This window comes from Pituophis catenifer, unplaced genomic scaffold (assembly GCF_029215685.1).
Source record: "Pituophis catenifer annectens isolate HBS135680 unplaced genomic scaffold, rPitCat1.0.hap2 SCAF_1, whole genome shotgun sequence".
Classification (NCBI taxonomy): Eukaryota; Metazoa; Chordata; class Lepidosauria; order Squamata; family Colubridae; genus Pituophis; species Pituophis catenifer.
In genome coordinates this window covers 116,112,788-116,238,952 of record NW_027256881.1, presented here as the reverse complement: position 1 = coordinate 116,238,952, position 126,165 = coordinate 116,112,788, and the positions used below count along the sequence as shown (strand labels likewise).

General features: G+C 38.9%; 1 protein-coding gene across 1 annotated transcript; it reads right to left on the bottom strand.

The window, feature by feature from the left end:
• Positions 1–8,464: 8,464 nt before the first annotated feature.
• On the bottom strand, positions 8,465–114,745 carry IMPG1 (interphotoreceptor matrix proteoglycan 1). Its single transcript, XM_070932207.1, has 18 exons — positions 114,724–114,745; positions 78,376–78,609; positions 64,849–65,015; positions 63,851–63,879; positions 60,088–60,197; positions 59,027–59,088; positions 55,942–56,088; positions 49,366–49,424; positions 39,648–39,668; positions 34,488–34,720; positions 30,541–30,617; positions 29,285–29,489; positions 20,138–20,652; positions 18,126–18,345; positions 13,275–13,485; positions 12,928–12,943; positions 11,571–11,637; positions 8,465–8,562 (listed from the first exon to the last, which is right to left on the bottom strand). The coding sequence occupies exons 1-18, from the start codon at positions 114,743–114,745 to the stop codon at positions 8,465–8,467; spliced, it is 2,493 nt and encodes an 830-aa protein (XP_070788308.1).
• Between the last annotated feature and the right edge of the window lie 11,420 nt (positions 114,746–126,165).

Genomic DNA, 126,165 nt, shown 5'->3' with positions numbered 1-126,165 from the left:
TCTTAAGGTAGATCGGGTGTCATATACTGAATATAGAAAAACTTGAGCCTGAAGTGCTTTAGCAATTCAGAACTGAAACGGTTTGATGCACTTTTAAGCAGTTGTGCATGTGTGTATTTGTCTTCTTTTTTAAACTGCTTTTTTTTTTTTTACAAAACAGTTTCCTTCAGACAATTCATGTTTAATTTTTTGTCATAACTGTATTGGTCAACTGTATTTCTCAGTCAAAGTGAAATATAATTCACAGAGATTTATATATGCAGATATTTATGGCTGGAGCCATCAGAGAAGTGAACTCCATGAATTATGCCAGCAAAATTGAATTTGAATATGGGGACCTGTGTTGTCCTTCTATGCATCTCTGAAATGAATATGGATTAAGTAGATTTTTTCCTGAATCCTGATGAAATGGCAGAACCCTGGCATTTCTTGTTACATCATGCTGCTTCAAATTGTTTAACTTCAAAGTGTTCAAGGTTTTTCTCTCTCTCCTAATCTAATAGATCTTTTCTTGTTGCTAATCTCCCAAATTCAGGTTTTGGGGGCTTTTCTTTTCGGCAGGGTTTCCTTAACAGTAATTAAAATACTTACAGCAAGTTATTTCTTTCAGACAGTTTTAAATTGCCTTTGGTTGATGTTGCAAAATAACCTAATGTAAGCAATAACAAATCTTGGTGTTATCACCATTTTGGATCTTTAGAGAAATTAAGAAATGTCACTTAATAAAAAAAAAAATTACAGACCTCACTAGGAGAGAGTTTCTTTCCTTTATTAGAATAAATTCCGTTTCTTAGGCTTGGTTTTTAAATCTTCAAATAAGAATTTAAAAAGAAGAATAAGATGAGTTTACATTGGCTACTATGTTTTGACCAGAATGGGTGTAAAAAAGAAAACATATTAATAAATCTAAGCAATATTCTTACTATATTTAAGATTATTGAGATCATCAGTTTATGTATTCCCATGTGCAAGTACCATTCTCAGACCCTAATGCAGCAGTTCAAATGTAGGCAGCTTTGACACTTTAGGCTAAACTCGGTCTATTGTCTACCCCATCAAGATAATCAACAAGATCAGATTTGTCAAAATCAAAAATATATTTCACCAGTGAAAGCTCTTCAGCTTGCAGTAAGGATTTCTGCTCCTTTCCATTCCATAGGCAATCTCACTACCAGTAATAACTTTTCCAAATTATAAAGGTAGCAGAAGAGAGTAAAAAAGGGAATGCAAGCCAAGTCATTAGTGTAAATCCACTTAGGGGGCTTTGAATCCAAATGGATGTTTGTATCCTTTTGGTTTGGCTATAAAGTTCAAGAAATCAGAAATCATGCAAATGGTTGGGAGTTTTTTTTTGTCCATAGATAAAGCTTGATTAGGAGAGCCTAGAAGCCCATGTCTCTACCCACAAAATCCTCCAATCATGTGGCAGAAGATAAGATTATGTTCCATTATATACACAATCATTAGGTGAAAATATATGCTCAAGAGTGGAATACAAGTGTGAACAGCCAGTTAGTTTTCAAAATTGTTCCTGTTTACTAAAATTGGATTGCATCTGGGATTTTTCTTCCCCATTTTGAAATTAGAACTTATTTAACATCCTGCATACCGTTTTTTTTTTCATTTAAGCTGTGTTTTCCTCAGCTTGTGAAAGAGCTGCTTGATGGGCAGTTGCGATGGAAAGGAATATGCATCACTTGCCCTATCACAATCTTGCTCTTTCTTTCTCTTCCTTCAAAGCATCAGGCTTGCACAGAAGAACTTCTGGTGAGTCTCATGAAAAGCCTCCAAAGGCTGTAGATTTGTAAAAGCTCTGTTTAAATTGGTTATGCAAGAAAATATTTATTCATATGTTAAATCCATAAAGAGCTCTCCATCTACCAATGTAACCAGGGTGGGTTCTACTTACCTTTACTACCAGTTTGGAGTGGGGCCGCACATGCGCGGCAGCTTCGCTTGCTTGCGCGCGCTCTTCTGCGCATGCACAGAAGTGTTTTGATGGGGTCGGTGGGAGGAGCCTCCCGCCGGTTTTACTACCGGTTCTATAGAACCAGTGTGAACTGGGGGCAACCCACCACTGAATGTAACTGATATTAACTTTCATAGTGTATTAGATAATTCAGAGGCATATGCCAGATATCTATGCAGCTAGGTGGCAAGGTCTAGTTGACTTTGATTGATCTCAATCTAATCAGGATAACACCTAATTAATATTGGATGGGAATCAGGGAATACCAGGACTAGGAAGGTGGGGGAAGGGCAAACCACTTCCATATTGCTGCTATAAAAGATTACATGATATCACCAGAAGCTGAGTTTGACTTGAAGGACTTGACTTGCATATATGTTCATCACGGATCAAACCCAGCTTGTTTCCTTGATTCATTTGTGCCTTTGGTTTCAGTGGGAGGCTAAGTTAAAGGCATTGCAGGACATCAGCAGTGTTTTTATGTTGAAATTTGAGAGGGAGGTTGAAATTTTTTTCGGAATAGCAATTAAGAGAGAAAGTTGTTTCATTTTTTGCATGGAAACTATGACTCCATTGACAATCCCCAACTGTTTTGCTTCTAATTAAGAATGACAATAACCTTTATGTGTGGAAATGCAGCATAGAGAAATATTGATAGGAAAAGTAGCTTTCAAAGCGAGAGAGAATGAGGAAAAGCTGCTTAATATTGCTGCTGTAGCCAAACCCAGAATCCTCTACAGTTGTACTGTCTTGTAAAACATATAGACTGTGTTGAGCACCTCAATCATAGCTAAGGCTAAAACAGATGACCATATTTTAAAATAATATTTGAGGGGTCCTTCTTGCTCTCCGAGCTTGCTTGTTTTCTTGTAGACATTTCATTACCCCAACTAGGTAACATCACCAGTGCTAGTAAGGAGTGTTGTTGTAATATTTCTTTAATATTTTGGATTAATTTGATTGTCCTAGATGTGTCTGCAGTTACTATACCAATTGGTTAGTATAGAGGGTTAACAGTTGGTAAGGGGCTGGCACCTTGATGCAAATTTTCTAAATTCCCATTATAGGAAAGATATGACATTGTTTTCTATATAATATTTAATGAGCAGGTGCCATTATCGCCAATTGACCTGATTGGGGTTCCTTCAAATACACATTACGTTAATATGTTTGGCAGATGCATATAGCATCTCTTTTTTGCCCCCAACATCTGGCCAGAGATTTCAGGATAAAGATGAATGAAAATGCCAGTTCCTCAACAGAAAAAAATTAGAGACTTGTTGCTTCCTGTGTATTTGTGATGTGAAAGCCCCAAGATACAAAAGTAGGTAGACCTCCAGATAATACATTTACTTGTGCAGTTGCGATGTGATTTCAAAATACAGTGAGTCTTGAGTGATGGCTATTCTACCTCTGCAGGCCATCATATTCGCTTGCATTTGCTAAATGAGGAATATACATACATCAACCTACTCTAAATCTCATAAAATAGCAGCCCTAGTTCCATGACCAAGTAGATAGAGTATTATGCAAAAGTTTAGGTACTGCTCATCAAATTTAATATTTCAGTGTACTACATGAACAGAAGCTGACATAACTTATACATAGTACAAAGTTAAACACAATGACTTTCTACAAAATTCAATTGCGTACTTAAATATTTATGTGCAAATGTTTACCAAGCCAAAATAAGGAAAAGTTTGGACATCTTTTTAATCAGTAACTGTAGCATCACCTTTGTCAGAATAGCTTCCAAATAGCTAAGTGTTTGTCTAGTCTTGTTTTTAGAGTGTTTTTCCTACTCTTCCTTGCAGAATTCAGAAATATATCTCTTGTGCGTTACATGATTGATTGTCAATATTATTCAGTTCTGGGAACTGTCCCTTTTTTCCCCTTCAAGAGATCATGCCTGATTTGGAGATAATTTTAGATAATTTCCTTGCTAAAATTTCTAACTGAATGTAGTTTCTAAAATTTATTGACATTTACTTCAATCCATCTTTTCTTTCCACCTGTCCAATATTTGCTGTGCTTCCAGCTGCAACACAACTCCAAAATATAATAGAGCCATCCCTGTGTCAACAATGTGTTCTTTTCTTCAAACGCTTCACTATTTTGTCCAAATTCATCCCATGTTGATATGGCTGATATTTTAGGCTTATCAAGGTTTTCTTTTGATATGTGAGATGCTGACTTTTGTGATAATTTTAGTAAAAAGGTTTTCCTTCTTCCATAAAGATAACCATTGTATATTCAGTGCTGTTATGTAGAGCAGCTACTCCAGAGATAGCTTAACCTTCCAGCAGGTCTTCGTAAACCAGTGGTTATTGATAAGTGTAACATATAATAGATTTCTTTCTTTCTTTTTTCCTTTCTCTTCCTTGTTCAGGTTTTGCTCTTTTCTATTTTTTTATTTTAAGATTAAAGATTGTTTTGCTAATTGTGTATGCATAAAATAAATTCTGAAATAATTCTTAAGTTATTTCTTGTGATTGTGAGTTCAGTGCAGATCTGAACAGTTTTCGAAATGCTCTAGCAGAGATTTTGCTTGGGTTTCCAGTTCTCACCTTGATATCAACAATTCCATATACCATAGTTTTTGGAGTATAAGACGCACTTCCCCCCCCAAAAGTGGGTGAAAATTGCGGTGTGTCTTATACACTGAATGTTACTGAAGCCCTGCCCACCTGCCAGCCCCCACCCTTGGGCCATTTTCAGCTTCCATGCATCGTGTTTTTGATCCCCGCCTCCTGGAACCGGCCAAAAATGCGACATGCGGAGGCGGCTATGGGCTCTGGTGATCCCCGCAGCCTGGAACAGCTGATTGGCGGTATTCTGGGAGGTCAATCCAACCGCCAATCAGCTGTTCGTGCTAAATCAGGCTGCAATAACGTGCTGAAGCTTACCAGGCTGTTTGCTGCAAGGACGCTAGCCAGATGAGTACAGATGGATGCTGGTAGACAGAGGCAGAGGTTTTTTTTTTTTCTTCCCGAAAAACTAATGTGCATCTTATACTCCGGAGCGTCTTATACTCCAAAAAATGCAGTAACTTCTGTATCTTAATAGTATTTTTAGCTGGAAAGCATTATCTGAAAGCACTTCGAGATTTTGGTATAATCCTCCTCTTCCTTGTAATGTGAATTATCTTCATTTGCACACACTCAGATCCCTGCTTAGAGCCCTTAGTTGGTAAAAATAAATAGAACATTTATAACCTGACAGGTTAGAAAAGTCAGAATATTTTTCACCTGTGGAATTGGTAGCTAAATATACAATACACCTGACAAATTAACCACTTTCTGATTATCTCATTAACAACTTTACAGTTTTAGAAAAAGTAGCATCGAATCAGTTAGAATGGTGCCCAAATGTCTGTATCTGCCATATTAACAATTTTCTTATTTTCATTTGGTAAATAATGGTACAAAATGAAGTATGCATTGAAGTATGCATTCAAATATGCAGAAACATGTCATGGTTAATTTTGTACAATGTAGAGATTGTGTCAGCTTCTGTTCCCTTATGTATTCTTGAAACATGTCGACCAGCAATACCTAAATTTTGCATGCAATTATAAGTTTGCATACAACTAGCAGTTCCTTGAACAGCGCAGGATTCTTAATATTACTTTGGAAATGTTCTTCTCATCTGTAATTGTATCTCTCTCATCTCTGTCTTATTTCCCACTAAACTGTTCCAAGTACTTTGTCAAATAACTTTAATTGTGTACTGCAAATTATAACAAAATAAATTCACTCTGTTGATCTTTCTGCAATATTTATTTTAAAAAGAATGGGAATGCTTGGGAAATTTTGACTTAGATTCGCTCCCCCCCCCCCAGAATGATATACCAATTATAGCAGATAAGTAAAAGACGTTTGCTATTAAAGTAATCTGGCTTTGAAAAACTGTTCTTTAAAATATTAGGCTAAATTAAAAGACAATGAAAATTGGAATTATGGAAGGATTGACATTTTTCTTTTAGAATTTTTTTTCTCAAGTTCTAATGCATTTTCCTACAATGCCACCGAAGTTGGTTATGATATAAACAATATTTAACAAATGAACAAAGCTAGTAGTTACTTGCTTTATTACATTGAGAAATGTGATTTGAAAAAAAAAAGCCAGAATCTAAATCTCTAAGATGTTAAAAATATTTCCATGTTGCTACGATATCTAAAAAAACATTCATTCTTCTAAATAACCATGTGAGATGGAAAAATAGATACCTTTTTCAGCTGAAATAGAACAAATTATTTAACTAGGGATACAGAAACATATTTAATGACTTTATTGAAATACAAAATATTCTCCAAATATTCTATAATTAATACTGGCCCATGATAAGTTTTGCTTAGGAACAATTAATTCATGTTTAAAATGTAAACATTACTTCTGCATTTGAATAGAAACTGGAATGAATAAACACTCAGAAAATAGCTCCGAAACCAACCAGCCAACCAAAATTTAACATTAATAAGGAATTGTAAGTACATAGCCAACATGGGTGCTTGACATATATGAAGCAGGGTACTGTACCTCTAGATGTGTCCCATAAGAGAGTAATTCATGGTTATATCTTAACATCTGTAGTGGGAACACACCAAGCCCAACTTCTTACCTTATGCAGCAAACTAGGGCTACTAAATCAGGGCAACCACTAAAATGCAGCAAAGGGATATCAGTATCTTCTTAATATAACCCCCAAAGTAGCAACAGCATATACAAAGGGCCCCAAGAATAATTTTTTCTTGACACTAGAGAATGTCCAGTGAAGTTTACCTTTTAGAGCAGGGGTGTCAAATTCAAGGCCGGTGGGTTAGATCTGGCCTGTGGGGTGCTTAGATTGGGCCTGCAGGGCCACCCTGGGAAAAGTGAAGCTCCGTTTTCACTGGCAGAGGGTTGCAGGAGGCTGTCACAGCCAGAAACGGAGCTTGGGAGCTCGTTTTCACTGGCAGAGCCACAGGAGCCCCCAACACGAGTGATGTCGAGCAGGCCACACCCACCCAGGCCGTGGCCACCTTGGCCCTCTGAGGTGAAACACAACCCTGATGCGGCCTTCAATGAAATCGAGTTTGACACCCCTGTTTTAGAGAGATAGGCTCCAAGAGGTAACCATCTTTAGAAAGCAATTGCCACTTTACTGCTTAGACAAGCTGTAATGCCTAATTGTGCATAGAAAAGAAGATGGTTCAGAGTACATAGATTATACCCAGAGCAGAAATACACTTGAGCATTAAAGGACACCATCTGCCAGAGCATAAGGAAGTAGGGAATGCTAAACCATTGTAAAACCCTGCCACTTAGAGCTCATACTATGCTCCTCTATTTGAAGGTAATTGTGGCTTTAATTGTGTAGTTAAGAGAGAAAGTCCATTTCATTAGACCTGAGCTGCTTCAAAACTAGTGAAACTGAGGTTGATCATCTAAGGCATGGTTTTCTGTTGCAGCCAGGTTATGTCTTGTGAATGGGCATGCATGAATTACTGCCAATTTGCATCAAGTGAATAAAGTATTTTGAAGCCTAATTTTGATTGTGGAGTTATTTAGTTTAAACCTAAATGTCCCCATAGATAGGAAGATAAACCGTATACAGAACTAACAATTATATTTGTGTTTCAGTGTCTCTATTCTATGAAACTTATGTATTTAAAGATAACAGCAAACATATTTCTTCCTAAAGGCAGCTTGATATTTACAGTCACGTTCTTTAAAAGAAACTTTAAGAAAAGTTGCGTTTAATTTTGAAGTCATTTTGCTTTCAGTGACAATTTTTTAAAAAATGTAATTGATGCCATTAATGGTGGAGATAGGATTAGAAAAGGACAACTATGAAACATCAGTATAGGTTTTGGATAGGTTTCTGGGGTCTACAGTCTGATTTTCCAATTACTACATTTGAAGTATTGTTATATTATTGATCATATGCAGTATGTCACCCTGATGCCTTTTTAATTTTGGGGTAGTTTATCAATACAGTTAATCCTACACTTACAAATTTATTGTTAAACAGTACTGTCATTAAGTGAGGCATCATGTGACTGCACTGGATTTTACAACCATTTTGCCACAGTCGTTAAGTGAATCACCCATGATCATTGAGACATCACATGACCATTACTTGCGACCTCCTGCTGGCATCCCCATTAACTTTGCTGATTAGAAAATGGCTGAGGAGATAGCAAATGGCAAACACATGACTGTAGGATGCTACAACTATTGTAAGTGCAAGGACCCGTCATATGTCAGTGCTGCTGTAACTTTGAAGCAAATAGTCATACGTTGAGGACTACCTGTAATACATGGACTTGTCTTACAACTAAGCAACAAAAATATTTAGCATATAAACACTGGATATTTACTAAATACGTTACATTTAGCATTGCATTTATGTTGATAGGGATACTATAAAGTTAAACAGTTTTGAGGAAATTAATTGCAGCTTCTGCCTTAAAAAAAAAGAGAGATAAACTTCAGTTAAAATGTTCCATATCTTTATGGGGAAGAAAAAGATGGATTTTGTGGTTGTCCTCCTTCTTCCTCAAAGATTCCACTGAGCTTCCATGTTAGAAGAGATCCTGTTCCTAAAGCACCTGTAGAAACAGTGTTCATGAAAAGAATGTAAGGACAAGCTTTAAGAGTGGCAAAATACAGGAAGGGATGGATTGGGGAGTGAAAGGTCAATAACAACAGCGATGGGTGCACTGTTGTACCTGAAAGACTAAGCTGGGGACAGATCATCCTATTTATTTATTTTGTCAAGAACGTATTAGGTAATAAGTATAAGCATGGATTGGATACATAAATACATACATACATACAGTTGAGGGAAATGAAACGCCGGAAAAGACGCTTAGAGAGTAGTTGGAGAGCCAGTCGTTCTGAATCTGACCGAACACTAGTGAGGTCATATATTAAGACCTACTTAGTGGCGATAACAGCGGCAAAATATAACTATTTTTCCGCTATTATTGCATCGGCAGATAATCGCTCAGCCGCCTTGTTTATGATGACCCGCTCCCTTCTCCATCTGGGAGCACAGGAAGACCCCTTGCAAGGTCGAGCTGAGGATTTTGCACAATATCTACATGATAAAATCGCTCAAATTCGGGAAGACTTGGACTCTGACTGGGTACGAAGTGATGGAGGCGAGTCTTGAGGATGGTATTTGGAATGAGTTTGACCCTGTGACCCCTGAAGATGTGGACAGGTTACTGGGGAAGTTGAACGCAACCACATGTTTATTGGACCCGTGTCCTTCCTGGTTGGTACTGGCTTCCCAAGAGGTTACACGAGGCTGGCTCCAGAGGATTATAAACGCTTCTCTATTTGAGGGTTTCTTGCCTTCTGCCTTGAAAGAGGCAGTGGTGAGGCCCCTCCTCAAGAAGCCCTCTCTGGACCGGACTATTCTAGCAAACGACCGTCCTGTCTCCAACCTTTGCTTTGTGGCAAAGGTTGTTGAGAGTGTGGTGGCACAGCAACTCCCGCAGTACCTGGATGAAACTGTCTACTTAGATCCGTTCCAGTCCAGCTTCAGGCCTGGTTACAGCACTGAAACGGCATTGGTCACATTGGTTGATGATCTCTGGAGAGCTCAAGATAGGGATTGCTCCTCTATCCTGGTTCTATTAGATCTCTCAACGGCTTTTGACACCATTGACTATGGTATCTTGCTGTGCCGGCTGGAGGGGCTAGGAGTGGGAGGCACTGTTCTACGGTGGTTCTCTTCCTATCTCTCTGACCGGTCGCAGTCTGTGTTGGCAGGAGGGCAGAGGTCGACTTCAAGACACCTTATTTGTGGGATGCCGCAGGGGTCAGTCCTCTCACCTCTTCTGTTCAACATTTATGTGAAGCCGCTGGGCGAGCTCATCCGTGGTTTTGGGGTGCAGTGCCATCTTTATGCTGATGATACTCAGCTGTACATCTCCATCCCAGACCACCCCAATGATGCCCTTGCAGTGATGTCCCGGTGCCTTGAAGCCATGCGGATCTGGATGGGGAGAAACAGGCTCCGACTCAACCCTTCCAAGACCGAGTGGCTGTGGCTGCCGGCGTCCCGATATAGCCAGCTGATACCATCGCTGACTATTGGGGGCAAGTCATTGGCCCCCACGGAGAGGGCTCGCAACTTAGGTGTCCTCCTGGACACGCGGCTGTCTTTAGAAGAGCATATGACAGCCGTGGTTCTATCAGGTTTGCCTGATTCGCCAGTTGCGACCCTTTCTAGATCGGGACTCCTTACGCACAGTCACAGTCATGCCCTCATCACTTCCCGTCTGGACTACTGTAATGCTCTCTACATGGGGCTCTCCTTGAGGTGCACGCAGAGGCTCCAACTGGTCCAGAATGCAGCTGCGCGGGTGATATTGAGAGTGACATGGCGCTCACATGTAACACCTCTCCTAAGCGAGCTGCACTGGCTCCCGGTGGTCTTCCGAGTGCGCTTCAAGGTGTTGGTTCTTACCTTTAAAGTGCTCCATGGCTTAGGACCTGGGTACCTACGAGACCACTTTCTGCAACCAATAACCTCCCACCAACCAGCACGCTCCCACAGGGTGGGCCTCCTCAGGATGCGGTCACTAAAGCAATGTCGACTGGTGGTTCCCAGAGAAAGCGCTTTTTCTGTGGGGGCACCTACCTTTTGGAACAGGTTACCCCCAGGGATACGAATGATCCCAGATCTTCGTACTTTCCGTCGTGCACTTAAGACCTTTCTATATCACCAAGCCGGGCTGGCATAAATCTCTTCTAATTGTTCTAAATCTTTATGCTGAAGAATCTTAACCGATGAACCAAATTGGCTTAATCATCTTATATTCACATTTTATATGTATGTTATTTTAACTGTTCACCGCCCTGAGTCCTTCGGGAGAAGGGCGGTATAAAAATTAATTAATTAATTAATTAAATAAATAAATAAATAAATAAATAAATAAATAAATAAATAAATAAAATAGATACAAATAGAGGAAACATTAGGACAGGGATGGTAGGCACGCTGGTGCTCTTATGCAGACCCCTTACAGACCTCTTAGGAATGGGGTGAGGTCAATAGTAGCCAGTCTTAGGTTAAAATTTGGGGGGTTTGGGGATGAAACCACAGAGTCAGGTAGTGCATTCCAGGCATTGACCACTCTGTTGCTGAAGTCATATATTCTGCAATTGAGTTTGGAGCGGTTTACCTTTAGCTTGTATCTATTGTGTGCTCGTGTATTGTTGTGGTTGAAGCTGAAGTAGTCATTGACAGGTAGGACATTGTAGCAGATAATTTTATGAGCTACACTTAGGTCATACCGAAGGCGGCATAGTTCTAAGTTTTCTAAGTCCAGAATTTGAAGTCTGTTTATATATACAGTATATGAGTTGACATCAACAGGATGGCACATAATAATCAATAAAAAGCATAGCACATGGTACACTACATAATAAGCCTGAATATCGCTGCAAAAAAATTGCCCATAATTTAAATTACATATTTTAATTTAGCAAAGGCAAATAAATCTCATATAAAGGACTGATTCTAAGTTTTAATGAGCCACATAAAAGTATGTAAGCTGCCCAGACATTACTAAAAATGCATTTTTTTAAAAAAATCACAAACCTTCATGGTCTCTGGAATTCAGACTTTCAGATGCTAACTTGTTATTTTTTGTTTTGTATCCTGGGGCCTATGAAGAAAAACAAAGGTTGTGAATTAAATGTTTACAATTACAAGCCATTAAACTCAAGACCCTCAAAAGACACAATGTCAGAAATATTATCAGATAATTTCATTACTGAGAAGGCCCTGGTATGAAGCCACTGCAGTGAAGTGTGTCAAACCTTAATTACACTATCTGGGTTAAGAAATGTTAATCAGAGAACATTGAAACACAGTAAGAAGATAGTCGAAAGGCCAATGGTGAAACTCAGAAAAGCATATTTTGAAGATGAATGATAATATGTGTATGTATTTTACTATCGTACTCTGTGTTTTATGTTAACTCTGAAGAGAACCTGGCTGAAGCCATCTTGTGCTGCCTCATAGCTGCCATGAAACCTGAGAGAGGGAAGGAGGGGGAAGTAGATAGCTCAGCTACAGTCAAAACAAAAAGCTTTCCTGTGGGAACCAAGGTGATTGAAACAGGTGGCTGTTGAAAAAGGAGAGGAGCCTGCCTTCCACCTTCATTGGACAATTTGACTGGTGACACCTGGGAGGGGGGAGTTTTACTCTTAATTAGGTGAAAACTGAGGGAACTGTCAGAGTTGGTTTTCACCAGCCATGCCAATATGATGTATTCAATAAACATGATCCTTGAGGTACCTGCCTCGGAGTTCTGATTTCAATGGGTGCATTACTCGGAACCCTGACATTTTATTTTGTAAAGTTACTCATAAAAACTTATACTTATATGGTCCATTGCAAAATTTATTGATGGGATTGTCATGGAAAATAGTCCATGATGAATTTGACTAGGATGAATTTGACTAGGATTATCTGTACTGTAGTGACTGAGGGGTGAAGGAGGACCTCAGAAATGTGGAACTTGCTGGTTGGTGGTAAGACAACTATAGTAAAAAAAGGCCACTGAGATGTGTGAACATATGAAGGGTGAATCTGCTTGTCCCCACTTAGTCTTCATTTTGCATTTCTGTTGTAATTTAATTAATCAATTGATGGGGCAAAGAATGAGGGTCTTTAAGTCAAGCATCAAACACTTTGTATTATTGGATCATATAAGTCATGGGTGTCAAACTTGCTGCATCACGTTGCCATCATGTGATGTTTCATGATGTTTTTCCCATTCGTGGTACTGGGGTGGGTGTGGCCTGTGCATGACACAACTGGCCCATGGGCCACCAGTTTGACACTCCTGATGCAGGTGTAGGAGATAATTAAAAATGGTGGCTAAAGCTACTACTGTTTTATTCTGCAGACTTTATTAGGTAGATTCTGGCTTTTGAGCAATATTCTGTACCTGAAGTGATTTAACTCTACAATGTAAAATAAAACAAATTGAATTTGATTATAATCTCACATAAATGCATCTGAGTCAAATCAGTATACTTGTTTTGACCAGCAGTATATCTCAGATAAAGCCTCTCTAGTCCAGTTCCCAGAAAACTTTTAACTGGAGAGTTTGAATGGGAAACTTTGTTTAATAACAGAGCACAAAATCTGCATGCAGAATGTTCTCTTCTCATACCGACAATCAAAATGAAACCATTAATGCCATTTGACAATTGCAAAATAATTGCCACTGCACTTATCCATATCCACAATACCATCAGTATTCATGATCAACTTTATAATAAAGGGACATACCTACACACTGCACCTCTTCCTGGAACCAATTCGCATTTGCTACCATTAGCACAAAGGTATGGCTCTGTCTCACATATGCTACGGCAAAGCGGGCCATTTTTTCTTGCATAACCAGGTTTACAAAGACAAATTGCCTCCTTTGTCCAGTCATTCTTTAGGCACCGTGAGAATCCATTACATGCCAAGAACTTGCAAGGGTCCGCTTGATCCGCTGGAATAGAAGAGAAAAATCTTTTGAAATGGATTTCATTGATGCAGGATCACGTGGACCTGGTAAATCCGTATGGTTGCTAGAGAAAACATTTGTAAATCACAGCTCCCTACCGTTGCTAATATACAACTACAATAGAGTGAAGTCCCTTCTTCTTGGCTTTCACAAGCAGCAGTGATGAATTACTTCAGTAAGTTGGTATTACTTTTATATTTCTTTTAGATAGTTATCAGCCATATTTTACAGCCGATGCCTTCTTCTGAAGAGGAGGTGAGCAGGGCCTCCTTCAGAAAACCTTTGGAAAGCATTGCCTTGTATGATAAGCACTGGAATCATTTTACCCTTCTGGACTCTCAGCCAAAACGGTTTCCCAGCTGGGCCATTGCGGTACATCCACAATGCAACCAACTCAAAGCCCCCTTGATGAACTCATCAGGGTGTAAAGTAAACGACATGTGTCATTGCAAAGAAATGTGGAACACAGCTGCTGTTGGTCATGGTAGGCTTTGTTTTATAATACGTAAGGTCCACCCTAATTGTGCTGAAATTATTGTCCCTCTGTTACTAATACGATAGGTATTCATTCCTTAGGCATGCAAGAAGAATTCCCGGCTTTTGTTGCAGCAATAAATAAAAAAGAGAATAACCCCCTAGCTGTTTCAATTTCATATTCTTGTCATCTGTTGCCTAGTAATTAAATTCTTGAATGAGTGCATTCATATTAGTACTGCCTATATACTGTGACCATCCAATTAAAATGGCACGAACAACTATATGAAAGGCTATGGGAGGGAAAAAAGTTGCAAAGCTGGTTTAGAAATCCGATAAACTGAAAGGCTATTGGAGGGTTGCAATAAATTCACTCTATTTGTCTAAGTGGTGCATCGTATTCCGTAATAGGTGAACTATGCTAACAGTCCAATTTCATCCTACTGTTTCTGAACAATTTCTTTTTCATGGAACTATGGACCATTTGCCTGCATTAATGCAACAAGCCCAAATAGTAAGCTATTAGTAGGAATCTAAAAGTATAGATGAAAGCAATTTTTTGTGCAGTGGGACAGGGAGGAAGGTAGAATAATTTGACATCAACAGCACTCCCAGTGTTCTCCTGGATCATGAAACTGAATGGAGTTATCACAAGAGTTCAGGTACCATTTTAAGATTGTCTTCCAAAACTCATCAAACAATCTTAGAATTTCTTCTGTTCTGGCAAACACTCCCTGGAACTATTTTCCATCCTGGACACCACAATGGAAGAAATGGAAAAAGTGGAATAGGAAACAAACTCTCTAGAGCCGTGATGGCGAACCTATGGCACACGTGCCAGAGGATGCACACAATGCCTTCTCTGATGGCACACAAGCTGTTGCCCCAGTTCAGGTCTGCTGCACATGTGCACGTGCCTCCCACCGGCCAGCTGGTCTTCAGATCTCTGCCATGCATGCGCTGGGGATGGGGCGTGTGTGGATGTGAGGGGGACAGGGCACATGCGGGGGAAGTGTGTGCATGCATTGTGGATGGGGCACATGCATGGGGGACAGAACACATGCTCAGGGCAGCACATGCATTGCATTTTGAGGATTCCGGCACCCGTGCGAACATTTGCGCACATGCGTGTGCACTTTGGGCATTCGGTCCAGAAAAGGTTAGCCATCACTGCTCTAGAGTGCCAAATAATAAGGAACCTTGAAGAGACCTTATTTGACTCACTGGCAGCAACATAACATCTACAAGACAACAAGGCAGCATATCAGGAAAAAAGGGAAGTCACCAGCCTGTCCTGTTTTATACTGTTAAGTCATGTCAACAAAGCACATCTTTTGTTTTCAGTTCTTCTCCCCCTTAAAAAATGTGTGCTAAATCAGAAGAAGTTTCAGAAGAAGTACTTTTATTTCCCCAATCTCTTGGTTTCAGCTTTGGTTGAGCTGTACCTTTTTCATTTTTTCTTGCAATTCAGTTGATTTAAACATGAAGGCAGGATACAGACTTCTAATTTCATTCCAGAAGAAGAAGAAGATGCCTGCAAGCCTTCAGGGGGTCTTACCCTACCAAAGAAGAGTATCTGACTAGATGACCTACAAGGTCCCTTCCAACTCTGTTGTTCTGTTCTGTTCTGTTCTGTTCTGTTCTGTTCTGTTCTGTTCTGTTCTGTTCTGTTCTGTTCTGTTCTGTTCTGTTCTGACTGGAGACATCTTCAAGCATCAACTGGATTTTATATTCTCCAAAACAGGAAAACTAATTGTTTATTCTTAGGAATAATTCTGACTTAAACTATCACAATAGCCCTAATTTAAAGGTCTGATTACTCCTTCCTTGTTTCATCTCAGACTGTGATTACATGCAGATTTCATGATTTCAGCACCATACCTTCTTTTCCTTGTCTCTTCTGTTTTACCATCTTACCTGATTTTGATAAGCAATCGCAGGGGTCCTTCAATAGCCAGAATTTTGAGAATGGATTGCACATCCATTTTATTCAATGTCACCATACCTTTGAATGATCACTGAACAAATGGGCGTAAGATGAGGATTCTACCCGTAGAATCTATAATCTGGCATCCATGCAAACAAAGTTAATTCCAACCTGTTTGTTTATTTTTATATAGTTTATTGCAGCTTGTAATCTTGACGCATTAAAATTCATGCTCTAACCTTGAATCCTCCAGTTAGAAAGGGAACACCTTTGAAAACCTGTCCTGCACTTCCTTGTAGCATCCATATTCTAATTTAAAGGTTGTTAAATGAAGGAGATTCCAGCACTGTCATCAAGACAACCTTTCAATCATAATGTTGGCAATATCAGTAGAATCATGACACTGCTATGTCGATGTATCACTTGACAATTTTCTTCAACTGAACATAAACATGGTCTACAAGTACTTTTGATCTGTGAAAGGGTGAGAACAGAAGCTCATGGCAAGATGTATACCATATTTCTATGACAGAAAATTACAAGGGATTGAAAAAACAGAATTTTTACAATCCCTGGCACACCAACGTCTTTGCTTAAGTCTAATTATTGCCTAATTTTTATACCATCTCTAGAGGCTTCACTGTACCATCAATCCACATGTTCTGTTTGCATATCAAGTTGCTTTGCTTGTTCTTCCACTTTCTCAAACTGCAACTTATTTTCTCTAATTAAGATGTGCAGTTTTATACATCTATGCAATTTCCTATTCAGCTCAAGCAGATAAACTGTGTTTAATATGACTTGTTGTATAGCAGTCTGCTAAATGTTTTAGCTCATTACATCATAAATCGGAAGTGAAAATCAAGGAAGGAAGTACTGCAGGCTTGGTGAATTGATTATCAATGGAACAAACAGTACAATCTGAGCATATATCTGTGTTATAATTTGTTGACTAGGTTAGTATCATCATTATCATTTTATTATCATATTCTATATTATTGCTTGTTAATGGAGTATAGCTTGTTATTAGGAATTGAATATTGCCATAGTTTTGGTTACATTGGTATAGTGCACTGTTAGGGCCGGTTTGATTTGAAGAAATGAATGAATAAATAAAATTAATACCGTATTTTTCGTAGTATAAAATGCACCGGAGTATAAGACGCACCTACCTTTTTTGGTGAGGAAAAGAAGAAAAAGAAATTTCCCTCTGCCTCTGAGCAATTTTGCCTTGTTGCAGCAAACAGCAAACAGCCTGCTTTACTTTCATTTTCGTTTTCAGCATAGCTTGATTAGCACAAGGAAAAAAATAATCTGCTCCAGCAATCCAACAGCAGATCTTTCACAAAACAGCTGAGAGCAAATCAACTGAGAGTCAGGAGGCCGATCCAATCAACTTGTGCTAATTAGCCTGTGCTGAAGCTGAAAGGAGCTATTTTTTCTTGCTGTTTGCTTGCAGGGAGGTAACTGCTGCAAGGCAGAGGCCAAAGGGTGGGGGCCATAGGTGGGCAGGGCTATATTCGGTGTATAAGAGGCACCTAAATTTTCACCCCCTTTTAGGGGGAAAAAGGTGCATTTTATACTCTGAAAAATACAGTAAATAGAAGTTTCTCAGGACTATAATTCTAAGCTTGTTAAGATTCACTTACTATCAAAGACGGGATCAGAACAAAAGCAGCTGAAAACAGTACGGATTGGGATATAGTAAGGTAAGTGTTGAAAAACAACCAGTTTGTTTCTATCACAACCCCAAAAAATGGAAGGTTTTCAAAGTACTTCCAGATATGTTTCTGGAAATTACAGGTCCCACAAATATTTTCTAATGTTCCATCAGATATCTGACCAAACAATGAAGAAAACATCAAAAACGGAGTAGCCCCACCACAATAAAGTCTCTCTTTGTCATCATGTTATCATCATATTATTATTTTACAAGCTTCCTCAAAATATATTGCATTCCATGTAGTTTTACTCGATATTTATCTATTTGTTCATCTATGAAGAACAATGTACAGGGCTTAGAGCAGTGGTGGGTTGTTACCGGTTCACCCCAGTTCGGGCAAACCGGTAGCAGTGGTGGCGGGAGGCTCCGCCCACCCACCCACCCGTCATCAAATATGCTCTGCACATGCGCAAGCAAACCGGTAGCAAAGGTAAGTGATACCCACCACTGGCTTAGAGGAAAGCAATATTCTCCTGTTTTCTGTTTCACTTTTTCCATTACCTGGCTCTATTTCAAGAGAAGAGCTGTCAATTTCCAAGTTAAGATGCTGAGCAGCTGCATTGCAGAAATCTTCCAGCACACAGTGAACAGCCTCTGTGATGTTGTATGGCACTGACTCCACAAACTTCATTTTGCTATTTACAATCACGCTTCCATTGCGGAAATTCAGTATTTCCAACTGCTTAAACCCTGTTAGATTGGATTGTAGGTAGGGAACCAGCTGAAAAATGAAAGAAAATTATTCTATTGATGTCACACGCACTCACTGTTTATTTTGAGAAATACAAACTTACTCTGTTTAACTGATGCTATTAGCTGATTTTACAACTAATACCAAGTCCAAGTTTCTGAATTAGCGTTTCAATGGCAGCTCTCAAGATAGATCTTTTAAATTTAAAACAATCAAGCAAGACAGCTACAGTGCACTTTTGATGCAAATTTCATTCACAGAATGCAGTACAGTTAAAAAGAAATCAATGATATTTAAGTCTACTTAAATGTAAATTACAGTTGTATGAGTGTTTCCTTTAATTACATATAGATTTTTCCCACAATAGGTTATGCAGGTAGAAAGAATGAGCTTTACGTTTGTGAAACATATAAGCAACAAAATATTGGACTAAATGGGACTTTGATCTAGTAGCGACAATTCTTACATTCTTATATAAATTTATTTGTCATTCCACAATAGTTACTTGAGTTTCTATATTATACAAAATATTGTTCACATGTACTTTCAGGATAATGAGATAATAAACATTCAATTTCATCTGGACTCTTATTTGCATTAGAACATAATATGAAGGATATATTTTGACAAAGAACTAAATTAATTGTCATCTCTAAATTATTATGCTCTTTAAAATTTGTGTACTCTCATGGGTACACAAATTGAACTTGTGTACAATGTAAGTGTACACAGTTCACTTACATTGAACTGTAAGTACAGTAAAACCAATACAATATTGACTTACTGTTTTCAGGTCAAAATAAACATTATAACCTCAAACACACATTTCTTTCCATTAACTTGTATTTTCACACTTGAAAAAAAGCAATAAATTCATCTTCTATCACTTTCCAACTTTTCTCCCTTCCTAATTCATTTTGGCATCAGAACTGGAAATAAAATTGGCTGTAAACAGTAGGGATCTAAGAAACTGAAAAATGCATCCCAAAATAGCATTAAAAAAAATCTCAAAAATCTAAGCAAATTAATACCGGCAGGGAAAAACCATAAGGCAATCCCAGGGTTTTAAATTAATCTTTCTTCCTTCCTTCCTTCCTTCCTTCCTTCCTTCCTTCCTTCCTTCCTTCCTTCCTTCCTTCCTTCCTTCCTCCCTTGGTGTCTAACTTGGTAACTTTAAGACCTGTGGACTTCAACTCCCAGAACCAGAATTCCCTAGCCAACCATGCTGGCCAGGAAATTCTGGAAGTTGAAGTCCACAAGTCTTAAAGTTGCCAAGGTTGGACATCCTTGGATTACATAGACAGATCTTCTCTATGATAACCTATTCCCAGCCTTGTCCTTCAAGTCCTCCAATGGTGCACTCCTCACCATTGTAATAAAATCCTTGTTTCTGGTTACCCCCTTCTTTTTCCTTCCTTCCTTCCTTCCTTCCTTCCTTCCTTCCTTCCTTCCTTCCTTCCTCCCTCCCTCCCTCCCTCCCTCCCTCCTTCCCTCCCTCCCTCCTTTCTGGAAGGAAGAGAAGAAGCAATGACTAGTAAACAAGTAGCAATGATTAACCACTGCTGTACTGTTGCCAAGAAAACAAGAATATATACATGCTGTCACTAGGAGCCAAGGTGAACTTGAGGAGCAGTACGTAGAATTGAGGAAATAATACATGAAGGTTGAGATTGTAAGGAGAAGGAACCCTAGTTTTCTTCTGAAAGCATTTTTCCCTATCAATTCAATTTGTTTTTAATGTGAGGCATAATGTTCTAAGATTTCTCTTAGGTGTGGGGGTGGGGGATTATCCACAAATTCAATACCATCCTTTGTCACCTACCAGCTGTACGAACTGTTGTTCAAGTGCTTTGTACTCAGGGGAACTCTGATTGAAGAGGTCATTGGAAAAGCGCATGTTGGTCACCCTCAAGCTGAAGAAGACCACCAGCTCTTGGCCTTGGATTGCAGCTGTCATGGAGCTTGTGGTAATATACTTCAGGGTAGGAGCTGGAGTCATACCTGGGGTTTCTGGCAATGTATGGTAGCCACTTCCCTTCTCCTCCTCCTCCTCCTCTGCCACTGGAGCCACCATGTCAGTGATAACTAAGTCAGTGGCATGGTCCTGCACTCCCATTTCAAAATCAGTTGAGGTTGCCCAACTTTTGGAGCTTGTGGCTTCAAAAAATTGGTCCATGTCAGTGGAAGGGCCACTGGAGGTATCTGCTGGCAATAAAGTCAACGGATCTGTAGGCTCTAAAATATCATCTCTTGGAAGAACTGTGGAATGAACGACAGATGGAATTGTGGTCAAAGGCTCCTCCCCCGAAGATTCCAGTTGTTCTGTAGTCTTTTCCTCTAAAAAGGAAGTAACAGAATAACAGAGTTGGAAGGGACCTTGGAGGTCTTCTAATCCAACCCTCTGCTGAAGCAGGAGACTCTATACCATTTCAGACAAAAAGCTGTCCAGTCTCTTCTTGAAAACCTCCAGTGTTGAAGCACCCATAACTTCCGAAGGTAAGACATCCACTGGTTAATTGTTCTCACTGTCAGGAAATAAACTAGGTTTGATTTAAAAAAAAAAAAAAGCCACAGTGATTTGTTTCCTACCTGACTGGATACAAATCCTTTCAGACTGATTTGGAAGCAATGCAAAAATATATTAATAGAGTCATATAAATGTGCAATAAGCTTATAAGAAGCAGAAAAAATGGAGGCAATAGCCCAAAGAGAAGGAGGCAGAGTAAATGTAATTGAAGTGGGGTAATTGTTGCCTTGTTTTACGTTCTCTCAGAATGAAAACCAAGTAATTTTATCTGAGCTGAGTTTACACAACATGTTTAGTTTAAAATCTTGCTAAACATATGCATGTACATTGCCACAGAACCTAGACTTTGAAACAGATATCATTTTGGATTCCTGGATTTGTGTCCTTGAAGATCCTTAACACAGATACCAAAATAAGCTTAAAACTCTTTTATACACACCAAAGTGCATAGCTAAATGTCTATGGAGATTCTCAGTCATGCAAGTCATGGTTGTCCCAAAGGTGCTTTTTCAAGAGGCAACTGGACTTTCTGGGTTTCCTTTGAGCTGAAGAAGTTTCTTGGATGAGAAGTAAAATGTCTTCAAAGAAAAACCAGAAAGTCCAGTTGCCTCTTGAAAAAGCACCTTTGGCTCTTTTATACATAGTATTTTGAGCTATTGTACAGGTAGTTCTTGACTTACAACCATTCATTTAGTGACTGTTCAAATGTACAACACAATTGAAAAAAAGTGACTTATAACTTCACACTTACGACCGTTGCAGCATCCCACATGATCACATGAACATTTGGGTGCTTGGCAACTGCAAAATCAATGGGGGAAGCCAAATTCATTTAACCACCACATGATTCCTTTAACAACTGCAGTCATTCATTTAACAACTGTGGCAAAAAAAAAAAAGGTTGTAAAATAGGACACAACTTAACAACTGTCTTGTTTAATAAAGGATTCATTGTGGTCATAAGTCGAGAATGACCTATACTCAATTTTTCCAGTTAGCCTACTTCCACTCCTCTCCTAAATCCCTTTTCTTCTTATCTGTGGTAACATTTCCTGGGGTTTATACAACACTACATCATGTTGGAAACTGTTTTTTTGTACTCAAAGATTGTTTAGGTTAAGGAAATATGCAAGATTCACCATTGACTCCTTCCAATTTTAAACCATATCCAATAGTAGAAGAATAGAATAGAATAGAATAGAATAGAATAGAATAGAATAGAATAGAATAGAATAGAATAGAATAGAATAGAATAGAACAGAACAGAACAGAACAGTGGAGATCTTCTAGTCCAGCCCCCTGCACAAGCAGGAAAACCTATACCACATATACAAGTGACTGTCCAATATCTTCTTTAAAACCTCCGGTGATGAAACGCCCACAATTTCTGCAGGAAAGCTGTTGCACTGGTTAATTGTCCTCACTGTTAGGAAGTTTCTCCTTAATTCCAGGTTGCTTCTCCCTTTCATTAGTTTACGAACATTGTTTTTTGTCCTGCCTTCTGGTGCTTTAGAGAATAAGTTGACCTCCTCTTCTTTGTGCCAGCCCCTCAAATACTGGCATACTGCTATCATGTCACCCCTAATTATTTTTTTCTTTAGACTAGTCAAACCCAGATCCTGCAGCTGTGCTTTCTATGTTTTAGTCTCGAGGCCTTTGATCTTATTTATTTATTTATTTATTTATTTATTTATTTATTTATTTATTTATTTATTTATTTTATTTGTATACCGCCCTTCTCCAACAGGACTCAGGGTGGTGAACAGCCACGGTAAAAACACAACATATAAAATTTAAAAACAATTTAAAAAACATTAAATAATTTTGGCCATCAATTTAAAATAACCCAATTAAAACCAATTATAAATTTAAAACCGCAAGGATCACCTTAATTGTTCTTCTCTGAACTTTTTCCAAAGTCTCAACATCTTTTTTGTAGTATGGCGACCAAAATTGGTTGCAGTATTCCAGGTGTGGTCTTACTAGGGTTTTATAAAGTGGTACTAATGCTTCACATAATCTTGATTCTATGCCTCTGTTTATACAACCCAGGATTGTATTAGCTACTATACACTGCTGGCTCATACTCAACTGATCATCCACTAGGACTCTAAGGTCCCTCTCACAGTGACTGTTTTTGAGCCAGGTCTCAACTAATCTGTACTTACACCTTTGATTTTTCCTGCCTAAATGTAAAATTTTGCTTTTCTCCACATTAAAATTCATTTTGTTGGATAGGGCCCATTGTTCAAGTTTATTTGCAAAGGATTACAAAAGTAAGCCAAAAGAGTAAAGAAGATATATAATATTGTTATTTAATTACTGATGTAGGATTATATCTTAAATGGTACTATTAAAGAGTTGAATTTTGCTGCCAATGCAGGATAAAGTACATAACCATCATCCTATTTTCTTACCTACCAGCTGTTTTTAACCTCAAGTAATTTTCATAATCTCCTTTCTGTGCTGAGCTTCTGAAATTTCTCTTCTGTGGAGATCAATATTTAGTAAATGTCTTGTGTTTACTCAGAAATAATTTCCTCTTACATTTATATTTGCTTATTAATTATGCTTCTATCTTGCTGCAATGATAATAACCTATTTTGATATACAAGACTTCCTTTATAATCACTTGACATCAAAATACTACAAATCACAATTTTCCTTATTAAAATATCATGTATTACTAAATATTCAGGAATTTTACTTCCAGCTTGTTGACATTTTCCTCTGTTACAACACATTCACCTTTATCTAGCTTTGTCATCTTATGCTGTATAGGGTGCAGCCTTTTTTAATCTTTCTGGGAATTCTAATCCAACACCTTTAGAACAGGCTGGGGGAAGACATATTTAATGATTAATGTATTAATTTCATTTTTTCTGGTTAAATGGAGACTTCTTAATTTCCACATAATCCAATCTGTACTGCCGTGAAGAGAAATGGATTGAGCTCTCAGCGAGGTTGGGAAGATCACTTATACAGCGTCCATTCATACACCTCGTTTCTGATTATATCTTCCCGAACAACCTTCTCAGGGCCATAATACAAATAATCTACACCGCTGCCATCAGCAAAGCAAATCTGTACAGTAAATGAAGATTTAAATCAGAAATCAGAAGATGCTATGTAAAACAAAAGAGCCAAACTTGTTCAAGTAGCAGTGGCGTCTCCAGTTCAAAATTATCTCGGAGAAATCATGGAACAGACAAAGGATGAGGTGATTTTCCTTTGTTGAAGCTGTATTTCTAAGCTTCGGTGACAGAAGCACAGTGTATTTCTGTGTGCTTGCATTTTAGGCAGCTTATGGAATTAATGTTTCCTAATGAGGATTATAAAGTAAGAGCAGTCTCACCGAAGTCTATAAAAGCACCAATGCAGTGTGAGTCTAATTAGATAGCTACAGGGAAAAAACAAAACACACCGAGGGCAATTATAGCAGGTCAGTATGCTGTAGTTAAATGAAGCAGGTTGAGTTTTCTGTTTATCAAAATCCGAAACCCATATGTAATTCAGTTAAGCTGAATTTAACAACATTTAACAACAACATTTTGTTTTTAAATAGGCTGTACACCGCCCTGAGTCCTTCGGGAGAAGGGCGGTATAGAAATAAAATTATTATTATTATTATTATTATTATTATTATTATTATTATTATTATTATTATTATTATTATTATTATTATTATAACATTTAACAACAACAACAAAAAGATCTATAGGCTGCAATCCAACATAGAATTAAAGCTGATTTTCTACATTATTTAGGAATCAACCTCACCGAACTCAATGGACTTACTTCTAAGCTGAGCTTTATCAGGTTATGATGGTGAATACTATGCTAAATTATAGTTTTCTTTGAAGCCTAAAAGTAGCACAGCTATATTTCATTTGGGATATGTAGGCAAATTTTCAATAATTCACAAGTTAATTTGCTGGAATCCTATGTGGTAAAGAAGAATATTGCTTATTTTCCTTAAACATCTTTCCTCCCTGACTTTTGAGGTGTAGATCCTGCTCTTAAGCATGTAGAACTCAATCCATGGGTATCTACTTTTACTGCCAACTTGCCATTTCTTGAGCTATCCCTTGCATTTTTATTGAGAAGTTCCATTTTATGCTTAAGATTTCAGCCTGTGTTACATTCTAATATCTAAGTCAACTTTTCACAAAAAAGAGAGCTTAAATAAAAGTTTAACTCCAATTAAAAACAGATTTCATGTTAAACTAAATATGTTGTTCATTATTGGAAAGCAAACAACATGCATATTTTTCTTATATAAATAGTAAGTGGCGATGGAAAAAATGAGCTAAGCATCTATTAGAGTTGGGGCACAGGAGAAAAGGGGGTTAAGTTCTCTTCCCTGCTATGTTTTTGACCAGAAACTTCTTTCAGAAGTTAATAGCTAAAGTCCCAAAGGTGCTTTTTCAAAAGGTAACTGGACTTCCTGGTTTTTCCTTGAAGACGTTTCACTTTTCATCCAAGAAGCTTCTTCAGCTCTGTGCTGAAGAAGCTTCTTGGATGAGAAGCAAAATGTCTTCAAGGAAAAACCAGAAAGTCCAGTTGCCTTTTGAAAAAGCACCTCTGGGACAACCATGACCTGAATGACTGAGAATCTCCACAGACATTTAGATAAAGAGAGATGTCCACCATAGCGTTAAAATGCACTTACCTTCGCTACCAGTTTGGGAGTGTGAGTGCACGCGCCTCTTCTGCGCATGCGCAGAGCATTCTGCGCTTGCGCAGAGGGTATAAAATGGAACATAATGATGTCCCGGAAGGTGGGGGGAGCCTCCCACTGCCGGCGCTACCAGTTCGAGCGAACCAGATAGATCCAGCCGGATTTCACCACTGGTCCACCAGTACCACTAGGAAACATTTTTGAAACACAAAACAAAATAACTCCTGAGAAGTGATTTTTTTTTTTTTTGGCAGCCTTTCTCCTTTAGCTTCCATTAATCTTCAGATTGATCAGGTTTCCCACAGCTGTATTTTACATATGAGATTTATGCACAATTGGATGGCTGTGTATAAATACACATCCATTGAACTGTTCCCTTTGCAATAAGGGAATAGTGCACAGGAAGTGGTGGGTGGCCTGAGGTGGTGATGCACCAAGCAAAGAATACAAATCTGTCCTTAGGTATCAGCGTAGAGGGCTAGATTAAAAAAAAATTAACATTTTGCTATATGGGTTTCAATGTCCTTTGGGTTCTTTGAAGAGAAAGATGTGGCATGGCTCTAACCCTCTCACGTCACTTCTGGAAGCCTTTGGTTTAGCTGCACAGAGGTCAACGAGAGCTGAGCAACAGAAAAATATATACTGAAGTGGAAGTTCTATGTTCTGTGAATACTTTTTAATAAACCAAAACTTAAAAGTATAGCTTGTACATCATTGTACTTCCAAATTATACACATTGCCAATGCAAATCTGAGTAGCTGTTAGAGAAGTCATTTTGTAGCACAAGCTATTTGTCCTCAGAGGAAATAGAGGCATTTACCTCAAAGCTTTTGACATATTGAGAGTACATGTATATTTGTGAGTGAGGATAGCATTTAGTAGCCTTTTAAAATTACATTTTGGGAGCTCAATATTTAACAATATGGTTTATCTGTAATGGAAGAAGAAGGAGTCCATATTAAAGCTTAAAAAGGAACTTTAAAACATGGATTTCTGCCATTTATGTGATAGATTGGATAGACCAAGCCTTTGGTTAGCTAATTTAATACCCAGAAATTTAGAGTCTGTAGTATCAGGCTTATGAAAACTAACGAAGTATAACACATGCAGAAGTAACATGGAAGAATAAAACAAGATTCCTAAAAAAATAAAGAACAAAGGTAGCAAAGAATTATTTTAAAAAAAAAGCATTAACCAAACTGATTTGATTGCAATAGTTGTTTTCTCTAATCTGTGTTCCTTTCAATGTATGCAGGACCATCAGCTATGGCACATTCTAATTGGCTTGAGTACATTTTAATATATTAAATTTATGGAAGAAATTATAAAGGGTATCTGGCTGAAGGTAGAATCTTGCTGTGCAATTCTGATTACATTTTAAAAAATCTTTCAATATGTTGAAGATTAGTTTGTAACATTCCTAGGACTGAAAATCTAAATGTAATTACCATAAAAATGGTTTTGCTGGAAAAAGTCACTGTGAATTTGAAAAGTTCCCGGAGAAATCCAGAATAGAGCACTAATTTTAAAAGTCCCATTGGTTTAACATAAGTGCATGTTAAACCAAATGCTGTATATATAGAGAGATGATATGCATTAGTCTAATATCAAGTTTCATATCATCAAAATATAAAATATTAATCAAAGGAAAGTCATAGGTGGACTTTTTTTTTATCTTCAATGTACTGACTTCATGACATTTTTAACACACCTGTAGGAAGAAACAATATTTGCAGGCAGTGAACAATACTTGTGATAGAAACATTAACAGTGATTATCAACTTCTGATCAAAGAGAATTTATGAAAATGGAAAGCATATGCAAATCGATCTCTTCTTACTGCTATACCTTGCCCAAAATATTTTTTAAAAATACCTTCATATTATTTAGGATTAGATATTCAGAGCCACACTTTCTTCCAAAACGTATTTCCAAACAGAAATACTTCATCACATTCTAGGTTATTGCTGGTAGGCTGATGTGTGCTGTATGATCTTGACATGTGAAGCCAGCATATTCACAGAATGGGAAGCTCTCTGCCCAGTAAACAACTGACATTGTTCTCATCATGGACATGTCAAGAGTCAATTGCACAATTTCTAATCAGAGGAGGAATCAATGATACATCTTGATGCACTTTCAATTTCTCTGAAATTACTGCCACTTGCCAGGGTGATTATGTGTCAAAAGTCCTTACAACTCAAAACTGTTATTGATTTCTGGAAGTCAATATCAGTCTGTCTAGATGTTTGGAATGTGCCAAACATATGAATTGACTAGATAGGTATTCAAGTAAAAGCACAAGCGTTTAAATCTCCAGTGCAAAGTTCTAAATATGCATAGCTGTCACTGATTTTGGAGATTATGGAGGGGTGTAATTCCCATACGGAAGCAAAGGTTTTTATTTGTATGTTTTGTTTCTTAGCAGTGTTACCAGGTATGCCTTCACACACAGATTCATTCATTCATTCATTCATTCATTCATTCATTCATTCATTCACAGAATTTATTTAAATGCCCATTTCATCCTTGTGATTTTAGGCGGCTCATGACAAAAAACACAACATACAACCTGGTGTACGTTATCATAAAAATAAATTAGAAATGTGGGAAAGCCCCCTAAATAAATCTATCTCATTATCAAAATTCTGTACAGGTTTCATTGACAGCCTGGCTCCAGTGTTTTAGGGAAAAACCAGATCTTCAAGCTTTTCCAGAAGATTAAAAGGGATGGGGTAATCCTGATATCAGGGGAAAAAGCTGTTCATAAGGCAGCTATATCTTAGAAAAATAAATACATTTGCAGAGATTTGAAAAAAAGAAATTTATGTATCATTTATGTAATGACAACAATGACAAACATTAACTAAACCAAGATCAAATGTTTCTTTTTAAGAGAATTACTCCAAATGAATGTGTTTAAACTTTCGTTAAACCTGTTGAGAAATGAATGGTAATAAATTCTCATGAATCAGTAGCAAAATTTATTAAAATGAGAATATTCTTAATTTTTTAAAAAATACATCTTTATCTTAGTCAATCAAAAATGGTAGATACTTCTCCATACTCATTCAACTAGGAAAAATATTGCCAAGAAATCACTGTCTTTTCTTTATTTTAAGGCATCTCATATTTTTCTTATTTCCTTCTCCTTCCACCATATTCTCATCACTCTGAATAATAGTATTTAAGCTAACTGTTTTAACTGTTTTAAAGTAACTCTTTTAAAGTCGGGATTAGAAATCACTCTCCATTGTTTAAAATAATATCCAAAGATGAAATTAAGTATTGTTTGTGACTGGCCTTGGGTTCATAAGAGGGTCTCTTCAGGCAATTATTATCATTTAAATGTCATTTTATCCTTATTTATTTCTGATCCTTGAATAATATAATTGAATTGAACAGAAACAAAATTGGACATACTTTAAAAAAATGAGAAGGAAAAAGGGCCCTTTCTGTGAACTGTTTCTGAAGTAATTGCATTGTGGAAGAACTATTGCCAGTCTAAAACATTCAGAACATGAAATGGAAGTGAGCTTTTCAAACTAAAATTTGTTCTAAATTGTTTCAGAAATAAATACCAGTATAATATATAAATTCTGAATGTGATAATCAATAATTAATAGTGGCTGAAGTGACTGAAATAGAAGACATTTTTACATAAGTAAGTGGGTACTTAAGAGAGTACCCCCTTTCTAATTTCTGCTGGTACAAAATAAGAGAAAGGGATCTGTTACTCAGCTAACAATCTAACAACTTACCTTGCTCAGAGAGGATGCTGGAAATTATATATTTTGTCGTTTCTTCTTCAGTCTTCTGACTGGTGATTTCTTTAAATGTTGAAGGAAAGAGAATCCTTGTGGTATCCAAGACAGTAGAAGACATGGTGGAGACTGGGTAATCTACCTCACTAAAGGTTTTTGTCACTGTTGCTACATTTGCATAAATGAAAGGCATTTCAGAAGTCTATAAAAAAGAGGAGAAAAATAGTGGCAATCTTCATTTATATTTTATTGTGGCCAAAATACAGTAGGTTTTACTTCTACTTTAATTATATGCTACAATGTTTAAAATACTCTCCTAAAAGATAAATTATCAGCCCATCAGTCTATCCATAAATATTTCTAAAGCATTATTCATCTATCTTGATTTGCTGTTATAAACAGCAAATCTTGGAAATCCTTGGAATTCAACCAAGAGTTTTTAACTATGGTACAAAAAGAAGGCCTTTTTAAACATTGTTAAATATCACAACTCATGATAGTCCAGTCATCCTATCTCCAACCAATAGCTGAGATAGCTTAAAGTTTAGCAGCTTCCCTTTCATTGATTTTCCCCTTTTTGTCCCAACATAATACTTCCCAAGGATATAACTGTAAAGTTTCGATTGCTAAAGCAGGAATTGGCATGGGTACTCTTGGCCATTTTAGACTGCTGCAGTTATGACCTTTCACTTGAAATTCCTAGCTGGAGTTTTCCACCAGGATTACTCTTTTGGCAATGGAAGAATCTGACTCTTTCAAATTGTACTTCCAGAGCACCTGTTGAATGGATTGATTCTAAGGTATTGGAGACCTAGCAATGAAAGAACCATATCGTATCTCCTCCCCTTCCAACTTTGACAACTAAACCCAAGGCTGTCAGATGCTGGTCTTGGATCACCCCTTCTTTCTTACCGCACGTATCACCCTAGTTGATGCTCTTCTGTTTTATTGTGTTCACCCTCCTCAAAACCCCAAAATCATCTTTTTTGATACCGGATTTTAGTAGATGTCTAAATCTGCCTAAATCTATTCTTCTGTCCTTCAGACCTGGGCTCAGCCTACAGTAAGAAAAATGACTGGTGTATGTTCTTTGGCTGGTTAGTAATCTATGATGAATGGCAGACAAATTACTGCCAATTACTTTTCTTAACTGCCTTGTATTTATGTCTGTGTTGAATTGAGGATTGAAGGGATGCTAATCTTATTAACCATTAAATTTTTGTTGTGGAACAAAGACAATAAAAGTTACTCACCAACTCAGCTCCGGCTAGAGCATCTGTTACCATTGGCTGCATATCATTATTTATATCACTAGGCGGCCTGATGATTTCTGCAAAATGAGACAAATGATATGGTCGTTTTTTGGTCAAATTTACCTATCAAAACTGACCAAAGTGTGTCAATTATTATATAGAATTCTGTGTTATAAACACAGCATAACAGTAAAACAGCTGTTTTTTCCCCTAGTAAATATCAGCTGAATCTGTAAGGAGATGCTTCTTAATCTGTGTAACCAAAACATTTTAAAGGCTCTGATCTGAGCTATCAGTGTCCTTGCATTCCACTATGACATCTTGGGGCTTCTGACTATTTTACAAAGCTGAACTGATTACCTGCTAATGATAAGTCAATCAATTTGAATTACTGCTCCAGAAGAAATGCAGGCAGGAATACCTTCAAGACCCCTTCTTCCCTCAAAAAGCCATCTCTTGGGTTTCTCCTCCACTATGATTCTCTGATGTGAACAGTTAGAAGGGGCTCAGAGCACCAGCTATTTCTATGATGGAATCTGCAGCTGAAGTGAGGGGAGGAGTCTGGCGAGGTGGACGTCAGGCCGAAAGAACAATATTGGGAGTTGATCGAAGTGGTATTTTATTGCTGCTCGCCTATTTACAAGAATCTTGCCAGACTGACTCCACACACTACAGAGCAACCAGATAAACACTACAAGTCTTAGGAAAGCATCTGCTTTCTGTCACTTCTCCCCTTCAGTGATTTCAAGCTAGCCAGTCTCTTAACTCCACCACTCCGCACTTCAACTGCAGATCCCACAACTATTTCCTCTTGACAACCTCCCCTCCAGCTTCCTAGATGCTGCCTAGGAGGAAGAGGAGATGATAAGGACTGTTACTAGGCATTGTATGGTAAACCCAAAGTATCCATTGCATTGAGAGGGTAGTGAAACCAGTGGCTGCAAAGGAAGGTTTTAGATTCCCCAGCAGGAAAGTACTGTTAAAAATCTTATCTTGGTGGACCATTATGTATCTATCAAAACAATAGCATACTAAAAAGCATTATATCACCCTGCAAACAAAAGTGTGTATAGTCAAGGCTATGGTTCTCCCAGTTGCAATTTATGGCGTTGGACCATAGGAAAGGCTGAGCGCCAAAGAATTGAGACCTTTGAACAGTGGTGGGATTCAAGTAATTTAACAACCGGTTGTCTGCCCTAATGATTTCTTCCAACAACCAGTTTGCCAAACTGTTCAGAAAATTAACAACTGGTTCTCCCGAAGTGGTGTGAACTGGCTGAATCCCACCACTGACTTTGAACTAAGGTGATCAAACCAGGCAGTCCTAGAGGAGATCAACCCTGACTGCTCTTTAAAAGGCCAGATCCTGAAGATGAAACTCAAATACTTTGGCCACCTAAGGGGAAGGAAGGACTCACTGGAGAAGAGCCTAATGCTGGGAATGATTGAGGGCAAAAAAAAAAGAAGAAGGGGGTGACAGAGAATGAGGTGGCTGGCTGGAGTCACTGAAGCAGTCGGTGTGAGCCTAAATGGACTCCGGGGGATGGTAGAGGACAGGAAGGCCTGGAGGAATATTGTCCATGGGATCATGATGGGTTGGACATGACTTCGCAACTAACAACAACAACAACTGAATGCAAACTCAACTAGAAGTACCTGTGAACTAGACTCAATATATATGACATACACATTATTCATACTCCAGTTTCTTGCATTCAAAATGGACATTTCTATTTAGATTGCAAGCTAAGCATCATCCTATGCTGTTTCAAAAATTATAGAAGTGGGAGATCAGCCATATTTGCCTGATTCTTGGCAACTGTTACTCCTGCTTCTTCTTCATTATATACTGTAACTACTTAGCATTCCGTAGGTGTATAGCCAAGAGTGCAATAGGATATTCCAGAGAGACGTCAGCAGCTATACTATGAAGCTACTTTTACTTAAAGAATAAGGATTGCCTTATCCTTTAATTACTTTTTAAAGTTTATGCTAAAGCAATTAAAAAGGCAAGGAGCAGCAACAATTCATCTCTTCCACAGGGATCTGGGTCTTCCATTGTTCTAAAGCATTGCAGAGAGAATATGGATGGCATCAAAAAACAGAGATGGAGAATATTTGGCCAAATGTTATGCAAAGGGACGTTCCTACTAGTTGGAAAGGAAAGCAAAACATTTCCTCAAAAAACCCCCACAATTTTTGAAAACTTTCAGCTCAGTTAGTTAATTCCAACTACTTTATTGCTCTGCCTTATCTGTTACACTTCAAAACAGTTCATAATAGAACATGGCAGAACACAACGCAGCTGACTCATTAATAGATCAGAAATTATATTAATAGAAGGCCCAAGGAATGCATGTTGCTGTATTTCCTCTTTCAGTCCTATTCCTTTTATGTCTGGTTTAGGAAGACTTTAATTTCCTACAAAAAACATTTCTGGAAGGATCAGGAAAGAACAAAGGGGTGAATAAAAAATTTAGGATCTCCGTAAATGGAAATATAGAATTTTTGTATGATAACAGAATGGTTAGTTCTTTGTCCGGTAGGCAACAAATTATACAAAATATAATTAATTTCTGAAGTGAAGCTATAAGGCAGCAGTAGTCAAAATATTCCTGCCTTTTGTAATTAGTTACTATATGGCAGACATGGTCACTCAATAAAGCTGTTTCGTGCATCAATTTATTTCGCTGTATCATCAAACACTTTATGTATTAAAAATTATATAAATTAAATTTGGGTCCATCATTGCCATCTGCTTCCTGGATCACACCATTTGTATTTTAATATAAGTTCCATCCAGCTGAATACCACTAACGCTACTAAATGCTTAGCAATTAAAATAAATGTCTCAAATCTGTTCTACCCTAGTATTTATACTAAATACTTTTGTTATCTGAAAATTAACTGACTACCGCATGAAAACCATCGAGACAGACTTGGATTTTTTGACCCTGCTGTCTTATGGCATTTTCTATTAACAGCGGACACAAAGACTGCCTTTTACACTAAAGGTTGGTGAACTCCCTGCATCCCATTTCAGATAAGGTTTTGGCCTTACTCAATAATCTCCTGATTCAATGACTGAAATGCACTTTATCTTGGGCTGGTTCTGAAGGTCATCAGAAGCTTCCACTAGCGCAAATACAGAATTCAACCTCTGGCAAGAGGAGGCTGGGAAGCATATAATCCCAGGCTTGGTTTGACTTCTGTGCTTCTGTATTTGCTTCCAAGCCTAATTCAGAATGTGGAATTTGACCTTTCAAGGCCTGCATAATTTAGAAAGGGCTGGTTCCCATATGTTTCCTTCCCCTCCCTCTGAGCTCCAAACAGAAAGGCAAGCTTGGTATTGGAGATATACACCTTATGGTCCATGCCACTTCTTTTGCAGGCACCACAAAAAGACTGCAACTCTATAAAATACTTATAAAATTAACTAGCTGAGGGAAAAGAGCAGCACCCGGAGAATAAGAGATAAAAGGATGGCATGTCTCATAACAAGTCAAGCAAATGCAATCGTCTTGCTGACATATTTTTATTTCTAATTTGCTACTCTTTTCTTTTTATTACCCGCTAAAATAGGTTTCTTAATATAATAATTATAAGTCAGCCTAATGGAGGAGAACAAGAAGAAGGAGGAACTATATTCGGTAGCTAAAATCCCTTGGACTTGTCTGGGGAAGTAGGGAACAAAGCTTGCCCTCAAAATAAGAAATCAGATACATGCAAAACAGTGAGATGGAATGATTCAGAAAAAGCCAGGAAGGAAGCTAATTATCAATTATGATATATCACAGAAAAGCAGCCCACAACTTCCTGATATCTCCCCTTTTTTCTGAGGAAGAAAATACAAAGCATCTGTAAGGCAAGGGATTATCCAATTACTTTGAGAAGGTCAGGAAAACATTAATTAATTAATTTGCAGTAAGCATTTGTAACTTACTGACCATCCTTAAACTGGAGTGTTTCAAAGTCCACGAATAATGATTTATCTTCTTGTAGGAGCATGGCAACCATCTGCTGAAGATCTGCTATTTTCGGTACAAATGTAGGTATCTCCTTCTCTTCACCAAGAGTGCTCTTCTCGCTTTCAATTTTTTTGATGTCAGTACCATCCGCAGGTAGGTCTGAACCATCTCTTTCAAAGTTGACAATATATTGTGCCACAGTGCTGCTTGTCCTATAGGGTAGGAAGAAGAAAGGAATATTGGTTTGTTGATGTGGGAGGAGGTGGACTATTATTTGGGGACTGATTTTACAGCTAGTGTGCTGAATTAAACTATGGCCAACAAGTAATATCTTCCAGCTATGGTAATTTCTGATTTAATTACAGAGCTTATGGAAATGGGCATAAATCAAATGTCATTGACTATCAATGATATAAATGATAATTTATATCAGTTTAAAACATCAACTTGACATTACTCTCCCTCGGGGGGGGGAGTCACAGTCATGGGCACAATCATATGATTGAAGATTTGAGACCTTTTATGTGACATGGCCACAGAAAAAAAGGGGGCAAGCTTCAATCACATGGTTATAGTGGCCATCTTGATATTTCAGACCGCCATTCCACCCATGGATGCCTTGACTATATTATTGAAAGACCTACTGCAATATACTAGCTAGCATTTCAGCAAGATAAAAGTGTATCTCATTTACACAGAAATACAATTTAAAATGTATAAAATAAATAAAACAAGTAATTTTTCAGGTCATACTCCTCTTGAGGCATATGGGGCTTTGTAAAAACATAAATATGATTGGCGAAAATAACATTCTCAAGAGATAGTGAAACATCCTCTCAGTCTGCACTTAATATAGCCATTACTCAAATATCAAGAGCCATGATGGTGCAGGGGTTACAATGCAGTATTGGTCCAGAATGCGGCCACGCGGGTGGTTATGGGCGCAACTCGTTGTGCCCACGTGACACCCCTCCTGTGCGAGCTGCACTGGCTCCCGGTGGTCTTCCGGGTGTGATTCAAGGTGTTGGTTACCACCTTTAAAGCGCTCCATGGCATAGGACCCGGGTACCTCCGAGACCGTCTTCTGCCACCAATAGCCTCCCACCGACCAGTTCGCTCCCACAGAGAGGGTCTCCTCCGGGTGCCATCGGCCAAGTTATGTCGGCTGGTGACACCCAGGGGGAGGGCCTTCTCTGTGGGAGCCCCAGCCCTGTGGAACGAACTGCCCCCGGAAATACGTAAGATCTCCGACCTCCGGGTGTTTCGCTGCGCACTGAAGACCCTGCTGTTCCGCCAGGCCGGGCTATCAACATAATAGTTTTAAATTGGGGTATTTAAATTTTCTGGGGTTTTAAATTTGAGCCAAATTTATTTAATTATTTTAAATTTTAATTGCTGTTTTGTCTTGTGTTTTTAAATAGGCTGTACACCGCCCTGAGTCCTTCGGGAGAAGGGCGGTATAGAAATAAAATAATAATAATAATAATAATAATAATAATAATAATAATAATAATAATAATAATATTATTATTATTATTATTATTATTATTATTATTATTATTATTATTATTATTGGCTAATTTTGCTGACTGCCAGCAGTTTGATTCTTACCAGCTCAAGGTTGACGCAGACTTCCATACTTCCGAGGTCGGTAAAAGGGGGACCCAAATTGTTGGGGGGCAATATGCTAACATTGTAAACTGCTTAGAGGGGGCTATAAAGCACTATGAAGTGATATATAAGTCTAAGTCTATTGCTATTGGTATCATTCTTGTAAAGAAAAGACATTTGGATGGTAAATATTTTTTAATTATTTTTTTCTCTTAAGTCCTTGAATCTGTTAAAGACATGAAATGAACATCAATTACCTGTAGCAAAATCGTGTGTGTGTGTGTGTGTGTGTGTGTGTGTGTGTGTGAGAGAGAGAGAGAGAGAGAGAGAATATCTCACACATTGTTTTTCTCTGATTTAATGATTTTTTACTCCATATTTCTCTTCTGATTAGCCTTTAAATCAAACTGGCCTTCCGTAACTCATAATTTTATTCACAAGGTCAGTCCATTGTCTCCCTTGGGACATTTCCCAAACTTCCCAGGCTTGTCAATCATCCAAGATGTTTGGCTTCTGAGACTGGTGCAGAGCAGCTGGGGTTGGATCGTGTGGGCATCCAGAAGGGCTCAGGGGCCACTGAAACAATACCATCCCTTTAAGAGTGGAATGTTCTCTTTTTTTACCTCTCTCAAGTGCACAAAGTGCTTATTTCCCCAGTTAAAAAGGACACAGATGCCATCAGGAATTCTGGATGCTCCAGTGCTCCAATGGTTTGGTGCTCAGTTCCAGCAAACACAGAGATTCTCCCTCATCCACTATCAGGGCAGAAGATTTTGTGTTGCTGAATTAAACACAGCACTAATGAGTAGGGGACACTAATAAAACAAACCCTTGAGAGCAGGATGGAAAAATGTAAATGACTACGGTTCTGTCCTATTTGTGCAGCAGTTCATGAGTAGAAAAGAAGGAAGTGACAGATTGGTAGGATACAAGATTTTTTCTGTATTGGGATCTACATTAGAGCCACTTCGATGTTGTGATAAAGGCGCTGTGAGTTTTAGCCCTGCCTTTGGCATGAAAACCGGCTGGGTGACTTTGGGCCCTTCACTTTTCTCAGCCCAACTCACCTCACAGGATTGTTGTTGTGCTGAAAATAGGAGGAGGAAGGAATATTAGGTATGTTTGCTACCTTGCCTTATTTACAAAAATAATAAATGTAGGATACAAACAAACAAACAAACAAATAAAAATAAGGGAATGTCAGTAATGTAGGATATGAGAAAATTCAAAAATAAAATAGTATGTATGTATATAGGTTAGAAATGCATATAAGTGAAGATTCAATTTTCCTCAGGCATGGGGTTGGACTGGATGACCTGCAGTCATCCAGCTCTGCTACTCTGGTAAATTTGTTAGACATTATTCTACTTTAAGATAGTTGGAGAAAAGACATGCTGAAAGCATACCAATATGTAACGATGTTGTGTTAGAATAGACCTTCTTCTGTTTGAGGCCTGTTAGAAAGAGGCCCACTCTTTAATGCCAAGGCAACAGAGATAAGAAAGAGCCATGCTTGAAAAATATTTTATGGGTAGTTATAGGGAGGTGTTGATGAACATGTAATTAGAGAAAGAGATGATGTTCTCTCTAAAAGGCGCTTCGGATTAGCCATGATCGGTCACTGGATGCGATGTAAGAGGGGCATGGGGGGGGCGTCGGGATAGGGAACTATAAAATGTAATGCTTTTGAAACTTTAGGTGTGGCTTCCTGGCTCAAACTCCTTGTTGAGATCTGCTGGGATACCACCATATTTTGAAAAATTCTTTTTATTATTTTCTTTTAATAAAGTCTCTTTGTTTTCATTGACCCATGCTTGTTGGTTGAATTCATTTCCAACATTAATAATAAATACCCTGTTTCCCCCAAAATAAGACATCCCCTGATAATAAGTCCACTCGGGCTTTTGAATGCATGGCAATTTTATTTATTTATTTATTTTATTCGATTTCTATACCGCCCTACTCCCGAAGGACTCAGGGTGGTGCACAGCCAAACAATAAGGCCAAGCGATTATTTCAGGGTTCAAAAAAAGATAAGACAGGGTCTTATTTTCAGGGAAACACGGTAGTAAATAAACTATTTAGTCTTTATTAAATAATAATAAGAAATAAATAAATAAATAAATAAATAAATAAATAAATAAATAATAATAAATATTAAACTCTGTGTTTTCTTTGCTATTAAAAATCTCACCCAGCTCATGAGAACTAAGTATGATATTGTATACATTTCCGAAAGACTCTTTATTTTAAGAATTAGGGTTTTCCACATCTGTTTTATTAATTTATTACGAGTGTCCTTGTGCCAGAATGACAGAATGACAATTCTACCAGGCAATTATTTTAGTACAAATTACATTCTTCTAAAACAGCAAAGGAATAAATAGTACTTTTGAACTAACTTTTTTTTTTTTTTTTAAAGTCCTCTGCAGTGGCAAATCTTGGAAAGAAAAAGGAAGCCCTGGAAAGTGGCATGTATTTTGCTTTCCATTGCAAAAATACTTGAAACCCTGAAGCACAAAGCCTTCAAAGAAAGCTTTCAGGTTTGACTGAAAATTCAATAGTAACTGAGGAGGCCCCATGAGATCTTAAAAAAAACAACAAAAACCTACACCTTGGACAATTTCATTTTGTGAGTCAAACAAGAATGGACCTTCCAGCAATACTTCAAAGTTTTATAAAAGGAGCCCAGGAAGCAGTTTTCTTTTTACACAGTGTTTTCCCAAGGAGATATATAAATGTATTAATTTTGTTCTTGTTCTGAAAAGAACGTGAAGGTTATGATTTCTGAGTGATGGCTATCTCAAGAGCAAAGGAAACAATTCGGGTTGTTTCAGTAGGATTCAATAAATACGAACAAAGCCTAAGGCTTAGCACTTTCCCCCACCCCATTTCCCTACTTTTCCTTCAGCTTGAAGGGGAAAAAAAGGCAAAATTGGGACCTGATCTTGTTTTACACATGGAGTTTAACTTTTTTTTTTTTTTTAACTGCCATTGATTGCTGAACAAACCAGCAACAAATCATATAATATTAGGCCTTGGTCTAGCAAAGCCTTTAACAAAATATCCTCAATATGCTGTCCAGCTGCGTGAATTTCAATTCTCAACATTCTCAGCATTCATAGAGCTGATGAGAAAATTCTGAAGTCCAGATTCCTAGAGAGGACAGCTTTGAGGATCCCTAGTTCCTGAAATACAGGCAACAATAAGTCAAGCATTTGATGAAAGGAAAAGTACACACTGGTTAAGGCCTGTTGCCAATTACATAGAACTGTGGGAATATTGAAACCTAGCCCTCTGCTTTGCTTCCCAAATGTTTATCCATATTACATTGAACTCGTTATGTAATAGGTCTTAGAGATAGCAGTGACTTTTGCTGTCTACCCGATTTTAATTTGCCTCGACTGTACAGTGTCATTTAAAGAAAATATTTCCTTCCGTGTTTGAAATAAAAGAAGTCGATTTATTTAATATTACTGCTATAACTAATTATATATCACCTATTAAAAAAACCTGCAGGAAAGTTACCCATCTTTTTCCTTCTTCTGTCTTCAGTTCAGCATACGACAGGATAGATGGAAGCATTCAAAAGGAAAAAGGACAAAAAAAAAAAAAAGAAAGAAAGTCAAACCATTAAACTGTGCGGGCATATATACCTCTTGTCTATGCTACGATCTGCATTTTTCACAATGAAATGAGGAGGAGGAGGAGGAGGAGAGGAAAAACTGGGATTGCTATCATTGCAGTTGTTTAATTCACTGCCATTACTCTTTCCATTCTGGTAGCAAAAGGTTGTAACTTCTTTAGATTCTTTCCCCCCTCCCCTAATCTTTCTCCCCTGAGTCATCATTTACACAACATTTTCCGATGCTCTTCCAGAAAACCTTTCTTTCTGCTAACAAAGGATATGTGTAAAAGGCAGGGGTGTTTGGGGGATGTTGTCAAAAAAATCAAGATGATGGCAGTGATTGTGCCATGCGTGTTGCACGTACAATGCATGTGAAAAGGTTAGGGCTTTGAAGGTGCTGTCAGAGCAATCCCTTTGAATTTTCTGATTCCTCTGTGGGCACCCCTAGTAAGAAGTTTCCAAAAGCAAGATTCCCCCCTCTGTTTTTTTTTTTTTATAGCTATCAGCATTCTAGGACTCAGTTTCTAGAAACACGTAACCTTAATACAGCAATTCTTAATTGACAAATTCCTTATACAAGTAGTCCTCAACTTACGACCACAACAGAGCCCCAAATTATTTATTAAATGAATTTTGCCCCATTTTACGAACTTCGCTGCCACTGTTGTTAAGCGAATCACTGCAGTTGTTGACTTAGTGACATGGCTGTTAAGGGAATCTGGCTTCCCCATTGTCTATTCTTGTCGGAAGGTCGCAAAAGGTGATTACAAGACACTGGGATACTACAACCATTATAAATATGAGTCAGTTGCCAGGCGTCTGAATTTTGGACACGTGACCATGGAGATGCTCCAAAGGCTGTAAGTGTAAAAAAAATGGTCATAACTCACTTTTTTCAGGGCTGTTTTAACTTTGAATCAGTGGTGGGTTGCTCCCGGTTCTGTCCGGTTCTTTAGAACCTGTAGTAAAAGTGGTGGGAGGCTCCGCCCACCCGCCTGGAGATCATAACTGATGATCTGCGCATGCACGTGCGCTCCCGTTGCAAACCGGTAGTAAAGGTAACTAGAACCCACCCCTGCTTTGAATGGTCACTAAATGAACTGCTGTAAGTCGAGGACTGCCTGTATTTACATATTAATTTTGCGAGAGAGGCAGTTAAGATTTATTAAACTAGAAACAGTACAGTAGGTAGGAACAATACACTACAATGTTTTTAGTCCTCTTGTGTCTGCTATTTCTATTGGCAGTGTCCTGCAGACACTCAGCTACTCAATTTTGAGTTAAAGTACAATCAGAATGTTGGTACAGAATAAAAACACTGAATATCAAAACTACAATATAAGAAGTTCAATACCTCTATTGTTTCCCATATGATAAAGAAAAGGAGGGAAATAGCTTTACTCATTGTTTCTGCTCTCTCAGATTCTGTTTTGGGGCAAAGAATGCAAATTTCTAGTTTACTTGAAAACCAACTTTTAAAACTGAAATTATTTTGTTAATTTGTTTCTTTACTAGATAATCTATATTATGTTACTGATGCGTTGTCGAATTTCATGTTTGCTTTGTTTTTCTTTCGGTTTTGAAATTTTAAAATTCAAAATAAAATTACAGTGCTAACTTGTTTAGCTTGATATTTTTGAGGGCTGATGGGCAGAAGTGCAGTTTGGTTCTGAATAGAATAGAATAGAATAGAATAGAATAGAATAGAATAGAATAGAATAGAATAGAATAGAATAGAATAGAATAGAATTCTTTATTGGCCAAGTGTGGTTGGACACACAAGGAATTTGTTTCCAGTGCATTAGCTCTCAGTGTATATGCAAACAACAAAGTGATCAGTCATAGGTCATAAATCGTAAGATACAATAATAAATCATAAGATACAACAACAATTGATAAATCATAATATACCAATAGGAGAAGATAGAAGGAAAGATAAGAGGTGAGAAAGTTGAGAAGATAAATTATATTAAATTAAAATTGAATTATATTCTAATTCTGATCTTCACTGTACTGGGATACTTTGATTAATATTTTCCTTGAGTATATATTTTTTGTGTGGAACCTTCAACATTTTGAAAGGAAAAAGGAAAGGAAAGGGGGGGAAAAGTCTAAGGAAACTAGTAATAAAAATCACAGGACTTTCCAAATAAAACAATGGAATTATTAAAATGCTTATTTTAAAGGTTGGGGGACTTGCGTTAAATGGCTCTGCTAAATGAAACACTCCCTGAAGTAACATTGTACAAAGATCCTATCCATAAGGCATGTCACTGCCAGATAAAACAGCACTATGTGAAATGATATTCCAATTCTAGCTAATTAACACAACTTTGATTCCTCAAAACCTGCAAACTCTAATCTCTTTGCCTGAGAGAGTGTTTCACTGAATATAACAGGACTCCGTACAGAATCATACAAGGGTCATATATTGTAAAGGGCCTTATTGTGGAAGCAACCACTGAGAAAACTCAGCGCCTTAGATGCCTGGCTAGTTTTCCCTTCTATTCTGCCTTATTTTCATAGTTGAACACTTGGGCTATTTCTCAGAAGTTTTGTACCCTGGGATCCATACTAGAGTAAAAAAATGCATGGCTATAATGGCAGGTTTGAAAGCAGAACAATAGATCCAGGAGAAAAACAACTTGACCCATATTAACATTACTACTCTGACATGTAAAATAAGGTCCACATTTGAGTTCTTATTAATAAACACAAGTTGATTATGGAGGAAGGGGTCAAGGGGAGCTATGCTCCTTTCCCCTCCCCCTCTGGCACAGTAAGTAAGTACTGTAATGAACCTGATAATGGTTACACCTTTGTAATGATGAGGAACTGGGTTTTGGCTTTATTTATTTAGCGTATGGTTGGTCACACACAGTATTAAAACACTTCATTTTTACAGGTTAAAAACAATTAAAACAATAAAAAAGCAGTAAGAAAACCTAAAAGGAAAACAGAAATAACATTTCAAAGTTTAATGTCGAGTTTGGAGATCCAGTCAGTAGCTGCCGTTGTTATGCAGAGGAAGTCCCTAGAATCTCCTGGATACCTTCTGTTAGGGCATTCCCTCACTATACGCTGGATAGTCTGTCGAGGGGCCCCGCATAACATTGTGATGAAGGTGTCTTTCCCCATTTATACAGGGAGTCAGCACACACCCCATGAGTTGTTCTAATGCTATTATATGTCATCCATATGTGTTGGGGTAGGCTAAATCCTGGAGGTATACTACTAGGACTGATATGCTCGGAGACATCTTGGGGGGAACAGCTATTCCACACCTCCATCCACTTTTGTGTGGTGTTCTGATGATCGGCCATCAACTTACGCGCTGTCAAGATTGGTGGATTTCTTGATGTGCAGAATGGACTTATAGAAAAATACTTAGTTAATACAAGAGTTACAAAAATTACTGACCAACAAAAGGAAAGAATGAATCATCCTATAACAGAGGAGGAGATATTAGTAGCAATTAAACAATTAAAAACAGCCAAAGCTCCTGGAACGGACGGTTTGACTGCAGTGTATTATAAAACTTTGCAAGCAGAAATGGTGGAACAACTCAGAGATCTATTTTGTAATATTCAACAAGGGGGTAAAATACCCCCATCATGGACAACAGCTTATATATCTCTGATACCAAAAGAGCAAGCAGGTCCTAAAAAACCGGAGAATTATAGACCAATATCTCTTCTGAATACCGATTACAAAATTTATGCAAAAGTATTAGCCAACAGGTTGATGCCAGTAATCCAAAAGGTGATTCATGATGATCAAGCGGGATTTATCGAGGGTAGATACATGAAGGACAATGTGAGGCAAGTAATAGATTTATTGGAATATCTTGAGAAGAATAAACAGATCCCTGCAGTGCTGGTTTTCTTGGATGCAGAGAAGGCCTTTGATAGAGTGGATTGGAATTTTCTACTAAAGACTTTAAAAAAGATGGACTTTGGGGATCAATTTATACAGGCGATTTCAGCAATTTATCAAGAGCAAAAGGCACAGATTATTATTAATGGAAGTTTGACAACAGAGTTTAAAATTGAAAAAGGAACAAGACAGGGATGTCCGTTGTCCCCACTCTTATTTATTTTAACACTAGAAGTCTTGTTAAATACAATACGGGACTCTAATATCTTGAAAGGTATAATGATAAGGCAAGAGGATTACAGAATAAAGGCATTTGCAGATGATCTGGTCGTTACCCTAACACAGCCAATGGAATCAATAATCCTGATGAAGGACATTATACAAGACTATGGTAAAGTTTCAGGTTTTAGACTGAATCAAAAAAAAAACTAAGATGATAGTTAAAAATATGACACAAGATCGTAAACACGAGCTTGAGAGGAGGGCAGGTTTTGAGATTGTACCTAAGGTAAAATATCTAGGAGTTCAGGTTGCAGAATCAAACACGAAACTGTTTCAAAATAATTATGAGGTGTTGTGGCGAGAGTTGCAAAAAGATATGGAGACTTGGAAAAAACTGCAGCTGTCTCTACTTGGAAGAATAGCAGCAGTTAAGATGAACATTTTGCCAAGATTTCTTTTTTTGTTTCAAATGATTCCGGTGCTTAAAAGTGATAAACAACTGAAAGTGTGGCAAACTGGAGTGAATAAGTTTGTCTGGAACGAGAAAAAACCGAGAGTGAAATTGAAAATTATGCAAGATGTTCCAGAAAGGGGAGGTCTTAAACTTCCAAACCTACAGTTATATTACGATGCAGCAGCTCTGACTCTAACAAGTGATTGGTTTGGAAGGAAAAAGACTGGAATACTGAATATAGAAAGTTTTGATCTTGAATTTGGATGGCATGCTTACTTATTCTATGACAACAAAGTGGATAAAGTATTTAAAAGCCATATACTTAGAGACTTTTTGATGAGAGTTTGGAAGAAGCACCGATTCAAATGGGATTATAAAATACCGCTATGGCTGGATCTTGGTCATACTTTGTGGAATACAAATATAATGTCACTCGGGGGATTTTTATACAAAGAGGTTCTTTTTACAGATGCGGGCAGATGGCAGCTGAAGACACTACAGACACTGTTGGCTGAAGGGATTAACTTAACTTGGCTACAATATAATCAACTACAATTGAGATGCCAGAAACAGAGTTAGTTAAAGATTGTATGATTAAGTGGGCACAAAATTTTGAAGAACCAGTGATGTTGGAAACATGGGAAAAAATTTGGGTTCAGAATGTAAAATTTACACAGTCGCAAAATCTGAGGGAAAATTTCTATAAAATGTTTTATAGATGGCACCTAGACCCCAAAAAATTGTCGTGTATGTACCCTAATGTTCAGCCAAAATGTTGGAGATGTGACTGTTTAGATGCTACATATTATCATGTTTGGTGGACTTGTAGGAAAGTTAAGGTTTTTTGGATAAAAATTTGGTGGGTTATGCAGAATGTTTTAAAGAAAAAAATTCAATTTTCTCCACAACTGTTTTTATTGGGTATAGTTAAGGGTTTTACATTGGGTGAAACAAAGTTGATATTGTATATGATAACAGCAGCAAGATTATTGATAGGTAAATACTGGAAAAATGAAGCTTTGCCCACTATCGAGGAATGGACTATGAAGACGGCCAGTTTTGCAGAGATGGCGAAGATTTCAGCATATCTAAAAGACTGTTTACAAGAGACTTATGAATGGGAATGGAAAAAGTGGGTAGATCATGTTCAGAATAAATACCAAACTAGGAAGTATCAAATAGCTTTCATTTGAAAATGATATATTAAGATAGAAATATGTTAATGTAATGAAGATAAAAAAGAAAATCATAAGGGGGAGGGAGGGGTTCAAGTTTTATATAAGTTTTATACAAAGGGTTTTTTTTTTTAACTTGATATGAGTATACTGTGTGGAAGTCCGGGGGAAGGGGAGGGTTAGGGAGGGTTAGGGAGGTTGGGAAGGTTGGGGTGGGTTGAGGGGGGCGGGAAAGGGGTGAAAATGTAATTGTAAAACTTTTGCAATAAAAAAAAAAGATTGGTGGATTTCTTGACTTTAATCGGCATCTTAAGAGATCAGGAATGTATCCATGTATGGGTAGAGAGGAATTTAACAGGATCTTACTATACTCCCAAATGAGAGCTTCTTGTCGTCGTAAGTGTGGGGGGAGTATGTGACTAAGAACTGGTAACCAGTAACTAAGTGTAGATTTTATGCACCCAGTAATTAGCCTCATCGTATGGTTAAGTTGAACATCAACTTAACCATCCAAAACCAGGGTTTTGGATAATTAGCATAACTGAGAGAGCAGTAGAGATGTGCCAAAACCTACCATGGGTAAAATGACCAGGATTTCTTTTTAACAGAAGCTTAAGAAGCTTATCATTCTCACACCACAGAAATGTAATGAATATTAATGAAGACATCTTTAAGCTTTTATTAAATTAGTTAAAGATTTGAATAAGCATTACAATAATCAAAGACTTCACTGGATCAAGTCACTGTGACATTATTGGGCTAATATTAACATGACTAATCTTTGTACTCACTTAGGATTTTGATTTTATTTTATCCTGAATTTAGGATCATTGTTCTTTCCACTTTTTTTTCTTAACCACACCTTATTTGAGTTTGGAAGGAAAAAAATGCTGAATAACAACATGTCAGAACAGAAATAAAGAAAAAGAAGATAAACAGCTTTGCTTTCTCCAATTTAAAAAGGAAATAATCTTTCGGCATTCATTTAAGATTATTTTATATCTCCTAAACAGAACATTTGTGTGTGTGTGTGTGTGTGTGTGTGTGTACATGTGGAAATCAAAAGCATACAAATGTAGATACTAGAAACAATAACAAATTGCTTACTTCACCCTCGGGGACTGGGGAAAAGGAGAAAAATTGGAGCAAGGAACAGCCCACTGAAGGTAATACCACTTATTACCTTAAGTGGAATGCAAAGATCAGCAGGGAGCCAATACGTTATATCCAAATTTCAGCCAACAAGCTGAAATTAATGTCTTGAACTGCGATTGGATGAGGGACGGAATTCATGTCTAGCTACAGTAATTACCATTTTTCTTCCAGACTTATTTTTAACCACTCTCAATTTTATATAAAGTCATTGTTGGACAAAGAGAAAAACCAAGAAATATCAATATTTGTTGTTTATTTAGAAGGTTGGAATAATGTATTGAGTTGTGTCAGCACACTGCATAGACCTCCTAAGTGGCAGCCTGTAGGCAAATCTATTCTGGAATGAAATCTATTGTAGGAAAGTTTCTAAACTGGAAATCCTAAATTGCATAGACTAGTGTGAACATGCCTGGGAGAAAACAGCTTTGATGCAGTTGTGGTAAATGAGTCAGATGTGCTTAAATAATGTACTATCTTTCCTGTTAGCAGCAACATCTTCTAACTACATGAATGTGAGAAACAAAGTGTACTCTTTATTGATTCAAAGAAAGTATATGATAAATAAATTGATTTGTATTATGGAATGTTTTATGCAACTATGTTATTATATTAAAGTAGGAATGTACATGTCAGGAGAAACATAAAACAAACTTATGTGGGAATGGGATACTTAAGAAGTGTGCGTGGTAAACCAAAAAGAGACAAGATGAAGAATGAATGAATGATGATGGTGGTCAAAAGGGAATGACAAGGATGGAAAGAAGTGTACTGAAGTGGCTTGATTGTACAGAAACAAAGAGCAAGAAACAAATTGGATGTTTAGCATCCAAATAGCAAAACACGTATATGATGGAAGAGTGACTGGACTGAGAAAGAGTGGAAGATGGAGAAAGTTGTTGGAGGAACTTAATGAAAAGATGTGAGAAGTTTAAGAAGCAAAGGGCAATATGAATTGTGTGCGTGGACATGGAGGAAGCAAAAATGTTTGGCAAGAATATAAGGTATGGAGGATATAATGAACCAATTTAGTGTAATAAATTTAACTACATTTCATTTTTCATCTACATGTTTTTAGTAGCTATTGTTACTATTATTATTATTGCTTTGTTATCACTTACTATTTCTTACCCCTTTTCTTTGCCCTGCATAATATTGCTTACTCTGAGAAGGAAAATTTGTGTTGATCTTAAGATGATGTTTATAGTTGTGTGGTTGCTGCAAAAAATTATTTACTGTAAGAAGATCCTAGCTCAGGGGTATCAAACTCAATTTCATTGAGGGCCACATCAGGGTTGTATTTGACGTTGGGGGCTGGGATGGGTGTGGCCAGGGTGGGCATGGTCAGCTCAACATCACTCGTGTCAGGATGCCTGTGGTGACCTGAATGCTCTGCCAGCGAAAATGGGCTCCCGAGCTCCATTTTCAGCTGTGATGGCGTCCTGCAACCCTCTGCAAGCAAAAACGGAGCTCAGGAGGGCCACCCATGACCCTCGTGAGCTCCATTTATGGCTGTGATGGCATCCTGCAACCCTCTGCCAGCAAAAACAGAGCTTGGGAGGGCCACACACAGCCCTCCCGAGCTCTGTTTTTGCTGGCAGAGGTACTGCGGACTGGTCCTTCGCTGTTTCCAGGGTGGTTCCACAGGCCAGATCTAAGAACACCATGGGCCAGATGTGGCCCACAGGCCTTGCGTTTAACACCCCTGTCCTAGCTGAAATCCATTTTCTCTATGATCACAGAGGGCGATTAAGATGTCAACTTTGGTAGATCCATCTGAGAGATATGAACATCAGTGATTGCCAATGAATGTTAGATAATAGCATCAGCCTGATGTTGAAGAAAGGTCAGTTTAGGGAAAGTTGTTGTGGCGGCATGTTATTTTTCCAGATCATTCTCCTCTGCTGCTCACTTCACTTCACACTTCCTCTGCACTGGAATCACACATTTTTCATTTAAATTATATATTACTTAAATGGTATTGCTACTAGTCTCTTTTCTAAATTATTTCTAGCCTGTCTTTTAAATAATATCACTTTTCCCCCAGTCAATCATAGCTATTTATTCCATAGAAATTAAGAATTATATTCATAGAAATTTGGGGATTGAAGCCTTGCAAACTTCAGTTTCGAAATTAGAGACCTCAAACTACTTGCTGTATCATAACCTACAAGTATTAATGGAAGGCAATGAAGAAAGTTTTATTAATAATAACTTATATAACCAATCCTACAATAGTGAAAAAAAACATGCAGGCTTTTAAGTTAAATTGTAGTTGCATCATCTTTTGAAACAGCTTGTGATCCCAGAACCTTATCAATTTCTTCAATCTAAAAGACTGAAAATCTGCAAATCATAAACTCATTTAGAAATATTTTCAACTAAATTACTACAACTACCTATAATAATATCACCAGAGGTTCCTCAAAGGCTTAAAAGGAAAGGCAGTTCAGCCAACTCCTGATGACTTCTTCTAACAAAAAATAAGTGAGAAAGCGTAATGAAGTAGGGAAGGGGCTCTACTTAATTAAGTCTTCATTTAATCACAGAATTCTTTGAGGAATTTGGACCATTCACTATTTTTCAGCCCACAGTACTTCCTAGGATTGCTATAGAAACAAAATGAGGAGAAATCCTCACATACATCACCTTGAGATCTCACAGAAAAGGCAGGATATCATACAGTAAATAAATAATAACTGCCTTGTTACTTTAAAAGCAAAAACCAGTAACACTTACCTAAATCCCAAGACACGAATTTCTTTGAAACCTGCAAGTTTTTCAAATATCTTTTGCATCTATTAGAGAGAAAAGAAAAGAAAAAAAAACTGAAGGTAATTATGTGTTCATTCCTCAGTCAGAGGAATTAACAAATATTATCTAAAATGTTTATTTAGTATTTACTCCCAGCAGACCCTGTTCTAATATTTGTAAAACACAACTCTGGAATTTTAAAAGAACATTACAGAACTTGTTTCTGTTTAAGAATTAATAGGATGCCAATATCTATAAAACATACCAGATCTGGAACTTTTTAAAAATCATATATGACCATATACAATTAAATCATGTAAAGTTTATACCATTGCATTTTCTAGAACAGCCTTTCCTAACTTGAGACCGTCCAAGGTGCTCTGTACTACAGTTCCCATTATCCCCCAACAGCTTGACCAAGAGTAGCATGAAGAAAGCAGCCCTTGACTCTATCTGAAGGAATGCATAAGGGACAAATCTACAACTGCCTGTCCCATTGATTAATGCTTCACTCTGCAGACATACTTTCAAGAGAAGTGAAATTAGATATAATGTCAGTTCAATTGTATATTGATTTAGGCTTAAACTGTAAAGATTTATTTATTTGTCTGAAACCTCATTTTAAAATGGAAAAGTGACTTAACCCATAGCATAATTGTGGAGACATAGATTGTTAATTCTTTGAAGCTTAATATGCAGGAAAATAAGGGAAAGGATTTTCTCTACTGTACACTTTGCATGGAAACATCATATTTCAGAAGAAAATGTTAAATTCTTTCAAAGCTGCTTAAAGGAGCCTTACATTTGAAACTGATCTGGGAATTCAAAAGGCAAAAAGAATGATCTGCCAATTTATTTATTAGATGTTTCTTATTTTGTATAAGTCACTCAAGGCAGCATTCATAATACAATTTCTTCCTATTTTCCCCACAACAACAACCCCATGAGCAGAGGTAGGTTTCAGCAGGTTCTGACCAGTTCTGGAGAACTGGTAGCAGAAATTTTGAGTAGTTTGGAGAACCGGTAAGTACCACCTCTGACTGCCCCTGCCCCCATTTATTCTCCGCCTCCCGAGTCCCAGCTGATCGGGAAGAAATGGGGATTTTGCAGTAACCTTCCCCTGGAATGGGGTGGGAATGGAGATTTTACAGTATCCTTCCCCTGCCACACCCACCAAGCCATGCCATGCCCACCAAGCCACACCCACAGAATCGTTAGTAAAAAAATTTGAAACCCACCACTGCCCATGAGGAAGCTTGGGCTGAGAGTGACTAGCTCAAGATCACCCAGCTGGCTTTCATGTCTAAACTGAGACTAGAACTCTCAGTCTCCTGGTTTCTAGGCCAGCACCTTAGCTACCATAGCAAACTGTCTCTACCAATACCCTTTTTCACAGTGCTGTACCGATTTCTGCTTAGTGTTCAGCTAAGCAAGTTTTGATTCATTACTTGCTGACTGTCAAGGATTTAATGAAGCGTCAGTTAATCTTTGATAATGATATAGGCTTGCTATCTTCACTCTAGCTCAGAGGAAGGAGAATAATGGCCAGAGAATGATCAGAGAAAATGCATGCTTTGGGTTTTCTGGCTCATCAGTAGTTAATTGCATTCAACAGCTGTTCTTAAATTGACCATCAGGTTTATTGTTTCAATAGAATTATTATAGAGAATTGTCAGATTAATTCCTGATTACGGGTCAAATAATTTTTCTTAAGTGCGTATAGTTCTAATGTGCTCTGCTGACTGGCTAGATCTGCAGTCTGTTATAGAGATATTGTCAGTGTGTGTTATTTTGGTGGAGAAACAGATGTCATGCCTATCTGAGAACATTAAAAGAGATGGAGAGCAGGACAGTAATACAGTATTTCTGTAGAAGCAGAAATCTGTATGTTACGATCTGCGGTGAAGGGTCTATGTTCTATTTTTTTTTTCTGTTTAAGAGTCTGTCAAAAAAATAAAATAAAATCTGCATTTGTTTTCATTTCCAAACTTGTGCAACCTATGGATCTTTCACAAGCAACTTCTCATAGATTCCCCCTTTTAACAAAAATTCTTTGATGCTATTAAATTTCATTTTATGAACATTTAAAACAGACATTTCCCCCAAATAAACCATTTTGTAACATAACTATCTTTCTTCATATTCAACTTTCCAAAATACGCATTTTTTTAAATAAAAAAGTATATCTCACAAATGTTATCTTGCTTTTATCAGATATTTTTCTGGACAAGAGAAAGACGGATTCCATGCAGTGGTGTCAAACTGGCAGCCTGTGGGCTGGATGCGTCACGCGCAAGCCACACCCATCCTGGCTCCGCAAAGGCAAAAAACGTAATGATACATCATGATACGTCATGTGACACGATCAAGTTTGACACCCGTGCATTAATGGAACTATCCATTCAGAAGGAGTTTATTTTGGCAGATCTTGTAAATATATCCTTCTGTAGAGATCTGTGATGTATTTCTCCATCACCTTCCCCTCTAATAGATCTGTTATCTTTTTATAATATATAAAAAGATCTGAAGCTTGAAGTCTCTTCTTAGGTGTGCATATTTTTCAGCTGGAAAATGGGAATATTATAAATAAGCAACATGTAATCATTAAGGAATCAACAATACTGTCTTGCTTTCACTGATCATGATCTAAATGTTAGTTTTGATTGGGTAGATTTTCTGTGAAATAGTTGCAGCAATATAATTTTATTTCTAATCTACCCTACAGTAGGGAAAGCTTCTGTATCCCTACTGAAGTATAAAGCAGGTAAAATCCCCCATACTAAAATATATTGCAGCATGATGCAGTAACATCTGTTATTACCCTGATCTAACTAAACTTAAACTAGCACACCAATAGGAAATTATCTATTGATACATCATTTCTTCCCCATGAGGTATTCAGATTTCCTCGCTTCCTTTCATATTTATGTCCACTAAAAATTAATAAATGTGCAGATGTCTATAACATGTGGCTCAGTCAGTGAGACAGATATTCTGACAGAGCTGAACAATTTCTCATCCTAAGATAGAATGCAGTATTGGTCTACTGTAGGTAGCTAATGCAGGGGTAGGTTTCAAAACCCATCGCTACCGGTTTGTTCATGGGCGCTTGCATGTGTGCGCAACACTTCTGCGCATGCGCAGAAGCTTTTGCGCATACGCATAAGCATCTGAGTGAGAGGGCGGAGCCTCCCGTCGCCACTGCTACCGGTTTGCCTGATCTGGGGCGAACCAGTAGCAACCTACCACTGAGCTAATGGTCTTTATTTCATTTTGTTTCCCTCCCTGAATGAGGAATAAGGAAAGGGCAGGTAATAAAGGGAATATACAAACTGAAATCCTACTAGTATAGAAATAGCCTGGCTTCAGAGATTCCTGCCTTAGTAAGCTTCTATACAGGTAATTACAAAGGGTTGTACATGGAATTGCCCTTGAATAAAGTCTTTTAGTACAAATGGTTAGAATTGGAGCTGTTGATTGTTCTATGGCAGAGGTCTTCAAACTTGGCAGCTTTAAGATTTGTGGATTTCAACTCCCAGAATTCTGGGAGTTGAAGTCCACAAGTCTTAAAGCTGCCAAGTTTTGGGACCCCTGTTCTATGGTTTTATCCTAGTATTTTATAACCTTCACCAGTCCAGAGTTGGCTTCTAGGTCCAGTTCTAAATACAAATGTCAATTTATAAGTCCCTTCACAATGTTAGAAAAAAAATATTTTTAAAGATATTCCACCTCATCTTCAAGATGATCTCTGATACTTGGCTCTATATACAAGCAGGGCGAGTGGTTACCTATAGACCTTTTCTATTTTTTTTCCCTGCAGCTATTATAGAAATTTTTGATGGAAGTTTTAATGTGAAATGGCTGTAATTTACCTTGTGTAACTCACTGATATTATCCATTACTTAAAATATGATAAAGTGTTCACATTACACGCTAATTATTTTATCAGGATAAAGTATTCTGTAGCTGTAGCACTTTATGCAACAGTGATATATCCACAATATTTGAATTGATACATCTTTTATTCTTCAAATTGCTTTGCTGGTTTTTTTAAACAGACTGTAATAATAATATTAAAGTCATGTAACAACAGTTACTTAATTTAAAAAATTAAATAACAACAGTTATTTAATTTAAGCATTACCAACTTTTCAAGTTTAGAAAATGCTAGGAGAGGCTTATTCACAAAATGGGGACATACTTCCAAGAATGCTACTAGCCACTTTCTAAAGCCAACACAATCAGCATGATATTTTGGCCCCTTTTTCTGGTTGGGGAGAACATTTCTAATCTGAGTACTGAACAATTAGAACTGACCATAATTTTTATTATCTAGGGACATTTATGGAGCCCGTTCATAGCCCTGAGATATTATGGGAAATGAACAGGATCCTAATTGTTAAAATATACTAACTCCAGCAATTAGCTTGCTAATCTTAGCCCTTCCCTGTGCTACAAATATGGGACTCACCCCATTTTGTGAGCAGGGAAAAAGTTGGGTTAAGTAGTCTCACCCTTGTGATACTAGCCCAGGGATCCTCAAACTTGGCAGCTTTAAGACTTGTGGACTTCAACTCTATATATTATAAAAAGTTGAAGTCCACAAGTCTTAAAGCTGCCAAGTTTGGGGACCTCTGTACTAGCCTGTCCAGAGGTAGATGTGGAGAATTATCTGCTACTCAAATACATATATGAGCAGACATCCATAAGAAGGCAGTGTTAAGTGGAAATGAATCTATAGTCTTTCTCTGCTTATGTGCAGATATGTCTTTATTGTAGTGCACAAATAAAATTCTATTACCATTTCCTTGTTAAATGAAGCATTTTTCCTTACTGATCATTACATATGGTAACAATCTGACAGTGGCTAGAAAGTTTTAAGAATCATTTCGAAGGATTAAACAGAGGGGAGAGTCTGATTTACCAAAGTTTAGTTCTCCTTATTCCAGTAAGATTTAAGCACATAACTTTAATAACTGAGATTTTAAAAGTGTTTAATTGTGACTAGATTATATTATTTTTAAAAAAGAGAATACCCCCCCAACCCAATACCCAAATAGCATGGTGTACGGAATTGCTTGGAATTTAAAGAAAACTGAAGTCTAAAATATTAAGATAGAAAATATCACTTTTCTATCTTAATAAAATGCAAAAAGTCTTCATTTAGCTTATCACAATCAAGACTGGCAGCTCTGTTATTAAATAAAGTGGTAGCTAAATGGGAAATCATACGACTTCACTTGTGCTTTCCCTTTTCCTACTTTTCCTACTTCCCTGATCTTTGGAATGCTGACTGACAGCACTGGGATAGCTGGCTTGAAATTAACAAGACTAATCAGTTTCATATCTCCAGATTTTGTATCTCTCCCCTAATCACTCTTTGGCCCTTGGAATGGTCACCCAGTTGCTGGAATTAAGAATGGAATTAATGTTTATATTTACATAAAGGGAGGGATTACAAGAGAGTAAACAGGCACATAATATGGAATACGACTAAAATGTGGTGGCACCAGCAGCTGTGACTGGCTATGCAAATAGCCGGGTGTATTCCCCATTGTATCCTGTTTCCTCTCCAATCTTCCACTCTGGATGGGGGTGGGGTAGGGAGAAGAAAAATGGATCAGGCACAGGAAAGATTGCCAAGAGAAATTGTTCCTTCCCTCTCACAGAATGAAGAGATTGGAAAGGAAAGGAAAGGATTCCAAGTCAATAAGCAACCATACAATGGGGAATAAATTATGATATTTTGGTAATGCACTTGCAGCTGCCAGTTCTACCCTGCATTCCTTCTGATGTATATTTCCCATTGGGTATGTGCTTACTCTCTTGTAATCCCTTTCTGTCCTCTCTGCAAGGTGGAGGCAGTGGAAAAAGCAACAGATCAAGCATAGGACAATGCACACTCACTGTACTAATAACATAACTGTGGGATACTGCAGACGTCATAAACGCAGGCATTAGTTGTAAAGTTATTTTTTCAGCATCATCATAATGTTGAACAATCATTGAATGAGGCAGCGAGTAAACAAGGACTATCTATATCAGGGGTGTCAAACTCAATTCCATTGAGGGCCGCATCAGGGTTGTGTTTGACCTTGGAGGGCTGGGGTAGGCATGACCAGAGTGGGCATGGCCAGCTTGACGTCAGTCATATCGGGGGCACCTGTTGGTGGCCCGAGTGCTCTGTCAGCAAAAATGGGCTCCTGAGTTCCGTTTTCAGCTGTGACCGCCTCTGCAACGCTCTGCCAGCGAAAATGGAGTGGCCCTCCTGAGCTCCATTTTTGCTGGCAGAGGCACTGCAAGCTGGTCCTTCACTGTTTCCAGGGTAGCCCCACGGGCCAGATCTAAGCACCCTGTGACTGGATCCAGCTCCTGGGCCTTGAGTTTGACACCCCTGATCTATACATTTAACTATGGCCTAGCAAACCAGAAATATATATTTCTATGTCTTCAATAACCACAATATGTACTCTATAAGATGTTTTCTTAAAAAAAATATATCAAAGAAAACAGACTTCATCTGACAAGGATAGCTTCTATTACTATTGAGGAGTGCTTTACCTGGACTTGATATTTTGCTGCTAGTTTCTGATACAGAGGAGAACCTGGGTTATTCAGGTCTGGTGTATATTCCTGGTTGCTGAGAGTGACACTGAACTCCACCGTTTGCTGCACAGGCTGCTTGGAAATGATGTTTGGAACTTCTGGCTTTAGCTCCCAAGAGAAGAAAAGAGGAAATCAGTTTCCAACCCACTTCAGAAACCCCAGAATATACTTTACATTAATATGAAACTCATCCTCTGAATGTCTTAAGGCATGATGCACACAATCAAAGGAGGTCTTAGCTTGAGGAACCCTCAGGTTCAGAAGGGAGGGAAGGTGGAAGAAAAGAAGGGAAGGCAACAAAACATCGTATATTTAAAAAATCAACAAAGTCGGGGGAAATAAAACAGGAAATGTTCAAAAAGGGCACAGCTTGGTGCTCATATCTTACGAAGAAGCTGTTCACGCCACTTGTATTGTTGCAGTTTTTCACTGTAGCTACTTTGTGTGTAAATTCTTTGTGTGAACTTTTTTATACTTTGTGATTATGTTGTTTTGCACTACCTTAATAATGATTAAAGTCCCAGATATCTACAAGGCACTGGGATACAGATAGCTGTTTTAGGATATTGGAGGTTACCTCTCATGATGTACATGGCTTTAGTACACACTCTAACAATAGTATTTACACTTATATACAGCCCCATAGCACTTTACAGCACTCTCTGAGTGGTTTACAGAGTCAGCATATTGCCCCCAACTATCTGGGTCCTCATTTTACAGACCTCGGAAGGATGGAAGGCTGAGTCAACCTTGAGCCCCATCAGGATCAAACTCCAGGCTGTGGGCAGAGTTTGCCCACAGTACTTCCCTTTAACCACTGCTTCATCAGGGTCATGAATTTGTTTGTTTATTTATGAAACTATATACTGCCTTGATTCACGTCTAGGAAATTGATAGTATGTATAGTAAAATAAAATAATAACAGAACTTGTAGGCTGTCTGGTAAAACAAAGCAAGGCTATGCATACACTTGAAAGAAAATTGGGAAGCCTGTAATTATGGAGCCCCTCTGGCAAGGATAAAGAATGCTTATTCACAGAGAATATGCACCTGTAAATTTTGTATCAATTTAGAGAACTGATAGCAGTAACGAAGAGTTAGATATCCTGCATATCACAGCTAGAAGTTAGGAATAGGGATGGCCTGGAGCAAATAGAGATAACATCTAGAGCAGGGATGTCAAACTCGCGGACCGGATGCAGTCAAACGCTGGCTATGCCTACCCCCATTTTAGCAAAGGGGGAAAAAGTTGCGATACATCACGTGACAACAACATGATCCTGTGAGTTTGAACCCCTGGCCTACAGCATCCATTGGCCAAGGCTTAGGAATGGGGATGGCTAGAAACCAATACAACAATTAGATCATTGCTAAAATGTTTATTAGATAATATTTCTTACATATTCCGCCTTATCCCACCTTCCACCTTAGTGAAATTGTATAAAGCTTTCTCAATTCTATTGTTTGGGGTTCCTAGGAATTTTCTGGTCAGGACCCCTTTTCTTAGAGTGCTTCAATAAAAGGAAATAAAACCTGCACCAGGGTTGGGATTCAGCTGATTTGGATCAGTTCGGGTGAACCGGTAGTTGCGACCTGTAGGTGGGGTGGGCCCACACAGGCGCAATCCTGTCCTATATTGCTTTTTTGTTTTTTGATACCACACGCATGTGTTTTTTGATACCACACGCGTGTGCAGATGGCACACAGGAGCAAATTGCCATGTTTTTGATACAGCGCGCATGTGCGCAAGGCACACGCTCATATTTTCAATTCTGGGCGAACCGGTTGTTAAATTATGTGAAGCCCACCTCTGACCTGCACCTTGTGTTCTTCATTGGCTTTGGCCCCAGCCTCAGACCCAAACTGAGGACAACACATACACAACTGATTGTGTTCCTAATGTTATTCCCATCAGTCTATGTAGAAGCGCCTGCATATTCTCTTTCTACCCATGTCTTCCAGTTCTCTATGTTTTTTTTTTTTATTAGCTAGTGCAAAAACCAACCTTTTATCCAGGGTTTAAATGTAAAGCACATGTGAATGGATTCAGGAGAGCATGATAATAAGGCTATCTCTACCATTAGATCTGCTGCTTCACTCCAAAGTGAGAAAAATGCAGGCAGCAGTTTTTGCCTTCTTCGGGTACTTTTATCAGTTGGCATTTTTGTTCTCCACTACTTTCTTATTACAGCAAAAAGGCCAAAAGAAGAAAAACACCTTCTGTTACTGCTAATTGATACTCAAACACAAGAAAGGCATCCAGCAAAACCCTGTTTAACGTTAAGGGGATTGAAGTAATTCACTTACTGGAGTTAGAAGGGATTATTCAAACATAGGTACAATTCTGATATCATGGGGATCTCTGGAGCTTGTATTATTGAAGGTGCTAGTTACAATATGGCTCCAAGTATGTGATATCTGTTTGGAATAAATCTCTAAAGGGACTGGGTAGAGAGAGAGCAAAATAAAAGCTGATCAAGGGAATAGCTTTCACTTTACAGGCAGCAAAGGGAGATACGGGAGGCTTAGAAGATAGATAAATACTGTATGGGAGGAAATATAGCACTAAAGCCAGAGATGAAAGACCATGGAAATGCTTAGTTGATTTGTAGGAGAATTAGATTTGAGAACTTGCATTTCTACTATGTAGAAAAGAAGTGACTTATATAATAAGGATGAAAAAATGCTTTATTTGGGCATTGGTGCAGCCCTTCAATGTCTGTTTCTGTTTCTCAGGCATAGGCAAGCAACATCATTCACAGTTAGCTGAGAGGAGAGAGACCCTAATCAATATGTCCATTCTAAGTGAAGGGAGGAGAAGAAAAATAAGTACTGGAGATCCTTGATCTCCAAACTTGGTAATTTTAAGATTTGTGGATTTCAATCCCCAGAATTCCTCAGCCATCTGGGAATTGAAGTCCACAAGTCTTAAAATTACCAAGTTTGGAGACTTCTGTCTCCCTAGATCACCCTGTGAATTCCTGTGTTGGGAAAATGAAGTGCGACCACTTTAGTAGAGAGAATGGTATTGACTCCTCACCTTTCCTGGTGTTTTGGTATCATTGACAATCTCATTCACAAGGGTATCTGTAGAGATCATTGGGAAGCAGAAATTTTAAAAAAAGGATTAAAGAAATCTACCAATGTGTGGCTTTCTACTCAGTATTATGAGAATTCAGAGCAAAAATAATACAACTGAGTTATTTCCTTTTGAAAATAAGTTACAAACCAAAACCTAAATTCAGGTCTTGTGCTACATATAATTCTAGTACCTGTATTTGTGAAAAAGCTGTGATCTTATGCACACACATCCCACTTGATTTAATGAGAAATCACTACATAAATATGCCTAGGATTAAATGTTAAGAGCTAAACTGTATGTCAGGGGTGTCAAACTTGCTTTGTCACGGCAGCATCATGTGATATATTGCGACTTTTTCCCCCTTCGCAAAACTGGGCGTGGCCAGCACGTGATGTATCCAGCCCGTAGGGCAGTGAGTTTCACAACCCTACTGTATGTGATCCCTTTCATATACCGTAATTAAGTTGTTTTTTTTTTTTTATGAAGGAAGGAAGGAAGGTGTAAAATTCCTGACTTAGTACTGGAAAGTTCTACTGAACTCTGGAATTTGCTGTTGCCCATATTCTAGAGAAAAATGAGCAATTCTCAGAAATAAAGCCTTCTGAGGGAAAAAAAAAACCCCACAGCTTTTTAGGCAGTTACTAATTACATCAGTCACAATTTCAGGTACATTTTCTGTGGGTATGGGGAAGAATATATAATCAACCCATTCAGCTATTCACTTTTATAGCAACTAATGAAAACAAACCTCTGTTGACTTGTTATTTAATTCTATACAAAGGGATTTCTTTGTTGCAAATTTATTTTTTAAAAGCTTCGCCAGGTTTTCTTCACCAAGGAAGCATGATAAATATCACACGTGTAAAATGTTGCAGTGTTTTAAGTGTTTTAAGTGTTAAAATATTTCTCAAGCCAAGTTTACAATAAAAAGCCATTCCATCACGTTTCACTCGCACTATTTACTGCATTTCCAAACTCTGAATTACGTGCTCAAACAATAACAGGCTTGAACGATGTAATGTAAACTGGTAGAAACATAAAGTATGCATGCTTAGTTTTACCTGTGACAAGAGAAGGTGGTTCTTCAGGTTTTTTGCCACTGGGTTTTTCTGGAGAAATGTCCTCTTTTCTGGGGAAAAAAAAGTAATAAGCAAAACTATAAACTAGACTATGAAAATGAGAGGAGCAGGCATTCATTTCTTTCTAGTTAGACATTAAAGCCACATTCTGTCTAAAGACATGCTTTTACAAATTAAAAATAAAGAATCGCAGCAAAAGAGGCACACATTTTATTTTCTATAATTTAGCTCTCCAATATGCTCATGGTGCTCCTGATGAATGAAACCTGCCAAGAAAACACTGTCTGGCATAAATCCTTATGGCAACTCTCATCAGATGAGCAGCAAATATTAATAAAAAATGTATTTATCATTATCAGTAAAAAAAATTAAGCTCTGGCAGTGCATCTTTAGTGAAAACTCTGAGTAAGGAGAGCTTTTCCCAAAGAAGAAACTATATACCTCCATTATTTGCGCACCAGCTATTTGTTTCTATTAATCATATCCTAATCCATAGAGTGTACTGATTTCTATTGCCTAATTAGTACTAGGAGGCGTGATGGCTCAGCAGTTAGGCAGGGAAGCTGACAGTCTGGGTTCGAGACCTGAGCACTTCATGACAGGGTGAGTTCCTGTTACGTGCACCAGCTCCTGTCCACTTCTTATTTTGGAGTACAAATGTTACACAAGAAGAAACTTTTTTACTGAATAATACTGGAACACTTGATCCAGATTATAAAAATCCAGATGACTTCAAGGAGGCAGGGAAAAGACACAGAACAATCTAACTCTCTGCTACCATCCAATAATCTGCAGGATATTTGAAGCCCACATCTGGTAGAGCTCCTTAGTTCATGTAAGGAAACTACTTCATTAAAAAATGCACAAGTGTGAGCATATAACAAGTATTATAATTGGACATCTTGAAAATGTAGACAAAATCAAAATGTTTTATCACATTGTATTTAAATAAATTGTACGTCAAAAATGGATATGAAATCAGAAGATGATAATTAGAAATAAATTACACCCTTAAGTTTACATTGTTCAGTTATTTTGCATCATGATTAGTTAGAAAGCGAAACCACTTTGGACTATGAAAGTGATTCAGTTTCTACTAGTAAGCTAATCAATAGTGCAGTAGTGAAGAGTCAGACTTCTTTCACAAATGGCAGCCTTGGGGTACCCATACTGGGTAGGCATATCAATCTAGATGCATTCATCTCAGATATCAGAAGGGGTCTGATAGCATCTTTTCTGACAATTAAAAGGCCTATGCTTTCATGAGCTGCAATTCTCTTCATCAGAAGCACAGAATAACCAGGCTGATGTAAAATTTAAATTGGGGTAAGGAAGGAAGACAAATGCAGGTGCAGGTTACATTTGAGTTAAATTACAAATACCTTATCAATTAACTATAAGGTAAAAGTAAAGGTAAAGGTTCCCCTTGCACATATGTGCTAGTCGTTCCCGACTCTAGGGGGCGGTGCTCATCTCCGTTTCAAAGCCGAGGAGCCAGCACTGTCTGAAGATGTCTCCATAGTCATGTGGCTGGCATGACTAAACGCCAAAGGCGCATGGAATGCTGTTACCTTCCCACCAAAGGTGGTCCCTATTTTTCTACTTGCATTTTTTATGTGCTTTCGAACTGCTAGGTTGGCAGAAGCTGGGACAAGTAATAGGAGCTCAACTCATTACGCAGCACTAGGGATTTGAACTGCTGAACTGCCGACCTTTTGATCAACAAACTCAGCATCTTAGCCACTGAGTCCCCACATTCCACTACAATTAACTATAACAACATATTAAAAACCTGTTGAGTTCATTGAGATTGCATGAAAAGTTACTATACATAACTTCAGCAGTTTCTCACTCTTTGGTAAAATTAAAGTCCCATTCTCCACCCCACCCCCCCCAACCCCAAAATCAATTTGACTTCTACTATAAAATATCCCGGGAATATGAAAAAACTCTGACATTTGTCTTTGTTTTTAGTCTTGTGGTTAAGTTTGTCAACATTATTTTTTAAAAAATATTTTTCCCATTTATCCCATGTATAATCCAGAGGGACATTAGTAGCAGATGGTGGCATATATCACATTAGGAGAAGAACACCTAATCTTGTGTGTGTAAATGTTAGGACTTATGGTGGTGCTCTTGGGGAAGATGTGGGGGCAAGGCAGAAATAGGGATTTGTTGCAGGACCTGGTCCCCATGTTAGCATAATTGGCCTGTTGACTCTTGTTGCTTATGAAAATCCACTTCAAACTTGAAGAGCCTTGGTAGTACAGAGGTTTAAGGCACCCTGTTATTAAGCTAGTTATTAAGACCAGCTGCCTGCAATTACTGCAGGGTTCGAATCTCGCCAAGGCTCAAGGTTGACTCAGCCTTCCATCCTTTCTAAGGTAGGTAAATTGAGGACCCAGTTGTGGGGGCAATAAGCTGACTTTGTATAAATATACAAAAGGATGAAGGCTATTGCTGAGCACATTGTAAGCCGCCCTGAGTCTTCGGAGAAGGGCGGCATATAAATCAAATTAAAAAAAAAAAACTGTATGCAGGTATCAACCTGCAATCCAGTGCCTGAAAAAATGCAGTGTCATTGTCCTTTATAGGCTATCATATATTAATAATGAACTACTAGACTCCTGGTTTTTTTTTAGCCCCATAGAGTAACATGTCTCTCCTCCTATGTTATCTCAGACATGGAAACTTCATCCTTCATCCTGCGTGGCATGGGTTCTATACAAAGGCACGTCATCGAAATGACTCCTCTTGTCTTAGAGCAAAATGTTTTATCTTTGAAATGCTAGGCTTTCAGATTTGTGAGATTCTGTTAATTTAACCTTATAATAAAATAACAATTAGCTCATCTGGTCATACTTTCCATCCAGTCTAGGTTGCAAGGCTGACATCAAACTTGCAAGTCTGAAAGTCACCCCCATTCTCTTTATAGCCTAAGAAACTAGGGAGGGTACCTTCTTTTGACCCACCCATAATCATTCTGCTTGCTAAAATGTCTTTAATCTGACCATTCCCTTAGTCTCTTTCCCTGTTTTCCCAAGATTATTTCTATTTCTCTTATGCACTGAGGTTAAGGGGTTAGAGTCATCAATGCAATCAACAGGAATTTGAGTAAACTTTGTTGGGGAGTGGAGGACAGGTGTGGGGGCTAGCAGGCTCTGGTCCATGGCCTGCGAAGAGTTGGACATGATTTAGTGACTGAACAATTAAGGGAAAGATCTCCAGATAGAAGCAACTGCTGAAAGACAGAGGATGTCAGTGAGAACTACAAGGTCACTGCATCAAAACAGGAGACAGAGATAAGGATGTGGACCTCGGGGGTTTTGGAGAGGAGAGGTTTAACACTTCCAGCCTTTCATTTTATGGGTTCAGTCATGCTACTGCAATTTTTTTAATGTGCGTATATCTTAAAACTTGATACACAATTTTGCACAATTTTGTGCAAAATTTTGCATAGGTTGATCAGATATGAGATTGATTACTTCAAGCGTTTTTGCAAACTGGGTAGGATTGTAGAGTAAATTCTTCATGAAAGATCCTGATTCATTGATAGTCAGGAACATCACTCATGAATGAGAGGCGATGATAATTTTCTTCATTCTTCCTGACTGTCATAGAATAGATTTAAACATATTGACTAAGCACATATTTACTTTCACACACACACATATATGTGAAGTCTTCTGTTTTGATTACTTACCTATCCTGGAATGTTCTATGCTTTACTCGCTGCAAAAAAAAAAAAAATTAAAAGAAAGAAGAGGATTATTTGGGAGCTAATTAACCAACAATTGGAAGATAACAATCTATTATCATGTCAGGTGTGATTCAATTATTAGTTCAAATCCTCATTTTCTTGCTCTGATAATATTTCTATGCATTGCTATTATATATTTCAGACATCAATACATTAGAGAGGGTCCAGAGATATTTTACTAGAAGAGTACTCAAATCTTCTACCTGAAATAAAATTCCCTATCCCACCAGGCTTGAAATTTTAGGTCTAGATAGCCTTGAACTATGCCATCTACATTCTGACCTATGCTTAGTTCATAAGATTATTTACCAAAATGTTCTACCTGTAAATGAGTACTTTAATTTCAACCGTAATAACACAAGGGCTTTCAATAGATTCAAACTCAATGTAAATTGCTCTAATCTTGATTGTAGGAAATATGACTTCTGCAATAGAGTAGTAAATGTCTGGAACACTCTACCTGATCCTGTTGTTAGTCTCTCTAATCCCCATACCTTTTACCTTAAACTGTCTACTGTGGACCTTTCATGTTTCTTAAGAGGTCCCTAAGAGGGCGTGCATAAGCACCAGCGTGCCTACCGTCCCTGTCCTACTGTCCCCATTTATATGTAATCATTCTGTGTGTTTATGGCTATGTTTTGCCTATTTATATCCTTTTATTTGTGCCAAACTTTTTTCATGTGTCCATGTCTATGTCTACCCTGTTTCCCCCAAAATAAGATATCCCCTGATAATAAGCCCAATTGGGCTTTTGAGTGCATGGCAATAAGGCCAAGCGCTTATATCAGGGTTCAAAAAAATATAAGACAGGGTTTTATTTTGGGGGAAACACGGTATACTGTTACTTGTTTCCTTATACTTGTTGACAAAATAAATAAATAAATAAAATAAATAAATATATAGATACTTCTACATAGTTAAAAGCAGATTTTAAGTCTTACCCTTTGAATTATCTCCAGGTGTTCTTGGGAATTACTAAAATTTTTTCCAATGTCAAATATATAGAAGGTTTCTCTCTGACAAGCTGTCACCCAGTTCTGATATTCGGTTGTACCTGGAATCCGATCCAAAAAGATCTGGAAAGCCTCCCATACTGCTTCCTGGCAAACTGAAGGAACATAGTAAGAATACAAATACTTTACAGAAAGTCTTTCGCCAAATTTGATCACAGTCATGCAAGTGTTCCCTTCAATATCTGTTTTAGGTCACATGATCATTCTTTTCTTTATGTCATTATCAGAAAGAAAAGCAACTTTATATTTCATATTGCTAGAACATTGAATAATTAGCAGGATCTTTTTTTTTCTTTCATTCACAACAAATAATTCATTATTGTCCCAAGTAACAGGACTTATCATAAGGTAAAGGTAAAAATTCCCACGCACATTTGTGGTAATCGTTCCCGACTCTAAGGGGTGGTGCTCATCTCCGTTTCAAAGCCAAAGAGCCAGCGCTGTCCGAAGACATCTCTGTGGTCATGTGGCCATGGTCATGTGACTAAACACCAAAGTCACTGTTACCTTCCCTACCTTCTACTTGCATTTTTTACGTGCTTTCGAACTGCTAGGTTGGCAGAAGCTTGGACAAGTAACGGGAGCTCACCCTGTTATGCGGCACTAGGGATTCGAACCGCTGAACTGCCGACCTTTTGATCAACAACCTCAGCGTCTTAGCCACTGAGCCACCACGTCCCTCATATATCATAGATACACGCAAATCTTATCACAGATACACGCAAAATGATTTGCTTCAGTGGAGTTGTTTGCATTGCAGAGACAGCGGGATTTACTTTGCTGAAGGAAAGAAGCCACCCAATTTGTTTCAATGGAGCAATCCAGTTCTCCTTAAACTGTTTTGGGCCAGGATTGAGAGAAAAGGCCTCAGCACTGGCCAAAGGGGTTCAGATTCAATGGCCTCTAAATGTTCTGACCCGGCTCCCAAACACGATAAGCAGACTGTTGTTTCCCACCCCCACAACATTCCCTTTATTATGAGCGCCGGCAACCCCAGCAAAGAGTGTCTCTCTCACATACAGAAGACTAGCAAAGTCTCTAAGTGTCTGTGGAAATCGAAGCTCACTCCCTTTGCCCCTAAAATGGCTCCAATCCACCAGGAATCTCTCTCTTTCACCACACTCGTAATGGAAGTCCTGGGAGGTGCACTAGCTCTTTTTCCAGCAGTGGAGACACGCACAGACACAGACACAGACACAGACACACACACACACACACACACACACACACACACACACTGAAGGCACGCCCGATTCTCGGGGGGGGGAGCTATTATACCAGGGGAGGGAAAACTCTTATTTCATTTGACTGAAACACTTCATTATTCACCCAGATAAAATAACATTTTATGCCAGTGTTAGTAATCTACATTTTCCAAATAGCAGAAGAAAATATTAATATTAAATAACAAAATGGCTAATGATAATGCAATGATTGAAATTTAACTTATTTTTGTCATGAAAATAAAATGCTAGACAGTGAAATGTGAGCAAGGGCTTTCTAACTAGGATTGTGGTTGCAGGAATGAACATAGCTTGCTTTCCACAACACTTCCAAGTTTTAGTTTCAAAAATATGGCTTGGGCAGTTTACAGTAGATCCTTTTACAGCAGCTCTGATATAGATTTGGAAAATAATGAAACTTGGAGGAATCTTTGCCTTACTGCCTCTCTTCCTGTGTATGAAAAAGGGACTTTCTTGCTAAAGCCACAAACAAACAAACATCAAAATTAGCAGGCATCCCAAACCAAATACATATAATTATCACAAATGTTCTAAGTGATGAAACTATTTCTTAGATTTTTGTGTTTTATAATAACAGGAATAGAAATGAGTATCAATAGCATTTCTGCAGTTTTTTTAAAAAGAAAAACTTTAAAATCTTTATATAACTAACAATTAGAATAACTCCCCCCAACTTATATATGACCTTGACAAAAATTTCTATCTTCTGACACTCAGGTTCTTTGAAATAATGATTGATGGCGTAAAAAAATAAAAGATTTAGAACTACCAGTCTAATCTGCCACCCACCCTCCCCTCAAATATTGGTAACTGCATCTCAGTACTTTGGCAATAGAAGGCCAAAGGAAATGAAAAGGAGCCTAATGTGGCAACCATTTTGGCAAGTTTCAAAAGCAGCTATTTTATAATAACATTCACAAATATTATTTCAAATACATATATATATATATAAGTATGTACATAGGTATGTCTCTCTCTGTATATATTTGTGCCTTACAGTCAGAACTGATTCCTGCTGACTGCCTAGACCTGAACTCTGAGAATTGACATCCACAAGTCTTAAAGTTGCCCGGGTTGGAGACCTCTGGCCTAGACCAATCCCTACAATTTTCTTGGCAAGGTTTCAGAAGTGGGTTGCCATTGCTTGCTTCCTAGGGGTGAGAGAGAAGGACTGGCCTAAGGTCACCCAGCTGGTTTTGTGCCTAAGGCAGGTCTAGAACTCAACTGGTGAGTTTCTAACTTAACCACTATACCAAGGGGGGGAAAAACAAAAAAACCCATCCAAATTGACTATTGTTCTCTTAACCTGACACGCAGAAAAATCGGCAAGGAAACTACGATTCACTGTAGGGCAGAAAACTACTATTAGAAACCATGCTTTGTTATTGCCATACTGATTGCATTTGTTGCATAGTATGATCAGCGAATAAGGCAAATTTTTTTACTACCAGTTCTGTGGGCATGGCTTGGGGGGCGTGGTAGGAGAAGGATACTGCAAAATCTCCATTCCCTCCCCACTTCAGGGGAAGGATACTGCAAAATCTCCATTCCCACCCCACTCTGGGACCAGCCAGAAGTGGTATTTGCCGGTTCTCTGAACTACTCAAAATTTCCGCTACCAGTTCTCCAGAACCTGTCAGAACCTGCTGGATTTCACACCTGGAATAAGAATACATGGTTGAGTTGTAAATCTCTGGTTAATGTGCTGTATAGGTGAGCTTTAAAAAGTGGGGGGGGGAACCAAACTAGAAACAGACAAACCATACATATTTTGCTCCTCCACAAGGCTGGTTCTGCCTTGTTTCTAGATTGTTCAACAAGACATAATTTATAAAGTGTGGCCTAGCGTCAACTGTGAATAGAAAAGGTTATGTCAAAAGAGCCCATTCTTAGTTCTGTGCATTTTAGTTCTCTCAGTGAATTTCCACAGAAAGAAAGTCTGCTTTGATTGAAGCAGAATCCCCATGAAAACAGCTTTCCCCTTGTGTGTATTTGCAACTAATTGGTTGAAAGTTTAACTGATCTTTCCTGGGGATGAATAACTAAACAGAATACCAAGGCAGTAGCTATGATGGGGCATAATATCCCTTAGGGCTCTGGGCAGCTGCTGGCTTCTGCCTTCTCATTTGGGTAAATAGGAGCAAGCACATGCAAATGCACAAAGCTAATAAGGCTGGGAAGAGGCTTATGAACCAGCACACAGCAGGCTAAAATCTCATGGCTGTAAGGAAGAGGCCTGACAGTTTCCTCCGCGGACTCTTGTTAGTAGTCTTATGCAATTAACACAACAAACACAGCAAGAAGGGCTAACATGCACACAAATATTTGAGAGCCTGCTGTTTGAAACTGAAAGTGTGTGAGTCAGGCCACAGAAGCCCATTAATCTGTTCCTAACAAACAAAAGCCATACGTTTTTCTTGTATCACACAAACCAGCTTGAATTGGTTGAAAAGGAAAGCAGACCTCTTGCAGATAATATATATGCTGGAGACGAACCAAAACAAAAACACATCAGCAAAGGACATGGAACAAAATAAAATTGTAAAATGCTAAATTAGTATTATATTCGTAGTGCCTCCAGTCAAATGCTTTCGGCCTTCCCAGGGTGGCTTAGATCTTATAAAGCATTCTCATGATCTTTTTATGTGTTTTCTTAACAGGAGATGTTAAAATTACTCTCTGTGTCCCTTGATAAAAGGAATATATTGCTTATCACCAACAAATTTAAAAGCCAGGCTTGTGTAATGAAGCTAAGACTTTAATGTTTGGGACCAGGGGCGGGTTTCAAAACCGATCGCTACCGGTTTGCTTGTGGGCATGTGCACATGCGCAGAAGTGTCTGGGCTAGTGGTGGGTTGCCCCCGGTTCGCACTGGTTCTATAGAACCGGTAGTAAAACCGGCGGGAGGCTCCGCCCACCGACCCCAATGTCATCAAAATGCTTCTGCGCCCCTTGGCCCCGTTGCGAACTGGTAGTAAAGGTAAGTAGAACCCACCCCTGGTCTGGGCGGGTGGGCGGAGCCTCCCACTCCCAATCCGGGGCGAACCGGGTAGCAACTCACCACTGTTTGGGACGCATCTATGCCCAAAACAATTTAAAAACCAGCTGACAGAAGACAGAGTGGCTAGATACTGGTGATACCAGCATGAGTTTACAGAAACTCAAGGAAGCAAGCTAATAGCAATAGCATTTAGGCTTATATACTGCTCCGTAGTGCTTTACTGCACACTCTGAACAGTTTACAAATATCAGCATATTGCCCCTAACAATCTGGGTCCTCATTTTACCAACCTAAGAAGGATAGGATGAAAGGATGAATCAAGCTTGAGCTGGTCAGGATTGAACTCCTGGCAGTTGGCAGAATTAGCCTGCAATACAGCATTCTAGCCACTGTGCACCAGGGCTCCTGGTTAAGACTTAGAACTTAGACTTAGAATAACTTTATTGTCACATTGAATGTACACTAATAGACATACATTGAAATTATGCCTCCAATATACACTACATAAACATGACAAAATAAACAAATACAAAATTATGCATATACCTACATATATTGTATGTCACAGAGAAACAACAGAGTCTAGTTTGGATGCACACATGTACATGGTGAGAAAAATAAATCTTGTGAGTTTGCCAAAATGGATGGCATAGGGAACAAAGCTGTTACAGAATCTGGTAGTTTTGCTAGAAATACTTCAAAACTCCTCCCAGAGGGGAGCAACAGAAACAGACCGTGAAGTGGGTGTGTGGGGTCTCTAACAATGCTTTGCGCTCTAAGCATATGGCACTTATAAGCAGTATCCTGAATAACGGGAAGCGAGAATCCTATAATCTTCTCCGCTGTCCTTACCACTCTCTGTATGGACTTTCTCTCTGAGGCACTGCAACCACCAAACCAAACAGTGATGCAGTTTGTTAAAACGCTCTCAGTCGTGCCTCTGTAAAATGTAGCCAGGACAGAAGGAGAAAGATGTGCTCTCCTCATCCGACCTAGGAAATGCAGACCCTAGTTTGCACACTTTACTAAGGATGACGTGTGGAGAGACCAGTTCAGATTGTTAGCTATCTGCCCCACCGATACCTAATACTGTTGACCAAGCCGAGAATCCCAGTGAAATGATGCCTACTCACTCACAGAAAGTCAGAATAACAGCCCTGGAGTATCCCTGTTCCATTTCTTCCAAACTACCAGCTCTTAGTGTTGAATCAGTGATCTCTAGAATATTTGTATGTAAGCCAGTCTTCCTTGTAGTGTTGTTTTATTAATTACGCACAGGAGTAACTGTGGGGGTGGGATGGGGGGGAAGGTCAAGATAGTGCCCAGAGGCATGAGATCAAAGCCCTATCTCTCTTTAATGTGTGTTGTGTAAAGACTGCTAACGAGATTCACTAAGCAGAGGGATCTAGCTATAGTAATTCCAACTACTGTGGCTGGAAGCCTGCAAAAATGCTACAACAGTATCATCCTTCCAGTGGTGAGTTGCCCCCGGTTTGGACTGGTTCACAAGAACCAGTAGTAAAACTAGCGGGAGACTCTGCCCACTGACCCGGACGTCATCATAGGTGATCTGCGCATGCGCAGAAGAGTGTGCGGGCGCAATGCGAACTGGTAGTAAAGTAAGTAGAACCCACCCCTGCATCCTTCTGTGAAAAAGTAACTGAATCTTTTGCTTCCTAATTAATGCACATTAAAACGAATTTCCAAGAGTCTCAAAATGGAGGCAAATGAGGGTACAGCAGGGGAAAAATAGTGCCAGATGGTAAAAACAGCACATTCTAAACAAGAAAACATAAAACCCATTTTTGTTTATAATGCCTGACTCTTTTCCTTAAACTACACGAGAAAAAAAAATGAATCTCACTTTGCAATTCCTTTCTTGCTCCATTAATTTTTTTCCCAAAATAAAAAGTTCTCTGTTTCTTGTTACCTTTAGCTTTTCTTGTTTTGTAAATATCTGATTTGTCTTTCATTTATCCTTGATACATATAATCTTATCAATTATGATCAAACCAGATTGAAAATCTTGGAGTAGGAGAAGAGAGAGGGAAGGGACAAAAAAAGAGGGAAAAAACTCTTTTAGATTCTCAAACCCCCTCTCATCCTCTTCCACAACTTCACGTAAACATGGCTTGTCACACTTTGGATGCTCAACCATGTCCCTATTTTCTGGGTCAATTATCCTAAGCCTTAGGATAAGGCTCAACACCTTTCAGTCCACCATTCTGAATTTAGAAGAGCTTCCTGGCAGCCCTCTGACTTTTGCTTGGTGGATAGAAAAGATTATATTCTTTCTTATCACCAACCACCTTTCAAGAGCAACCCTTAATATTACAGTCAGTCAATAATGTTTTTATTTGGTCAGCAACCCTAGGAAACCTAGAACACACTTATATCTATCAATCTTTGGCCATCTGGGCAAGAGTTGGGGGGAGGGGTACAGGTATCCAAAATGCCCTGCCCTGAACCAGGTTGAAGAATAGTCCTGCTTTACTACCAAATAAGAGAAGCACATCATAGTAAGAAAAACTCCCTAAGGAACAGAGAGGACTCTCATCCTGCTCCTCACCATCAGGAAACTGTGCAGGCAATATTGATTAAGAATCAAAGCCACAATCAATAACAAGCTGTTGCAAATGTGATAAAGATCCAGACTCCCCCCCCAATCTTTGTCTCTGTCTCTGTTTCTGTCTCTATCTTTTTATATCTCTCTCTATTTCTCTAATCTAAGGGATGCAGTAGCTCAGTGGCTAAAATGCTAAGCTTGTCGATCAAAAGGTCGGCAGTTCAGTGGTTCGAACTCCTAGTGCCACGTAAACGGCGTGAGCTCCCGTTACTTGTCCCAGCTTCTGCCAACTTAGCAGTTCGAAAGCACGTAAAAAATAGGGACCACCTTTTGTGGGAAGGTAACAGCGTTCCGTGCGCCTTTGGCATTTAGTCATGCTGGCCACATGACCACGGAGATGTCTTCGGACAGTGCTGACTCTTCGGCTTTGAAACGGAGATGAGCACCACCCCCTAGAGTCAGGAACAACTAGCACATATGTGCGAGGGGAACCTTTATTTCTCCTATCTATCTATCTATCTATCTATCTATCTATCTATCTATCATCTATCTATCTATCTATCTATCTATCTATCTATCTATCTATCATCTTATTCTCTATCTATCTATCATCTTATAGATCTTATCAGCTATGCTGGCTGGAGAATTCTGGGAGTTGAAGTCCACAAGTCTTAAAGCACCAAGTTTGAAGACCTCTGCTCTACAACAATAGAGTGGTATTCCTGGGATCACTATGGTGTATGTTTCTTGACCTGCCCTATTTTCAAGGACATCATTGCTGGCAAGATTTTGCTGACTCACTACTGACAAAGATAGTGAAGGTGTGGGTAAAGCTTCCTTAATAAAATATTGACTTAATCTCAGAATAATTTACACAAAACCAATCAGCAGGTTGGGAAATAAACACCTCTCCTCTTGTTATACTGATAGGTAAAAAGAACAGAGCAGTTGGATAATTTGAAATAGGACGTAATGCTTGGGAAGCCATGCTAGACAACAAAAACAAACTTTCCACTTTTTCTTTTCATAATCAATTTTGAAGGGTTTCTTATGTTTTGGCACAGTCTCTCATTGAAAAGAACACTATAGAAGGATTGTCTCTGTCTCTTGAATATTGTCCACAATATTGATAATCTAGGCCAAGGGTGTCAAGCTCACATCGTCACGGTGGCGTCACGTAACGTATCAGGACTTTTTTTCCCCTTCACTAAACCAGGCATGGGCATGGCCAGCATGTGATGCATCTGGCCTGCGGGCCGAGAGTTTGACAGCCCTGATCTAGGCCCTTCAGGGTTGAAAGAGGAAGTTAAAAACAACTCCAGAAGCTTAGCAGGGCCCAATTTCCCTATCAAATCAGCCATTATGATATCTGTTCCAACAAGATGCTCCTGGGTTGGAGCTGAAAGGCAAAAGAGAGCAGAATGCTCTCTCCCACATGTTGGAGTAGACCAGGTGTCTCGGTAAAACACTTAATATATATATATGTCTTCTTAAGTTTTCGTGGGTGTGCATATGCAAAAAATTAAAATCTCGGGTGTTTTCCCGCGTCATTGTAAATAAGTTGGTTAAAATATTTAAGCTGGGATTTTAACCAGGATTTTAAATATTTTAACCAACTTATTTACAATGACGCGGGAAAACACCCGAGATTTTAATTTTTTGCATATATATATATTTACACACACACACACACACACACACACACACACACACACACACACACACACAGTGTATAGTTGTATAATGTCAGATCTCTAGCCTTGTCAATGTGGGCACACTTCCACCACATGGCCTTCTCCAAGTCAGTTACGTCACAGAGAGTGACCATCAGGTGTTGTGTCCTTACTGTCATAGTAAGCTGGGTGCTTACTGGCCTTTGCAGAGAGGAGACATTAATGCCATTAAAAACCTTGGAGTATTAAGTTCAGTGTTAAGGGAACAAGCTAAAATCTCCTAGTGAACCAAGATGGCCTTTTAATATAAATCAGTACAAAACTTGACAGGATTCCCAGCAAAAGCCTTTCTAAATGAGTTTTCTGAATAAACTACTGCATTTGGGCAGAATCCCTATTATGTAACATACAGAGGCAACAATGAAAGAGGCCTCATCCTTGGGAGAAACAGGTTCTATGCTTTAAATATGAAAAGGATGTGATTTCACAACTTCCAGAGGATATTGATTTTCAGGACCTAGGTCATGAGGGCTCTAGGAAATAATAGGAAGTTGAAACTCTTATACAATCCCAAGGTAGGCTATGCGGCACTAGCTGAAACATGTTGCTACAACAATGTTGAACATGCTACCTGCAACTGTTCTTGAATCTGTCTTAGCTGACAATGGATAATGATGCTTTGATTACACCACAATTCAATACTGAGGAATATTATTTATGTATTCTTTTATGCAAAATGTCATACCGAGGCTACTGCTTGCTTGCTGCATCTTATCACAACCAGTTTATATTCATATGCTGATGGCTAGCAGTTGAAGGGATGCCTGTCAGAGAAGGATTCTCTTTCTCATTCTTGCAGGAAAAGCCATTTATAGGACTGCTTGTGAAGCAGGCAGGAAAGAAACTCTGTCCATATTCTTCCCAAATTATTTTAATCTCCTGCTAATGGAGCTGTATTTGATTTGCATTCTCTGTACTTTCCGGAAAAAGCATAAAGACCAATCTTTTTATTGTGGCTTTATATAATTTGCTTTTGCTAATTCTGTAGAATTGGTGTCATTTTTATCTTGTGATTATTGTTGTTTTATGGCCTCATGTTTTGCTTTATAATGATTTAATTACTTCAGTATTGAAGGCTGCCTGGTGTTTATTTTAAACACATTCATAAAATGAGTAATTTAATTAAATTAACTAAGTAACTGATAGTAGATTACTGTGGCTGAATTAAAGGAGGCTGTTAAATAATGAATACCATAGATTCATAGACAGTATTATAACAAACTGACTGATGATTGCATCTTAGCTGGAGTGCAGTATTATGTTACAGTGCATTGTATTCTGCAGTCCAAGATATATGTTACAGTTGACTCAAGCATACTATAATAAGCAGGTTTGGAAAGCTTTATTTTTTTTTTAAAAAATCACTTTTTCATGTAGCCCCAAAGGGTAGGCAACAGCTAAAATAATGCTGTATACCAGCATCTCGATCAGTGTTTTTCAAACTTGGCAACCTTTTGACTTCAATCCCCAGATTTCCACAACCACTCTTTATCCTGACCTGGAGGAACTCTTGAAATATTGTTCAGGTCTCAGTAAACCTCTGCATAACAATGTTTATATCTACAGCTAGCACTACACAGTATATCAAACTAAAACCAAAAAACCAAAGAAGCCCAGCTGAGAGAGGCTGGTTTAGTGTATGGGTGTATTTTTAATGTCGGATCGCCACATTCTAAGTATGGGCCACCCTTCGTATAGGGAAGACAGGAAGGGAGGACCCCATCTTACACCGATGTGCATGTGGCCTCTGCCTGCTTCGAGTTAAAAATAGTGTTTGGTGGCTTCTATTGGCTTAAGACTGAGGCTAGGTTTGCCAGCATTGTGTCTTGCAAGCAACCCCTGAATTTTAACAGACATAGGGTCTGTACTGTACAGAGGCACCATCTCATCTCATACTCCTAGCTTTTTTTCTTAAAATCTATTTCATCTCTTTTAAAGGTCTTGAATTTGTCACAGTGACTGAAATACATGCTGGACATGCAGGAGATCTCTGATTCAAAATTCCACAGATTTTTTTTAATTGTTTTTTTCCCCCAAGGGGAAAAATGGAATGATGGACTACAGGACATTTAAAAAAAAAAAAAAACGGCCAAAGGAAAAGTAAGTAACCTAGGGAAAGAAAAAATAATAACAACAACAGCAGCAGCAGCATTTCTGCCAGCTTTCAAATATTCTGAATGTTATACAAACTGTGTAAGAAAACTTTTATTTATTTTATTTATTTATTGGTTCGATTTATATGCCACCCTACTCCGGAGACTCAGGGTGGCTTACAATGTGTTAAGCAATAGCCTTCGTACTTTTGTATATACCTGCTTAGTAGGGATTTTGCACCCCCCCCCCAAAGCGGTGTTCTTTTTTATACAAAGTCAGCTTATTGCCCCCACAAACCGGGTCCTCATTTTACTTACCTCAAAAGGATGGAAGGCTGAGTCAACCTTGAGCCTGGTGAGATTTGAACTTGCAGTAATTGCAGGCAGCTGGTGCTAGTTTACAGCACTTTAGTCTGCTGCGCCACCAAGGCTCTTTTGATGGAAGAATACATGAGAGGATTTTTTTTTAATTTGAAATTTGTATGTTTGTATGTGCATATACATTTAATTTAACTTTGTATATGTATTTATTTATTCATTCACTGAAACAACTCTAGGGGTGTACATAGGTAAAGAGGTATAACAGGCATATGGTAGCCACTAAAGAAAATAACCATCTAGGCCCAGAAATAAAAATGCAAAACAACATATACAGAAGGGCGTTACAAATCACTCTAACCTAATCTCGGCATAGTTCCTCCATAAGCGCAACAGTTTTTATATCATAACCAGGCCTGAATTTATTTATTTATTTATTTATTTATTTATTTATTTATTTATTTATTTATTTATTTATTTATTTATTTTTGAATTTGTATACCGCCCTTCTCCCTGAGGACTCAGGGCGGTGAACAGCCAGATAAAAACATCAGATACAAATATTAAAACACATTTAAAAATATATATAGATTTGGCCGCATTAATTAAAACAATAAGCAAAACAGAACAATTAAAAAACCCTTAAAAAGAAATTAAGCCAGCCCGGCTTGTTGAAAAAAGAAAGTTTTAAGGGCACGGCGGAAGGCACTGAGGTCATGGATTCTCCTTATCTCAGGGGGCAGCTGATTCCAGAGGGTGGGTGCCCCCACAGAGAAGGCCCTCCCCCTGGGGGTCACCAGCCTGCATTGTTTGGCTGATGGCACCACGAGGAGGCCCTCTCTGTGGGAGCGCACGGGTCGGTGGGAGGTCGTCGGTGGCAGTAGGCGGTCTCGAAGATAGCTAGGCCCTATGCCATGGAGCGCTTTAAAGGTGATAACCAACACCTTGAAGCGCACCCGGAAGACCACCGGGAGCCAGTGCAGTTTACGCAGGAGCGGTGTTACATGGGAGCGCCACGCTGCTCCTGTCACTACCCGCGCTGCTGCGTTCTGGACCAGTTGGAGCCTCTGGGTGCTCCTCAAGGGGAGCCCCATGTAGAGAGCATTGCAGTAATCAAGGCGAGAGGTTACGAGGGCATGAGTGACTGTGCACAAGGAATCCCGATCAAGAAAGGGCCGCAACTGGCGGATCAGGCGAACCTGATAAAAGGTCCCCCTGGTTACAGCCGTCAGATGTTCCTCCAAGGACAGCTGCGTATCCAGGAGGACTCCCAGATTGCGAGCCCTCTCTGTGGGGGCCAAAGACTCGCCCCCAATAGTCAGTGATGGAGTCAACTGACCATATCGGGATGCCGGGAACTACAGCCACTCAGCCTTGGAAGGGTTGAGCTTGAGCCTGTTCCTCCCCATCCAGATCCGTACAGCCTCCAGGCACTGGGACATCACTTCAAGGGCATCGTTGGGGTGGCCTGGGGTGGAGATGTACAGCTGAGTATCATCAGCGTACTGATGGTATCTCACCCCAAAGCCACGGATGATCTTGCCCAGCGGCTTCACATAAATGTTGAACAGGAGGGGCGAGAGGACCGACCCCTGAGGCACTCCACATATAAGAGGCCTCGAGGTCGACCTCTGCCCCCCTGCCAACACGAACTGCGACCGGTCGGAGAGAAAGGAGGAGAACCACCGTAACACGGTGCCCCCCATCCCCAACTCTTCCAACCGGTGCAGCATGATACCATGGTCGATGGTATCAAAAGCCGCTGAGAGGTCTAACAGGACCAGAACAGAGGAGCAACCCCTGTCCCGAGCCCTCCAGAGATCATCAACCAACGCGACCAATGCCGTTTCCGGTATGAATCCAATCCTTTCCTTTCCTTTCCTTTCTTTTCCTTTCCTTTCCTTTCCTTTCCTTTCCTTTCCTTTCCTTTCCTTTCCTTTCCTTTCCTTTCCTTTCCTTTCCTTTCCTTTCCTTTCCTTCCCACTTGCCCCTTGCTTCCTCTCCATATATTAATATTTTAAAATACAAAAGATGTGTTAAAAACCACAACAAAAAACCCCTCCATCTAAATAAAAAGATGCATTCTATGCCCTCTTCTAAACAATAGCAATCGGAGTCAGCATTGCGCATGCTGTTCCATAATGTCGGATCTATGCAGAAAAAGCCAAATTATCCGTGTATTAAATGCTATAGTGGAATCTGCAAAGGGGATTGCACTGAAGATCTAAAAGCACAAAAAAGACTATGCAGAAATAGGCAGTCCTGTAAGTCATTTGCTCCTAAGATTTGTGGATGTGAAGATCAAAACATAATAAACAAAATAAAATAGGCCTCTTAGCTTGATTAGTAGACTTTGCACTGATTTGCCAAAGGCCACCCACTGTCTGAAGAGCCACTATTAAATTTATTTCTAGCAAGAACTAGCAAATAAATGTTGCATGGATATGGATATGGATACAGGATAAATAAAAGATGATAGGAAATAATAGTATAATCTTACCTCTTAGTCTATAATAAGTTTGGTGGCTTGCTAAAATTTGCTTCACTGATTCTTGAGGGCAGACCTTCACTCCAGTTGAGATAAAAGAGGATCTCTTGGTCCGATGCTTGGCCATATCAAATATCCTCCGAATAGTTGATACTTTAGACCTCTTTGCCAAGTTTTCTGACATTTCAGATCCTGAATCCTCTGCCAGATGTTTGGCATCATTATGATTAATTTCACTAGGGGTTTCTGTAAGAGGAAAGACACAAAAATACATCAATAAAATACAATGCAGAATTATTATCTGCCAATAAGACCTGGTGTAATAACAATAACTCAACAATAATAATGGAAGACACAGTCACTGGTCGGTGGCGATAGACTGGAAGAGGTTAATATCAAAAGAGGAATCTTTCAAGGAGACTCATGCTTACTGTATTATTGTTATTGCACTGATTCCTAATCAACAATACTGAATAACTCACAACTGTATGGAAAACTATGAACTGAAGTAGAATCACTGCTCAACACTGTCTATATATACAGCCAAACTCTTGTAATAGAGTTTGTCTGGACCAATGTGACATCCTCATCATAACAGGCGGGAAATAGTGAAAACTGAAGGAATCGAGGTGTCAAAGAAGTTCACTGAAGAAGTTCACTGAAAATACCTCAAACATTGAGAGTAGGCAAGAAAATGCAGCAGTAAAGGGGTATAGAGCTAAGTATTACAATATGGCAATATAGAGGAAGGAGAGAAACTGTAATGCTAGGTGGGAATGACCTTGGGAGACCCGGTGAAGACATTTTTTCCCCAAGGAATGGTCAGATAACAGGAACATAGCCCTCAGCTACATAGAGGGTGGAGCAAGATTCAAAGAACAGACCCTCCCTCAGTTATTAGGCTTTTAAAGGTGACAGTGGAAAATTTTACTTTCAGACTTGCAAGATTCTGTTAAGGTAGCTTTGCAATAGAATTAGCTGATCTGGTCTGGTTTCATGTCTGGTAATATGACAGAAATGGAAAGGTCGTGGGATGGGGAACAAGAGAGTGAAAATGTCCAGTTGCATGAAATAATGGGAATAATGATAGAAAGTCTACAATTTGTACATTGGAGAAATGTATTTTTAATTTGTTGTTGATGTGGGATGAATTAGTTTATAATTTATGGAAATTCCACTGGAATTGACTCTATGACTCCAATTTTTTTAAAAAAAGATTTGAAACTGCTTGTTTCCAAATGCCAAGAAAGCGTGGGGAAAGTTTACAAGTGTATTTCTAAATGCTGTAACATATGTTACATTTCCTTATGCTGTTTCTTTTTGTTTCCAAAAATAGTCTTTATTAAATAATAAAATATAGAGACAATGGGATAAAATTACTCTTGCACAAAATACAGGATTTGTCAAAATGTAAACAGCATTAAAAGAGTGCAAATAAATTTATCAAATCTAGATTCTATGCCTGACATAACTTACAGGACACTGTAATTAATTTATTTTCCTTAAACTAAGATTAGAAATACTGAAGGTTTTATATTTCATTAAATTGAAAAAAGCTTTCCACTTTTGTGAAGATAATAAAAGAACAGTTAAGTACTTATGTTGTAAATATTATTCATTGAAGTTTAACAGAATTATAATATTAATTTTAAATGTCAAGGTTCCTCAGAAATAATATGCCTTTCTCTTCTGGCATCTATCTGTCTGTCTGTCTGTCTGTCTATCTATCTGTCTGTCTGTCTGTCTGTCTGTCTGTCTGTCTGTCTGTCTATCACCTAGCATCTGTCATCTCTTCATATATGCTTATTTCACCACTAACCAGGATTAAAAAAGAAATGGTGAAATGTATTTGTAAAGCTTTCTAAAGCACAAATAATTATTCTAAGAAACCAACAGCATGTGTACAATTTGATTACTGATGTCTGACTATAGATGACAACAGTATTGGGGGGAAAAATGGGTTTATCAAAGGAAAAGAAATATTTTTTTAAAAGATCAAGTACAGTATATAAGGGAATTAGAATATCAGGAAAATCAAGAGCTAAATATTTAGTTGAGTCACATCAGTGCCTTTTCTTCTATAAAATTAAGCTTGTACCCATGCCATAAACAATAATTATTGTGTCACTTTATATTAGATAAATTAAAAGAAAATAAAAAGGGAAAGATGCTTCATCCTGACAATCTGGAAATAACTGAATTGAACTTTAGCCAACAAAGAAAAGGGAAAGAAAAGGCACGTTCAGCAATATATTAAAAGTTGTCTTTCAAAATGAGATAATTCATCACCTTAGTTTCTGTACCCCATCCTAAATTTCATTAGAAGCCTCAAGCAATGTGAAAAAAAGTGTGTGAGGGACATTTGCATACGTCATTTAGGCTCGCTTGTCCTGTATTCATGGCAGCTTAATTTCAAATCAGTTTAAGAAAAACAAGTCTGGAACTGAGACATTTTGACAACAGCTCACAAGATATTCAGTCCTCACTGCAGATAACATAAACCCTCCTTCTCATCTCTCTCTCTCTCTCTCCCTCCCTCCCTCCTTCTCTCCCTCCCTCCCTCCTTCTCTCCCTCCCTCCCTCTGTCTCTCTCATCTCTCTATCATGATCACATGGCTATGGAATGCTGCAAATGGCTGTAAAAGTGAGCCAGTTCTCAAGCACCCAAAATGTGATCATTAAGTGACCGGTCATAAGTTGAGGACTATCTGTACAGTGTAAAAACTGTAACAGCCACTATGTAGGCAGGCAAGCAGAAGACTAATAAAGTGCAACCATGAACACCAACTAGCAATCATAAGATACTGTACATCAAAACCTCTATAATCTCACAACACATGGACAGATTCAACTATAGTTTCAGCTGGGTAGCTGTGAGCATCCTAGACCAAGCTAAATCCAAAAATGCTAGGGAATTCCTGGAAGCTTGGCATTTAGGACAAATCAGCTATCAATAGACACATAGAGATTAATCACATTTACACCCATTCAAAAGAGATAATAAAAAAAACTAAGAGGGAAAGAAAAAGAGCAGAATACATCCTCTCCAGCAGTCAATTTATTATTATTATTATTATTATTATTATTATTATTATTATTATTATTATTATCATCATCATCATCATCATCATCATCATCATCATCATCATCAATAACAATAATAATAACATAATATAATAATAATAATAATAATAATAATAATAATAATAACAACAATAAATTTATTGTCATTGTACATATATACACAGTATACATATACAACAAAATTCACTTAGCACCCAAAGACCAGGTCCAATACATATAACAATCCCCAAACACACCCCCACCGACCACAAATTCCCACCCCTAAACCACCCAAACATCCACACAACAGACCAAGTAATGCTGTCCAACAGCTCACTGATGGTGGCCCTTTAGTTCATTGTTGAGTGCAATTATAGCTCTGGAATAAAAAGTATTTAGAAAATGTGTGGTCCACGTTTTAATTGTTCTGTATCTTCAATACCTAGACAAGCAGGGATTAACACCAGACAAACAATCAAGCAGAAAACAATATCCTTATCAATGAACAATCAAGAAGAAAACCATATTCCCACTGACATTGTCAAGGCAAGCTACTGCATATAAATAGGGAGCAAACCCCACTGGCACTGACAATGTAACCTAGTTGGGTAATGAAATGTCTGCAAGCAAACAACCAAGCTCAGAGAGCACCAAAGATTCCACAGTGGAACCCTGAGTAACATACAAGAAAATAGCTTTTCTATTACATGCAGAGACAACACTGCCTTTATTTTTTAAAATCTTTTCTTATTAGATGTTTTGTACATTAATAACTTCTAGACCTTTGGTTAGTTCTAAAACACCGCATCAGGTAGAAGTTTTGCATAAGACGTAAGAAGTTGCTGGCTTGAAACCTTTTCTTTAAATTACTATTTTCTATTCCTGACCTAACTCGATTTCCCCAGGTAGCTGAAAGCCTTTGGGCTTTTTTCTTTTTTAAAGTAAGTGCAGCTTACCATGTCACTGTTTTTCCAGTTTCTTAAGGTAAAAGGGGTTCACACTGTGTGAAACTGTTTTGCCTCAATTATCTGGAGAAACGATGAAATGGTGGGATCTTGCACTTCTATTTTTTTTTCAGGACTTCAACCAGTTAGGAAAAACTAGCTGGTTGTGGAAAAGAAAGTAATAATTAAAATAAAGGCCTTCCAGGTTTTGAACCAGCAACTCTTTATGTGCTGTGTGGTTTTTTCAATCACTGCAATATTTGCCAGGGATATCAGGCAGGTGAACTTAGAATAGACGAGTATAACTTTTGGGTACATTGAAAGGGTGTTTCTTCTTCTGCAAAACATTTAAATGGACTGCTCGGGTGAGCCTGTTAGGAAGTAAAACAGTCCTGCCAAAATGCCACATCATAGAAAAAGACCTTTTTTCAAATTGCTGGAAGAAAATACATCCAGGGATCAAATCTTGTACCGGAAGAGGGATTGGTTTCCAAAGTTTATTTTCTTGCATTGCATGGTGTTTCTTTCAATAATGTTTTGCCTATTGTAGGGTTTACTCCATAGTTTCCTTTAATGTTTATCATCTCAAAAATGGCTAGAATGTTTTTAGTATTCTTTGTGAGTGATTCCAGGAGCCATAAAAAGAGATTTGGGGGCCATGTGTATAAAAAGAGATTTGGGGGCCATGTGTAACTCTGGACAGTCAGGTTGTCTGTATCTAATCTCTTGTATATAACACGTTCTTCCATACTGTTTATAAAGTATGAATAAAACTCTTGATCCTATTAGTTTAATTTTAGGTCACATTTTACCAATTGACAAAAATCACACTGAATTTTTAAAACAAGAGTTTTAATGGACCTATTTTGAATTACTCCACCTTCAAATAGCTTATTTAAGATATGTATCATGAGGAATAGCTATTCTTATATGCATTTGCTCTTATTTCATTTACCATCAAGCGTGTTTCAGGATCATCAAATAATGGACACATTTTAATTTCTTTAAGGGTGGGTAGACCTAAAAAAGATCAGTGGTGGGCATGGAGCCTGGTAATGGTTATCAAGGAAGGAGCTTTAGACAACCAGAGATGCTATGTTGGATGCCCATGTCCTAAAAAAGGGGTTGAAACAGGGGTGGGTTCTACTTACCTTTACTACCAGTTCGCAATGGGGCCGCGCGCTTCTGATGACGTCGGGGTCGGTGGGCGGAGCTTTCTGCCGGTTTTACTACTGATTCTATAGAACCGGTGTGAACCGGGGGCAACCCACCACATGCAGAGTCTGACAATTTAGGCCAGTATTTCCAGCAACAATATCATCCAGATGGAAGGCCAAGGTCCAGATAGACCCCGAAGGTCAAGATGCCTGTGAAATTAATTAGGCTTAACATCTACAAAGTCTGAGGGGTCAAAGTTTGGATTTTCCTAATTTCTCTGATTATAATGGAAAACAGGATTTCTCAATCTATCCTTCCCAGGAAAATGAATAATTTCCCACCTCTTTAATGATGGCATAGTGCTAGAATGGTGGCAAGAGAGAAGGAATTTTTTTATTGCTGTTGCAATAAAAGTAATCCTGGTTTCTTAGTCAGGTCTTCCTTGTAAGGCTGACATCAATCTTGCAACTCTCATTCTCTGAAGAAGTAAAATATTTCACTTTGGTTACTGGATAATTTCCAGTCCTCAGGGCACACCACTATCTCTTGTGCACTTTGTTGCAATACTATCAGCTTGTGGATGTATAAATAACGAATTTACAAAATGCCATGATGCAGCCAACTCAACAGTTGGCACAGAATTTGCCTCAACCCACAGCAGTGGATCAGCCTGCAGCACAGCTGGTATTTCTGTATTCTGTTGGTGGCTTGCCAGAAAACTTTGGAGGAGACCATTGCCTGACCTTCACGATTCAATGTGAACTGCTTAGGGTCGGGCAGTGGAATTTCCCATAGATCATACTAGAGTGATTTTTATGCTTACTAAAGAAAGAGCAGCTGGAATTGGCAATGGTGATATACAAACAGGCTTCAAACACTCATAGGCAGGATGGGGGGTGTAGAATTGATGAAAGGGATTTGGTATGGCTTTCTAGAATGCATTTGCTGTCTGCCTGACCTTCAAAGAAGAAGTTTCTTAAACTAGGGCTGAATGTGAGAAAGAGAGAAAGAAAAAATCTTCCCTCCCCTCTAATGATCAGTGGAGACTGAGGGAGCTTCCCCAAGTGGGTCTTAAAGGCAAGAAAGGGAGAAGGTAGTTTAGAGATTAGGTGTTCTGACCTAAGCTTCCCCAAAAAGCACGAAGCAAAAGGAGTTTGGTCCCGACAAAACCCCTTTTATTAAACAAATGTGAATTCCTCTCATTCACATTTAGCAAAGGCCTAGCAAACAGTCTTTCAAAGGTGAATTTATGACCACAGACCTTATCTAGCTTGGAAAGCTGCCATGTAAATATTTTCCAAATGCAGTGCTGTGCAAGGAAAGACTTGGCACAGAGTCTCTGAGATTCACGGACAGATCTTCACACTCCTGAACCGAATGGCTGAACGAACGAATTGTTTCCTGCAAAAGCCCACTCCCCTTTTGCTCCTCTTTTATTTCCTGTGGGAGGGGCCATTCATCGTCTACCTGTGGCTTTACTCCCAAGTGGCCCCGATTTTTTAGCTGTTCTTTTCTTCTGGCAGCTCTGCGCATGCGCACACTGGGAACAGGCTCCAGCTGTTCCTCTGCCTCATTGCGGTCTAGCTCTGTAGGCAGCTGATAACTGCAGACGGCCTTGGCCCCCCCCTCTTCCTCCTACGCACAGCCCTCATCTGAGCCTTCCCCAGCCTCCAGAACTGGCCCATATTCCTCCCCAACCTCCTCACTGTCTAACTCTGCTGCCAGCTCTGCTGGCCGCTGGCAGGCCACAGCATTAGGCATCTGAGTACTTGGAAGATTGGCTCATAAATAAGGTATGTTTTTTCCAGTTTGAATAAAGGAGCTGGAGTTTCTTCTCAGCTAACATGAGCTGTGGGGAGGCAGATGGAATTTGCCCATGAGTTGGAAAGTAAGTCAATCTGTTCCTTCTGTTCTGTTTCTGTAACTGATATCTTGACCATGGAAGCATTCAATTGTGCATCAGAGTATTCCTTTTCCCCAGGAAGACTTTGTAACAAGATTCAGTTGTGCAATATGTAAACAAAGCTTAATTCTGGCCAGTAATCCTGAAACATGAGATATATAAAATAATATTCAAGAACACAATCTTCACAATGGGACAAAAGCCTGTCTCGTTTCAGTTCAAGATGTGGACACTCTAGAAAGAGTGCAGAGAAGAGCAACAAAGATGATTAGGGGACTGGAGGCTAAAACATATGAGGAATCATTGCAAGAACTGGGTATATCTAGTTTATTGAAAAGAAGGACTAGGGGAGCAGGGGTGGGTTCTACTTACCTTTACTACTGGTTCGCAATGGGCTCGCTTTGCTCGCACACGCACCTTGCTTCTGCGCATGCGCAGTTTGCTTATGATGATGTCAGGGTCAGTGGGTGGAGTCTCCCGCCGGTTTTACTACCAGTTCTGTAGAACTGGTCCAAACCGAGGGCAACCTACCACTGTAGGAAAAGCATGATAGCAGTATTCCAATATCTCAGGGCTACCACAAAGAAGAGGGAATCAAGCTATTCTCCAAAGCACCTGAGGGCAGGAGAAGGAGCAATGAATGGAAACTAATCAAGGAGAGAAGCAACCTAGAACTAAGAAGAAATTTCCTGACAATTAGAACAATTAATCAGTGAAACAATTTGCCTCCAGAAGTTAAGAATACTCCAGCACTGGAAGTTTTAAAGAAGGGATTGGACAACCATTTGTCTGAAATGGTGTAGGGTTTCCTGCCTAAGCAGGGGGTTGGACTAGAAGATCTCCAAGGTCCCTTCCAACTCTGATATTCTATTCTATTCTATTCTATTCTATTCTATTCTATTCTATTCTATTCTATTCTATTCTATTCTATTCTATTCTATTCTATTCTATTCTATTCTATTCTACTGAGTTCTTCCCAAGAACTTGGGATAGGCAGATGTGCTTGTTTGATGGAGTTCTTATATACTTAATAGTATAGCATTTTGCCAGTTGTGAGACCAATTTCTCTAATCTCTGCACAAATAAACCCAGAGACAGATGCTGTTAGTTCTTGTATGAGAAACTGTCCAACTATTCACAATGCTTTGAGGTAATCCAGACAAGAACCAGCAGCCACGAGTGCTAATGCAACATTTATTGTAAGATTATATTAACAGAATCTTGCAATTTCTCTTCCCTCTCAGTTTTACAGTCCAAGAAACCAGGGAGAGTCCCTTCTGAGACATTTGTCAGCCCCCACTTTCTTCTATGAGGTAAGCTGCCTCTTATCTGAGCCATTCCTGGTCTGTTGCTATTCCTCCTCCTCCTCCTCCTCCTCCTCCTCCTCCTCCTGTTTCTCGAGGATATTCTCACAATTATTACAGCTATAAATTAGAATGGGAAATTTTAAAAAAATATCCTGGAAGAAGGCAATAGTAAATCACTTCCATTGCCCCCTCCTCCCAACATAAACATTGAAAATTCCAGAAGCATAGGTGCTTAATTCACCACCTCTTTATCTTTGACATTTAATAAACTAAACTAATATATTGGTTTTATTGCATTTCTTATATCTGCATATAACATATTATTCACCAATGACAATAGTTTTGCCCTTTTACTTAATTCTGTTAATTGGCACAGGCATTTGTGCTATTTTCTACACATTGAAGACAGCTGTGGAAATATTGTATGTTGTCATTACAATTCAGTTGTAGATAGGCAGGCATCTGTCATACTCCAGTGATATTTCATTATCACTTAACATTTACATCCAATTTTTCTCCTTCATATTTCGATACTGAAGTGTTCACTGTTTTCCAGAGGAACCTCTTTTAGGCATTATGCTTTGCAATATCCGACTTAACATCAGGGTCACCTATTTTATTTTTACAGTTAAATTGAAACCAGCAACAGCCCTCAGTGTTAGCATTCTATTCACAGAGGAAAAATGCCAACTTATTATAATTATCTACTGCTGAATAATTTTATTGGCTTTTGTATATTCAATGATAGTTTGTTTTCGGTATAACTTGGGAGCTATCAGAACTTAATTTTTTCCCAGACTGATCAGAGAGAAATTAAAATTTCTCTTTTAGGGCCTGGTGGCTCAGCAGACTGATAGCATTGTCTGCAATTACTGTAAGTTCGAATCTCACCATGCTCAAGGTTGACTCAGCCTTCCATCCTTTCTAAGGTAGGTAAATTGAGGACCCAGTTTGTGGGGGCAATAAGCTGACTTTGCATAAATATACAAAAAGATGAAGGCTATTGCTTAACGCATTGTAAGCCGCCCTGAGTCTCCGGAGAAGAAAATTTTAAAAAAAATTAAAGAAAATAAAGACAAAGAAAAAAAGTTACAAAGAACAGGCTTCCGATCTTGACAGATTACTTTACTCTCTCTCTCTCTAAGGAGCCATGATAATTTCTTTCTTTCCATTATCTATCTTTTCCAATCCTCAAATTGGAAAATCACAGGTTTGTTTGTTTTTTTCTTTTTCCAGCAATTTTTTAAAAAGTTCTACTCACTAATAAATGCAGTAGTTGAGCTTTCGCTAAACAAACATTTTGCCATCTCTGCTAGTTCCAGTATCTTTTCCACCATTCCTCCATTGTGGGTATTTCAAAGTCTTTTCATTTTTGTGCCTATAACAGCTTTGCGGCAGTTATCATATGCAAGTAGTCCTTGACTTACAATAGTTCATTTAGTGACCATCCAAAGTTACAATGGCACTGAAAAAACTGACTTATGATCAGTTTTCAGACGTACAAGTGTTGCAGCATCCCCTTGGTCATGTGATTCAAAGTCAGACGCTTAGCAACTGACTCAGATTTATGACAGTTGCGGTGTCCCCGGTGTCATATGATCCCCTTTTGTGACCTTTCGAACAAGCAAAGTCAATGGGGAATCCAGATTCACTTAAGAACCGTGCTACTAACTTAACAACCGCAGTGATTCACTTAGCAAATGTGTCAAGAAAATTCGTAAATTGGGGCAAAATTCACTTAACAAATGTCTCATTTAATAGCATAAATTTTGAGCTGAGTTGTAGTCGTAAGTCAAGGACTACCTGTATATAAATGGTCTTCCATTGCTCTTTCTTAATTGTCTCATCAAAAAAAAATTCAGAATCAGAATATTTTGAAAACATATTACAGGTTGCAAAAGGAGTTCACCTTGGGGGGGGGTCTCTCATATTGCATCATATTAAAATGATAATAAGTGTGATGCAAATGACACTCAAAGAAATAATTGCACCTCATGTAAAAAAGCATTGGCACATTTGCAAAAGCCAAGGACTTTGGCAGGCAAATTAGTAAGGAATTGATATTTTATTGGAAATATGATATAAGTTTGCCAGTGGGTTGCAGATAGTTTTAAACCTGTCACAGATGTAAACTTATATAAAATGATATGAACACATGAGCTCAGATGCTTGGAAAGCAATAACCATCATTCTTTGTATTGCTAGGGAATAAGCAAATTGCTGAATGGAAAATCATTTATTTCTTCCAAAAGTTGTACTAGAGGTTTGGGATAGGAAGTGAGGGATTGGATTAAAACTACTTAGTTAATTTAGTTCATTTGATTTATCTTAGGAGCCAAACCCATTTTTCTGAATTATTCCCTTTGTGCTTTCTCCTACATGGCTTAAAAATCTTTTTCTCCACATCTCCATAGAAGCTTTTGGGAACATAGAATTGATTGACTGCAGGAGAGAGGAGGAACAGGGGAAGAAAAACGAACATGCTTAAAATAATTTGGGAGTCAAATTGCAGATTTTTCTACACGTTCAGTGCAAAGCATAATTGAAATTACATTGGAAGCATATCATTATTTTCAACATTTATCTGAAAATGCAAAATACAGCTGGCAATCATGTTTAGTATTATCACATCCTTTCATATTGTTCAGTGTGGTTGGAAACTACTGTAAATTGATTAATTTAAAACTGAAACACATGTACTACTCAACCTCACCACAATATAGATACAAAGAGCATGACCAATAGCAGCATCTTCAATGAACAATAATTTAGGACACAGCCACTTTACTACAGCCTATTAATTTGGATCATTACTGGGTGAAGAACCTTTGATTGTGTCATCTCTTGTTCTCTGTAAGGTTTTGTTTTGTTTTTACTTATTACTATTTAGTGGTTTTTTACAAGATGTGAAGATTTTAAAAATACTGCGGAAAGAAATTATATAAATTACTGAATATGATAGATATCCCAAATTATTTTCCTAGAGATCGAATTCCCCATGAATTACCAGTACATTTCAAGGTCATTCATAGGTTCTATGTTAGAGAACTGGTTAGATGAAATACAATTAATCTGATAGAAAAGCTGTTAAAAGAATTCCACTGTGGATAAAGAATATAATTTGCAGAGAGTTATATGTGTATTTAGTATCTGCCTATGTTGATCATTAATTTTTAAAAAATATTTGACTTTTTAATGTTTATTCATGGCAAATTCATCAAAATTAGTCTTGGAATATAATTTGTACTTTTAAAAAGCTGTTAATTCTTCCATTATTTCTGATCCGGAAGGAAACAATTTGGACTCTTACTTTATTGCTAATATTTTTTATTTCTTTTTTTCTAAATTAATAGACTAATCATATTTTTGGTTTATTTGCATATTCAAAGTTTTTCTGTTTATTTATTTTTATTTTCATCTTTCTGTTTATAAACAGTAGTTTGCCTTGCCATTGTTAGTGGGGGTCTTTGATTTCCTGTTTTTCTTTTAAGTATTGGACTGAATTCAATTTTTAAGCTGGATTTGAAAAAGCAGCATAGAAAGTGTATTGACATGTTTGAATTCCGGTGTTGGAGAAGTTTCCTGATAAGGCCACACATAGCCAAGAAAACAAATGGACCATATCAGTCCAAAATTCTCATGTGAATTTTGGGCTTGTTCATTTGGGCCCAAATCAGGGGTGAAATCCAGCAGGTTCTGACAGATTCTGGAGAACCAGTAGCGGAAATTTTGAGTAGTTTGGAGAACCGGCAAATACCACCTCTGGCTGGCCCCAGAGTGGGGAGGGAATGGAGATTTTGCAGTATCCTTCCACTGCCACGCCCACCAAGCCACACCACACCCACCAAGCCACGCCCACAGAACCGGTAGTAAAAAAAATGAATTTCACCACTGGCTCAAATGAACAGGCCCAAATGATATTTTGGACACATTATGCAAAATTCCAGCTCTTGCTTTTACAAGTTGGGAAATACTGGAAAAAGTGAAAGAAAAAAAAAATAAAGAGAGGAAGGAGGGAGGGAGGAAGGAAGGGAGGAAGGAAGGAAAAGGAAGTGTGTGACCAGAAGCAAGGATTTTATTACAGTGGTGAGGAATGCACTATTGAAAGAGCAGGCTGGGAACAGGTTAACATAGAGAAGATCTATTTATGTAATCCAGGGATGTCCAACCTTGGCAACTTTAAGACTTATGGACTTCAACTTCCAGAATTCCCTGGCCAGCATGGTGGGCCAGGGAATTCTGGGAGATGAAGTTCGCAGGTCTTAAAGTTGCCAAGGTTAGACACCCCTGATGTAATCTCTAAGAATTGACGGTGATTTGATGGCACATAATCAATACCTAACATCGCATACATTTATGTATCTGTACATCCAAGGCCAGCATATTGTTAGAGTTGAAAGGGTTTATGATCCAGATGGTTCCCAAGACCCCCACTGAACATTACTTTTTTTATCTTTTAGTGATAATTTTTATTCAAGATTGCATTAAATAGATACAATTAATATAAACTATAAAAAGTAAAAAAGAAAGAGGGCAAAGAAAAACAAGGAAAAATTGAAAGAGAAAGAGATAACTTTCCCCTTCATCCCAGCAAGTATAAATAACGTTAACAACTTATCTACATCTCTTAAAATCAACAATCTGCTCACTCCATATCTCATCTCATTCTCTATTAATAAATCTTTAAAGCCTCATCATCCATTCTAATCAGCAAAAGTCCATTAAGGGTTACCAGAAATAACAACATATCTATTATAAACTTGATCTAACAAACTCATGTGAATTCCTTCCTTTGACATTTGTATCTCATTTTGTACCTACAAACAAATCCCCTAAACCTCATCATTCAAATCTAGTCAATAAAGAGCCAATAAAAATTGCCAGATAACATAACTGTTTTAACCTTAATCTAATAATTTTAAAATGCAAATAAATACATTCTTTCCCATATACCTCTTATCTCTAAACAAAACCTTAAATAAACTATCCTCCAAATTACAGTTTGATTTCCAGGTTATAATAGATGAAAATGTGGATCTTTTCTCTAAATAAATCACTGCAATAATTGTACCTCTTTTATTGGTACATCAAACTAAGACAATGCTCTATTAGCACATTTAATTTTTAATCCTATGCAAAGATACTTTGAAAAGGTTTGTTAAAATTAAAATCAGTGAGACTGACTTCTGGCAAACTACATCTAGAACTGGCTGTTAAATTTGGGAAAGTCAAATATATTCCAGTGTTAAGGATTATGAATATGAGTGAGAGGGATTATTTATGTGTGTGCATGCACTGTCAAGCATCAAATGTTTTAAATCATATTTTTTAAAATGAGGGGATGATACTTTTTCCAGTCTGTTTCAAAAATCCAGACAAGTTATAATATAAACTGACAAAATTCAACACTCTTCGTTATATTTTTATAGGCTGTCATGTATACTTTGCTCAGTGTTAAAATATATGCAATGGAAGAATTATAAATTCAACCAACCAAAGGCTTTTTGCAAAGAATAAAAGAAAATTATTTTTAAAAACGTTATCCCTCTCTTTTCCCACCTGACTTGGTTATACTTCTGCTTTTTCTAAAAATAAAGATTTATCCGCGAAATATTTAAAGAAGAATTTTTATTGCTTCATCTTGTGGAGATTAGTCATCACTTCTGTCAAGAAGCTTTAGATATTTATTAATTTTCCAGAATGCCAAACAAACACTTACTTTGGTTTTCAGATGAAGGAAAATACTTTCCAATAATATGAGATAATGCTCTATCTGCCATATGCACTCAGATAAGAACCTTCCTCCCTCCTTAATTGTAATTGTTAATGTAAAAGATATGAACAATATTGAATGACGCTAAATTTATGAGACCACTTCAAAACAGGCCACTGAGGCAAAATAATTTGTCTTGCAGTTTATAATTTATGCAGTGTGTAGAAAAATACTAGAGTGGAGTCATTTAAGAAAACTCAACAAGGCATGGTCCTCAAAACATGAGATTATTTCATGTGAATTGGATAATAATGAAGTAGGGTAGTATCAGGAAGTGTAAGAAGAGTCCTAATCTTGGACTCATCAAGCTTAGTTAGAAAGGAATTGGAGGCTAAAACATTTGAAGAACGATTGCAGAAATTGGGTATGTCTAATTTAAAGAAAAGGACTGGGGTGACATGATGGCAGTGTTCCAATATCTAAGGGACTGCCACAAAAAAGAGGGGGTCAACCTATTCTCCAAACACTTGAAGGCAGAACAAGAAGCAATGGATGGAAACTAATAAAGAAAGAACCAATCTAGAACTAAGGAGAAATTTCCTGATAGAACAATTAATCTGTGGAACAACTTGTCTCCTAAAGTTGTGGGTGCTCCAACACTGAAAGTTTTAAAGAAGAGATTGGAGAATGATGTGTCTGAAATGGTATAGATTTTCTTGCTTGAGCAGGGAACCGGACTAGAAGTCTTCCCTTCTAACTCTGTTATTCTATTAGAAAGTTAAAACTGTATGGGAACTGTAGTCCTTTGAACCCATCACAGAGACATGGCATTGGTCATTGCACTAGGCATGGTTCCACTTCAATAGGATTTTTCTGGAACTTTAGCCTAGTCTGAGTTAGGGATAAGGGACAAGGGGTGTGTGTGTGTGTGTGTGTGTGTGTGTGTGTGTGTGTGTGTGAGAGAGAGAGAGAGAGAGAGAGAGAGAGAGAGAGATTGAAGCTTTTAGTTCAGTAAGTAGAATAATAAAAAGTTGTAAACCCCTGTAATTATTCCAATTTCTGGATAAATGCAAAGAAGAACTAGTACTGGAATAAAGCTCCTTTAAGAAAACAAAAGGGCTCTCTTTGTGAATTTGTATGGGGACCTTGTTGAGTAAATTTATTTTAATTTTTGTAAAATGCCAATTTAACTGCAAAAGCCATACAGCTATAGCTACATTTTGCTTAATGCTTTAGGAAAGCATTCATTTTTTTCCCTTGCCTGAAAATAATACTTTTAGAATATTAAATTATTATATTGATTTAGAAATGAAAGGTAGAACAACAAATAATAGTCTAAAAAGTCAATTTAAGATTTGTAATACGTATGTTTTCCTCACAACAAAAATCTTCTACTTATTGATTACATAATTAAACTCATTACAGGTATTAAAAAACTCAGTAATTTATACTAAATTCCAACTGGAAATCAGACTTCTGACTGCTATTGACCTTATATTTCTTTTTAATACTGGTATTGTAATAAAAATGTCTTTGGTTCTGATAAATGTACCCATTTATGTATGCTATTTCCTCTTAAATCTTCTGTGTTAATTTGGAGCATGACAATTTCTATTAATCAGAAATGCTTCATCTAAATGTATACAGCGATTCCCAAATGTTACATTGAAATCAAAGAAAAAAAAAGTTAGTTAAAAATAAATTTGATTAAACTTCAGGATAGATATAATTTTTTTTTTTTTTTTTGCTTTTCCAGAGAATGTTTATTAGCTCTTTTGGTTTTTGAAATTAATGGTTCTCACTGAAAATTCTTAACTGAAGTCATTTTTATCAAAAGTAATTGCCTTGATGCATGTTAAAATTAGCACTCTAAAATGAAGGCATCCTTTCTGTGCTTTGTAGACTCAAAACAATTGAAAACAATTATTTATTATGTTAACATTTATAACAGGAAATAGGAATAGCCTAGGTTCTATTGCAACTATATCTTAGTTTAAACAAAACATATGCTACAGCCATATCTTTCTAATTCTCTCTTTCTCTCTCTGTTCCCCCTCCATCACCTAGTTGAAGTAACGTATGTACAGTACACTTTAATTCACACTTACCTTTGCTTCCTTGAACTTGGAGTGTGAAACAAATTATAAGACACATTAATCCAGTTTTGAAACACATGCTTTTTTCCCTCCTAAAAAAAATATCCTTCGCAATTTTCATGAGTAGTCATGCGGAAAAATGAATTAGGAATGACTTAACAAGATATCTCCCTTTAAAGTAAGGGAGTTAAATGCCCAAATCTCCTACCAGTTGACTTTTTAGAAAATGTGCTTCCAAATATATATATATATATATATTACAGTGTCCTCTACTCCAGTGTATAATAACAGATGTGGAATATAAGTACTGAGCAAATTCTCAAGCCAACATTTCTAAGCCAAGAGAATGGAAGTAGGGCTAGAGTAATAATTCTGAGAGAGTGACAAAGTTTGAAGAAGAACAACAGAGCAGTGTCTGTTTCTGGAATAAGCTCTTTATCTGCTGCTCAGACATAATCCCTCTTATGGTCCAGCTGAAAGAACTACCTTCATCTTATTAACCTTCTGGAGTGTCATCTGTCAGCCTTTTTTTTTTTTTTTAGTAGACCCCAATAAACAATAGAAGTCTTCTTCTATTGATGATTACGTGCCTTTGGACATTCAAGCCATGTGGCTTATATTACTCTGAGAAGCTCTGACAAGTGACAATGGCAGGAAAGTGTGTTATTGCATGAGGAGGATTGATAGCCAATCAAATCCCTCCAGCGAGGCACTGTGTTCAGCTTTTCAATTTGAAAGCTAGGAAAAGGCTGTCTTAGCATTGTCCAAACAAAGAATGACATTCCTTGGCAGAAAAGCTGTGGAGCAATCAACATGTGAGATGCATTCAGTTCCAAATTAGAGAAGGGAGTACAGATGGTATGGTGATTGAAGTAGAAGGGTGATTGACACAAATTGCGCCTCAGTTATGCCTTTTCCTGGACCAACAGACCCTGTTCACAGTCACTCATGCCCTAGCCATCTCTGTCTTGACCACTGTAATGTACTTTACATGGGGCTACCCTTGAAAAGTATTTGGAAGCTTCTGACAGTCTGCAGTTAACGCACATTGTGTTTGTTTCATTCCAACTCCATTGTGGTGGTGTATAGAGCCAAAGAAGTTAGAATTGTGTCAATGTCCCAATATTTCTGGACCTGACTGTATATGGCTTGGGGCCAGGTTATTTGGAGGACTCTCTTTTCCCAATTACGTCTACCCAACTGATCAGATCAGATAGGCAGGGTATGTTACAGGTTCCCTCCATCAAGAGGTACACTTAGTGGGACAAAGAAGGGCCTTTTCTGTGGTGGCTCCCTCCCTACCTATGGAACATCATCCCTGCAGAGCTAAGACTAGCCCCTCCTTGATGCTCTTCTGAAAGGCCCAAAGACATGGTTTTGCCAGTGGGCTAGGAAATCCCAGATTGATATGGAGTCCATAAAGTGGTTTGCTTGAATGTTGTCTCCAGGAGGTTGGGGGTATATTAGGTTTTGTATTTGAGGTTTTATTTCTGTAAACTACCCAGAGTTGGGTGACTATATAAATTTCTTAAATAAATAAATAAAAATAAATGTATCTTGAAGCCTTTGCAAGATCATTTCTTGTGTTGTGGCCCACCAGCGGCCAGCAGAGCTGGCAGCATATTCAGACAGTGAGGAAGTTGGGGAGAAACATGGGCCAGTCCTGAAATCTGGGGAAGGCTCTGATGAGGGCTCTGCATCAGAGGCAGAGAGGGGTCAGGGCCATATGCCAATTATCAGTTGTCAGACATCAGTGAGGCAGATGAACAGCTGGAGCCTGTTCCCAGTGTGCACATGCACAGAATTGCCAGACAAAGGGAACAGCTAAAGAACAAGGGTTGACTTGAGAGTAAGGCCACAGATGGACGATGAATGGCCCCTCTCAGAGAGAATAAAAGAGGAGCGAAAGGGGAGTGGAGTTTGCAGGAGACAATTAGATCACTTGGTTCATGACTCTCCGAGACTCCTGGCAAAGTTTTGAAGATATCAGCCTGGCAGCTCTCCAAGCCAGATAAGATCTATGACTGTAAATTCTCCCTTGAAAAAGTTTGCTGGATGTGAATGAGAAGAATTCACAGTAACTTAATAAAAAGGGTTTTTTGTCAGGACAAGGAGTCTGCTTCATGCTCTTGGGAAGCCTAGATCAGAACATCTTGATACAGCTAGGCCAAATATAATTTATCTGAGACTTAGAATTTTGATAGGTCCCTGTTATTTTTATTTGGTTGAAAATGGATTGAAGAACTTCTAGAAAATCAGAAAGAAACAAAAATAGAGTTTTCAATGTCCTGCACATCTGGCTTGTCCTGACTAGCCTTTGTGGTTTGAGATTATTTACTGAAAACAAAAATTGTTACTTGAAGCAAAAACGACAAAGCTTTCGATTTGCCTTTCATTTTATGTTATCTTTTTGTAACCTCAAAGAGTATCCCTTTTAGCTTTCCAAGCAAATATTTTCATTGCATTTCTGGAAATAAAGACGTTTGCTGTGCAGTAACAAATGAATGATGGTGAACAACAGAGGTAGATTATTTTGATTTGTATGCACTAGAGAGTAAAACTAGCACTATAATTATGGGAATATGTATTGTTTTCTGTCAAGCCCAAAACCACAATGAAACAGGCAGAGCCCAATCTGAAAAAAACAGGGACCAAGTTATGTATTTTTTGCAGCTTCTGATCTTTTGTATAACATAGGAATTGTCAAGGAGTGTTACCTCGGAAACTACAGTGAATGGATTTTCTAGCAGCACTAAATCTCCTTTTCAAGATAAATGCTTGTTCTGTCACCAAGACACCATCATTAGAAGACAATTTAATGAAGAAGTGAAAAAAATATTATTGTGAAAAAAAACATAACAAAATTTATCATGGAAAACTTCAAAAAGATTTGACTCCCTAATTTAGTAATGCCTAAAAGAACCCTAATTCAATCTTTGTATGTATGTATGTATGTATGTATGTATGTATGTATGTATGTGTGTGTGCGTGCGTGTGTGTACAGATAGCAATAACACTTAGACTTATATACCGCTTCACAGCCCCCTCTAAGTGGTTTACAGAGTCAGTTTATTGTCCCCAACAATCTGGGTCCTAATTTTACAGCCCTCGGAAGGATGGAAGGCATATAGAGAGATAGTGAACATTAATGTGCATGATTAAAACACAATATTTTCCAATTGAAAAAAAAATCCTATTTACCACTTTTTCCACTGTTGTTATATGTCATCTGAGTTAGGTAAACACAAAATAAAAATATTTATAATGATGATTTAAAGAAATGTCAAAGTTGTGTGCCTAAATGGCAGGTTAACTTGGATATAAAAACCATTGAATTCACTTGGATTTACCTGTCATGGGTAGAATTGGATGGTATGTCTTTTTCAGGTTTTTGATTACTTCATATATTTTTCAATACCATCTCTACACTTTCATTTAATAATAATAAAAATAAACAAGTAATCAAATGACTGCCATTGTGGAAGCAAACAAGAATGGTAAACACTTAGCTCAAGCAATGTTGCCAAGGGACAGTAGCTTTTTAAAGTGACTGCTATGTTTAATTATGGATCACTGTTAATAGATCTTAACAGATATTCTGTCTGGCTTGCTGTCAGATATAATTATGTATTTCAAAAAGGCAAAATATTGATTGGCTGAGGTTTAATAGCTTGTGAAGCCTAAAAAGGCAGGACTTTGACTCCTTCATCCGAGTTTATATATCAATGTGCGTTAGAATATTTCGTTTGGCACTATGCAGAATCCAGTAAACTCTTTGAAGTAAGACATCTCTGCAAATGGAACAAAGCAAAAGGAAGCAAGGAGCCCTTTACTCAACTTGCTGGTGGTGGAGCCCTTGTGATGCAGTGTCTGGAATGCGGACAAACTCTGCCCACAGCCTGGAGTTTGATCCTGGCAGGCTCAAAATTGTCTCAGATTTCCACCCTTCTGAGGTCAGTAAAAGTAAGACCCAGATGGTTGGGGGCAATATGCAAATAATACCGACATTGTAAACTTCCCAGAGAGTGCTGTAAAGCACTATGAGGAAGTATACAAGTCTAAGCGCTATTGTTCCACTCCTGATATTTTGAACATTGACTAATTTGATTGTCCTGGTTTTAGATTATAGGATTGTCCTACCAGACTTGGTAGAAAAGAAAGTTGAGGAAAGTCACAAGCAGATGTGCCTGTCAAGTTCTTACTTGGTAGTGTTATCCTCAATTTTCAAACACCCAACCCAATTAGATGACCACTATTGGGCAACTTATTTTGTTCTTTCTCTAGTTTCTCTTCCAAGCTCTCTCCAGCTCTGTGCAGTTGAGAGTAGAATCATTGTGGACATATTCATTTGTTGTAACAGTTTGGACAGACAGAAAGACAGAAGATAGCTAGAGTAGAGGGATAATGCCACACATACAAATGCATACCTACCACATCATTAAAAATAATAATAATCCAAGTTCTATAAATCAAAATATAAGTAAGACAAAAAAAAATATGCAGCCCGAATAAACTAACAAACAACAGAAGAAATCTTCACAAAAAGAGCATTGGCTTTGGGGTTTCAAAATCTGCCTACAACATAGTAATCGCCTCTTGTTCCTGTTGCAGAAATCTGTCCTTGTGACCTGAAAGCAGAAGAGTAGCAGAAAGCATCTGCTAAGCATTTCCTCGCTGTCCTCCTTGTCTCATTATATCTGAGCAGAGTTCCTAATTGGAGTTGATGTGAGGCTTTGGAAAAGATGTCTGCCATGCAACATTTAGGGACTAAATATTTAATACTGCTTGATCTTTAGCATACGTTGGCTCCGTTATAAATGTGAGAAGCCAAATATCACTTGTATGTGTGAAAGATGCCAAACTTACAGGCAAATTTCTGTTAATTGACAAGTATTCATCTTTATTATTTCTTGTCAACACACTGTTAAACCGATGCTTGAAAACAAAGTTAAAGATTTTAAGCAATTAACCGTCTTCCCTCCACCTTTTCCAGGGAAATTTATTACAGAGAATATATGAAAAAAATCCTTAGTGAACTTCTATTTCTCTGGATGGCTTACTAGTTGGAGATAACCATCAAAGCCTCACTCAGGCTGGTCCCTGTCTCCATGTTGCTGCACCATGAAGAATCATGAAGGACATAGAAGGTATTGTAGAAGTTTACTCAAGTTTTGGTTGAGTTCGGAATCAGAAAGCGATTCAGAGTCATACAAACTCTGATATTCGTGGCAGTTTGCTACTCCATAAGGAGATGGGAAGCTATTCTGAAATTACTGAAAAATCAAAACAACCATAGGTTTTTAACTTGAGTCTATTGAAGCAAGAGAGCTGCTTAAAATAAAAAAACAAACAAATCCAAATTTTTCTCCAGCCAGTCAAAATTCTCAATTGTCAGGCAACCGGATGATCAATAAATTCTTTCCATGGAGCACCTACTTAGCTATCACAGAGTCCCAAAGTTGAACAGAACATCATTGTTTGGAAAACAGAGATTTAGAAGGCAGCCACTGATCTCTGTGAATGAAATGCTGTATAAATTAACAACGCTTTTTCTAGGCTGAAGTTTACTGTGTAATTTCTGTAGAGGGTTTTTTTTTATTCCTAGTATCATACAAATGAATGTGAACTGGAAAAAAAGACATAATTTGAAATGCTACTTGCAAATATTACATCACTCCACTGAACTAGAAACAGCTTTCGTACATATTCCAAATGTCTTAGGATTTATCCATTTACCTGTCACTTGTAGCAGAGAAGGATTAGCTGGCTATGGTTAGAGAACAGCTGAAGATTGCATAGATCCACCTTGACATTATGAGTACCTTTATTCCACCCCAGAGTATCTTCCAGTGAGTGCAAATCTCTGCAGATAAATCTTTATATTAGTCTATACATCATAATTGTTATTTATTGAATATATATAGTTGTGTTAAGCCCTGCTAAAGTAAAACTAACCTTTAGATGACCCTAACTGTTAACTCCAGCTGTTTTGGAGGGAAACTTAGAGCACTCATATTTGGGCGGGTTTTTTCAAGATTGGTTAAGGCCCTGTGGGCCTAGAGTATAAATTACAGGCATTTGCCTACTGTTCCTCAGTTCCAATTTTGAATCAACAAATGTTGTTGTAGCTTATGTAGCTGCTTCTTGCCTACTGAAACCCACTACACAATAATAATCATTTGTACTTCACTTTCAGAAATTAAGTTTCTCTATTTCATTCTGAAAGATCCATCTGTCCAACTTGTTGAGGGTGGTCTTAGCCCTTGATGATTATAGTTCTGCTTTCTACCCATATTTGCAATCAGTGGTGGGTTTCAATTTTTTTTACTACCGGTTCAGTGAGCGTGGCTTGGTGGGTGTGGCAGGGGAAGGATACTGTAAAATCTCCATTCCCTCCCCATTCCAGGGGAAGGTTACTGCAAAATCCCTATTTCCTCCCGAACAGCTGGGACTTGGGAGGCAGAGAATAGATGGGGGTGGGGCCAGGCAGAATTTTTACTACCGGTTCTCCAAACTACTCAAAATTTCCGCTACCGGTTCTCCAGAACTGATCAGAACTGTTTGCAGTTCTGATAAACTCTAGTTTTTTGTTTTTTGTTTTTTTTTGGTACCTGGAAATAAAAAAAAAAATCCCCCAGCATCAAAAATGTTTTGGTTTTTGGAGACTTGAAGAAAGATTATCACAACTATAGAAATCATAACTATAGAAAGAACCCCCCAAAGTAAATCTTCTTAGACTTTAAATCACCCAGTTATAGATCTACTTAGTTCCTTGTTTCAAAAAAATTATATATATATATATATATATATTTTAATTTGATTTATATGCCGCCCTTCTCCGGAGACTCAGGGCGGCTTACAATGCGTTAAGCAATAAATAAATAAATAAACAATATTTCATTGTCCTGATGGTTATATTTACATTTTTTTCTATTTAAAATATATTTAGTTCTCCCCTCACTCCTGGGATGATTCGAAGGACAGCTCAAAAACTCTTTAAGGAAAATAATAGGTAAGAGCAATATAAGCTTTCAAGAAATGTTGGCTTTCCCCAAATTACACTTTATTTTATATGACAGATTATAGCGCCCAAGGCTATATAGATTGATTAAAAACATCATGCAAGCAAAAAGGGGGGAAAATGTAATATATATGGGGTTGCCAGCTAATCTGGAAAAAGAAATATTCCGATCTATTTCAGTAGTCAGAAGCAGAAATTAATGGGAAAAGTTTTTAAGAACTGCCTGAGTAAAATTTGGTCTGCTGATACAAATCAGAGTGTTTCAAAAATGGAAATGAAACATGGGAATTCCAGAGTTGGTAACCTAAATTAACCTAACTTTATTGAAATGCATCCAAGAATCTCTACCACCAGGTCTTATTAAAAAGTCACATGCAAATATGTAGCTGTATTTTATAAAGGCATAACATTATTTATTTTATTCATCAAGATTATAAATTTGCTAATTGCCTCCATAGCTATTTCTAAACACCATTTGAAGATTAATCATAGTGGGGTTCCCTTAGAAGTAATTCCTAGGTGTGGCTGGTCAGATTAATTTTCAAACATGTATACTTTGAACTACAAGGTTTTATCACTGTAAGGTAAATTACCTTCGGTTTTATTGCCCCTTGTGCAATTGAATTTATTCTACAGCTATTTCTAAACACAAAATTGCCAGTTTATCATTATTTTTAAAATACTTCTTGAAAAATCTCATACGGGAATTAATTCCTCTGTGTCTATAATGCTGTAATTAAAATCCATTTTCCCCATTGAACGTTCAGGACAAAAAATGTTGATGATATGGAAGAGCCTGCTTTCTAGAAAACTAATCAATCTTACCTCTGTTTTGCATTGACGCTACCTTTGTATCCTAGCAAATTAGATGGCAGTCTTTCAAAGTTCACATTTCTGATATGGAAATCCCGTTTCTTCTATCAAATGTGTACAAGGTAGAAATCTGAAAGTGTCTATGTGTAAAGACATTCCTATTGTTTAGACTACTGCCTGTCACCCTATAATAATTTGTATTTAACCAAAGTATTAAAGAAAAACTGTATGATTAGACACCTTTTCTTACTCTAAACAGATAAACCAGAGGTACTAAACTTTCAGAGTTGACATATTGATTGACATTTCTGAGCACAGAAATGATTTTCTTTTCTATAATATATTCTGTTTTTAATTAGATTATGAGCCTCTTGATAGGGACTGTCTTTTGCTTTTCTGCCATCTGTTTTAGGCACTTTATTTAAACAGTTGTATGACTTTTGTCAAACAGATTGCTGGTTAATAAGCATAGAACAATCAGCCTGTGTTTCATTGATAGGAAAAGATGATACTGTATTTCATTTTGTGTAATCTTTGAACACTCAGATTTGGTGCCTACTGGCGCTTGGAGAAGATGTTACATCAACAGCTAGGGAAGAAAAATTGTGCATGCCACCTGGGTGCATATCATTTTTGCAAGTGGTGAATTGAGATGGCCATTTCAGCTCGGGTGGCTGTGGGTCATTCTCAGAACTATAATTCTAATGCATCTGCAAAGCTCCAAGCAAGGATATACTCTATAATTACATAAAATTATGGATTGGGAAGAACATGCAGTGATGCAGTTATGCACAGTGAAATAGTTTAAGTCTGTAATTTGTATCAAGCCAACCATTCTGTTCACTAGTTCCCAAATTTCCTCCCCATGGCCCTACTAATATAAATGGCAAATTCCTGGGTTTTTTTGTTTTGTTTTGCAGTCTAATTAATTTTTCTCTTCCAAATTCAAAACCTCAGTGGCATAGTAACTTGTTCAAAATATGGAGTTTTGCTATTGCAACATCTGTTTCTATAGCAGAGGGCAAACGTGATTCATAGAGAATCAGAAATGTCAAGAGAATCAGTAAAGTTTTGTCTGCTAAGAAGAATACATTCAGCATCCAATCCATTCATCAGTAGTACCTTTTATCCACCACGAGAAATAGCAGCAGGCATTATGGAATTATTATGAAATATAGAGCCTTGAAATAGAGCCTTGGTGGCGCAACAGACTAAAATGCTGTCAAGTAGCACCAGCTGCCTGCTATTACTGCAAGTTCAAATCTCACCAGGCTCAAGGTTGACTCAGCCTTCCATCCTTTCGAGGTAGGTAAAATGAGGACCTGGATTGTGAGGGCAATAAGCTGACTTTGTATAAAAAGAACACCGCTTGGGGGGGGGGGGGCGAAAGTCCTACTAAGCAGGTATATACAAAAGTATGAAGGCTATTGCTTAACGCATTGTAAGCTGCCCTGAGTTTCCAGAAAAGGGCGGCATATAAATCAAACCAATAAATAAATAAATAATAAATAATGGAAGGTTGGGCTGCAAAATTATTCCCATTCCCGTCTTCATTTATTTACTTACTTTTTATATCTTTCCCACAAGTTTGGTTATTCCTACTGCTCACATAAACTCTCAAGGACATGTTTAGTTGCTTTTAAAATATGAAATAGAATGTTTTATTTATCATATCTCCTTTTGTTCCCAATCTCTTTTCTTGAAAACATTCTCTGACGATAAATGAAACTGAGACTCTGTTTATCCTCTTCTATGTTTTCTCCTTTTTTTCTAAAGATTTGTATGTGTAGCTACATGTGGTTAATGTTTTTCAAAGTACAAATAACAATATAACTCCATCTCCAGATGGATGAAAATGGAGCTTTTATACAAGTCATTAACTTTAATGCATATGAAAGAAAGTTGCACACATCCCTAAATAGGAAAGCTTCTGAAGGCTGCAGCATTTCTGCATATATTGATCTTCTGGAGCTAAGTTAATACTTCAGAATCATGGAAGGATATTGGTTAGAGTCCAAAAAACGTTCATGTCAGTTTTTTGTATGTTAACTGTTTAAAATGCCTACTTCGTTTTTCCTCTCAGTGAGAATCTTATTTTGTGGAGTGGCTGTCTCCACTGCTCAATCCCATCTCTCCGTGTTGCCAACAAATTATTTCCTTTTGCTGGTGAAGCACAGCCTCCCGCCCCTCCCCACAAAATGTCAGCCAGCCCTATCTTCACCTTCATCTTCCACCATTCTCTTGTCACGTCTTTTGTATTCTCTTGCCTTTATGGTGAGGAAAACAACATCTCGACAAGCCACTTTGCAAAGGAAATGGCACGATTGCCTCTCCGAACAGCTGTAGAGGATGAGGAGATGATGGCAAGGCACAAATGCCAGGAGGCAGCATGAGGTTCCACTCTCTGCCAGTTGGAAGCCACTTGTCCAACAGTTTCAAAGGAAACACTGAAAAAGTGTTTTTAGCAATTTTTCTTCTGAAGCAACAGCTGACCCAAGAGTTGATTTGTTCCCCAAGTGTCAGGAAAGTCCTGTGGTATTGTGAGGCAGAGGGAAGCAGGGCAGATCCCAGATTGGGAAATTTTAGCCCAGTATATACAGGGCATTCAGAAAGTATTCAACCCCCACCCTTCACTTTCATTGATTTTGTTATGCTGCAGCCTGTTTCTACAGTTGTTCAAATACTTTTTTTCTTCATTAATCTACACTCAGTACCCCATAATGACAAAGTGAAAACAGAATTTTAGAAATGTCTGTAAATTTATTAAAAAGAAAATAAAATCTGAAATATCACATTGGCATAAGTATTCAGACCAGAGGTGGTATTCAGTAGGTTCTGACCAGTTCTGGAGAACCGGTAGCAGAAAATTTTGAGTAGTTCGGAGAATTGGTAATAAAAATCCTGACTGGCCCCACCCCCATCTATTCTCTGCCTCCCAAGTCCGAGCTGATCGGGAGGAAATGGGGATTTTGCAGTAACCTTCCCCTGGAGTGGAGTGGGAATGGAGATTTTACAGTATCCTTCCCCTGCCATGCCCACCAAGCCACGCCCACCAAGCCATGCCATGCCATGCCATGCCCACCAAGCCACATCCACAGAATTGATAGTAAAAAAATTTGAAACCCACCACTGATTCAGACCCTTTGTAATGATACTTTTAATTTAGCTCAGGTGCCTCCCATATCTCTTGATCCTTGCTGATATGTTTCTACACCTTGATTGGAGTCCACCTGTGGTAAATTAAATTGATTGGCCATGATTTGGAAAGGTACACACCTCTCTATAGAAGCGCTCACAGCTGATAATGCATACTATAGCAGAGCAAAAGCCATGAGGTCAAAGGAACTGCCTGCAGAGCTCAGAAACAGGATTATTGTAAGGCACAGATCTGGGGAAGGCTACAATAAAATCACTGCTGCACTGAAGGTTCCTAAGAGCACAGTGGCCTCCATAATTCTCAAATGGAAGAGGTTTGGCACAACCAGGACTCTTCCAAGAGCTGGTCGCCTGGTCAAGCTGGGCAATTGGGGGAGAAGGGCAGTGGTGAAATCCATTTTTTTTACTACCGGTTCTGTGGGCGTGGCTTGGTGGGTGTGGTGTGGCTTGGTGGGCATGGCAGGGGAAAGATACTGCAAAATCTCCATTCCCACCCCACTCTGGGGCCAGCCAGAGGTAGTATTTGCTGGTTCTCCGAACTACTCAAAATTTCTGCTACCAGTTCTCCAAACTGCTCAAAATTTCCGCTACCGGTTCTCCAGAACCTGCCAGAACCTGCTGGATTTCACCCCTGGAGAAGGGCTTTCTTAAGAGAGGTGACCAAGAACCTGATGGTCACTCTGACTGAGCTTCAGTGATCCTGTGTGGAGATGGGACAGAGTTCCAGAAGGACAATTATCACTGCAACCCTCCACCAATCTGTGCTTTATGGCAGAATGGCTAGACAAAAGTGAAAAGGGTCTGAATACTTTCTGAATGCACAGTAAAAGAAGCCATAAAATTGGTCAAATAGAAGTCCATTTGTATTTGTACACATGGACCGTCACTAATGTACTGTATGGAAATACCTCCTCCTGAATCAAGGTGTGTCTAGTTCAGGAATAAATATCCAGGCCCTGTCAAGATGAGAAAACGTTTGAAACAGAGATGCAGAAATTGAGAGTCACTGTCGTAGAAATTCTTATATTGAAATGCCAATGGTGGGCATAGTTAAAATCAGCCCTAGGTTGACCCTGAGCCTAAAGTGGGTGAATACTCTTCTCTTTCTCAGGCAGTCTCTCTTTCATATGGGTTTTCCCCCTTTCTTGCCATTTGGCCCTGAAAAGGGATTTTTTCTCCTTCTTGTTGCCATGTATTTTGAGAGCCAGGAAAGTTTACAGAGTAGTCTAACTGCCAGCAATTGCTAGCTCATTTAGTTCACGCTGTTGCATTAGAACATAGATCTTTTTAACATTTATATTCTATTGTGTTTGACTAAGCTAGGTGAAATGTTAACAATGCAATATGCTAGTACATGCATGATATGCCATACACTAAGTAAATAAATAGTAAATCCCTTTTCTTCCCCCCAAACATCTTTAATGTGCCCCATAAAAAACAGGCAGTAGACTGGTGGTGTAACTCCAGTGAATTACCTTAATATATTAGTTGTATATTTACTGTATGTAGTAACTTTAATTTTCTGTTCCTTTCACAGGAGTTGAAAATACCACTTCAGTGTAGAAACAGGTAAGCATGTAACAGTGGCTTCCTTGGTTGGGTTTAAGCAAATTGAAAGTAATATGAATTTATGTCCTCTAAATATATTGTGCAGACATCTCCAACATACCATTGGCAAGTTTTATGGAAGAACCTAGGATATGTTTTGCAGAAAATGTTATAAAAAAACAACATGGACTTATGAATGATTCTTTTTGCGTAGATAGTGAGAAATTCCCCCATGTAGGTGTGCCAAGTATGACAGAGATTTTTTCCCCCTGAAACTTAATAAACTTTGCAAACATTGTGATCTAGCAGGAAATCAGCTACTCCTATAAGTAAAATCAACACTATCATAGGGGCATGTGAATTGAGCACATTTCATGTAGCAACCTGGGCTTTAGTGCACATTTGTGCTTGATCCCCTGTGGTGATTTTAGTTCCATATCTCACAGGGTTTAATGTATGGAGGTAATATTTCTCTTGACAGCACCATCACTGACAGCATGACGAGTCTGATAAATTGGTACAGCTGAAATATAATGATGAAAAATGCTACCTTTCTGCGTTTCTCCTAAAAAGATTTCAGCACTCTTGCTAATGGAAGTGCTCACTGCCTATGAGGAAAAGGTTTAGAATTCAATTACTTGTGTGGTCCAGTAAAAATTTCTCTTCAAAGAAATTCATTTCCATGCATTGGATTTACAAATAATAATTAAAAAAGCATTTTTCTCATATAATTAGATTTCCTCCCATAATACATTGGGAAATGGCGTAATTATTACCCACCGTATTATTATTTTAAGTAGAAAATCTGTTATGCAAATACAGCATTCCTTGTAATGCTGTAATGGTGAAAGCAATTCTTAATAGGTACAGAGATGTGGCAATGATAAGAAGCAACCTTGGAAGCTTGCTGTTAATTTGCTTTCCTTATACTAGAATTTTTATAGTAATTATTGGAGAATAACATAATACAAGAATAGTTACAGATTTGTAATGTCTAACAAGTAGTGCAATTTAAACCATTTTGTTCTCTCCCCTTCCCCACCATTTCTCTTTTTAGCAACAACAGGGTAAACTTTTGCAAGTTATAAGCAATGCCATTTTGAAAAACACTGTTCAAAGCTGTTATAGAAAGAGCCAAATCTAAATTTCAAAACAGGTTTATATTATGCTTAAAATAGTTTAAAAATGGCCTAATTGTTTGTCAAACTATTGGTCTTCAAAAATTGCTCCCTTATTAAGCCAAATTTTAATCTACAATATTCACATTAATATTGCAGAATGAAGACCATGGAATGTAGTTACTTGTTACACTGGGGATTATCCTAAATCTAGTGTAGCTAAGATTACAATTCCTTCCTATTGGTGTACCTGGAATTTTGAGGAAACTTGAAACCAAATCCTATGAAAGTTCTTTCTGTATCAAAAATATGATATCCCATTGCCAATCCTTATTCAATGCTTCCTTCCAGTTAGGCTGAGTTTTCTGATGGTAACATTTGTAGTACTGCCCTGCATTGGTAACCAACCAACGTATGAAATAATGGAAGACAAATTTTCCACTTCAGGCACTGATTTTACAGCACTCCTTGGTAGCTGCTAAATATCTAGTTATGCTTGCATTTTCTATTATTGTAACACAGTTTAAAATTTTTAAACAGTCTGGGAAGAAATGTGTATTTCAAGTACAAGTGATAAAGGAGAAACAATTGGAAAATTAGTAATTACCATTTTATATAAAGAGTAGTACTGCACTGCAGCAGTCCTAGATGCTAATGTCAGTGTCCTCCAGTAATGAATGCTGAGGAAATTTTATACATATCATCCAAATTAGTGCAATTTGGTGATGTTAGATACATATTAGAAGGGTTAATCCTCCTCCCTCATCCCTTAGGACCGTGATGGCGAACTATGGCATGCATATTTTCTTAGTATTACCCTTATTTATTCACGACATATGGTTAGTAAACTTATTACAAATAGAACTTGGGATACAGCTCTTGGCCAGTTTTCTTAGAAGATGAGTCAGACAATGCAAAGAGATGTAAAGTAGTCAACAATTCAATAAAAATTATCATCCATAATTTATTTCATTTATTGAATTTTACACTCCACAATCAAATGACTTTCAGTAGCTTTTAAGGTATACACTGTAATAAGTAAAACACTATAAAAACAACAAAATAAAGGACAAGAAAAATGAAAATATAAGTAAACATGACAATACAGTAAATAAAAATATGCCCTCTGAGGTAATTCCATTTTCGTTATGATAGGTCTGGAGTTTTAAAAAGACTTATTTGAACAGAACCTGTCAGACGAAACAAACAACTACAATTTTAGAGACAGAAAAAAACGAGTTAAGGAAACACAAGCCCTCATTTGAAAGTACAATGAAAATTGCATGCAAGTGTTCCTAGAAGATGGATTTGCTGTGCAACAAGGAAATCTAATTTTTCGGGCCTTTCAAGTGTAAAAAGATACACAGTATAAAATGGCAACTGTACATCAGCCTTCTTAGAAAAGATCCATTAAACTGAAGTTAGGCTGGCTAAAATTTCACCAAGCCTCTGAATTCATGGACTGGAAGACTCCAAGATCTTTTCCAACTCTTCTGTTATTCTGTTATCCATTTAAGCTTGGATCCAACGTCTTTAGGCAAATCTGATTATATGTTGAGTCTGGAAGCAAGGTCACTGTATATAATTCAATCTTCTCCGCCATGTCTTAAAACATCTGTTGGGGCTTCCTCCAATAAGGAACTTATTGGATTCTGTGTCACTAACATTAGATGCATCCCACCAGTCAGAGTACTTCAGAAATCACGGCTGCAGAGTCTGTAGCAAAAATCCACTGAGATTTTGAATTAGCTTTTTCTTTACCTATTTGCTTTTTCTCTAAATACTTTAATAATACTTTTCACATTTAAATCCATAAGAAAGCAATTTTTGTTGTTGTTTTGAGTCTACTATATATAACTGCTTTTAGGACCATTAAGCTCATTGTAGGTGTAGCCCAGGAGTGGGTTCTACTTACCTTTACTACCGGTTCACAATGGGAGGGTGCAGGCTTGCTTGCTTTGCTTGCACGCACGCTTCTGCCCATGTGCAGATCACCCATGATGACATCATGGTGGGTGGGTGGAGCCTTCCGCCGGTTTTACTACCGGTTCTATAGAACTGGACTGAACCAGGGGCAACCCACCACTGGTGTAGCCAATGTATAGAGATATCACTGGGGTGGGAAGGAATTAATGATTTAGATGTTTTTTTGGGGGGGAGGGAAGGTTAAACAGAAAAATCATGTTACGTTTTGCAGAAAACTCTTTTCAAAGAAAACCATCCTTTCTGATTGGCTTGACTATAATATACAAATAAAGCATAATATAACTCAGTCATGCAAGCACACTCATATTTCTGTGCTGCCAAAGAGTAGCGTATTATTGTGTTCCCCAGACCATTGCTATAGCATTTTGCTAAGTGCCAAATTCATCAAGGGTGTAAGCTGCATGGAATCATTTATGTGTGAGATGGGCAACCATATAATTTTTTTAAAAAAATAAAAAAAAATCAATACATCATAACTTTTATCATTTCTATTAAAGGTAAAGGTTTCCCTCGCACATATGTGCTAGTCATTCCCGACTTTAGGGGCGATGCTCATCTGGTTTCAAAGCCAAAAAGCCAGTGCTGTCCGAAGACATCTCCGTGGTCCTGTGGCCGGCATGACTAAACGCCAAAGGCGCACGGAACACTGTTACCTTCCCACCAAAGGTGGTCCCTATTTTTCTACTTGCATTTTTTATGTGCTTTCGAACTGCTAAGTTGGCAGAAGCTGGGACAAGGAATGGGAGCTCACCCTGTTATGCGGCACTAGGGATTCAAACCGCTGAACTGCTGACCTTTCGATCGACAAGCTCAGCATCTTAGCCACTGAGCCACGGCGTCCCTTCATCATTCCTATTACGTAATTTAAATTTAATGAAATTCTTTCACATAGAGAACACGTATGAGGTACTTTGGAAAGGCTCTAGAGAATAGAAAGGGAACATTGGTAGTCCTTGACTTATGATTACAATTGAGCCCAAAAATTTCATCGTTAAACAAGATAGTTGTTAAATGAATTCTGTTCCACTTTATGACCTTCCTTGCTGCACTTATTAAGAGAATCCCTCCCATTGTCAAGTTACTAACATGGTTGTTAAGTGAATCTGGCTTCCCCATTGACTTTGCTTTGCATGACCCCAGGACACTGCAGTCATCATAAACATGAGCCAGTTGCCAAGTGTCCAAATTTTGATCATCTGACTGTGTGGATACTACAATGGTTGTAAGTATGAAAAATGGTCATAAGTCACTGTCTGCAGTGCTGTTGTAACTTTGAATGGTCAGTAAACAAATGGTTCTAAGTAGAGGGCTACCTATATAGCAGTGATCCATCATTAAACAGGCTGATCTCCTGGCCAGCAATGACAATTCATGTAACAGCGAAGTAGAAACAAATCACAGTAGTATTTAGGTGGAATAAGAAACATATACCAAGCATTAGACCTAATCGGTCAGTCAACTTTGGGAATTTTCAGATGATTTATTTTACTGAAGGACCAGTCTGTGGAAGCAAATGAGGTTCATGGCTGTGTCCTCTTCTAATTGCTTTCTGTTACAACCAGGTTAGAAATAGTATTATCTGGCCACCAACTTTTGAATTAGTTTTCACACAGTGAAACTCAGCAGACAAGTCCTCCCTCAGAGCCACACAGCATTTATTTTTATAAAGACAAAGGAAAACCTTTAAAAGTGGAGATCATCACAGTTCATGGAAAAAAAAAGAAAGAAAATAATGTGGGGAGAAGAAAAATGGAAGGAAAATTTGAAAAGTGAGATGGTACCAGAGGTGGGTTTCGGCAGGTTCTGATCAGTTCTGGAAAACTGGTAGTGGAAATTTTGAGTAGTTTGGAAAACCAGGAGTAAAAATTCTGACTGGCCCCACCCCCATCTATTCTCTGCCTCCCAAATCCCAGTTGATCAGGAGGAAGTGGGGATTTTGCAGTAACCTTCCCCTGGATTGGGGAGGGAATGGAGATTTTACAGTATCCTTCTCCTGGAGTGGGGTGGGAATGGAGATTTTATAGTATCTTTCTCCTGGAGTGGGGTGGGAATGGAGAGTTTACAGTATCCTTCCCTTGCCACGCCCACCAAGCCATGCCATGCCCACCAAGCCACACCCACAGAACTGGTAGTAAAAATTTTTGAAACCTACCACTGTATGGTACATACAGCTGAAGTGTTCCTCTAGTGTCCCTCAATAGCATTTGACTCTGTCAGTCTGGAGTTTTTCTGTTATAAGATATGTATATATCTGATGCCAGTTTTATACATTTATATATTTATGTGTGCTGGCCTAGAATATGATTTTTTATTAAATAAATCCATGTTAAAATATGTGTCAGGCCTGGAAGCCATCTTTTGCACTAGGCCTTCAGACCTGCCACATTTACTACTGTGGGAAACTGGGAGGGGGTGTTGTATGGAGCCAGGGTGATATATAGTTATAATAACATTCCTTCCTCAGAAAGTCAAGGACAAATTGCCCTGCACCTGGAAGGCTGGACTTGGGAGGCATCTCCAGTTGATGCCTGGGGATGATGTTTGATTGGGCCATGTGATGGACTTGTGGGTGTTGGGCAGGGACTTGAAGTTTTCTTTGGGTGGAGAAAACCTGGAAACTTTCAGATTCGGGTTTTCCCAGATGTGCCAATATGATATCTCTAATAAAATGTAGCTTTGAGGAACTTCAAGCCTCAGAGTTCGATTTCATTGGGGTGTTACTTGGAACCCTGACAATATGGCCCTTCATAAAATTGAGGGTTTAAGACAGAAAGGGGCGAACTCTCTTGTCTGGATTCAGCAGTATTCTTAATTCGATTTACATGCCACTTTTACATTTATGTGGAATATTTAAGATGGCTAACAGAGGCTGAAATGCAAGCTAAAACTATAGAAACAAAAGTTAAAACCAAGGCTAAAACACTTATGAATTAAAAGCCTGGAGGAATATTCTATCGTAAAGGCTAAGTAACAAAATTTAGAGTTCAGGTCTTTATGGCAGGAGTAATTTAAAGCAGAAGTAAATTGAGGCTAGTCCTTTTCTTCCCAGTCAGAATTCTATACTACAATCCCAGTTTTAAAAACTCCCATTTGGACAAAAGGAAAACTTTTTGTGACTGCTGAACAGGAGGGATATTTACTTATGTCAATGGTGTATCACACAGGTAAAGGCTAACCTTTCTATACAGTCCCCCACTGTAGGACTGTAGAATCAATCAGTCAGTCAGTCAATCAATCAATCAATCAATCAATCAATCAATCAATCAATCAGAATGGAGTTAGAAGGGACCTTGGAGGTCTTCTAGCTCAAGCAGGGGATCCTATACCATTTCAAATAAGTGGCTGTCTCTTCTTAAAAACCTCCAATAATGAAACACCCACAACTTCTGAAGGCAAGCTGTTCCACTGGTTAATTGTTTTCAATGTTAGGAAGTTTCTCCTTAATTCCAGGTTGCTTTTCACTTTGATTAGTTTTCAACCATTGTTTCTCGTCTCACTTTTGGTGAGATGGGCAGCTGTATAAATTTGATTCATAAATAAATAAAATTAAGTAATAAAAAAGATCCTCATCGCTTGTCACAGGAAGAAAAATGTAGGGCACTTTCACAACTCACTGAGAAACTCCAATAGAAAATCAAAAGAGGAGTTGTAAATCAAGTCCCTCTTACTATCATGCTTCCATATAAAGCCATAAATCAGATTTCAGTTTTTTGGTTAAAGTTTCAAGAGGCAACAGAAGCAGTGTTCAAGTAGACCAAGTGTCAAGGCTCCATCAGGCAATTCATATCCTGTGAAAAGGCACAAAGGATCCAGGCCGTCACTAAGGAATTTAGACAGACAGATGCAAGATTAAAAAAACATCAAGGAAAGTCTGTTCCTGGAATTGGTCCAACAAAGGATGTGCCTTCTGAAGCAGCTTGAAATACCCATCTCTGCTTTTCCACTTAGGTGCAATTGAAACAAAGCTGCTTGGATGTGTTAGGTTAGGGGTGTCCAACCTTGCAACTTTAAGACTTCAAATCCCAGAATTCCCCAGCCCAGGCTGATTTTTAGGGTAAATTTGCAAAAGGTTGTAGTCCATATTTTGCTTCTTGTTTGCTATCATCTTATTATCTGTCTGCATAATGTTACAAGTACCCGCTCAAACATGTAATGCTTTTCTAGATCAAATATATGTGGCTGGATAAGAAGATAAAATTCTTTTGGTGTGCCAGCAGCCTGCGGAGTTGGCAGCGGAGTTGGACAGTGAGGAGGCTGGAGAGGAACATGGGCCAGTCCTGGAGTCTGGGGAAAGCCCAGACGCGAACCCTGGGGCCAGGGCCATCTGGGAGTGATGCGCGGACTCCGGAGCCCCCAGAGTCGGACAGCAGAGAGGCAGAGGAACAGGAGGAGCCTGTTTCTAGTGCACACATGCGCAGAGCTGCCAGAAGGCAAGAGCAGCTAAAGCAAAAGAGACAACTCAGGAGTAAGGCCAGGAGATGATTGGCCCCTCCCATAAGGCTTAAAAGAGAAACAAAATAGACGTTGGTCTTACCTGATACGTCTCTTCTCGACATGGGGAAAAAACGTCAGTCAGTCTGGGGTATACGTCCTGTCTAGCCAATGACCGAGCACTTTCCAAAGGCAAAACTCCGCCCCTTTAAGGCTGCCCCAGTTCTTCGTTGAGGCGAAGCGACGGACTCGTGCTCCGTGTCCTCCTGAAACGATAGAGAATTAATATCAACCCCCCCCAACCACCACCGGAAAGAAACCAAGGGTGGGGCTGACTGACGTTTTTCCCCATGTCGAGAAGAGACGTATCAGGTAAGACCAACGTCTATTCTCCAACACGGTGGAAAAACGTCAGTCAGTCTGGGGACATACCAAAGCCAGATGTCACCAGGGAGGGAAGGAACCGGTCCCGCAGAACTCAAGCGATATGGACCGACTGCAGAACTCTCCTGCCGAATGCAGCATCCGAAGAAGCGAACGAATCCACCTTATAATGCCTGATGAAGGGACTGATGGAAGTCCATGTGGCAGCCCGGCAAACTTCTTCAATGGAAGCCTGAGTAGCCCAGGCAGCGGATGTTGCAGCGCTCCTCGTAGAATGAGCCGTGATGGGATGAGGCAGGGGAGAGTCAGATTGGCGATAAGCCAGAGTAATAGCGGCCCTAATCCAACGACCCAATGTCACACTCGATACACGAACTCCCAGAGAAGCGGGATGAAAGGCAACAAACAGAGCCTCCGTCTTCCTGTGCGGTGCCGTCCGGGCTATATAGATCTTCAAAGCCCGGCGAACGTCCAACGTGTGCCAAGCCCTTTCCAGTCGATGGGAAGGGTGGGGGCAAAAATCTGGGAGAACTAGTTCCTGCGCTCTGTGGAAAGTCGAATTTACTTTAGGAACGAAAGATGGATCTAGCCGGAGCACCACTCTATTGGTATGGAAGGTACAAAGATCCGCTCGGACAGATAAAGCTGCCAGTTCTGAAATTCTTCGGGAAGAGGTAACCGCTACCAAGAACGCTACCTTCAACGAAAGGAAGCGCAGTGAGACGGATCGAAGGGGTTCGAAGGGAGGTGACATGAGAGCTTTCAAGACCTTGTTCAAGTTCCACGTTGGAAACCTATGCACGGTAGGAGGACGCAAGTTCGTAGCTCCTCGCAGGAAGGTAGCGATGATAGGATGACGAGAGATGGAATCCTTCGAACCGCAAGACAAGACGGAAGCAATGGCCGCCACCTGCCGACGCAGAGTGTTGGGTCGAAGTCCCTTGCGAAGGCCCGATTGAAGAAACATCAACACATGAATAATGGAAGCCGAAGTAGGTAAAACTGGAACTGATGAACACCATAAAACAAATGAACGCCAGGTGGCCTCATAAATTCGGATAGTAGAAGGTTTGCGAGCAGCCTGGATTATAGAAACAACGTCTGATGGAATTCTGGCTTCTGTCAAAAGGATCCGCTCAACCGCCAGACGGTTAAGCGTAGCCACTCCGGGTTCGGATGAATGAGCGATCCCTGAGATAAGACGACCTTGGAGGCAGGGATCCGCCAAGGAGGGGCCACGGAGAGATCCATAAGGTCCGCAAACCAGGGGCGCATGTGCCAGAACGGGGCCACCAGGAGGAGCTGCGCCTGTTCCTCTAGCAGTTTCCGCAAAACCCTGGGGATCAACGGGAGAGGAGGGAAGGCATATAAAAGACCGGGGGGCCAAGGGCTGCGAAGGGCGTCCGTGGCTTCCGCCTGAAGATCCAGAAACCTGGAAAAATAACGCGGGAGATGATGATTCGTACGGGAGGCGAATAAATCTACTACTGGACAGCCAAATCTAGATGCGATGTCCCGGAAAAGGTCCTGAGAGATAGACCACTCGCCCTGGTCCACCTGTGAACGGCTGAGAGAATCAGCCTGGACATTGTCGGATCCTGAGATGTAATCAGCCCTAATGGAAGCCAGATGGTCTTCGGCCCATAACCCCAACAAACGAGCTTCGTCCATCAAAGAGCGAGATCTAGTGCCACCCAACCTATTTACATGGGCCTTAGCTGTAGTGTTATCAGTAAGGACTAAAACATGTCTACCGTTTACCAAATCACAAAACCTTAACAACGCGAGCCTAATGGCTCGCAATTCCAACAAATTAATACTAAGACGGGATTCCTGAGTGGTCCACCGGCCCTGAGTCATGTGATGATGCAGATGGGCACCCCAGCCAGAGAGGCTCGCATCAGTAGTAAGCTGAAGTCTTTGAGGTTCCCGAAAACAAGAACCTTGAGCCAAAGCTGGAGAAACCCACCAGCGAAGCGATTGGAGGACAGGCTGGGGAAGTCGGATACGACGGGAAGAAACCTCTTGGTTCGAACGTTGGAAGGGAAGCAGCAGCCATTGCAACTCCCGACTATGTAAACGGGACCATGGGGTAATACCGAAGGTGGAAACCATCATCCCCAAGAGGCGGGAAAGAACGAAAAGGGTTGCTGAACCATCTGCCAGACATTGTCGTGCCAAGGAACGTAGATTGGCCTGGCGCTCTGGTGAGAGACAAACTATGGAGGAGATGGTATCAATGGAAGCACCTAAGTGAAGGATATTAGTAGAGGGGAACAGATGGCTCTTTGACCAATTTATAGAAAATCCATGAGATTGAAGGGAAGAGAGAACGAAAACTAGATCCTCCTGAGCCTTGGGTAGAGAAGGAGACATAACTAATAAGTCATCCAAATAAAATTGAAGGCGAACAGGGTGAGATCTAATGAAACCAATTAAGGAGGCCATAATTTTTGTGAATACCCTAGGAGCCGAAGACAGCCCGAAGGGTAGAGCCTTATACTGATAATGGGAACCTCTGAAGGCAAAACGAAGGAAAGGTCGATGAGAAGGTAAGATAGGGACATGGAGATAGGCATCTGTTAGGTCGATTGACGAAAGAAAATCGGAAGGACGAATTAACTCCAGAATGGAAGTCAGGGAATGCATCTTGAACCGGCGATATTTAATGTGCCGGTTCAATGCCTTCAAGTCTAAAATGGGACGCCAACCCCCTGAAGCCTTCTGGACAACAAAAAGACGGGAATAAAAACCATGACCCTGTTCTGAAGTGGGCACTGTTTCAATAGCAGAAATCTCTAAGAGATGGTTGATGGCCTCAGAAACAATCCCTACCTTGGCTGGATCCCGAGAAACAGGACAAGGAAGAAAACGGGAGGGAGGAGGAGAAGAAAATTCTAAAGCCAGACCAAAGGAAATAGTGTCAAGCACCCAGGAGTCAGTAATGGAGGAAGCCCACCGATCCCGGAATAAGGACAGGCGTCCTCCAATAGGAGAAAGGAAACACACCTCATCTAGACCGTCGAGGCCAACGACCCCCCCTACTACCCCGGAAGGACTTCCGATAGGAAAATCTGGACCCTTGTCTGACCTGGGGATCCTGTTGTGGTCTAGAGGGAAGGGATCGTTGCCCTCGCGACTGAAAGGAAGAGGAAGCCGAAGACCGAAAGGACTGAAACCGCGGAGATGGAAAACGGTGATCAGAACGACGAGAAGCCGGTGGAAGAATCTTCCGGCGATCCCTGGTCTCAACAAGCAAGGGGTCCAGGGCCGAGCCAAAGAGGGAACCCGTAGTATAAGGGGCCGAAGCGAGCTGCCATTTGCTGCGAATGTCGGCTTGCCAATTTCTAAGCCACAAGAGCCGTCGAGATGTAACATTAGAACCTAAGGCTCTGGCGGAAAAACGGGTGGAATTCAGAGTGGCATCTGCCGAATATTCCAATGCCGCAGCGATCTTATTTAGGTCCTGGTGAGACCTTGCGTCTGAGAGAGGCAGTCTGGCTTGCAGCTGCTTAAGCCAGAGCAAGGCCGCTCGGTTGAAAAAAGAAGCAGACGTTGACGCCCGTATGGACCAGGCTGTCGCTTGGTGCCCCTTGAGGAGGGTCTTTTCAGCTCGCTTATCCTCAGGTCTGAGAGAATCCTCAGGAGGCCCTGCTGGGTGGGTAGTATCGGTTAAGGCCACAATAGGAGAGTCAACCTTCGGAATCTGCAAAATATCTGCCAAAGGGGATGCAGAATTGTAGAGACGCTTGTCCAAGCCGTTAGGGCTAGGCCCTGCACCAGGTAATGTCCATTGTCGCTGAAGGACATCAGTGAATAGCTTTGGAGCTGGAATGGTCTCAGGTTCGCTGGTATGTTCCGCGAACATGGCAGCCGCCGGATCCGAAGCCGAAGAAGATGGTGTAGCCGCAGGAGGAGAACCCAAACGGGTAACGGCAATAGCTTTAAAAAGCAAGGAGCGGAAGAGGTGCGGTTTAAATAGGCCAACAAAGGCCGGCTGATCGGGCCCCAAGCCTTCATCATCAGACCAAGCCAGATCTTGATAATCATCTCCTTCCGACAATGAAACTTGGTCAGGAGCAACATGGGAAGCAGAATGATCCTGATCTAGCAAGGAAACCTCCTGGGCGCCAGGAAGGGGAGGAATAGAATCCCTTGATGGGACCGCAGTTGGCGCTTGGGTAAGGCAATCCGCGATAGATTGGCGGATCGCCCGAGAAATGAAGGCCTCCAAGGAGTCAGCCATTGGTGTCGAGAAAGCTGGCAGAACTGGAGGAGGTGCAGATGACAATACAGGGAGCTGGTCTGAATCAGGCAGCGTTTGGAATAACCTTTGAGGGTCTGAAGTAGTATCCTGAGAGTCTCCCAAAACATCTGGGGAAAGGTCTCTCACCGAGTGGGGAGAACGAGACCCAGGAGTAGGCAGAGAAGCGGACCGGCCAGAATGTGATTGCGCCCGCAGAAAGGCCTTTTCCATGGCCTTATGGTGACGTTGTTCCTCCCGGGAAGGCCCAGATGATGATTGCGCATTATTGCGCTTAGCCCGGGCTTTCTTGGCCGGAGGTGGCAGGGAGGATGAAGGGCCCTCCAGAGGGTCGCTAGGATGGCGCCTGCGGGAGGAGGAGGCCGTAGGTCTCTCGGAGTTGTTTCTGGCCGACGCCATTTTGAATTAATTATAGGCCTGAAATGGCGGCCTGAAATGGCGGCGAAAGGAGAGCGAGGGAGTAACAAGGCGATCCTTCCCACAGCTGCTAGGGCTCTCGTTAGAAAGGAGGGGCGCTGTCAAGATGATAATTTTCCGATCGCCCCCTCCGTTAAAACCGCTGCACCGGAAAGCCGTCAGAATCAGTGTCCCTGCTAGGCGAGCATGCGCCGGAGCGTTATCTCCCCGATCGCCTGTGGCGCGAGATTGAAGCGGGAGAAAAAAACGCCGCAGAGGAATCGGCGTGACAGCCCTTGCGCTCAACAGCTGTGAGGAAGGGAGCGCTCTTCAGTCGCTAGCCTTTTCGGCACTACACGCGACTCCGGGGCTGTTTGAGATAGCTGAGATCGCTGAGGCCGGTAAAGCTGCTAGGCAACAGCCGTTTACACGCAGCTATTGCTAAGGGAGGCAAGAAATTACCTTTAGCCAGGCATAAAGTCAGCAGGACTGAAACGAAGGAACCTGAAATCAGTTCAACGATTGTCAGCAAATATAACCGATGAAAAAAGGGTCAGTCAGAGGAGGACACGTTCTGTCAGGCGAAGACCGAGACGAAGAACTGGGGCAGCCTTAAAGGGGCGGAGTTTTGCCTTTGGAAAGTGCTCGGTCATTGGCTAGACAGGACGTATACCCCAGACTGACTGACGTTTTTCCACCGTGTTGGAGAAGCACTTGGGCCTTTTTGCAGGAAAGCAACGTTGCTAACTCTGTTTCCAGTCAGGGTCTCTTGTTTGTTTCTGAACTTCTGGGGCTTTGCCAAGTAAGGCCTTTGGCAGGGTGTCAAAGAAGATAAAGGTTGGTGATTATCCTGAAGGACTTCTTCCGAAGGACTTGTTTTGCAACTAATTGGGACTCACCTGGGAATGAACGTAATTCTCAGCTGTTACAATAAAATAGGTTTATTTGGGACTATTTGTGTCTTGTAATGACTCAGTAAACCTTGGTCACAACAAAGATAATATGAAGCCTTTTAAATATATTTGAGGAGTATCATTTTAAACGATGTTTACATATTCAATATTAGTTATAATCTTCAACATTCAGAATGCCCAATTCTTTATCCTCACATCCATTCATCATTTTTAATTGGTTTTCTTCAAAGTTAGACCTTTTTGTGGCAGATATGTCATATGTTTAATGCATGTATCAGTTAGGTAATTTGCACATTTTCACTAAAGCTAGGAGCTGAATATGCGTTTTAGGAATAGCAAATATTTATGTGAATTTAAAATGCAATAGGAGAAAAATGCATTTTAAAAAGCTGTGCTGTACAATATGGCATTTCATTCGCTATTGTGAAATAAATTTGAAGTAAAGCTTTTGCTTCATTTATGATATTTTTTCTTAAGTTCTATCTGCTTTCACAGATTGTTTCACTTTAGGATTATAGATGTGACCTGATCTATATGTAATGCGAATGGGAAAATTAGCATCCCCAGTAATAAAAAAGCAGCCTCAGGCATGCCATTCATTTTTTATATAATTTTTATTAAAGAAGTTTTCAACCAAATAAAAACAATACAAATTTTAAATTGAAGAGAAGACTAGGGGACAGTAATAAGAAAAAGAAATAAGGCAAAGAAATAGAAAAGAAAAAGAGAAAAAAGTAATTAAAAATGGCTTCCACTCTTAACAGTAGTTTATAAATACATTTTTATTTTACTCACTCTTTTTCTCTAAGGTTATTTCATAGTTTCCTTCTTTCCATAATCTACTCTTTCTAGTAATCAAATCCATAAAACACCAGTTTATTTCCTCCCCCCTTTTTTCAGTAAGTCCATAAGTCTCATAACTGATAAATGTAGTTGTTGATCTTTCTCTAATCAAGAAAATTAATTTTCCATTTCTGTTAGTTCATTTTCACCATCTACATATGCGATCCTCAGGCCTGCAGGCAAATCCCCATTTTTAGGACCATTTTGAAAAGCGACATGGTGAGTATCAACCATAAAGAAAGAGCCACCACCAAGGAGACCCTTTTTCATAGTCCCATCAGATGACAATCCCTAATTGATGGGACCTATAACATGCATTGCCTTCCCATCCTGGTGGGCTGAGGGGATGTAATAGGAGAGAGATGATCCTTCAAAAGTAAGTACAAAGATGAGGTCATGGAACATATGAAGGGTTTATTGCCTATGCAATCAACAATAATAAGCAAGAGAAGAGGAAACAGAGTAATGGAGAACAGAGAAGCTGCTTAATGCTGATCCAAGGGAAGGAAAACAGCTTATCTCATGATTTACAGTAGAAGATTGGTGAAGGTGTTACTCATTGCAAGTCATGCGTGTGGTTGTTACATTTTAACGCTCATACAAATTTGTATAAAATGAAAGTTAGGAGCAAGCTGGCGAGTGTGGATGAGAATGCAATGTGATTTCAAACTTTCAATGTGATTATCAGGGAAGGTGATTATTTGCTCCAGTAAATATTTAATGTGGATGAAACAAGCCTTTATTACAAGCAAATGCTGGATAAAACCTATATTGGCAAGGAAAAGGCAATGCCAGACTTCAAAGCTGTGAGGGATGGGCTAACTGTGTTTCTAGGTGGCAAAGCCTGTGGTGACTTGAGCCTAAAGCTGCTGCTATGCTACCCATTCCAAGAACCTTCAAGTTCTCAAGAACATTTCAAATAACTTGCTTCCTGTTTTATTTATTTATTTATTTATTTATTTATTTATTTATTTATTAATTAATTAATTAATTAATTACATTTCTATACCACCTTTCTCCCATAGGACTCAAGGCGGTGTACAGTCAAGAAAAATATAGACACACAAACATCATAAAATTGCTAATTAAAATTATTACTTCGTTTGGTCAATTAAATAAAACCCAGAATTAGATCACATTTAAAAAATTCATTCACATGTTCATATGTTTAGCCCCGCCTGTTGGAACATCAGGGTCTTGAGGGCACGGCGGAAAGCACGGAGATCAGGGATATTCCGTATCTCCGGGGGCAGTTCATTCCAAAGGGTTGGAGCCCTCACAGAGAAGGCCCTCCCCCTGGGAGTTGCCAGTCAGCATAATTTGACTGACGGTACCCTGAGTAGTCCCTCCCTGTGAGAACGAACTGGTCGGTGGGAGGCTATTGGTGGCAAAAGACGGTCTCGTAGGTACCCAGGTCCTAAGCCATGGAGCGCTTTAAAGGTGATAACTAACACCTTGAAGCGCACCCAGAAGACCACCGGGAGCCAGTGCAGCTCACGTAGGAGAGGTGTTACATGGGCGTAACGAGCTGCGCCCATAATCACCCGCGCGGCTACATTCTGGACCAGTTGGAGCCTCCAGGTGCTTTTCAAGGGGAGCCCCATGTAGAGAGCATTACAGTAGTCCATACGGGAGGTAACTAGGGCATGAGTGACCGTGCGCAAGGCATCCCGATCCAGAAAGGGACGCAACTAGCGGATCAGGCAAACCTGATAAAAGGCACCCCTGGCCACGGCCGTCAAATGATCTTCTAAAGATAGCCTTGAATCCAAGAGGACACCCAAGTTACGGGCCCTCTCTGTGGGGAGCAAGATCTCATCTCCTATTGTCAGTGATGGTACCAGCTGACTATACTGGGACGCCGGAAGCCACAGCCACTCGGTCTTGGATCTGTTGTGCAGAAGACTAATAAATTTGGGTCATTTCATCTTTGAAGACTGTTCTTTTACCATTTCATCCTAGAAATGGAAAGGTATTGCCGTGAGAAAAACATTTTCTTCAAGATTCTCCTCATTTTGGATAATGCCCTGGTCCATCCACCCTAGCAGGTCAATTTCCTTCCAAATGTGAAGGCTATAACCACCCCAGAACACCACCTCCCTCCTGCAGCCTGTGGACAAGAGGGTGATAGCAACCTTGAAAAAAAATGCTATCTTCATTGTACATTCAGGCAGGCAGTTCAGGCAACCAAAGTCGACTCCCAGATGACCTTGTGCCAGTTTTGGAACTCCTACAACATCTACTATCAAGAACGTTGATGCAGCCTGGCATGAGATTACCCCTGCAAAAATGGACAGAGTGTGGAAATATCCATGCCCTCAGCTTTTTCATGACTTTTGAGGTTTGAAGCAGTGGAAAGAGAATCACAAGGCATTGTCAGTAACTTGGCTGCTCTCAGCAAGGAGCTTCAGTTCAAGCTGGAGGAAAAGGACTTTGATGAGTTGCTTGCTATACACACTGAAAACCTCATAGTGGTGGAAAACAATAGGAAGAGGAAGTGATTGAACTACTGAAGAGGGGTCCAGCTTGATCAAGAAAGTGTGGCCATTGTTCAAGATGCAAGTTCCTAACATTGAGCACTTCTCCGAGGTGTCTGCAGCTGTCCATGATGCAATCCACTGCTAAGGATCATCTATGTGGAAAAAAGAAAAAGAAAGGCCATCACCCAAAGTTTACCGGGTTGTTTCTTCAGGAAGAAGGAGAAATGTGCTGTTTTATCTCTGGAGGATGATCCTATTTATTTTATTTATTTATTTTATTGAATTTATATACCACCCTACTCCCGAAGGACTCAGGGCGGTGAACAGCCATAGAATAAAACATATAAATACAAAATTTAAAATAAGATAAAACGAATTAAATAATTTGGCTGAACAAATTTAAAACCCCAATAATTTAAAACCAAATTTAAAATTTCCATTTAAAAAGGGGAAAGACTTAGGTCAGGCCAGCTTGATGAAATAAGAAAGTCTTGAGCGCGCGACAGAAGGTACGCAAATCTGGGATCCTCCGTATCTCCGGGGGGAGCTCGTTCCAGATAGTAGGTGGCTCTCCCCCTGGGGGCCGCCATTCGACATTGTTTGGCCAACGGCACCCGGAGGAGCCCCTCTCTATGGGAGCGTACTGGTCGGTGGGAGGCTATTGGTGGTAGCAGGCGGTCCCGTAAATAACCAAGTCCTAAGCCATGGAGTGCTCTAAAGGTGATAACCAAAACCTTGACGCGCACTTGGAAGACCACCGAGAGCCAGTGCAGCTCACACAGGAGAGGTGTTACATGGGAGCATCACGTCGCTCCCGTCACCACCCGCGCGGCCGCATTCTGCACCAGTTGAAGCCTCCGAGTGCTCCTCAAGGGGAGCCCCATATAGAGAGCATTACAATAGTCCAGACTGGAGGTGACAAGGGCATGAGTGACCCTGCGTAATCCTATGCTATCACCATAAGGTTATATCATGATGCTGCCGTTTATGGTTAGATAAAAACTGTACTGCACATTTGTTATGCTTGTTTGGATTTATAAAGCAAGTGGACTTATGAACAGCCTCTCAGAATGTTACCTGTTTGTAAATACAAAAATGTCTGTAGTGTATTGTCAACTGTTAGGCAATGGCCAAGTGCCAGACAATTGGTTCTTTGAAGATCCAGAGACAATACCTCACTGGTAAGTAAGGGAAATTTGAGCTTAATTATTAAGTTTAGCAGACATATTTAAACAGAAAAACAAAAGGATAACCAAGCAAGATTATAACAAATCTCCAGTGGGATAAGAGCGGAGAGACCCCAAAATAGCCAGACTAATCAACACTCAGCACTAAGTCTCATAGTGCAAAGGGCAATACCAGGGTATTATCAAAATCCCTTGTTTTCATGGTAACCAGATTGCAAGATTTGACCTTGTCGAGATGGTGCATCTGATTATCTGGGAAATAAACAGATAAACCAGTTGCAACCTAAATAATGTTGAGGTTTTTCTACAGCTCTGTGAAGATTCTTCCCTTTTCTTTATTTATCAAATAAGAGTGAAAAATGAGCAGGTTAAACGTGATCATAACTCAGAATGCACTCTAAACTTATAGAACCTTCATACAATGAAGGAGAAATCAAAAGTTATCATTACACTTCTCAAAGTACAATGGCATTCCACAATGTCACCAATTTCAATCCTTTCAGTGTTGTCCTTGTCTTATCCTTTAAGATCTTGTCTAAGTTTATCACTGCCTTCCTTAATTTCTTCTTTACTTTTCTATCACATTATTTATTTTTGTTCTTGAGCCTGAAAAACAAAGCTGTGTCCTAAACTACCATCACTTCTTCACTGTCAACTGTAAATTCACCATAAGCAGGTTGGATGAATTAATGAATAAATTCTTTATTACTGCTAAAGGCCAGCAGTATAAATTAGATGACAACAACTGAACATTTGGACATTAATATGATACATAATTCAGCAAAGAAAAGATAAAAGCAATAGGAGATTATATACTGCAACTGAAAAGAGAAAAAGATGGATTACCAGTTTAGATGAGCCGTGGTGGCACAGTGGTTAGAGTGCAGTACTGCAGGCTACTTCTGCTGACTGATGATTGCCAGCAGTTTGGCTCAAATTTGGCTCAAATTTGACTCAGCCTTCTATCCTTCCAAGGTCGGTAAAATGAGGACCCAGATTGTTGGGGGGCAATATGCTGATTCTGTAAACCACTTAGAGCGGACTGTAAAAGCACTGTGAAGGAGTATGTAAGTCATA

Bases quoted from the DNA above. Each gene is read 5' to 3' on its own strand.
- IMPG1 (XM_070932207.1), bottom strand. From the start codon at position 114,745: ATGTCGAGAAGAGACGTATCAG. The intron at 49,425-55,941 runs GTAAAGCACTCC...TCTCTCTAATAG, and splicing joins CAGCAAAATATCAAGTCCAG to ATGCAAAAGATATTTGAAAA. The intron at 13,486-18,125 runs GTAATGGAAAAA...CTTCTATTCCAG, and splicing joins TTCTCTTGAAATAGAGCCAG to CGGATCAAGCGGACCCTTGC.